The sequence below is a fragment of the Apium graveolens genome, chromosome 3 (genome assembly GCF_009905375.1).
Source record: "Apium graveolens cultivar Ventura chromosome 3, ASM990537v1, whole genome shotgun sequence".
In the NCBI taxonomy this organism is placed as follows: Eukaryota; Viridiplantae; Streptophyta; class Magnoliopsida; order Apiales; family Apiaceae; genus Apium; species Apium graveolens.
This window is the reverse complement of record NC_133649.1, coordinates 14,908,316-15,021,779: the sequence shown is the minus strand read 5'-3', so window position 1 is coordinate 15,021,779 and position 113,464 is coordinate 14,908,316. Positions and strand designations below refer to the sequence as shown.

Genomic DNA, 113,464 nt, shown 5'->3' with positions numbered 1-113,464 from the left:
ATTAATTATATTTTACTTTCTCTTTTACACAAATTAACTATTCACAATTTACAAATGTTTATAGAAATGAATGAGAGAAAAATATATTGTTACTAAGATAAATAAAAAATAAAAAAGTTCATTAATCTAGACATTTCAAATACAATCTCACAAACTTTATTCTTCTGGAGTCTTGTTAAGATCAAATGGCTTCATGTTTAGATCCAGTTTCTGACACTTGTTTTCTCCTTTCTTGTGGCATGAAGTATATATAAATCTTGAATCAACATTAACATCTTCGTGTAAAGGAACATACACTTGGAAAATATATCTGGGACATTTCAAATACAATCTCATGTATATTTTGTGCTTCTACAGCTTTGTTAAGATCAAATGGCTCTGGTTGACACTTGTTTTCTCCTTTCTTGTAGCATGAAGCATCTCCATTAACATCTTCATGTAATTAAAAAAACATACACTAGGTGTATATATAGCTGACATCATTATTACTTCTTCACGGATAGCCTTACTAGTAGTAGAATTTTTTCTTTACTATAAGATCTTTTTTTTCTTCATTTTTGATGATTGTGCATTTATAAAAAATCATATTTTCCATAATAATATATAGAATATATACTAATGTTTTAAGAGAAAAAAATTGATGTAGAAGAAGAGATGGAGTAGAAGAAAATAGTACTACATGATTATGTAAAAATAATGTTCATGTATTGTTATTCCCTAACAATACAACAAGAATTACAGAAGGGGGGTTGAATATAATTTTGGCTACTTTTTCAAATTTAAAGAATGTTCTAACTTGATAAATATAACAGTGTTTGATTAGCAATGGTGCGGAATAAAAGAGTGATAGATTTCAAAATACTAAGTAATAAAAATACAAGCTTTTAAAACTTTCTGGTGGATTTGAAAGTATCCACCAGATATATATATATATATATATATATATATCAAATTGAGAACTCTGTGAAATTTTGAATAGCTCACAACTGCTTACAAGTTTGAACAACTAAACTACAGAGAAATGCTTACTGAATACAGCTTGATATGTTTCTCTGAAAATAAGCTTGCTTGGTTAATTGTTCTACTTGTTTCACTTGGTTTATATATTACCAAGTTTATATGATAATAAGACAAGATAATAAAATAAAACATATCTAGTCTAACTCCATGCTGCTTCACTACTCTATTCCAGCATCTTGAATATCTTCACAATTGTATGGAAATGATAATGCTTCTTTGTTCTCGGAATCCTGCTTAACAGGTTGTCACATTCCTTTTGCAAACACCCAACGGATGTGACTGTGTTATCACTGTCAACAGCTATTTGAATTTGATTATCCGTCAGGACATTGTTGATCATCTGTCGGGAGCTTTTGTTGATCATCCGTCGGAAGTCTTTGTGAACCATCCGTCAGGAGCCTTTTCTGTCACTTGACTCCATTTTATTTATAAATAATTACAAGACATCTTATATTTACAATTAGTCACCCTATTTTGTATATCAACTAGTAGTCAACATGACTCATATACTCCTACAGAATCTACACAGTGTTGCTTGCAGAAATGTGCTACAGAACTTATTTGTTACATAAGCTACTCACTCGATGGATGTTAATCTGTCATCCGTCGGGACTGTAAACTTCATCTGTCGGGACTATATTAGATCATCCGTCGAGTGCTACAAAATTCACTAAGTTAAATCTATTAAGATGTTTAAAGATTAAATGTAAAACACTAAAATGAGACGTTTAGTGTGCATGGATGCGAGAAAAACAAAAACAGTAAATAAGAGTGATCATGGAAAAAAGTCACCTACACTTGGAAAGCGAGAACGACCTATATTTTGAAACAAATACAAAACTTTAAAACGTCCTATAAAATAAAACGTAGGGAGTCTAAAATAATTTAATTATCCATTTTTTTCTCTATTTTGTATTATATTCATATTAAAAAATATATTTTAATATTAAAATATAGTTTAAAGAATGAATATAAAAAGTGTTGTTGGAGGTGAACGCACGTTAAGTTGTTAAAAGTCAAGATTTTATAATATATTTGAATAGTGGCTTAAGAGACTACTGAGCATCTCCTCTCTTTTAAGAGCAACTACTAACTCTTAATTTATATTTTATTAATAAAATTTCAATATTCACCAATTATTGCATAATAAAAAGCTAATATGAAGAGTATTGTTACAGTTTGGCACATGGACCTGTTTAATAACCTGCCAAGAGACACTTTTTTAATATTATTTTGAAGAATAAGTCAAGAGACTATTGGAGATACTCTTATATTTGAGTAGGAACGGTCTTTTTACTCACCCTGCGCCTATCTGATCCGATATGATCCGATCCGAGCCTCGAACCAGTCGGAAAAATTTTCAGTTTCGTACTGGAGAACGAGAAAAATTATAAAAAAAATCGGGATTTGAAACGGAGTCGGGATTAGGGTATTCCCTCCTCGTTCCCCGATCCCGAATATTATATCTAATATAAATAAATTATAATTTATATGTGTTAATTAAAATATATATGAATAAATATAATGTATATAAATTATATATTATAATTTTTTTATTATATTATTTTTTATCATAAAACATAATTTAACAAAAATTATTTTAATACTATAATTTATTATAAATACATTTCAATTTGAATCTATTTAAAATATGATATTAAATTTAAAATATATTTATTTTAATTAAAATTGAATTTAAAATTACATATAATTTTATTTAATTAAAAATATTAGAATTCTCGATTACCTGCGGGGATCCTTCCCGGGGGGATCCGGGAGCAAAATAATTCTCGTTCGGGGAATCGGGCGGGTTCGGATAATGGGTTAGGGTTCGAGGATCATGGGCGGGGATAGTACTTTCCGGCCCCGAAGTGACCCAATGCCCGTACCTATATTTTACATGCACTAAAACAATTGATAATATTTTACTCGATGATATTTTTGATATTTTTAGAACTGATATAAATAAATTGATAATATATTTGAAAATAATTTTAACAATGAGTTATTACAGAAAAGATTCTTATCTTACGTGTCGCCTTGGTTGTACTCCCAATTTTGGATGGAGGAATATTTTGCAAGCTCAAGACCTTCTCAAGTATGAAGCACCTCGTCGTGTGGAATCTGACAATAATGTAAACATAGTTAATGATCTGTGGTTTCCATGTGGAAATGATCCTTACGTGTATACAACTCACGAAGCACTCAATGACAAGAATGTTGTATCTCCGATGGCACATGGACATGTTTAATAACCTGCCAAGAGCCACTTTTTTAATATTATTTTGAAGAATAAGTCAAGAGACTATTGGAGATACTCTTGTATTTGAGTATGAACGGTCTTTTTACTCACCCCGCGCCTATCCGATCTGATGTGATCCGATCCGAGCCTCGAACCAGTCGGGAAGTCGGAAAAATTTTCAGTTTCGTACTGGAGAACGAGCCTCGAACCAGTCATCCGTCGGGACTATATTAGATCATCCGTCGAGTGCTACAAAATTCACTAAGTTAAATCTACTAAGATGTTTAAAGATTAAATGTAAAACACTAAAATGAGACGTTTAGTGTTCCTAGGTGCATGGATGCGGGAAAAAAAATAGTAAATAAGAGTGATCTTGGAAAAAAGTCATCTACACTTGGAAAGCGAGAACGACCTATATTTTGAAACAAATACAAAACTTTAAAACGTCCTATAAAACAAAAAGTAGGGAGTATAAAATAATTTAATTATCCATTTTTTTTCTCTATTTTGTATTATATTCTTATTAAAAAAAATATTTTAATATTAAAATATAATTTAAAGAATGAATATAAAGAGTGTTGTTGGAGGTGAACGCACGTTAAGTTGTTAAAAGTCAAGATTTTATAATATATTTGAATAGTGGCTTAAGAGACTACTGAGCATCTCCTCTCTTTTAAGAGCAACTACTAACTCTTAACTTATATTTTATTAATAAAATTTGAATATTCACCAATTATTGCATAATAAAAAGCTAATATGAAGAGTATTGTTGCAGTTTGGCACATGGACCTCTTTAATAACCTGCCAAGAGCCACTTTTTTAATTTTATTTTGAAGAATAAGTCAAGAGACTACCGGAGATACTCTTATATTTGAGTAGGAACGGTCTTTTTACTCACCCCGCGCCTATCCGATCCGATATGATCTGATCCGAGCCTCGAACCAGTCGAGAAGTCGGAAAAATTTTCAGTCTCGTACTGGAGAATGAGAAAAATTATAAAAAAAATCGGGGTTTGAAACGGAGTCGGGATTAGGGTATTCCCTCCTCATTCCCCGATCCCGAATATTATATTTAGTATAAATAAATTATAATTTATATGTGTTAATTGAAATATTTATAAATAAATAAAATGTATATAAATTATATATTATAATTTTTTTATTATATTATTTTTTATCGTAAAATATAATTTAATAAAAAAATATTTTTATAATATAATTTATTATAAATACATTTCAATTCATATCTATTTGAAATATTATATTAAATTTAAAATATATTTATTTTAATTAAAACTGAATTTAAAATTACATATAATTTTATTTAATTAAAAATATTAGAATTCTCGATTACTCGCGGGGATCCATCCCGGAGGGGATCGGGGAGCAAAATAATTCTCGTTCGGGGAATCGGGCGGGTTCGGATAATGGGTTAGGGTTCGAGGATCATGGACGCGGATAGTACTTTCCGGCCCCGAAGTGACCCGATGCTTGTACCTATATTTAACATGCACTAAAAAATTGATAATATTTTACTCGATGATATTTTTGAAATTTTTAGAACTGATATAAATATATTGATAATCTTTTTGGAAATAATTTTAACAATGGGTTATTAGCGAAAAGATTCTTATCTTACGTGTCGCCTTGGTTGTACTCCCAATTTTGTATGGAGGAATATTTTGCAAGCTCAAGACCTTCTCAAGTATGAAGCACCTCGTCGTGTGGAATCTAACAATAATGTAAACATAGTTAATGATATGTGGTTGCCATGTGGAAATGATCCTTACGTGTATACAACTCACGAAGCACTCAATGGCAAGAATGTTGTATCTCTGATGGTCACAGGTCAGCCTCGATGGGATGTAACTTGATCAACGATATCCTTGTTGAGCGAGATGTTTATTTGATATTATCGGTTCCTATTCAACACACAGCTGAGGACGCTTGGTACTGGAGGAAAGAAAAAATGGGTTGCTATTTAGTCAAAAGTGTTTATGCAACTATTTGTGAGAGGACGAATATAATTAACTCAATCAACAATCTTGGTTTCTGGAGAAAGCTTTGGAACCTCAATATCCCCTTAAAAGTCAAGCATTTTTTATGAAAAGCTTTAATGTGACGCCCTCAATCTCGTGGTTAGGAAATGAGGACTCATGACCACAATAACAAACAATATAACAACGAAAATATAATAAACCCCGAATAACTATTAGGATCTAACATGATAAATTATGAAACAAGATTACAACTACCAACCAGAATTAATATTAATACAACCCAAAATATAAATATATTCAAATTATTCGATTCCGACTTGGAATCGGCAGATAACCCAAAAATATCTGATTTGGATAATACACTTCCCACCAACTTATTGTCTCTTGCTCACATAACATCTACCTGCTCTGGTATCTAAAATTCCATAACACGATAGGGACCGCCAGGAACGCTCTTACGAGCATTGCGCCTAAGTCTGGCCATCTCCTTGCTTAACTGTCATGGTTAGATCAAAGCAAAATAAATGAGCAAAGACGCTCAACAAGTAACTATATAAGCAGTTCTAAATATTAACATAATCAACATTATTAGAGGCATTCTATCTCTGAATAATACTAAGCTAGGTGACAGTATTCTATTAATGGCTAGGAAAAGGTGTTAAGAAGGTTCCCGTGCTTTCAAGATTTAAAGTTTGGAAGAAAATCGACATTAATCACAATCAATAAGGGTTCTCAGGGAGTTTCTCACTTTAAAGGAAGCGATTGTTCAAGCTTCGAGAATCAATAACAAGGTAAAGTGACAGGGTTCTCGATCACATTCCATAACTTTAAAGAAGATAGAATTCAATCTGTTTTATAGTAAAAGAAGCAAAACTGCTTAATCAAACATATACGTTTTCATTTTTATAAAATATTAAAGAACCCTCGATTGGAATATCCATCTTTTAAATATAATACGGGTGATCAGCCCGTACTGACCTTCATCTGGTCATTACGGTACCTATGGCATTATTTCAGCCTTATGTTGGACTAGCCCCGCTAGCCTCTTATATGATTGGACTAGTCCGACTAACCTCTTATGTCTCTATCCAATCTTCAAGGAATTCATTTGAAAAACCTTTATGTTGGAATACAAGAAAGTTTATCTAAATTCAGTTTTTATCATTACCGATAAGTGAAATCATTTGGACTCTTTCAAGTCGAAAGTCATTGTTAAGTCCAATTTAAGAATTCAAGGAAATTGAACGGTTAGAAAGTAAGCATGGATCATAGATTAAAGATATTGATCAAATGTTAAATAGGGTGTATAAGATCGCAATAAGGATAGTTCCAAAGAACGATACATAACAAGGCATAAGGGATTATCGGGGAGTCTATGTTAACAAGATATAACATAAGAAAAGTTCACAAAGACTCTCTTTGGTTAAGGGTTCATAAGTTAACAAAGCACAAGTATATGGTTTATGTACTTGAGCAAGGGTTTACCATTAGGGCTGTCACAAGGATTGATAACAGTTTATCGCAAAGAACAATAACAGGGTCTTCATAAGAATCAATAACAAGTTTTTACAAGAATTCTTTACTTTATCATGGCATCAACAATAATATTTATGTAATCAACTCATAATAGAAGGCAGAGTTACTTGCCTCGAAAAGCTTTCCTGTTTAATGGAACCTGAGCTACTGCCACCCAGGACTTCCTTCCCTTTACTATCCTGAATGCCTTTGCTATTCAAATCTATAATACAAAATAAAACCCTAATTAGATACTTGATCAATTCTCGACGTTTCTCATAACGTCTAATTTCTACCCCAACCGCAATAAACCTTTATCTTTTATACGCATATATACATGTAGCACGTAACATGATATACTCTTATATTCTTTACAACACCAATTACCTCAAAACTTACACTTAACACATAATCATCGCTTTGTATTACTCGATATCATATATCACCTATTTTTTTAACTTTTCGAGAGACGGGAATATCGTACTCGTAATTACTCTTACCAATCTAATACAACCAAACAATCACAATCGAGTATATATATAATTACTCTTTAACATATAACGTTTAACATGCAACTCTACTTTGTACAATTATCAACTTAACGACTTAAGATACCAAGCCAAAACTATAACAAGCAATTTGTATCTTAACATGTATCATCTCCAAATCAATGGACCCTAATTTTATATCATATCATCACATGTATTCGAATTTACTCAAATAATTAGAATCGAATTATTCAAAATTTCGAACCTAATAATAACAATTTTAAATCAAAAATGCAAAATTTTCACTTAAACATATTCGAGCCAAATGCATGGACTAGAATTATCTCAACCAAATTTAACGATTAAAAAACCCAATAATCCTTTAAAAACCGAATATTTCAATAATACTAACATGCGTAATCTCAAATTGATAAACCAAGTTTAAAACCGTAATTCGACTTTGCAAAAATCATTACTCAAAATTGATCACTTAAAATTTCACACTAAATCAACATGCATCAACTAATTGTATTTGAATAATTATTATAAGACTCAGACAAGCATCATAGTCCACCGTCGGCTCACCATAGTTCATCACCGGCGGCGGCAAGGCCTCGGAGATGCCTCAATCGGGGTTTTCTTCGACGAAACCTCATTGATATCTCAAGAATCCAGTTAACAACCACATGCAAGCATTCATCAATAACTTTTCTGCATAATCGAACTAAAACCCCAATCAAAACAAGAACCTGAGAGGGTTCATCACCGAATCAAGCACAAACACACACACACACACACCTATACATGCAACCATGTATGCGTATATATATATATATGGTGAGAGGAACTCAAATCCTAAATTAGAATTGAGTTTGAGAAGATGACCGAAGAGAGTAAGAGGAGAGAGAGAGAGAGAGAATATCAAGTGTAGAGAGAGAGAAGAGAGTTCGAGAGAAGATAAAGAGAGAGCCGGTGAGGAGAAAAGAAAAAGAAAGGGGAGGGGAAGTATATATATTTGTGGATGGGCAAAATGGTCATTTGTCATCTAATTTCTAAAAACTTGTTTTCTTTTCTCTCAAAAATCAATAAATCTCTATTTGTAAAACATAAAATATTTTTATACAATCAGAAAATATTCCAAATCCTATTTTTAAAATAAAGAGCATAAAATTAGCTCTTCACTCATATTTAAAATAGATTTTTGAGCAACTGAATTAATATCTACGGATTTTATAAATAATTCCAAAAACAGAAATAAACTCTGAAAAAATCATTTTAAAATATCGAGATGTCAAATTAAATCCAACTACCATTTTAAAAAGTCCCTAAGATTTTTATAAGGCCCTTATAACAAATTTCACACCTTGATCATATTCTAAAAATTTTATTAAAAAATATATAGGGACCAATAAATCCTTATTTAAATCAAATAAATCCTTTTTAAAAATATTTAAAAACTCGTGAATCACATATTCACACTCATAATCATCAAATAACATATATTTACATAATAATAACCACCACGATTCGTATTTATACTCCTGAGCACGTAATTCCGTTTTTACTGATTACGCGAGTAACAATTCCTCAATTAACAAAATAATTTTTTAATTATAAACTCAAATCACAGAGACACACAGAAGTTTTCACATTTATCACAACTTATTATAATTATCAATTACTATTATCTTAATCCAACTCATTTAATCCATCCTTTGAATAACAGGTCTCGTTCTACTTGACGGCCACTCAATCATAGCTTAAGCCCTTAGCTGACTCATCAAACTGGAATAATACTTTATTCGTTCCTTATTAATATTTCACAAAAATTATACATATACCACAAAATTATTTATCCTTTTATTTTATTCACATAAAACCACGTAACAACACAAGAACTATACTTATTCATATATATATACATCGTGAAAATCCCAATCGCTACATTTAACGAGGTGTTTGCCCACGAAAAAGTAGCTAATTTCTAGAAGAGTACCAGTTATTGATGCATGCCTAGTCTGCAACTTAGTTCCAAAAATAGTTTTTCATGTGCTGGTTAGCTGTCCATTTGCAATGTTATGCTGGAACAAGTTAGGGTGTATGACAGATGTGCACACCAACATGAGTTTTACAGAATGGATGATTGGAGCAATGGTGAGGTACATGGGAGATGATTTATTGAAAATAGGAATGGTCTGTTGGTCAATATGGAAAAACATAAATGACATAGTATGGAATCAAAAGGGTATGTAATACGAAGAAGTAGTAGCATCAGCTATACTAGTCCATAACCACTGGCAGAATGCACAAGACAGGTCGTTTGATCCCTCCTTTGGGTTTATGACTTCATTGGATGGCGACATGCATTGGAAGCGACCAAATGAAGGAGCAATTAAGGTGAATACAGATGATGCGTGATTCAAAGAATCAAACTGCTATAGTTTTGATATGTTAGCTCGAGATCATGTAAGACATATGGTAAAGGTTGTTTCCAGTTGTAAACAAGAAAGAATCGATCCAGAACTAGCAGAAGCAATTGGGATTCGTGAAGCACTCAGTTGGGTGAAAGGTAAAGTGTGGCCAACGGTGGTGATTGAGTCAGACCATCTTATGGCTATTCAGGCAATTTGCTACAGTGGTCGACGAATGTAAGCAATTAGTATCTGATTTAGATGATCGAAATGTGATTATAAATTTGTAAAATGATTTGCGAACAAGGTAGCTCACTTTATAGCGAGATATACTAGTTCAATAGTTGATCGTCGTTGGATGGAGATGTCACGGATTTTATTTATGTATTAACTGATGATTTGAAAGTTTAATGAAAGTCTTTCTTTTGCTGGCAAAAAAAATCTATGTTGATATGTTTTTTTACTATTAATACGTCTTATAATTGAGTTATAATTGAGTAATTGTTTTAACATATCTCGGGCTAAGCGAGAATCAAAATCGAACGACAAGAAATAAATTGTTACCCACTTGAACTATTTTATCACACTTTATGTTTAGATGTTAATCTATTAAATAAACATAGATTTGTAACCGTAACTGAGCAAATTAATCCATTTTATTCACGTAAGCAACTATTATGTCATTTTGGTATAATATAAATTTAACATATATTTTATTATATTTGTGAAATGAAGTACTAAACCCACACCTTCCTCTAAATGTGTCATTACGAAATCACTGGATTTATCGTCACATTTGATTTTATTTTAACGTTTTTTAACTATATTCACGTGGATGAAAAATCGAACTAAGAAATTTATGAAAGTGATTATGAAATCAGAAAGTTTAGTGTTAGGTGATGGTGGCGGGCAAAGGTAGATCGAAAATGATGTCGTAGATAGATACGATATGACGGGATGATTAGAAATGGTGACAATAACTTGAAATGATTGTTGATTAATTATAATGAAAAATGGATAAGGCGATGAAAAGGCTAAAAGGAATATGTCCTAAGTCCAATCATGTATGAGGATTTAGGAATAACTTTTTATATAATCTGTTTTGATTTCAATGATTTTAATAAAAGACTTGTTTTATTTTTATTACGGGCTCTATCTATTTAAGTATTTAAATAAGATATATCATAGTTTAGAGTAAAGCTTTTTATGGATTATGATGAGATCATAATAGTGAGACCTAAAAAGATGATAACTCTAAACTTAAATAGTTCCTGGTCGTAGGATTACTAACTGGTAATTAATAATCCGCAAAGATTGGTACATACTATGCTTGCTTCATTATGAAGGATGTCTGTTCTCATAGACATTTGTGTGGTGACACTATAGCTAGTATGTAGGTGCTTATTATAGAATAAGTTCACTGAACATGACTCGCCCAGCTGAACAACTGATGGAGTTCACTCACATGTCAGCAGTTGTTCACATAGTGATAGTTGTACAAGTATCCTTAGACTTGAGGTCATCATAGTCATCTTGTGTACACTGAACTATGCTTTGGTTTAGTTCTTAGTCTCCAGGGACAATTATTAGGGCTCTTCTGAGTATAGGAATTTGTACACGAAGATAGTGTATGATCAATAAAGGATCTACCCCTTCCAGTGAAGGAAGCGAATGTTCAAGGCTGATCCACTTATGCTAGTTCAGGAATCTCTGGCCAGAGTGAATGAAATTAGAAAGGAGTTTCTAATTTGCATAGAACTACGCATAGTAAATGGTAAGCAAGTGATTAAATTAGATAGGCTTGACACGAGATCCATGCCTTGTATTTAATCGGGATATTGTAGGGTAGAAGGAGTTTATTGTACGGTAACTATTCACTGAATAGGTTCTTGATATTCTAAGCAGTGAATTCATATTATCCGGATAGTCGCGATATGCTGAGAAGTATCCCTCACGATGTAGAATAAATGTGATTAATTAATTAATCATATTTAATAAATTAGAGAATTTATATAAATAATGATAAAATAGTTTTATTATTATTTATTTCTACTACCGGCTTAATATTGAACCTACAGGGTCACACCATAAAAAGAGAATGATTTAATGGTAGAGGAATTAATTAATAATGGCTAATAATTATTTATTTATGAAATAAATAATTAATTGGAAAATTTAATAATTGATTAAATGGGATTTAATTGATTATAAATTAATTAAGAAAAGTTCTTAATATTATTAATTAAAGGATTTAATTTTTGGAAATTAAATCAAGAGAGAGAATTATTTCTAAAGTGTTTAGAAAAAGGATTAATGATTAAAAGGTGTTTTAATTATTAATGAGAATAATAAATGGGATAATAATAATATTATTTATGGAAAAATTTCAGCTGAAAATTTTTCCTATACTTACACTATTATAGACCCTATTTTATTGGAACCCACATCGAACCCGAAAACCCAAAAAGTTTGGAAAACCCAATTCTCTCCACCTCCTTCCTCCTCCTTAACATCGTTTTCTTGGTGGATACCGGTGGAGTGCTTCACACTTGAGGAGCAACTGCTAAGGATCTCTGATCGTTGTCTCCGAATTATTTTAAAAGGTTAGATTCGATCCCTCGAATTTTTATTCATGATCTGTATGCTTTTATTTGGATTTTGTATGTGTAAAAGTGTTTTGCCATGCCCCCGCTGCGTTAAAAATCCAACAATGGTATCAGAGCATAGGTTGTATGCATATAGATCTGTGGTAAAAATTTCAGAATTTTATGTGCTTGTATGAATTAATTATGATTTTTACAAGTTTTATCATGGATTAATTTTGTCTGATGAGAAATCGTTTCTCAGAATAATTTTGAATGTTGATCTGGGTTCTACAAGTGTTGTAGATCGTCTGGGTATTTTTTTCATAATTTTAGGATGTATAGATTTTTTATTATGAATTTTTGAAGTTCTTGTAATTAAATTCGTAATTAAATAAGTATAAATACATGTATATATAGTATATATATATATATATATATATATATATATATATATATATGTTTGTATTGTCTCTGTTATCTGTACAAAGTCTGTTGTATGTTTTGTTGCTGCACGGAAAGGATGTCAGGCAGAAAGAAGGTCTGACTTGCACGGAGTTCGAGAAAGAAAAGGCGGCGGCGGCTGCTGAAAAAGAAAAAAAAATAGGGGTGTAACGCATTCCGGGAATGCGTTACACACCTGTGGCGCATTCAAGGAATGCGTTACACCCTTTAATGGCTTAAAAGGGGTTTAACGCATCACCGAAATGCGTTACAGGGCTTGTAACGCGTTCTTGTAATGCGTTACAGCCCGTCTGTTGATTTTAAAATTGATTTTCTGGGAGTTTCGTAACTCCGTTTTGGGCGTGCAATATACCGTTGGATTCGTTTTCCCGAGACGGATCTAATGGAGTGATCAATTTTAGTTTATATAAAAGTTTTGAACTGTTTATATTTCCATGAAGTGTTTTAAAGCTGTTTTTGACTGTTTTTATTTGCTTTTAAATGCTTCATGTGATACATAGAGATGTATAATGCTTAGACTAATATGCTAGATGATATAACATGTCTACCTTGATGTTTATTCATGTTGATATATGTGATATATGCTTAGTTTATCATGCGATGATAGATTTAGGTGAACTTAAATAAACATAAGGCGTTTGTTAGACAACCTAGTATAGTGAAATTGTTTCATAACCTTAATAATAATATTATGAATACAATCATGAGATTATTGTGTTTATGAAACACGTAATTGAATATGAATTTTCAATATGAGAGAAAGGATGATTCTGTCAACAACAGATTTCTATCTGTAAGAAAGGGTTATGAAGTGACGTCTCTTGACAATGCTCCACCCGATCTGGGAATCATCTGATTATTGATTATTGATTTGAAATATTTAATTTAAAAGGAAGAATCTCTTTATAATATGATTATGATTGTAACGTAATATAATCCCTCTAAAATTAAATAATATCAAGTAGTAATTGGCCAATGACACAACGGGCTTGTGTCGGTCATAGCCTTCCAACATGATAGAAAGTAGTTCTTATTTTTGAATCATTGTCGGTTCGTGCTACAGCCGAGGGCTTTGATTTCGAAATAAGAAATACTTGTCTATTACATAGAGATGTGTACATTGAATAAGAATCTAAAGGTCGGTACGTGCTACAGCCGTGGGCCTTTGGGGACTGATTCAACTGTACGGAATGTTGGGTTAGACTTGACTTAGAATATTGAGTTTTTCGTGCTACAGCCGAGACTCAATTATTCAAGAGGCTAAAGTTTGATTAGGGAATAACATGAGATGTAATTGACAAGAGTTGTCTGCCTATTAAACATTACATGGCGGTTCGTACTACAGCCGGGGTCGTGTAATGGAATGTAGGATCCCTATTCCCACTAGCATTATGAATACTTAATTTTTCACGTAGGGGGTTGAATAAATTATATAAACTAGTGGGAGCCACTTATGAATAAAGACCTGATTCATATAGTGTTTTGAAATGAAATCGAATATTTGCTAAGTGTTGTTATGTGTTTATCATTTACAGATTTACTTTGTACGTTATGTCTTCTGCACTATCACTCAGGAGCATACTGGATGTTCACAAATTGACTGGTCCTAATTATGCTGACTGGCTTCGAAACTTGAGAATTGTTCTCAGGATTGAGAAGCTGGAATACGTGATTGACTCATCTAGGCCTACTGAACCTGCTAGTGATGCACATAATGATGAACATGTTGTGTATCGTAAGTGGATAGATGATGCAAATATTGTTCAATGCATCATGCTAGCTTCCATGAACATTGATCTACAGAAGCAACATGAGCATATGGATGCTCACACTATCCTCATGCATATACAAGAGTTGTATGATGTGGCGGGGAGGACAGCTCGATATGAGATATCGAAGGAGCTGTTCGGTTGTAGGATGTCTGAGGGATCATCTGTGAATGACCATGTACTTAAGATGATCAATTTGATTGAACGTCTTGGACAACTTGGTTTTGCCATGGATGGGGTGCTGAGCCAAGACTTGGTCTTGCAATTGCTTCCGAGTTCGTTCTCGCAGTTTGTTGTGAACTTTCACATGAATAAGTTGGATGTCAGCCTGCCTGAACTCCACAACATGTTGAAGACTGCGGAATCGAATTTCCCCCCTAAGAAGAGTTCTGTTCTTCTAATTGGTGAAGGTTCCAATCCTAAGAAAAGGAAGAGGAACCCTTCCAAGAAGAAGAAAGTAGGTGAGAAAATGCCGGTTCCACCAAAAGCTGAAGACCCCAAGAGCAAAGTTGTTTGCTTTCACTGTAATAAGGTGGGGCACTGGAAGAGGAACTGCAAGGTTTACCTTGCAGAATTTAAGTAGAAGAAGGGTAGTGCGACTACCGCTTCTGATTCAGGTATGTTCATGATAGAAGTGAATATGTCATTAAATCAAATTTCTACTTGGGTATTAGATACCGCCTGTGGTTCTCAAATCTGCAATTTTTGCAGGGACCAAGGAGAAGTAGGACTCTTGAGGAAGAGGAGGTGATTCTACTGATGGGAAATGGAGCAAGAGTTGCTGCTGAAGATGTAGAATCATTTCATTTACATATGCCTACGGGCAAGACTATTGTTTTAAATAATTGTTATTTTGTTCCCTCGATTGTGAGGAATATTATTCTCATGTTAGACTTGGCTGGATTTTCATTTATTATTGAGAATAATGAATGTTCCATTCTTAGAAATAATATTCTTTATGGACGTGGTACTTTAAATAATGGTCTGTATAAATGTGACATAATTTACTTCAGATTGAACAAACTAATAAAAGAAAAGGGATGATGAAAATCTCACTTTATAGTGGCACTGCAGTCTCCATTTAGTGGAAATGGAGAGAGGGCTGCAAATTTGCTAGGAATGGTACACACAGATGTATGTGGACCAATGTCTACGCAAGCCATGGGTGGAATTTCATACTTCATTGCTTTCAGAGATGATAGATCTGGATTCAGATATGTGTTTGATGAAACACAAGTCTGAGGCCTTTGAAAAGTTCAAAGAATATAAGTATGAAGTGGAGAAACAACCAAACATAGTATTATAACTCTTCGATCAGATCGAGGTGGTGAATACTTTAATGGAGTGTTTCTAGATTATCTCTAAGTAAATGGTATAGTCTCCCACTGGACTCCTCCAGATTGGTATCTGAAAGGAGAAATCGAACTTTGTTAGACATAGTTCGGTCCATGTTGAGCTATGCAAATCTTCCAGTATTCCTATGGGGTTATACATTGGAAACCTCAGCATATTTACTGAATATGGTGCCTTCCAAAATCTGTTCCTCAAACTTCGTATGAGATATGGAAAGAAAGGAAACCGAGTCTTAAACACGTTAAGATTTGGGGATATCCAGCTTATGTCAAGAAAGTTGACCCAGATAAGCTGGAATATCGATCCGTAAAATGTGGTTTTGTGGGATATCCTAAAGAGACTTTAGGGTATTACTTTTACACCGATCATCGGGTGTTTGTCTCCAAACATGCTACCTTCTTGGAAAAGGAGTTTATCCTTGAAGGAAACAGTGGGAGCAAAATTGAACTTGATGAAGTTCAAGAAGCACAAACTACTACGGATCAAGTGGAAACACCTGTTCTGACTGAACAACCTTTTGTGGAACAGCCCATTCATATATCAGGGAGAGTGTCTCGCCGACCTGAGAGGTAATATGGCCTTGTCATTGAGAATGACAATGAGTTGTCGATCATTGATGATGACGACCCTGTGACCTATAATGAGGCTATGAGTAGTGTTGAATCAGAGAAATGGCAAAGTGCCATGAAATCCAGAATGGAATCTATGTATACGGTATACAAAAGATAGATTATAACAGATGGCCAGGTGGAGACCTATAAGGCCAGGTTTGTGGCAAAAGGATTCAAACAAAGGCAATGGATTGACTTTGATGAAACTTTTTACCTGTAGCCCTGTTAAAATCAGTTCGGATTTTGCTTGCGATTGCTACTTACTACGACTATGAGATCTGGCATATAGCCAGATGGTTTTCTTTCCAAGGGAAATGAAAACCTAGTGTGTAAGCTACTGCGAACCATAAATGGTTTAAAGCAAGCTTCTCGTAGATGGAACATACGTTTTGATGAGACAGTCAAAGAGTATGATTTTATCAAAAACGAAGATGAACCATACGTCTACAAAAGGGTTAGTGGGAGTGCGGTAACATTTCTTGTATTGTATTGAATTAGAGTTGGCACACATAACAACATAGCAGACCCACTCACAAAGCTACTTTATGAAAGTCACTTTGATCGTCATAAAGACAAGATGGGTATTAGATACCAGAGTGATTGGCTTTAGTACAAGTGAGAGATTAAAAGGAATATGTCCTAAGTCCAATCATGTATGAGGATTTAGGAATAACTTTTTATATAATCTGTTTTGATTTCATTGATTTTAATAAAAGACTTGTTTTATTTTTATTACGGGCTCTATCTATTTAAGTGTTTAAATAAGATATATCATAGTTTAAAGTAAAGCTTTTTATGGATTATGATGAGATCATAATAGTGAGACCTAAAAAGATGATAACTCTAAACTTAAATAGTTCCTGGTCGTAGGATTACTAACTGGTAATTAATAATCCGCAAAGATCGGTACATACTATGCTTGCTTCATTATGAAGGATGTCTGTTCTCATAGACATTTGTGTGGTGACACTATAGCTAGTATGTAGGTGCTTATTATAGAATAAGTTCACTGAACATGACTCGCTCAGCTGAACAACTGATGGAGTTCACTCACATGTCAGCAGTTGTTCACATAGTGATAGTTGTACAAGTATCCTTAGACTTGAGGTCATCATAGTCATCTTGTGTACACTGAACTATGTTTTGGTTTAGTTCTTAGTCTCCAGGGACAATTATTAGGGCTCTTCTGGGTATAGGAATTTGTACACGAAGATAGTGTATGATCAATAAAGGATCTACCCCTTCCAGTGAAGGAAGCGAATGTTCAAGGCTGATCCACTTATGCTAGTTCAGGAATCTCTGGCCAGAGTGAATGAAATTAGAAAGGAGTTTCTAATTTGCATAGAACTACGCATAGTAAATGGTAAGCAAGTGATTAAATTAGATAGGCTTGACACGAGATCCATGCCTTATATTTAATCGGGACATTGTAGGGTAGAAGGAGTTTATTGTACGGTAACTATTCACTGAATAGGTTCTTGATATTCTAAGCAGTGAATTCATATTATCCGGATAGTCGCGATATGCTGAGAAGTATCCCTCACGAAGTAGAATAAATGTGATTAATTAATTAATCATATTTAATAAATTAGAGAATTTATATAAATAATGATAAAATAATTTTATTATTATTTATTTCTACTATCAGCTTAATATTGAACCTACAGGGTCACACCATTAAAAGAGAATGATTTAATGGTGGATGAATTAATTAATAATGGCTAATAATTATTTATTTATGAAATAAATAAATAATTAATTGGCAAATTTAATAATTGATTAAATGAGATTTAATTGATTATAAATTAATTAAGAAAAGTTCTTAATATTATTAATTAAAGGATTTAATTTTTGGAAATTAAATCAAGAGAGAGAATTATTTCTAAAGTGTTTAGAAAAAGGATTAATGATTAAAAGGTATTTTAATTATTAATGAGAATAATAAATGGGATAATAATAATATTATTTATGGGAAAATTTCAGCTGAAAATTTTGCCTATAAATACACTATTATAGACCCTATTTTATTGGAACCCACATCGAACCCGAAAACCCAAAAAGTTTGGAAAACTCAATTCTCTCCACCTACTTCCTCCTCCTTAACATCGTTTTCTTGGTGGATACCGTTGGAGTGCTTCACACTTGAGGAGCAACTGTTAAGGATCTCTGATCGTTGTCTCCGAATTATTTTAAAAGGTTAGATTCGATCCCTCGAATTTTTATTCATGATCTGTATATTTTTATTTGGATTTTGTATGTGTAAAAGTGTTTTGCCATGCCCCCGCTGCGTTAAAAATCCAACAAAGGCGTTTGTTAATAATTTCCCATGTCTACTGACTCAATGAGTTGGGCTATTAGTTGGGTTGGGTTGTTAATAAATTATGGGTTTCTAGTTTTTGCTATAAGTCAGATTATATTAGACCATGACCCAATCAATATTATCATCATTCATATTCAAGCACCTTCTTGAATCTTCAACATGATTCCAAATCCTTCTATATCACTATATATCATCCTCGTTCATCAACTATTATTTTTCACTCAATATATTCACACCATCATCGATATTTCTTCTTTTAAACTTCCCCCTCAATTTCTTGTTACTTTTTAAACCGGATTTTACATTTACACTAATCGATAGTTATTCCACCAATTTTTGGTTATACCACAAAGTATCACCAATAAAATAGTATAAAATTAAAATAAATTGTTATTTTCTTCTTGATTTTTGCTCGATTTACTTATCTTTGTGTTATTTATGCTTGATTTTCTTCTAACTATACATGCAAGATGCTTCACAAGAAGATTGTATCGAGATGATTTTCTTCCAATTATATCTTCAAGATTCTTCGCAATAAGATTGTATCGAGATATGCTAGTAAGTTTTTCTTTTATAATTAACACACTTACACACACATTTTACGTTTCAGAACGCCCGACCTCCCGTAAAAGAAGCGAGGGTGGTTCCAGTAGATATATATCTTTAAATTGTTCTTCATATTCGATAACTTTAAGATACATATAATGTTGTTCATTTCATGTAAATCGATGGATGCATACTTTTTCTTTTGATAAATTAGTTGGATTAAAACGAAACATGTCCAGATTTTATATCGATGTGGATTTAAATAGTTTTGAGTTTTAATTAAAATTTGAGTTTTTTATTAATCCCATCAAAAATTTTATTAGATTATAATCGCATAGTTCAAATTTCAGTTCTGGTTTTTTATTTGTAAAAAGATTCCGATAAATAAAGATCATTTTTTAGATTTTTAATTTGAGTTAAGATATATATCAACCATAATCATGTTAACAAATTTAACCCAATACTTTTACAATATGAATGTTTATCCAGAAAATACAAAGATCCATTATTTTTTATATATTTAACGTGTACAATGTTTTTTATCACAAAAGTCATTAATCTTTCTCTTTATCCAAATTGATGCACATAATATGTTTTTTGCATAAAATAATGAAGAAAATGCTCCAATAAAATATCGACGCATCTATATCAAAAGGAGGATGCTCGTAAGTGTTTTTAGTCTCAAAGAATTGATATAATTCAACTTTTATGTATTATATAAAAAAAATTGTTGGGTAATTTGACAAGGTAGAATAAAAAATAATATTGATAAATTGTGTTACTGAATATAAAATTAATTAGTAAGGGTAAAAGCAAATGTGACATCTGGATAAAACTGTCGCTTGTCTAAATAAATTGAATCACACATATATATAATTCATTAATGCATATAAGTTTTTACGTTACTATATGAACCTGTGATGTACGTGGTGTATGTTGTGGAATGTATCCCTTCTATATTTACAGATTTTGAGTTTGAATTTGGTGTGGTAGTTTTATTTTTTTAATAAGTACGATTTTAAAGAAAAAGTTGTTCAAGACTTCAAGTTCAAAACCAAAACATATAATGACTATATCTTGATAGTATTGGATATAATACTAAACATGCCTAATATGAATTAAATCATATTTTAAATTCTACTATTTCGGCACAATGGATTCAAGAAAATTTTGATATCGCATTGTTGTCGAATATTTATATATATCATATATTAAGGATAGAGTTATAACCATGTCCATTTGAAAATGATTAATGATCAAGTTGCAGGGATTTATAACTAATCGTTCTCTATAATTTTATGTATTTTGACTTTTTACAATCCGGGACTGATATTTTGTATAGACTAGATGTATTCCATTTAATCTTTTAACTATTATATTTGAAACTGAAAGTTGTTCGCTTGATCAGAATAAAGGAGCAGACAAGTTCAATTATGTACGATGGTGCTACTTTCAAGCCACATTTTTTTACGGAGGTATCACTATCTTTTCGTAACATCTTTCGTGTGTTATGATAATGTAGCATGGCTTGCACTTGAAATGTTCTAATTTTTCCTGATGAATAAAATTTTGTGTAATATGATCAGGTTGGGGGCCTAGCACTATTGTTGAAAACTCAAAAATCAACTTGACGAAGAAATCTAAAGTATATTTTCTCGAACATGTATTATTTTTAAGAAGTAATAACCATGGTTTGGTTGTGAGATACTCCCTTTGTCCCAACCATTTCTTTACACTTTCCTTTTTGGATGTCTCATCTAGTTCTTTTATCAAAAATAGTAAATGGGTCCCACCACTTTCCCACTTTTTTCCATTTTCACACTACTTTTACTCCACTATCTCATTTTTATACATTAGAAATCAATGGGTCCCACTATTTCACTCACATTTTTTTTTCACTACTTTATATATATTTGTTAAATTCCGTACCCAAACCAAATGTAAACAATTGGTCGGGACGGAGGGATTAAAATACTTTATATATATTTGTTAAATTCCGTACTAAAACAAAATGTAAACAATTGGTCGGGACGGAGGGATTAAAATATAACTGTCATGATATAATTTGACTTCTTTAGATCTTCTTTTTTACTTTCTACTTCTAAGAAATGATCTTTTTCTATTGATTCTTGGTTAGAGTAAAACTTGGTCTTTTTTTTAACAGAAGTACATAAGTTATACAAGAAAGATTTAATTTAAAGCATACAGTTTGTCTGTATTGTAGTTTCTGTTTCTCAAATACAAGTTAGATGCCTGAACTTCTGCAGAATATAGAACAAAAAAATTTATTATTTAACCGCACTTGTGTTTTTTATACATGTTTCTATCGTAACGTGTCTAAACTTAGTTGCCATTCTTACCTAGTCTCGAAGCGATAAGGAGAAATATTGTGCAGAAGAACAATAGGTAATATTCTCAAATTGCGAGTGTTGAAGTTATTAAGAGCCGCAACATGAATTTTATTAATTGATTCTTTTGTTTGAAATATTTCAAAGGAGATGAAAGAGGGAGTCTAGATAATTAAAATTGTTTCTTGGTCTGTATCATGGTGGATACATATTCAAGTGCATGAAGTCTTCTGGTAATCTAGCTAATTATAGCACATCTTACCCGCAAGGGTTGACTCAGCTGGTTAAAGAGGGGATAATTATCCTCTTGGTCACATGTTCGAATCTCACGGGAGGAGAATTTATGATTATGCCTCCTGAGTCAGAGTTTGTCGCTTAAATGCGGTTTACCTTGGTTCACGTGGTTTGCAGGCTATTGTGTGAGTCCGTAGGGTTTACCGGTGCATACCCGAAGGGTAGCGGCTGCGGGTTAACTAAGATAAAAAATTAAATAAATTATAGCCCATCTTGTACTGTAATCAAGTTTATATTGTTCATACTATGGGTTGCAACTTGAAAGATCCTTACGAGTGTTTAAAGAGTATTAAGAGAAATCTTCTTAATTGATTCTTGATAAATTATATAAATACCTAACTTTTATAAGTTTTTTTGTATTTTTTTATCTTTTGATTTTTTCGAAAAAAATACGGTATCAACCAAAATCAAGCAGACATGTAACTAGTTAAATCGAGTTTTTTGGTTGCACGAGGTCACATGAAATTGGAGAAATTCGTCGAATGTTGCACTAGTTGAATCAATTTGTAAAAATCCGTATTTTTGCAAAAAAAAAATGAAAAATAATATTTTTGTAAATAAAAATATATTTTTATAATTTTTAAAGATAATAATATTTTTATAAAAATATTTTTAGTATTAGTTATTTTTCAAAAAAGCCCTTGATTCATTTATTTGAATTTTTTAGGCTCATTTGCACAAACAAACCTAGAAGCTTTTTTACTAAAGGTTCAACTTCAATTTCCAAATTCACTAAAACATTTCGAATGAGAGGCGATGTAGATAATTTGAGTAGATTTTATATATTATTTAATCTTATTGACATGCCAATACAATTTTGTTCAAAGACAGTAATATTTAATAAAATTCGTTCATTTATGGTCAAAACTTATAATTTATGAAATATGGATAAAAATAAAATAAAATATGATTTAATACAAATTTTATTTTCATACTATATAAAATGTATAAAAAAATTCTTTGATATGCTATACGTGAGTAGAATAATTTAGTTAATTTATTATAACCGAGATTCAATAATATATGTAGACATAGACTTTAAACTAACGAGTGTAAATTCAGTAAATGAGGCAAATATTAGGTATTTTGTTAATTAAAATCGGGTTTTAACAAGATGTTTTCAAATCAATTCATTTTGATCAAACACGACCACTTGCGAGCATATTTTTTGTTTTGACGAACCATTTGCGAGCATTTAAACAGTGTACATATGAAGTAATTATTAAACAAAATCATTAAAAGAATAAGATTATATATTTTTTTAAATTGATATGTAAATTACATAAATTAATATATTCAATAATTTTAATATGGTATTATGTCTTTCAATGACTAAACCCGGTCACTTTACACACATTTTACTCTAAAAAAAGGAGAAAATTTCGATCTATAAAATAGCTAATTTTTTTGTTAATTGCCTAAGAAAAACATTTTTATAATATAAATAATAAAATATAACTTACATGTAGAATTTAAAATAAATAAATGGGAGAAACGAATGAGATATCACATTACTCTTATTTTACAAATATAACCATAACTGTAATTAATAATATTAATCGTTCGTGTTATTACTATTACCAGCTTTACAACCCGTGCACGGTTCTTCATTAATATTTATATCTTATTTAAAATAATAATAATTTTTTTGAATCATTACCTTATTAGTATATTTACAAATAATAATATAAATATTTGTTATTGGTAGGATTCGATACTGGGTCGCATATAAATAAAAATATAAATATTTGTTCTCGGCGGAGTTCGGACCTGAGAGTTTTAGCATTGTATAAAATAATAATATATTTGTTGTTGGCGGGATTCGAATATGAGAGTTTGAGTGTTGTGCATTCTTTTAGTATTTAAATTTAACAGTATTGATCACTTGATTAAAAAGATTCGACGGTTATAAAAGTGATAACCAAACTAACTAAAAAAAGATATATCAAATTATATCACATTCCGGTTAATATAATATAATAATAATATAGATAGATTATTTCATACCTGGCCGTTTATAATTATTTATCAAATTACAACATTTATACCCAAAAAAATACAGCCCTGCGGATAACAAGTATTATTTTTATATGAATAATTAAGCTTATATCTTTTACAATGAATATCAATTTCAAGAAATATAATGGTACAACCCCGCGGGTAAACAAATATTATTTTTATATAAATAATTAGATTTATATTTATTACTGTGAGTATCAATTCCAAGAAATATTATGCAGAGTTAGAGTTAACCCCAAACTTGAGACAACAATTCTCAAGGGGTGGTAATCTCCTATTGCTAACGAGACTCATTCGGTTACCTTCCATCATACCTACTTTGTCGAGACTCATTCGGTTACCTTCCATCATACCTACTTTGTCCATCAATTAAAATCCTGGTTTCAGCCGATTTATTGTAGACTTAACTAAATTTTGTATATGCGAATAATAATAATTTTATACGAAAATAATTAAAAAAAAAAGTCATGCCAATATAATGGTTAAATTTTTATTTTTTTATAACATAGAGGCTCCGCACTTTAACGGTTAAATTTTTAATTAAATATTAATGAATTCAGAGAATTGTCAAAAACCATTTATATAATTAAAATATGTATATATATTCATCTTTTAATGATTTTATTAATATGAAAATATTTTAAATAAATACCAAATTTTTACTAGTACTTTCCGGCACACGGATTAAGCTGAAATAAAAAAAATAAGTTAAAAAATTAGTTTAAACATAAAAAATGATTTTTTATTACATAAACTTTATGTTTAATTTTTAATAAATTAAATATTTCTTATATAAATCCAAAATACTAACTAGTGTTTATTAGGATATTGAATAAGATATCATAAAATATTCAAGTCAAAATATTTGTTCATCATAAAAAAGGAATTAAAGACTGATATTATATATACATTTTTCTAATTACATAAGCTATTCCGAAATAGTTTTAATAAATTAAAATTTTTTTAAATAAATTTCAACTTTTTACTAATACTTAGTAGGACTCCGATTAAGCTATCATAAAAATTTTGAGTCCAAATAATATGTTAAGCATAAAAAAAAACGATGCATGTGCATATTATAATAATTTAAACATGTTTTGATAATTTTACCCCTATAATTGTTAATATTTAACGGCTGAATTAAGGAGCCCCTACATTATAAAAAAATTAAAATTTAGCCATCACGTTGGCATGAATAAAATTTTAGTCATTTCATACAAAATTAACATTATTCAGGTATACAAAATACAATTAAGTCTTTATTATACTAAGATTTTAATTTTCATATACAACCTTAAGTAATACCATGTTTGTAACATTTTAACATATTTATATTTAATTCATTTTAGAGTATCTCCAACGGTAATAGCTATATTTGTTAGTTATATTAGTAAAATATAGATATTATATAAAATTTACTGAACATGTAAGAAATTGTGCTTCAGCGGTATTAGATATAATGATTAGCTATATTTAAAAAACGACTATTTTTAAATTTCAACGGTCATTTTTAATGAAAAAAGTTACTAAAGATCTTAAAAATAAAGCTAAATACTCTTTTATTTAATTTAAGTGAAAATAAAAAATATATTTAACAAAAACATATTTGATCATATTATTGTAATATTTTAAACATGACAAAAATTGGTTAACAAACATTAATTTTATATTTTATAGAACATTTAAGTATATTTAATTTATCATATTATTTTATTAATATTGTACAAAATGTTATATTAAAATAATTATATAAGTAATTAATAAATTTGGTTAACAATGATTTTTTTACGGTTTTTTGATAAATATTTTTACAGTTAACATTAAATAAAATTAAATAAAAAATAAATATATAATATTTATTAAAAAATAATAAATACATATACACATACACATGTTAGGATTCAATTCATTTTTAGGTATAAAATATCAAATATCACAAAAATGACGGCGTTGGAATGATCAAAATTTTAGATAATAGGTATATTGGTTGACACGATAACTAGGGTTGGAGTTGCTATTTTTTTTGACAAATGCAGAAAACTTTCATTAACTTCAATATAATACAGTCGGGACAAACCCCCAACTGTCGATACAATCAGGTGGTAAAACAAATATCATACTAAAAACAATTAGACGATTTGTTTCCTGGTCGTTTAACACATAGAATTTAAAAATTCTTGAAATTAAAAACAAAATCAAAGACATCCCGAGCAATCCAAATTGTACCAACATCTCTGAAAATAGCAATATCGCAATTGACCATATCACATAAAAACCATTGTTAGCCCAATGTTCAAAAACACCAATCACTGAGATTGGAGAAACGACACCACAACTATCTACTTGCCGGACACCGGCTATAGACATGCCGAAAATACCCCAACTATCTACATGCCGGATACCAGCTATAGACATGCCGAAAGTGTAAACACGTGAAAGATGAACAATCTTTGGTTGTGAAAGGTGAGCTCTTGCAATAATCAACACCGCTCCAGATTCGACGCGGCTTTGCAGGTCACCAAGAATATCAATAAACTCGTTCTCAACCGATTCAACAAGAAATAAACTCAACCATAATTAAACAAAAACATAACAAATCACTCCAAAAGGAGAGACAAAACACACACTCCAAAAAGAGAGACACACAAACACCCAAAAAATTGGGTTTTATTGAAGGGAAATTAATAAGGACAAAAGAGAATGAAGGGTTGGGGCTTTCCACCGGAGAAAACCCGTAGAAGCCCCTTGATTTACTTGAAAATAAACAAACCCTAGGAAAGGAGAGGAGGGAGGCGGCTAGATTTTTAACTTTCAAAGTTTTTTAGATGAATGTTAGAAGAAAATTGGTTGGAGTTGCTATTAGTTTAAGGAAATGAACAAATATTTTGGAATGACTAAAACTGAAAATGAGGTCAGCATAAGAGGGACGTATGACATGCTACTTTTTGAACAAATTTTTTAATTGCAAAAAAACAAAGAGACTACGAAAATAGACGTGTGTAGTCTCTTCAAAGAAAATATATTTCTGCGCAGGTTCATAATTATCTTTCAGAAATTTTCTTCACTTTTTTTTTTCTAATTTTCCACTAGAGACTATAACCAATCAACCATTACATTAAACATATGAACAGATTCTTGAAGCACTTGACCAAGAACCTTTGAAGGGCATACTTATAATCACTATCAACCAGTTGCAGATTATCAAAGCCTATAATCCCTTTACAACTGACTCGTGTGTCATCTCTATAAAATGTTCTAACTGCTTGTCTACAAAGAGTTGATTTATTCTTAGTAAGAATGCATCTCTCCAATTTTTAGAGACTTGCAATAAATTATAATATTATTTGAAAATATCATTACATAACTAGAAAAAAAAATCTATAACAAAGAAGAAATCGTTGATAAATACAAACGGATGGACAAGGCATCCATTATAGACTATAGACTACCAGTCGTGCTTTTCATTTTCCCCTTCAAAACTACTCTTGAGCAACAAAAAAAACTTGATGGGTCTTGTAACATCTAGGACAGCCTAGTAAAAAATTTAAAATAGATCAAGCTTACAAGTTACAGCACAATAAGCAATCATCAGCCTTCTTCTTGAAATGACATTGCAATTCAGCAGCATGACCAGTAAACAAATACAGTATCAGCAATCCATTCTCTAAGAGAACATACGGAGGAAGTTGTTGGCATATGCCATTGGTTTGACATCAGGATGTGGCTGCAGCATTCAATGCATACCGTTTTGGATTAGAAATATGGAAACTTTCCTCAATTATTATTATAACCAATAAAAACTAGAAAGTAAAACAGGAATAACGTTTGCAGAAGATACTAACCACTGCAGCAAAAGTTACAATCTTTGGCTTCATATCAGGGGCCTCAAAACGAATATAAGCACCCTTGTTACCCATCTGGCATCACAAGTTAAAGAAGTCCAATATTAAATTCTATAAACTTTGGTTACCTACTACTGCAAGTTTTAAGTTCTTCAATGAGGCAAAAGTTTTGGTTGTTTTGTATGTCAATTTTAAGAGCAGGATAATGGTACATGGGTTCTCCAGAATTCACAGAATGTAAACAGAATCATAAACAAACAAATAAAAGTTATAATTTGGTATAATTTTCTTTAACAAAAATGCAACATTACCTGATCACAGTAATTTGGTGCAGAAAATACGGTAATTAGCTTGCCATCATGGTCAACCTCATATCCTTCATCCTTCACTTCATGAGAGCGCACAACTAAATCTGGCATACAAAGGATACATTAGGATACCGATAATTAAACCACAAGAAGTTCTGAACAAGCAGTTTAATACCTAGATTGTTTTCTTGTAGAAATCTTTTAGTTACATCTCCACCGAAAGAAAGACCTACACCGCGCTTGCTAGGTCCTCTTCCAGGCTGCGGTTGTGGATCACTCCACAGTAGTTCACACATCAAACCTTGCCGAAATCAAAATAATAGAAAGTATTAGAATTCAATAATAACATTACTGTTATCAGTAAAACATTATGAAGTCCTAAATATAGCTTATCGTAATTTGCATGTAAGAATCATTGATTACAAGAAGTATATAGCTTATTAGTAACAAGTATCAGAATTCATCAAGAACGTGATATCAAAATTAAAAACTTGACTCGCTTTGTTAGCCATTTAACTAGCTTCATTTGGCACACAAGGTTAAGGTCCGACTCAGTCAGCTAAACCAGTATGTTTTACAGAAAGGGACCAGGTTAAATTTAAACTGGTAGAAGACTGAAGTTCAGAGAAATAAACAATAGTCACCTAGTCGAAACATAACTATGTAAAGACTTCATTTCCTTGTTTTTGCTAGGATAGGGGCCACTGACCCCATAACACCAATATCGCTCCACTAGTGGTTATTATATATTCTGGTATTTGGCAAGTCTAGTGGTGAAGTTTATACATTTTTAATTTCCCACAAACTGGGGCACCAAACCTCAGCTTGATTAAGAAATTTCAATCAATAGTTTGGTTCATACTGATTCCAACCAACAATCGTACATCTTTAGACCCGCAAGTAAATCAAGCAAGAAGTTCACTTGCAACATACCTTCCTCTGGAGGCTCACAGAACCGATCAATCTTTCTAATGTCAGACAGTTTCACCCCATCAACACTGAAAAGACCTCCATGAACCACAAAAACCTTGCCATTTAACACATGAGCCAAAGGTAAACAACAGAACACTTCTGCAAAGAGTTCCACAAACGTATCATTCAGCTTAGACTTGACCTCCCCTTCAAAACCATATATCTTGTTCATGCTCTTGCTCTCATGATTTCCTCGAGCAAGATGTATAGCTGTGTTTCAGATCAAGGTGATGTTATACAACCAAGCTACATAAGGATTATAAACATATACTAACATGATAAAATCATTAGCAGTGTTCCTAAACCAAAGATCAGCCTGATCTCAGCACAATGGCACATAGAGTCGTAATATCAACAATGGATAACTAACGATGCAGAATTGATATAATTTAAAAAAACAAATTAAACCTACAGCCAGAGTTAAAATCATAATAATTAGAAAAATTGTTCCAAGTCCTACTTTTGTTTTTGGTATTACATGATGTGTTTGAAATTTCAAACAGAAAAGATCAACAGGAACTTCGTATGCTTACCAGATGGTGACATGCATTTAAATGCAAAAAGTGTAAGTATGACCTCCAATGAAAATGACCCCCTATCCACAAAATCTCCATTGAACAGATATGGATTCTCATCTGATGGAAGTCCATTGAGCTCAAATATATTCATCAGATCATAAAACTGCAAACCACAACACATGTAGGTATCAGTTGTGTATTACCGATGACTAAAGAAAATATGTTAGGGAAGAATTTATCATGCTTGTAAGACTTGGATGAGACCTAAAAGTGACTGAAACCTGTAATAGAAACTATTGTGATTAAAAGTAATCACTATGTTTGTAGACCCGGTGCAACGAGTGACACCATTCACTGTATGCATGCATAGACCACACAAATTATGAGGACAAACGAATTTTAAATTATGATCATTCATCGTCAGGGACAGAATTTCATCTACAAATTTGAACTGGACTATGGGGACAGAATCCATAAGTAAATAAGAACAGAGACATGAGAAACTTAAAGAATAATCACCTCAACTAAACTAAATCATAAGCCCTAACAGAATACATGCAAAGTAAAAACCATTTAACTTGGAAAATAAGGGAAGAAATGGGATGATATGTTACTATATATCAAATGGTAAACTCGTATCCTAATTTGATAAAGAGTGTTCAACTCCTAATTACTGTACTGTGACGTGAAAACCCCCCTATTTTTTTTGAAGAAGAAAACCACATTTTTTTTAAAACTGCAAACGTCAACACATGTAGGTATCAGTTGGGCATTACCGATGACTAAAGAAAATATGTTAGGGAAGAATTTATCATGCTTGTAAGACTTGGATGAGACCTAAAAGTGACTGAAACCAAACCTGTAATAGAAACTATTGTGATTAAAAGTAATCACTATGTTTGTAGACCCGGTGCAACGAGTGACACCATTCACTGTATGCATGCATAGACCACACAAATTACGAGGACAAACGAATTTTAAATTATGATCATTCATCGTCAGGGACAGAATTTCATCTACAAATTTGAACTGGACTATGGGGACAGAATCCATAAGTAAATAAGAACAGAGACATGAGAAACTTAAAGAATAATCACCTCAACTAAACTAAATCATAAGCCCTAACAGAATACATGCAAAGTAAAAACCATTTAACTTGGAAAATAAGGGAAGAAATGGGATAATATGTTACTATATATCAAATGGTAAACTCGTATCCTAATTTGATAAAGAGTGTTCAACTCCTAATTACTGTACTGTGACGTGAAAACCCCCCTATTTTTTTTGAAGAAGAAAACCACATATTGTTCATCCACTTCACAGTTCAGCAGTTCATCGAAGTGGCTGATATAATATCATAGAGCCAAATATGGCATACTAATAGAAATTCATCGAGTTTCACACCAGGCCGCCAGGCTATATCAGATAAATAAAAATCCAACTACGCTAGCATGCTAAAAGTATTACTCGCATGTGTGGTATTGCCTATCCCTTATTCCTGTAATTACAAGGTTTCATCTGTCAAGAAAAATATCCGTAATACCAGAAAACTACATTCGAACAAGACAATTTTTAGCAAAACACACATTCAGCATCCTTAAGAAAACATTACTACATTACATATGCACCCGAAAAAGAACATGGCTTCAGGAATCAAAGCATTGTAGATCCTACATGATAACATAATGTATGCTACAATATTCAGAACATAAAGTCGCTACCTGACCATGGACATCACCACAAACAGTAAAATGTTTTCCATTAGGAACATTTATATCAACAAGCGATGGCAATGCTCGCAGCATATCTCTTGTTTGTAGGACTATCTGGAACGCATATCTGTGACAAAGACACCAATGTTTAGTGTCGAAATGACTTAGAGGGGAGAGAGGGGGCGGGGAGAAGATCAACGTAATTAGGCATCAACCTTTTGTGTATGCACTTTCGAGCCTTGAAATCCTCCATCATATTCTTCACAAATTCCAAAGTTACGACATCTCCCTCTATCCTTGCTCCAGTATACTGTGATTCCACATCTACAGTTAATCCAGAAAACAATATTATACAAGGTTGATTGAATTCAAGTTTTTTTCTTTTACATCAGTCAATCACTTTATATGCAAAGCATCAATACATATCATATATCATATGTAGACTAAAATCATAATTATAACAATCTTTGAACTTATAGATTTCATCAAGGTTTAGAAATCGCTTCTAGTTACAAGTTTAGTGGTTTTCTTCTAGATTTTAAAGCCACGTCTCCTCTTTCCTTAATAACTTGGTTTTTTTAATTCTAAAAGCTCACACCTAGATTAAGCGCTCGACTCTTCGTAAAGATATTGCCCATGTAGCCACCCCACCATGTCCTTCTGAACAACAAATATGATGCTATTGCTGCTGTTGCCACCACTGTGGCTGCTTGTGTTCCCATCATTACGACCAGTACTGCCAATAGTACAACTGCTACAGCAGCAACTTGGGGGGAAAATAGTGATGAGTCTGGATGTGTCCCTAAAATAATAAGATAGGGAAATGGTAATAACTAAATGCATCCTTTCTCGAAAGCATAACTAGTTAATTAATTAGCATGAGCTAGTATGCTTTCTAAAGATATTCTTAGGACGTATTAATAAAAAGTGAGTTGGGAGAATTTTTACTAGGCCCATTTCTAGCCTAAGGTAAGGATTAAACAAGCATGGATGCTAACAACCTGAATCCTACAACAAGGTTTATATGATGCCAAAGTCGGAAAATTACAGTCAGTACAGTACTTGAAAAACTTTCACTAATTACTTTAAATATAGGAGGTGGCATGGAAAATAATTACCTCAAAAGACTTGGGCAATTATGTTTCTATATATACAGATATCTTCCAACACATCACGATGGAAGACTTAAAGCAGAAAATTCCATCTGACTAATCAGTCTCTCCCAAAATTAACCCAGATGTGAAGAGTCATATAGCAGAACACTTAAGTCAACGCTGCCATCATACTATAACAGGGAACTAAGACCACCAACTAGAAAAACTTGATTGCGTTATATACAAGATTTTTTGAGTGTGGAATGCCTACTAAAAAAGATCTTCCATTTGTTACAATCAACTTCTTTGCAACATACATTAAACAGATTCATTTAAATTTTATTAATGGAAAAGAGAGTGTACAATTTCAAGTACCACACGAAGGTGCTAAGTGAGTAAGGGACAAATAAAAAATGCTTCTGTGTAACATCTTAGGATGCAATATAGAATCTATCGACACCTAAGAGGCTGGTATATCTATTTTTTAAGTCTGTGCAATGATGGTTTCGTGACCTAGGTATTCTGAGCAACTGGTTAGAATTGAGTCAATTGACCACTCAGGACCACCACACTGTGTGAACGATACCTAAAAAATAACATCGCTGATGGAAACCAAACACCACACAAATCTAAGTTGTACACCAAGTGACGGCTAGGATCTACCACTTACACCTCCAGGGACCAGGACACACTAAATTCTTGCATAACCCAGGATTTAGCCAATGCTTGACAAAACCTCAAAAATTAATATGCAAGGAGTTTGTGATAGGCAATATACCGCATCAGAAGAGAAGAGTAACTGAATAGTAATATATCGTCCAAATAGATTGTTATGGACGATAATATCAAATTTGAACTCATACTGTCATGCATTTCATCATATTCCCTTGATATTTTCCTCTAAAAATATCTCCAAAGCAAAGATAGACATGTTTCTTTAGTAATAAATATGTAGTAAAACCATTTACAAAGCACAGCAGCATTTAAAAAAAGATAATCGTAAAAAATGATGACAAAAAAGTTGAACACACTATACCTATAGTATGATAGTCTATAGAATCAGCTATTGAACGCCTCTCAGTAACAGGTAAGGCAATTGCTTCCTCAAATTTGAGCTTCATAACAGCTTTCTCGCATTCTCTCAATTTCTTAGTTGCATCAGGATCATTTGGAGAGATTTTCTTTACCTAATCAAAGAAAAGAAACAAATATACAGGGTATGCATGTCAACACCTACTGCAAACAAAGACAGAGACTACTGGACAAGTATCATTCATACATGTCTACATGCAATTAACATAGTGGATATGTATATTACAATTTGATCAAGAATATAAGGTGACATGCAATATGCCAATAACAAATCAAAAGCATGACCAACTGATACAAATTTAAATTATTTTAAGATAGAAGGTTACTGTTTTACTACGTCTATTTCTAATATACTACTAGTAAATCAATTAAATTTTACAACATAATATTGATAAATAAAAATGATGATAACTTATGACATCTAATGAAAGATCACTTTAAAGGGGTAGAAAAACCTGCTGAAAATCCTTCAATGCATCTTTAAACTTCCCCATTGCAAGATATGCCGCACCCCGCCTATAATAACCCTGTAACACATTCAAACCCCCCATAAACACAGATAGCACACAAAACAAGAAAACATCTAGGATGCAAATAATATTCATCATACAATCATACCTTGGAATATCTAGGATCAATCTCAACCGCCTTTGTCGCATCCTGTATGGCACTGCCATACTCCTCCAGCTTAGTATGTGCAAAAGCACGGTTTGCCCAGTAAACAGCATTTTCACCGCTTAATTCAATGGCTTTGCCATACAAGTCAATAGCTTGAGAATACTTGTGAGCTGGAAAAACACAATTCCACATAAAACAATCAGATGGGTCTTTCCAAGTTCTAAACTTTCGGGTTGACTTTGTATAAAGAGTGAAATAGTACACCATCAACATTAAAACATCATAATTTAATCAAATTTCAAGACTTTCATCAACACCCATCAAATTTAATCATTAAAAACACCTACACACTCTCAAAACCCAAAAAATGTACAAATTCACAAAATAAAACCTAATTAGTAAATTACACAAAAAGGGTTCCTCTAATTAATTAAAAAGAAACTTTTGTCACTATCAAAATCAAATCTTTCACACACACACACTGACACACACATAAAGAAAACAAGAAAAACCAAGAAAAGATTGAACCTTTGAAAGCATCATTAGCTAAAACTTTGATTTCTTCAGCAGCTTGAGTGGGGTTTGAATTTGCAGTAGTTTCCATAGTGGGCATAATCCTATAACTACTCAACTACTAAACTGTTAGAGAGAGAGAGAGAGAGATGGGGAGAGAGATGGGTTTAAAGAGAGCTAGAAAACAATAGAAGTCATGGATATAGTATATGTGTGTGTACGGAGAGATGAGAAGAGGGGACTGTGAATCTGCGATTGAGTAATTGGGAGGTGAATGAGATGATGCCCTAGATAGTTTCGGCTTTTTATATTTTAAACCTTAGATTATAACTAAAAATACTTTTAAACTCCTCTGGCAACAAAAAAAAAACTTTTAAACTCCCCTTTATCATACTTTAGAGTTGAGAATAATTTAGAGCATCTTCATGCTAATAGTTAAAATGGTTAGCTAAATGATTATTATCTAAAAATTTGTTGAATCTGTAAGAGGTTTTACTCCAAGTGGTACTAGGTATAATGGTTAGCTATTTTTAATAAAATTATTTTTTATTATGTATATATATATGAAAATTTTATATGTTAAAATAATTTTAGTATATATTTAGTTAAATACAAGTGAAAATATGAATAATATATTTAATGAAAATATATTAAATATAATAGCAATTTAATATTATTTCAATTGAAATATAATAACATATTTAAATATAATCAAACATAATTAATAAACATTACTTATATATATATTATAAAATATATAATTATATTATATTATATTATTTCTATTTGTATTCATAAAAATATGCATTGTATATTAAAATAAATATAATAAAGTTTAAAATAAGAATTTTAATATATTTTGATTTATATATATATATATATATTAAATGTAATATAGATATATGTATATATTAATGTGCAGAGTAGGTTAAGTTTTAAATAAGGCACCAAAACTAAGGTGGATGTTTTAGCTAATGGTTAGAGGATTAACACATATAGAAGACGGGATGAAGGATATCTAAAATTATTGCTAACAGGTCTAATAGTTGGAGTGATATATTTTTTAACTAATATCTAAATCATGTTGCCACCTATATTTTTTACCTAACAGGGGAACATGGTTGGAAAAATAGATATGTACAGTTTTAGTTATTTTGCAAAAATATGATTATGCAATAGGAATCTTCCAAGAGAGTATCTATAATTTTTTTATATATAAAAATGTAAGAACAAGTATTTTTTATTGATCTTTATTATAGATAGTATTAGGAAATAATAGTCACTGGCTAATTTTTTTAAAAAAATGTTTTTTGTTAAATTTTCATAAAGTTATAATTTATTGTTTGGATAGCCAAGTTATTGCAATAGCATTTTCAATTTGATTTCACTGATTTTTAAATAATAAGAATATAAAAAATTGATTTCCAACTATATTCCAATTATTAAAATTAATAAAATTTATGAATAGAATATTTGTTAAATTAAATAATATTAAATGTAAAATTTTAAATAGTGCTACTATTTTCTTCTTTTTTAATTTCCGGCACTTTTGCTACTATTTCTTAATAGGTTTATAATGACTTCTCCATTTTTTTTAAGTAATTGTACTTGCTAAGAAAAACTTAGTATAGAACAGAATTTTAATTAGTGTATTTTCTTTTTAGTTTTTCTTGCTACAAGGAAGGAAGAATTACAATAAGAATATAAGATACAAGATCCTTTTGTATATATAGAAAGATGGTTGCTAAAAATTTATAAAAAAGTTGTGAAGGAATTTAAAAAAGTAAACGCGGGATATTGTTTAAATTACGCCCGACAATATTCCATGTCGTATATACTTTCGTGTTTTCTTGTATCAAACCTTAAAACTGAACCCAACCCGAATTGACATTCGTATATCAATTTGGTGACACTAACTCGGAACTAATATAATCATGTTTAGCCGATTTAGTACACTAAAGTTGACGGATTATATACGAAATATATTAGTTATTAAAAAATGTGTTTTCTTGTATCAAACCTTAAAACTGAACCCAACCCGAATTGACATTCGTATATCAATTTGGTGACACTAACTCGGAACTAATATAATCATGTTTAGCCGATTTAGTACACTAAAGTTGACGGATTATATACGAAATATATTAGTTATTAAAAAATACAATAGATAATTATATTACTCCATAAGTGAGTTACTGTAATGCAATTGTTATAAGAATCGTTACATTAGCTAAAAAAATTTGGTCCTATTGTAACACCTCAAAATTAGTGTTACAATAGCTATAAAACTACTGCAATGCCGGTCGCGCCTGATGTTACATTAGTTACTTTTTAACTTTTAAAAATATTATTATAAATTAGTATTAAATTATACTCTGAATTATTAATATATTAAGAATATAATATATATTATTATAAATTTTATAAAATTTATTGGACATACATATAAAAGTTACTTTTTTATTTCTTATATAATATAATAATAATTTAATAATTAAAATTAAAAAATTAAAAATTACAACCATAAACGTTTTACTTGGTGAAAAATGGGCGGTATTTTTCTCCACTTAACGAACATGACCCGGACTTATTCACTCTCTCTGTTTCTTCCTCTCTCAAAACTCTCTCTCGATTCTGGATGAATTGATGAGCAAATTTGCGATTTGATATTTGAATAAATAATTGTATGGCTCTAATTTAATTGGTTGGTCCTTACTTTTCAATTTTTATGGTTATGCAGGATTTCTAAGGCTTCCCAGTGATTTGAAGGCAAATACCAATTTTTAATTGATTTTGCAAGTGATTCAGGATTCAAAATTGGGATTCGAGTGAATTGGTAAGTATATACATCTATATGGAGTTTTGTTATGTTCAATTTTGGGTTTTGATACCATTAACTGGAGGTTTCGTTTTGTATTTCATCCCACAAATTCTAGATGTAGATTCCAACCACTTACTAGTATTAATATGCTCATCGGTTGTAGTACTAGTAGTGGTAGCAGTAGTGCCCCCGCGTATAATACCATTGCTACTAAAACAACAGCAAACAAGAATATAAGTAAGATGGTTTTGTGGCTCAGTTTTGTGTGGGATTGAGCTTTCAATCTACTGCTCCTGCGTTTCTGTGGTCTTCTCATCAGGATAGGTACTGATTGTTTTGTTTTTTGATGTTTCGTAAAGTATGATTGGTTGTGGTATGAGTAGAATGTTTCGATTTTAAGTTTAGTTGCAAAGTATTATTGGTAATTAGCGTGTAGGAAGGAAAATTGCGAGTTATGCTTGTGTAGCTTAGTTATTGCGTAGTGTTTATCGATGTTTAGTGAAGTGTGTTCGATGCTTGGATTGGTTTTGTTATGAGAAGAATGTTTTGGTTTTAAGTTTAGTTGCGAGTATTGTTGGTGTTTAGTGTGAAGGAAGAAGAATTGTGGTGTGTGTGTAATACGGACAAGGAGATGGTTGTTTGCGTGTATTAGTTATTGTGTAGTGTTTTGTCGGTTGGAAATTGAAATGATAGGATAGGTGAGTTTTGATCAGTTTGTTGTTTATTTTGGGGGATTATTTGGTTACGATTTTTAGTAGGTAATGTATTTTGATGGAAATGAATTAAAATAACATGGCATTTGTATTTACGTCAACATATTTTCATAGGTGAGTTTGTCGCGACTATATTTAACATCTGCATGTGTGTACAGGCTGTAGTAATTATCAATAATAGTTGTTTGGCAATTATATACAGCTAGTTATCGATAATTATTCTTTGACAATTATACACAACCAAGTAAATTAGGTGCTTATAACTATTGCTCTAGTAGGAGTAGTCCCTGCCTGGTCTCAAACTCAGAGTTGGAAGCTCCTCAAAAATCTTTCTACTTCAGGTATTAATGAATCCTGGCTCTATAATGAATCCTAGCTCTATAATGTCAGTGGCTAATTTGCTATTACAGAATCTTCCAGTAGCTTTATGATGTTCAAATATCTGCATTTGTCTAATAGGTTTTGATTTTTTTCCTGTTCAATCAGATGGCATCGTCTTTGAACTCCTCTCACAGTTACATATTATATGATGTGTCCTCTGTATTTATATGGTTTGGAAGCAACGCATCCTCCGAGGATCAGGAACTTACTAACAGACTGCTGGATATGATTAAGGTCTGATTCTGGGACAATGGGATACATGCTTAACAGCCTTGGAAAGCTAAAAACTCTGTGAGGAATATATTTAGTGAACTTTTGTTATGCGTTTACAGTTATTGTACTTCAGTTAAACGTTTCTCTAATTCAGTTCTTTGTCTTTTTGCAACTGTTCTTGTTTTTTGTGACAGAGATTTGAGTGGAAACAACTTTCATGATGCAATTCCATATCAATTACCACCGAATCTTACAAGCTTGTAATATTTGATCATTACTTTTTTTTTGGTTTGTTAAGTTACAGTTGAGTCTATATTTTTGCAGTGCTGACTCTAGCCCTTTATAGGTTGCAGGAACATTGCGCACTACAACTTGAGTGGGAATCTTCCTTTATAGGCCTTTTTGAATCTAACTGACCTTGCAACCATGTAAGATTTTCCAATCGGTTTCATATTTGATAGATATTCTTTTACTGCTGTTGACTATGTTACCCGGACTCGGCTAGAAGTGTCCGACATGGACACGTGTCGGAGTATCGGACTCGGCAACATTTTGAAAAAGATACATGTTTTTGGCTTAAATTAAGTGTCCAAGTCCGAGTGTCCTTGTCCGAGTGTCGAGTGTCCGACACGGGTACTCGAAGGTAAAATGAAGAGTCCGAGTAACATAGGCTGTTGATTTTTATTCCTTATAAGTTTGGCTATTCCAGCTTATTCATTCGTCAAAGTATGTTGCTTTAACAAATATCCGTTTATATCTAGTCCTAAACAAGTCGGTGCCCGTTTCTGTAATGTAGGGATCTCTCTTCCAATAATTTTAGCGGAGATCTTCCAGCCTCCGTAGATACTTTGTCTAATTTATCTACTCTGTGAGTGTGTTGCAGTTTTTTTTTGTCTTTATACATTCTATTAATCAAGAAAAGTCTCTAAAAATTATGCTTTTAGCAGTCATTTGCAGAACAACCAATTAACCGGCTCTCTAAATATACTCTCTGGCTGAAAAAGGTTTCTCCTGAAAAAGTCATGAAGCTTGTTCAATTTTTTATTTTTGTGCCACACATGGTTGAGGCTGCCTTAGAAGCTAGGTATCTTTGTCTTAACCATCTTCTTCAACTCTTGTTATTAAAGTAGAAGTATCCATTATCTAACTGAATATTCTTTAAGAGGAACACAAAAAAGTAATACAATGAATATACCAAAGACATAGCCCCACAGGGCATATATCATAACCAAAAGATAAATAGTAAAAGTTAAACTGTAAACTAAGACAAATAAGCAAATAAAATAAAAATGTAGCTTTCTGCTTATCTTTTTCTGTAACTATCCTTCTACGTTTTGTTAGTCTAAAGATGATATAACTACGCTAAGGATAATAATAAAATGCAAATAATAACCTACATTGTTAAGTAACCAGCTCCTCTGGATGCGGACAACTTTATTCTTTAATTTTGAAACCTGGATATGTTGAAAGTTAACCGCATTAAACTATTTCGAATCATTAACCTTCCAAAATCTACTGATACAGGGCCGCGTAAATTATTGAACTTTAAATCATTAACTTGAAGTTTGGAAGCATTAGAAAGTGATATGGGAATTCTTCCGATGAATTTGTTATATGATAAATGAATCTTTTGTAGATTGGCAAGTGTGAGTCCAAAGTCTGACGGTATACTTCCCTAAAGTTGATTATTAGCCAAATCGAAGACATTAAGCAACGAGAGGTTAAAATGGAAGCAGGGACCGTACCAAAGAGTTTATTGGAAAAAAGATCATGAATTACTAACCTATGAACTTGTCCCAAAGTATCTGGTATGTTTCCTTCCAAAGCATTTCGTCCTAAGCTTAGAACTTTTAGTCTGGATAGACGGTTACCTGTCGAGGAATCGTGTCTTGAAGATTGTTGTTGTAAAGAATGATTTCATATAGAAAACTCATATTTCCTAGTCCGTTAAAGATGTTATACAAAGTCTAGTAGATGATGGCCTTGTCTTCAAAGACAAGATTGGAACTTCTGTGAGTATATTTAACTCAAATAATTAATTTAACAAATTATGCTCTGACTTTTGGCTAGCAAGGTTGTTGAATATAAATACTTATTCTTCTATTAAATTGCAGGTATACTTCTGGAGCCTCTGTAGTTGCGCGGGAAAACTGGACCTGATTTACAAAGAAGCAGGAAACGGATGGCATAACTCGTTGAACAATGTAATGCTTTAATGAAAGGCCGTGAAGACTCTTCAGAAGCATGCAACCATAAATGTGCCTTTTATCATACTTCTAAAGCGGCTGATGTTAGTACTGACTTCTAAACATGTACCAAGATTTGTGTGTCTCTCTGTGTGTGTAGAGACTCTATTGATTAGTATGGTTCGAAGATGAGACTCTTATGTATTAGTATGGTTTGGAAATTAAGACTGTTATGTACGACAACTTTGATATTTTGTTGCTAATGAGATTGTTCTTTACACAAGACATGTATTTAAATTTTATTAAATTAACTATTACATCTTCATTTTCTAGTGAAATTTATGTTGTTAGAAATATGCCTTAGGTCGTTGCTAAATAATTGGTCATTGACCGAGTCCTTTTAGATGTCGTTGATGTGTTTTCTTTTCTTGTTGATTATTTTTAGGAACAGTTTCCTGATAAGGTTTATCCTTATCTTTCAGTTTGTTATATTAGCTCTTTATATTGAGCAATGCAGAAAAAAATAAAAACTTCTTCAGTCTCCTGATTTTGCTGATTGAATATCAACAAAATGGTATCAGAGCGAATCATCTTGAGGGATCTGTGAAGTGAGTAAAATCAAAAATATTAACCAGAAACACAAAAAAAAAATAAACAAAAAAAAAACCTAGAGAAATAACAATCCTTAAACATGGAAACTTTCTCTCATGTTGCTCCACCAATTTTCGATGGTGAAAACTATCAGGCCTGGTCAATTAAAATGACAGTCCATCTCGAAGCTTTGGATCTTTGGGAAGCTGTGGAGGACGACTATGCTATACCGGTTTTGCCAGAAAATCCAACAATGGCACAACTGAAGAATCATAAAGATAAGAAGACCAGGAAATATAAAGCTAAAGCCTGCTTGTTTTCTGGTGTTTCAAACACTATATTCACAAGGATAATGAACCTGACTTCAGCCAAGGAGATCTGGGACTATCTAAAGAAAGAATATCAGGGGAATGAAAGAACCAAAAGCATGCAGGTGCTTAACTTAATCAGAGAATTTGAGATGATGAAAATGAAGGAGACTGAAACCATCAAGGACTATTCTGATAAGCTATTGGGCATAGCAAACAAGGTAAAACTTCTTGGTAAGGATTTTACTGATGAACGTATTGTGCAAAAAAATTTAGTCACTCTTCCAGAAAAATATGAGTCTAAGATCTCTTCATTAGAAGAATCCAAAGATTTGTCGAGAATATCCTTGGCAGAACTAGTGAACGCATTGCAAGCACATGAACAAAGGAGAACGATGAGGAATGAGAATTATGTTGAGGGAGCGTTTAAAGCAAAGGCAGGAACATCAGGAGGAAAATACAAAAGAAACTTTGAGAAGAAAAATAAAAGGATACATGACAACAACAAAAACAAAGATGAGAGCTATCCACCTTGCCCAAATTGCAAGAAAACAAACCACCCGCAATCGAAATGTTGGTGGAGCCCTGATGTCAAATGCAGAAAATGCGGCAATATGGGGCACATGGAGCGGATTTGTCGGTCTCAAACACATGTTGAGGCAAAAACTTCTATTGAGCAATATGAAGAACAACTTTTTGTTGCAACATGCTTTGCCACAAGTAAAAGTTCCGGTGATTCCTGGCTTATTGACAGTGGCTGCACAAATCACATGAGTAATGATGAAAGAATCTTCAAAGAATTGGATAAGACGATTATTTCCAAGGTAAGGATTGGGAATGGAGAATTGATTTCAGTCAAGGGAAAAGGAACCGTTGCAATAGAAAGCTTAACAGGTTTGAAATACATTACTGATGTTCTATATGTGCCTAATATTGATCAAAATTTGCTTAGTGTCGGACAGCTGATAGAAAAAGGTTATAAAGTAATTTTTGATGACGAATGGTGCTTGATTAAAGATTCAAAAGGCAAAGATATTTTTAAGATCAAAATGAGAGCAAAAAGCTTTGCTTTAAATCTGATGGAGGAAGATCAAATAGCCTTCTCAAGCATAAATGACAATGCAAAACTATGGCACAAAAGGCTTGGGCATTTTCATCACGATGGCCTTCAATATATAAAGAAACATATTTTGGTGGAAGGTATGCCCTCACTTGAACACAGATTTATTGATTGTGTGGCATGTCAATATGGAAAGCAAGCCCGAAAACCTTTTCCTCAAGCAACGTGGCGAGCAAAACACAAGCTGCAACTTGTTCATACAGATGTTGGAGGACCTCAGAAAACTTCATCAATAAATGGTAATAGATATTATATTATATTTATTGATGATTTTACAAGGTTTTGTTGGATTTATTTCTTTAAATACAAGTCTGAGGTTCCTAGTATATTTTGGAAATTTAAATCATGGGTAGAAAAGCAAAGTCATTCTGAGTTGCAGATTATAAGGTCGGATAATGGAAAAGAATATTCGAATAAAACTTTTGACAAGTTTTGTGAAGAAGCAGGTATTGAGCACCAATTTACAGCACCATACACCCCGCAACAAAATGGTTTAAGTGAAAGAAAAAATCGAAGCATCATGGAAATGACAAGATGTATGTTGCACGAGAAGAATTTGCCAAAGAAACTGTGGGCTGAGGCTGCCAATACTTCTGTTTATTTGCTTAACAGACTGCCAACTAGTGTTTTGCAGAAGAAAACTCCATACGAAGCTTGGTATGGTTTCAAACCAGATATGCATAATATAAAGATTTTTGGTTGTCTCTGTTTTTCTTACGTTCCACAGGAAAAGCGAGATAAACTTGATAAAAAGGCTGAAGCAGGTGTTTTTATTGGATATAGCGATCATGTCAAGGCTTATAGAATTTTTCAACCACAAACTGGAAAATTTCTTGTAAGCAGAGATGTTAAGTTCATGGAAGATAGACAATGGAAATGGGAAGAATCTGTACAAGGGTTGTCTGATATCTCACCATATCTTAATGACAACATTGATGATTATCCTGTGAGAGGTACAAGATCCTTATCTGATATTTATGCAAGTAGTAACATTGCTATTTTTGAGCCTGCAGAATTCAAGGAAGCGGAAAAGGATAATATATGGATGGAAGCAATGAAAGAGGAGCTTAAAATGATTGAAAAGAATGAAACTTGGGAGTTGGTGGATAGACCTCTACACAAGAAAGTCATTGGAGTTAAATGGGTCTATAGAACCAAACTTAATGCAGATGGTTCTATAAACAAACACAAAGCCAGATTAGTTGTGAAAGGATACAATCAAGTGCATGGAGTTGATTTTTCAGAGACCTTTGCTCCAGTAGCTCGCTTGGATACTATCAGAATGCTACTTGCTTTGGCAGCACAACAAAGATGGAAGATCTATCAGTTAGATGTCAAATCAGCTTTCCTGAATGGAGAGATTAAGGAGGAAATATATGTCGAGCAACCAGAAGGATTTAAAGTCAAAGAACAGGAGGAGAAGGTTTATTTGTTGAAGAAGGCACTGTATGGTCTTAAACAGGCTCCTAGAGCCTGGTACAGCAAAATCAATGAATTTCTTCACGAGCTTGGTTTTGTTAAAAGTTTAAGTGAACCTACGTTATATGTGAAACAATTTGGTGCTAATGTACTTGTTGTTTCTGTTTATGTTGACGATCTCCTCGTAACAGGAAACAATGAGGTGTTAATAAAAGAGTTCAAAACAGAAATGATGAAAGTATTTGAGATGACAGATCTTGGTTTAATGACCTACTTTCTAGGAATGGAGGTGGAACAAAATGAAGATGGAGTTTTCATTAGTCAAAAGAAGTACGCAAAAGAAATACTTAGAAAACTTCATATGGAAAATTGCAAAAGCACTAGCACGCCAATGAATCAAAAGGAGAAATTCAGCACTAAAGATGGAGCAGAAAAAGTTAATGAGAACCAGTATAGGAGTCTTATTGGGTGTTTGATGTACCTCACATCCACCAGACCAGATATAATGTTTGCTGTAAGTCTGCTTTCAAGATTCCAACATTGTGCTAGCGAAGTGCATTTCCAAGCTTCCAAACGGATTGTTAGATATATCAGAGGCACTACTGATTATGGTATAAAATACAGAACCTGTAAAAATTCGAAACTAAATGGTTATTCGGATAGTGATTTGGCAGGTTCTGATGATGAAATGAAAAGTACAACAGGTTATTGTTTCAGTTTTGGTTCTGGAGTTTTTACATGGAGCTCAAAGAAGCAAGAAGTTACAGCTCAAAGTACAGCGGAAGCAGAATATGTAGCAGCTAATGCTACTGTGAACCAAGCAATTTGGATTAGAAAAATACTTGCAGATTTACACATGGAGCAAACTGAACCAACAACCATTAATGTCGACAACCAAGCTGCAATTGACATTTCGAATGATCCTGTTTTTCATGGCAAGACAAAGCATTTCAAGATCAAATTTTATCATCTGCGAGAAGAACAAATGAACGGTGAAGTTAAATTGATTTATTGCAGGGGTGAGGATCAGACAGCAGATATATTCACCAAGGCTCTTCCAAAAGCTAGATTTGAAATTTTAAGAAACAAATTAGGTTTGTGCTACTACCAAGGCAAGGAGGAGTGTTAGAAATATGCCTTAGGTCGTTGCTAAATAATTGGTCATTGACCGAGTTCTTTTAGATGTCGTTGATGTGTTTTCTTTTCTTGTTGATTATTTTTAGGAACAGTTTCCTGATAAGGTTTATCCTTATCTTTCAGTTTGTTATATTAGCTCTTTATATTGAGCAATGTAGAAAAAAATAAAAACTTCTTCAGTCTCCTGATTTTGCTGATTGAATATCAACATATGTTTATATATAGGGTTGAATTACAAATGTTAATGTTATTTAATTACAAGAAAATGGTGTTACAATAGATAAAATCGATTGTTACAATAGGCTATGTGGGTCCCACGTGTGGGGCCATTTCTGCAATCTAGATTGAACCTAACGTATCACTCATTTTGCGTTACATTAGGCTTGTTAGTGTTACAGTAGATGCATATTGTAAAGTTCTCTTTGTTACAATAGGTCACTGAAGTGTTATATTAGGGTGTTTATTGTAATGCTCGTATACGTAACGCCCCTGGTGTTACAATAGACCTATTGTAACACTTTTAGGGTCTATTGTAACATCATTTAGGCATTACAATAGCCCACTTATGGCGTAATGTTAAATAGTGAAGTACTCACTCACGTAGTTAAGTAACAATAAAATATACCTTAGTATTTATAATTTTAGATATGTTATTTAGAATAGGTAAATTTACATTTGGTATTTAGTATATATATGTATATTATATATTTTTAAAAATTAAATTATTTATTCAGTACTTTCGTTTCGTGTCGTGTACCTATATATATTGGAGACCAAACCCTGTACTAATTATATTTATGTTTTTTCGTGTTAGTGTACTTTAACGTTAGTGTACCAAATTTTCAAATCTAAATTATTCATGTCATTTTTTACCGTATTTACTTTGTCGTACAGTTTTCACCTGATATCCCAGTATTTGACAGGTCTAGTTTAGCTGTCATGCAGAGCAAATGTTCAAGGTACAGATGCCTTCTAGAAAGTCAAAATCGACAAAAGCTATGAGCTTTTTGACCGGCACATTGTTATTTCAATGAAGATTTGTAACATGCAGCTTCTATACAGTGTCATTTTGATCCATCCATTGTACTGATGATTTGCTTATCTAAAATGATGTACACAGTAGAAAGATCCAACAAAGGAATAACTGTGATTGTTCCAGCAATGGACTAACATGTATTGCCAGATATAACAAATTATCATTAATTTGCACAAGGATATATAAATGCCATATATATATATATATGTAAAAACTCAGACAATTACAAGTAATTATAGATATCTGACTAGAGAGATATACAATTACATGGGTGTCTGATGAATGTCAGTTTTCTAATTTTGTAAGGTATTGCGTATTACCTGCATCTATGATATGTTCCTGAACAAGGAATATAAATTATATGACAGCATACAAAGCTTGGAGCAAGCAGAAGCTGAAGATGAACCTTCTTCCCACTGGTTTACTCCAAACTGGTATATCGAAAGTGAAAGAACTTTGCTCTTCACTCTTCAATTCTACATTTTGTAAAGAATTTGTTTGAGAAATTTACATGTCTAGTCCATAAGCTTCGTAACTCGGGGATGCCTATCTCCAGCCACGGCTTTGCAGGTCCACTAAAATGAATGACCGCTGCGGCCTTCAATGTCTGTAGGCTAACTTGTGGATATCGATAGCCTAAGCCCGCCACATGCCATGACGGATCAATGTCATGCACAAGACCGTCAAAAGCAATCAAGGCTGGAGGAAGTGTTCCAGGGTTCCATAATTCCAACCCAGAGTCCAGGTTCTGCAAAATAAAATAATGTCTGTTTATGTAATGATCTGTCCTGAAGAATTATATGCTTTAATCTTGATTTAAGAAATCAAGCAAGAAAATCCCATTTTCTCTTTTATCTTTCAGCATCCTGCATATACATAGTTTACAACTTATATTAAATTATCAATCGACGGCTGATGTAAATTTACACTTACAAACTTGAGCCATCGATGATATGTTCTAGTGATATTGGTTTTCCTCCAAGCTTCGAGATCAAAGACATTCATCCCGTATAACCATCCACAACGGTCAGGTCTGAAATCAGCTGAGATAACCGGATCACTAAAGTTGAAGTAGTCCTTATATTTTCTTCCCGGGCAACACCCGTCTCCGCAGAATGAGTCGACAACAGCGCCTACTATTTTTCCATTGAGATCTAAATGCCAGAGAGATGACAAGTCACGTTGAACTACAACATCATCATCCAAGAAAACAATCTTGTTCAGATCTGGAAACAGCTGGATCCCATGAAATTCAGACAATGCATTAATCTTAAATTCAAAAACTCATAATCATCTCACGGATTGACCAAGGAGATAAAAGAACAATAGTAGTTACCTCGGGGATATATATTCGGAGATGATTCAGAAGAGAAATAAATCTAGGGCTTAAAAACTCTAAATCTCTTTCATGATCTACCAAAAATTCAAAGTCCTCTCCCTTCATATATTTATATTTATGGCTCCAAATCAAGCGATGAATCTCTAGCATCTCCTTGACCCCAATATTTACTTCATGGGACCAATCATACTGATGTAATCCTTTAACTTCCACAACTGCGGAAGCAACGATGTTCATTGCAAACCACGAATGCATTGGGCTGTATGTTTTCTTATCTGTAACTACATGGAACACCAATTTCCCCGGGTTCCCCGAGTTTTTGACAGTCGAAGAAATAACAACAGAAGCAGCCAAGACATTGTCTGTTAGAAGAACAACATGATCAAATGAAGAATCTGTCAGTCGGGACATGTACTCAGGTGAAGGTAACGAAGACCGTGCAGAGGCATTTACAGCATACTCTTCAGCCAATTTAAGATGAAGGCAATGCAAGTTTTTAGGAACTCCATGAGAAGCTAAATGCCAATAAATGGACTCACGCCATCTGGATGACTGCACCTTCCTCTCCATCTTCATAATCTGCATAACAGCAGTTTGCTCACTGTTACTACTCTAATGGCACTCTGAAATCAGTTTCCATATATGTGTAATCACATCTGAAAGATGAAAATTCTAATTATGTATATAACTAGTTTGTCTTTAAATTGTTAAATATATTAAATCGATATAGTAAATTTCAACAACACCTAAGGTTTTAAGAGAGCTGGTCTCTGACTCACCTAGCATTATGTCGATTAACAGCTCAACTAATTTAGACAACTTAAAATCCAAGCAGTTACAAGGAGATTCTGTTACACTGTAATTAGTATTGACTTTGACAGAGTTTAGTGTCGTATGAGGACTGCCTAGTTAAACATCTGCTCAGGAAATGTCTGGTCTGAGAAAGGAAGTTATTGTCCCAAACTTTTCAAGTTACTAAAAGTTCCCTTTCTTTGCTTGATCCTTAATGAAGAGCTTATTCTTTTTTTCCCCAATTATTATTCATTGTTTTAAGGACGTCAAAGTAAAATACAATTCATATCTAACCAAATACGTGGTGTCCTCAAACCGTGCAAGATTATCTTTTCTACACTGATTCGCAACTTAATTCTACTGGTTGATCCACTGAATCATACGGTTTGCGAAGGCATTGAACAGAGGGTCATTGTATACTAGTATATGAATATTTACCACCTTATAAACTGTAACAGTCTCTCTGACTTAAAGGCTTGATTGGGGAGCATTACCTAGTAAGATATATTTACAACTCAGATTTATACAATCAATTTGAATTAAGACCCTTTCTACATGACACATCTAAAGGTGATGCTGATGCATAGAAGTTGTTGTTTTTAGATTAAATGAAAGCACTAATACAGATAGATATGATCAGATGAGTAGGAGGCAAGGAGCCCAACCCCATGTGATTTATCCCCAGAAGTGGGCACCAATGGACCAATTTGAGTGGCAGCCCTGTGCAGCCATAAACCGGGATTGTGTATTACACTGAAAGAATAACCAACCCAAAAGCCACGAAGGACAAGACACAAACTAAAATATTATCAAAAAGTTGATTGTAGTTACCATTGTTTTGGTTTTGAAAGCGAAAGCTTTGATGTCTTGTCTGTTTAGCACCATATCCTTCACAAGGTCCGTGAAGGATACTGAAGAAACATCTTCTATTCTTTCTCCCACTTCATTATTATTATTTACTTCCTCTAATGCTCTTTCCAGCTCTTTCCTGAGCTGCATTATAGTAACACCACACCAGAAACAAAAAGTTCAAATCTAGAAAACAAATTACCTCTAGCATGAGGTGCCTACTATTTTAACTCTATGCCAAGTGACAAACTACCAATCATGGAGGCTGTCTTAGAGCAGATCGGCTTTAATTGGCACATGTACTCAATTAACGCGGGTAAAACTGTCTGGGGGCTAAATTCGTTACTTTTAAAGTTTTACAATGCAGGGAAAATCTGTTAGACGTTGAGTACATAAGACTGTGAGGCATTTGAACTTAATGCAGTTCATCTTCCCTCTCTAACAAAGTTATGCTAATTTAATTTCTTGGGAGATTGGTCTGAACACATATACATGCATCAGCTAGTTGAAAACTGGAAAGCATTGAGATCGAATGATTGTTCGGTTCTATGATATACCGAGAATCAAATCAGGAGAGTTTTCAGTTTTCACTTTAATGGAATCATGTGCAATATTATCAGTTGGTTTAAATCAAATTGTACACAGACCAAAGCTTAAACCGTTCTATATGAATCCAGGTCATTTTCCTAAATGGCTAAATACTATATTTCAAAATGTTTTCATGCATTTGTCAAAGAATCATCAAAGAATCATCCAAACATGTTATCGTGTGTTTTCACAGATTACTTGATACATTAATTACGTTTTGGATGTTAGTCCTAGACTCGTAGTTGAAGGTTTCCTTTTTTCAAGGACAAGTGGGTTTAGAATAAATTGAGGACAGTACAAATGGACAAGAAAGCCACCTGTCAATAATGCAACTAGAGAAAGTAGATAGTAGAGGCTCTCCCTAGTTCCTGTTGTATAGCATTATGTTATTCTTTCCTAACAATAAAAGTGTCAATTAGCTAGCTTTCTCCATCACCAACAATAGCCATCCAAATCCATACATAAAACTAAATCAATAAAAGCTATTGAGGCTGGAGGATAAGATGTACATAGATGAAACTGTGGGGCTAAACAAAATAGACTTGTATGGAGATGAGTAAAGCAAGCATATCATTTTAAAAAAAAACAAGCAGATTTTGTTAATCTATAATTTCAATATGTTGTAGATAGAAATAGTAAATAAAAAATAGTGTGGATATATGCTAAGTGATATTCATTTGAATCAGGCCCTATATAAACGCAATAAGACTGCCTTGATAATAGAATAAATTGATCATAAGACAAAAACTAGTTTAGCACAACATAATTTAAACACACACTCATAATTCTAAAGCGAAAAAAGCTAAAAATCATTTGCCTAACCAAGAAGAATGATTTGATGTAACATCACCCAAACAATGATAGAGAAAATACATGACATTTTCACATGATAATACATATACTTCCAAACAAGTGCCCCTAAATGTCTCTACTCAACTTTGTCCACGTTCCAAATTCCTTACAGATTTAAAAGGAGAGCATATCAACTATTCTCTATTTGGAAGGTAAATTCGTACACTAATAACTCTTATATTTTACTGCACTACAAAAGATATAATTAATAAGGGTTATTCGGTCAAAATATAAAATCACTAACTTACCAAGGAAGAATCACTCCCGCCGAAAAGCCTTAGTCTCATACAATCTGCAATTAATTACAAACATGCTTATTAAAATTGTCATGGTCTATACTCTCTACGCACCTAGAATTATTTATCCTGCACTTTAATAAGAATTCACAATAAACGATTATTTTGACACGCTAAAACTGTTCTTCATACATTGCAATCATACATTGCAATCAAATTAGTGTACATAGATTAATCAATTTCGAAAGGAAAAAAAAAAGAGAGATTGAAAAACAACGTACCTAAAGGAGAAGAACAAAGAGTGGAAGATTCAAGAACAAGATAAGCAACCCTTAGGAACATAAAGGGCAAAATGAATGCAAGCATCAACAAAACCGGCAATATAAAACTCCGGCGAATGATCGACGGACTCGCTCGTGCTTTCATCACCTGCCAGTAACTGCCACCGGAGAGTCTACCAGCTGGCCGCGATATATTCAGTCTCTTTCCCTTTAGTAGAAATATAAAAGTTTATAGCTACAGCTATATAGTAATGGGTGGAGATTCGATTTAGTGAAAAAGAAAAGTGTCATGACAGTTTGGGATCTGTGCTGCTTTGCTTATTCACTTGTTGTTCATTTACTACTGTGGTACCCTTATTGTCGGTAGACTACTACACACTGTGTTCACACACACTTGGTAATAGTTTGAACACTGTGTTTAGATGGCATGTACATATACACACACTTGGCAGCAGATGAAGGTGATCAATGTCTGAATCTGGTGTATATATATCAATATGCACAAACTTAAATGACTTTACAGGTGTATAAATTGATAAATGTCTTTGTTGTTGGGATAAAAGGCCGCGGGAAAGAGATGGCCATGTATATGCAGGTAAAACGGCTTCATTTGCCCTTTTATAAAATTTATTTAATTTAAATTTAAATAAAATATGATTAACTTTGGTCTATTAGATTTTTTTTAATAATTAGACTTATATACTTTAATGAGTATATGTTCTAACAATTCTCGAAAAACTCAAGAATGAGCGAAAATCGAACATATATGATATGAAATAACAAATTTGAAGGTATTCGGGTGAATCAGTTAAACACGGTATCACTATTTCATGACGCTTAATTGGTAAATAAGAGTGTTTTTTTTTGACAAGTAAATAAGAGATTTTTCAGATGTTAAATTAAATAAGACAATTAAAGATTTTAGGTGTGGGAAAGTAAATGAATTAAAGGGTAAAGTTAACATAAAAGTCCAAGATTCAGTGGCGTGTGTTTGCTACAAGATCTTACTATAACTTTTTACACCGACACAAGGGTGCTCTTTGCTTTTCCAGTCCCTCGGTAGTCTTTAAATAGTAACATGGTCAGCGTTTAATTATCGATTAAGCAACTCTAATCATCCAGTCGTTTAAAAGTAAACTCTTAACTCAGTATTTACCACCATCGCACATGCCCAGCCTCTCTTTTTTTGGTGAATTGTTCAATATAAGGGAATATAAAAAAATAGTTTCAAAAAAGACTTGTTCATTCAATATGAAAAATTGAGATGGTATATTTATCTTAAATATTCCATGTTTTGATGAAAAAGAAAATCAAATCATTAAAAAGTTGAGATTTTACATTTATCTTAAGGCTTGTCTAGTATGTGTCCACTCGCTTTAATAAATTTGGAGGGTTTTTATTGATGCAACTGATGTAAATGCATGATCCATCAATATTTATGAGTGAAAAAACAATCACAATTTGGCGCACGACTTCTCCATAGAAAATCCCATATTCCATGTTTTGACAAACTCATGTGGCCACTGCATTGTGTCATAACTCATGAGTAAAACTTGGAAGACATGATATGGATAATTCACGTGTTTCAAAATTGGTTCACTCTCTACTCTCAAAATATTCTACATTCATTCTATACTTTCCCGTGATTCCTATGGTGTATAGAACTTCGCAAGAGGCAACTATAAAACAAATGAAAAGCACCAGAAAGAATCAACTAGTTTCACTAATAATGTTAACTAGCTATGAAGTTTATACCAACACCATCTAAAAAGCTACTAATTCACTATAGTATAGCTTTGCATATAACAATAATATATTAAACGAACCGTTACATAGCTACGGAGATTTTTCTATCATTCAGAAAAAAATACTTGTTGAGAAGGCTGATCTTTCACACAATCCCGAGAATCTGATAACAGCCTATGACTGATTGGCTTAATACCTTTTTCTGACCATCGTTTAACAAAAGCAGCCTCGATTTTTCTAACCTGTAAACATTAACACCAATAAGCATTCTAATGTCCATGCAAGACAAACAGCCTAACACAATAAAGTTTTAGACTGTTTCAGCTAATATAGACAGTTTGGCTTCAATATCATTTGCTATATAGTAATATTCAATTACTTACAGATTAACGTATTGATCAAAGAATCACCCCAATGAATAAAATGAAAATTCAAAAGTTACGAATGAGAATATGAATATCATGTAACATCTTTTAACTCTTGAAGAGAGGTCTAATAATTTTAAAATATGTAACGTGATGATCAACGAATCACCTCAATGCATGAAAAGAAAATTCACAAATTACGAATGAAAACATGAATATCCAGGAACATCTTTTAACTCTTGAAGAGAGGTCCAATACTTTCAGTACAGAAATTTTATGCCTATAAGCAACATACAGACCGAGACATGCCAGCAGTATAGAGATATACAACAATAGTATGAGCTCAAAAGTTTTGCTCAGAGATGTCAATGACCTGACTTAAATTCCATGTTTTAGTAAAAGACGTTGAATGGCCCACCCAGCTTGTCAGATGTTCACATTTCAATCGGATTGTTGAATACTAATGACAAAATAAAAATGCAATGACATATTTTCAAGATGCAGCACATGCACAGTAATTCATCTGCAGAAGAATATCATTAGGCAGCGGGGCAGGGGTGTAAACCCACACAAACTCTAACTCAAAAGTTTGATGATCTAGGCCTCAAGACAAACTCAAGGGACTTGTCATATCAATTGGACATCTATCAAGATTTTGTCAAAAATTTATAGAGGATAAACTTTTTCCAATAGTTAAAACTTAAAAACTCGTTATATCTTAGCTTTCCATGAGAATTTTAATCAATATCTAGACAAAAATTTCAATTGTTCAGGTATTATTGCTGTAGTCATACAAACAGCAATTAAAAGTTACTGAAACTAACCTGCCTAATAATGAAAGGCTCCTCCGCAAGACTCAATGGATTAGTTAAAATTGTGAGGAAACCATTTCGATTTCCATAAACAATGTCTGTAAATGCTCGATCACCCACCATAATCAGTCTCGTAGAATCACATCCAAAATGTCTCTCAATCTCTTCAGCTGATCCAGCTGGTTTTTTCACCTCTAAAATTAACAAACAATAACAAAACATTCAATACAGAAACAACACCAAAACTTGAGCTAAATTCAAATTTACAGAAGCATAAATCACTCACTATGCCTCATAACTTTAATTCCGATCTTAAACTCCACAGCTCTAGCTTTCCTACCATCCGGATCATATTCATGAAGTCCTAAACCACCAAAAACACATAATTCACATAATACTTCCAAACCCACATTCTAAAAAAATCCCAAACACACAAACCAAGAAAAAAACAAAAATTTACCAGCAGAATTACTGAAAACCGCAATATTGTTACCAAAAACAGATTTACACTCTTCCACAGACGGACGAATAGGTCCCCACAACGACAAAGAATAAGGAACTGTCAAAGTATTATCTTTATCAAAAACAACCCCTTCAAAGCCTCTTCTTTTCAATTCACCCCAATCAATGTACCTTATATCTGGAACAGCAACATGAGGAACTAACAAATGCCTATCTTTAACAAACACCCCAACTGAACACTTAATCCCCTCCAAGTTAATTCTTTGACCTATTGCAGCAATTATATTATCCCACCACATATTTCTCACAGTTAAAACCCTAGTATCTAAATCCAAAATCTCCTTATATCCCACCTTTTGGGCTAATTTGAATTGGGTTTTCTTATTTTGATCTGAATTGCAGGCCTGTTCTAGAAAGATTTGATTTTGATGAGGATACAAAGTGGGGTTGTTCGTGTTCTTGAGTTCTTGATCTTGGCTGCAAGTTGAGTAAAGAGAGTATAAATCTGAGGTGGTTTTGCTTAATGGGCTGTGATTTGAGTTGGGCTTGATAATGGGTTTGTTTTGGTAAGAACAAATTTTGGGGAAGTCGTGATTGTGAAAGGGAAGACTAGGGTTTTGAAATTTAGGGATTGGAACTGGGTAAAGGCAGAGTTGTTGCCATGGAGCAATTGAGCTGCTGGTGGTTGGCTGCATTTTCCAGCCTCCACTTTTTCTATCTATTTTATTTTATTAAAATAATAGTAATTCTTAAGTTAAAAATCTTGGACCTATTTTTCATTTGATTTTTGTTATAGAGAATTGACTAGAAAAAGAAAATTTGTAATGGTGATGGAATTATATAAAACAGAATGTTTCCTTAGAGAATAATTCTATGGTAAGTGAAATAAATTGTAATTTTATTTTAAAAATTTGTTGATAGATTAAATATTAAATTCTTCCTGCCAAAAAATAAATAAATTCTTATAGAAATATTATCTTATTTTCATATATAAAAAGATATAGACTTCAATTTTACTTTGAATATACCAATTACAAATACAACATTTTTGAAAATATAACAAATTACAATATATGAATAATGCAATAATTAAAGAATTACAAATCCAACAAGACAAAATTTTTGGAAAAATGTCAGAATTATTAAAAAATATATATCAAAAATTACCCAATTTTAATGTGACATATGCATAACTAGGAATTTCCTAATAATAATAAGAACCATGTGTGTATATACATATATATCCAGCTATCAAAACTATTCGTCACCGTCATAATCCAATCTAACCGTCAATTTAAAAAATAAAAATAAATAAATTTATTCAACACTCAACTATAAATATTTTATTGTCCAAGTCTCTTAACCAAAATTTCAATATTAATATCATTTTACTTTTGAGTTTTTCTAACACAAACAATCAATCAATTTTCGATAAATATCATATAGGACAGTGTTTAGGGAGAATATATTGTACGCAACCTTACCCTTATTTCAAATAATGAAAATGTTGTTTTCTCGAGAAAAAAAAACACGCCTTGTATACACCTATATATGTGTTCTAGGTATAAATTGATATACGATAATATATAAAAAGTGATATAATACCTCAAACTAGATTTTTGTTTGACCGGATATTCAAGATCTATAAAATAAGAAAGGTTTTCAGAATATATTTGGATAGATTGTGAAAAATATTAGTTTAGTATGAAAACATGAGATGTGTCTTATTATTTGATAGGATATTAAAGAGAATGTAATAAGAAGAGTTTTTCGAAGAATAAGGATAGAATGTGAAATAAATCACTCACTATGCCTCATCAAGATGTGTATTTATACAGATTCAAAATAAAGAAAAGATAAGATTGGATAATTTGTTTGTTTTAAATATTTGAATAAATGTTTGTAAAACAACATGTTAGTTAATTGTAAAATATATTTTTTATTTTTTAACACAAGCCTTTTCATTAAAGAAATTTTAAAGTCGTTATAGTTTTACTTACGTGAATTATAATCAGTATGAGGTTAGTTGTTAATAGTAAACTAAATGCTTAATGTTAAAATAATTTTTACATAAGGGTTTTGAAATTTGAAACTTAAATACGATACATAAGCATATACATCACGAAGAACATCAAATAGGTCCACCAATAATAATAGAGGTCAGCAGAAAATTTTCGAAATTCGATCATTTCAAATTCGGCAATTCAAAAACATCACAAAATATTTGAAAAAATATGCATATGAATTACATTAATTTTTATCAGATCTAATCACTCATGCATTTTAAATTAACAAACCATATATCCATCTAACAATTCGGCCAACAAATTTTTTTGATCAGTTAAAAAATATACGACATGATCATCAATTAAATAACTCATACTCTAACAATTAATGAACAACACAAAATACATCGGAAACCGAACAAACCAAGCCGCCGCTTACCGATTTTCATAGCTGACGGCGGTGGAGTCCGGCGATGCACCCGTACTCTAAAAACACTCCCAAAAACTATCACAACAATCAGGCTGACTTATATACCAAGATTAAATTCTAAACTCCTAATTTGATTTTTTATAATAATATAAATATACATAAAGACATATACGAAGGCATTTTTACATATTTCGCAAATCAAAATTAATTTGAGTTATAATTTATCAATAATTTTTTAAAAAATGAAAATTTTATCAATAATTCATCGGCAAATTACTAAAACTATCAATTTTTTTTGACCAATTTCTCGATAAATTTTAAAAAGTTATCTGATTTATATAATCATGCATGCAAGTAGTGTTATAAAAATCTCCGATTTTTAAAAAAGTCCCTGATTAATTCTTAAAAAATATTTGGCCGATCTATTTTTTGAAATCCGATTAATATTTATAAATTATTTTTGAATTATATACTCTCTCCGTTCCTCCGAAATATTTACATTTATGTTGGACACAAAGTTTAAAAAAAATGATAAAGTAGTGGAGGGAAGTTAAAAAATCGAGTAAAGTAGTGAGACCGATTAATATTATATGTATAAAGCGGCTACATGGAGAGAAGTAGTGGATGAAGTTATTTTAAAAATTATAAATTTTTTATTTGGAAAAATTTTGAAATGCAAACAATTAGAAGAGATATCCTAAAAAGTGTAAACAAATGAGAATGAAATAGGGAGTATTTCATAATAAATATGGTAAATATATTAAATATTATTAAATTATTTAAATATATCCGATTTTTGTTCCGATTAATCTCTCCGATCAATACCCAATTTTTCGATTAATCCCTAATCGGTAACTAAACCGATTAGTACCAATTACTGATTTTTAAAACTTACATGCAAGTGATAAAAAGGTGGAAAGAGAGTGGAGACTTTTATATGAATTTTAAATATAAGTTATATATGTATTATATGAATTTTAAATCAACATTTAAATTTAAACATCGAGACTTTTATATATAGAAAATTAGAGTTAGTTTCACATTTATCAGTAATATACCTTATTTAAATAATTTTTTCAAACTGTTTTTTTGAGGGAAATTTTTTCAAACTTATAAATAAGTAAATAAACACGTGTTATATTAATTAGGTGAAAAATTACAATAAATACCATTTGGGGAGAAATGTCCAAAATATCAATTGGCGGAATGTTCCACCCAAATTACCGACTGAATACGCATGTGAATGATGCGTATTAAAATTTTTAAAAATTAATAAAAAATACGAATATTGAACATGCGTATTTACATTTTGTTTTTTTGTGAATACGTATGCATATTTCGGGGGTATTTTGGGCGGTACTCGCGCATCTGAGTATTTTGGAAGGTTGAAGTCTAAAAATGGTGTATTTTGAGTATTCTTTCATATTATTTATATATATTTTTTGAATTAATAACAGATCTATATCATATTAAATCAACAATATAATTCTTTTAATTGAAACACATCTTTAGCACGAACTTATTTTATACATACACTTATTCATTTTCAAAAATTAATTGAGTTGAAACATATACAACTAACATTATTTACAATTATAATTATTATAAGTTAAAATATTGTTGAAATAATAGTATAAATAAATAACATTAATTAATTTGACAAAATCAATCTCGGAATCAGAAAAGATATATTAACATAAATAAAATTGTTTTTGTAATATGTACCCAAGTGCACATAATAGGCACTAATTCCTATGAATTTAGTGTATTTTAATTGGTCTTTTAATCATAAATATTGATGAACCCGTGCATTTATAACAACTCTACCAATTAAAATGTACCAAACTCATTGGAATTAGTGATTAAAATGTATAAAACTCATTGGAATTAGTGTTTATTGTGTGCACTTGGGTACACATTAGAACGACGGTAAATAAAAATACAATAAAATATAAAGTAACGCGTGAAAATGGTCTTAAATTTGCTAGCTGTTGAGGCAACATGATATCCGCGGAGTGTATATTTTTACCTGGGAACTTGCAGGTGCACTCGCTCAAGGAAGCTTCATATCTTCACTTGTTAATTCTTTCAACAAAACCAACACAATCTTTACAAGCTGTACCCCCAGGATTTTCATACAACACCAGAATTTATAGCTGTAAATGTTAAATTCCGTGTTCTTAGGATGCTTCCCTTTAAGCCAAACATTACACCTCACACCTATAAATTACAATCCAATCACATTCCTAAACATCACAAACAAACATACATAGTACAGTACTATCACAAAAGCCTTCTGTCATTCTCTCTTTAACCTTCTTTGTGTTGACAACTGCCTTCTTTTTTTTTTGTATCATCGTACGTTCTACAATCGATAATGTCGTTTATTAGGCTAATTTTTGTACTCATTGTGAGCACCCTAGCTCAACTAGCAGCTGCAGATTTTTACAAAGACGCGGAAATCACTTGGGGTGATCAGCGTGCCAAGATACTGAATGGTGGTCGAGACCTCACTTTGTCGCTTGACCAAACTTCTGGCTCGGGCTTCCAGTCCAAAAATGAGTATTTGTTCGGAAGATTTGACATGCAACTCAAGCTTGTCCCTGCCAACTCTGCTGGCACTGTTACCACATTTTATGTAAGTTACTCCAGATTGTATATTTATCGTGTTTGAAAGCTACATGTACTTTAAAGTTCATAAGTTGGGTAGTAATTTATAAGTTCGTGTCTTTAGTAATGTTTTTTGTTATGTTCTGCAGTTATCTTCTCAAGGAGCTGGACACGATGAGATTGATTTCGAGTTCTTGGGAAACTCATCAGGCAGTCCATACACAATCCATACAAATGTATTTGCACAGGGCAAGGGCAACAAAGAACAACAATTCCAGCTCTGGTTTGATCCCACTTCTTCTTTCCATACATACTCCATTGTTTGGAATCCCCAAAGAATCATGTAAGTACTTACTTCATTAGACCTATAACTTCCCATTTTGAAATTACAAGGTTTTAACACAAGTTCTTCAATAATGTTCAGTTTCTTGGTGGACAACAATCCAATCAGAGTGTTCAACAACCAGGAATCAATAGGGGTACCATACCCCAAGAGTCAGCACATGAGAGTGTATGCCAGCCTATGGAATGCTGATGACTGGGCAACACAAGGCGGGCGTGTTAAGACTGACTGGACCAAAGCTCCATTCACAGCCAACTACAGGAACTTCAACATACTTGGATGCCCCAAGTCATCCTCCGGATCATCATCTTGTGGATCATCGACTTCTTCAAACAGCAATGAAGGATGGCGAACACACGAGTTGGATGCAGCTGGCAGAATTAGACTAAGATGGGTACAATCAAAGCATATGGTATATAACTACTGCGCTGACAAACAGAGGTTTGCCAATGCTGTCCCAGTAGAATGCAAGCGCTCAAGGTTCCTCTAGATGGAACACTCATTAGTCTGATGCCTAATTCTTTTACAATTTATTGTGATGTTAACAAAGACATACACATTCTTTATTCTTTTATTCTTTTTAATAAAAAATTGTGTTAACTTCTAATTTCTATCTTCCGAATCTTCAAATTTACTGCCAAGTGAGCATTTACCATACCTTTCAAAGACTACAAAATTATGTTATCTATCTCGAGTCATGTTCTAAGAGGATGAAGGATAACAGGAGAAATCTGGCAATGTAATGAAATGGAACCAGCGTGATAGCAAAATAAAGATCAAATCAATCAATACAAATCGGGTTTGGGTTATCTAGCATTTTCCGGTCAGTATATATGTTAGGAATGTTATATAATTTGGAGTTACGGAGAAGAGGACAGCTGATAATATTTAGAAAACTAGTAAATGCCATGCTATGTGGACTCGTAATTTAAAAGATGAACAGCACCTCTGCACCTGTTGTTCCATCGGTGTTATAATAAATCTGTATTATGAAAGCAAAATAGGTATTTTCACCAGAATGCAGAGACTTAAAAAGCTCGGCTATTCATCATAATGGACAAATCTATCTCCCGGTATATTTATGAATTGTAATGTAGTAGGACAAGAGGCCCAAGATTTTGAACAGAAGCTCGACATAAAAAGGTATACAAAGAAAAAGGGAGGATAACAACATAATCATGTCAAAACAACAAAACGTTGCAGAAGCAAGGTGGAGGCTACCATTATCTACGCCTCTAATTAGATTTTATTTATTTTCTTTGAGGGTTTATTATTCCTGTATAAACAATACTATGATATAGGATATCTGATTGAAATAAAAAAAATCAAAGAGAATTCTCTTATTTCTTGTGAATTCAAGGTGTTTTAAGAGTTTCCGTGAAAGAGTAGTCCTTCCGAGGAACATCGTCTATTTTTTTAAGCTTCCCTACGTGTTTGAGTCAATTTTGAAACAATATAATTACTGCTGAACCTTAGGCCATCTCCAGTTTATAATACAGGTAACTTTGACACTATTTTAGTGTCAAAACTACACTATTTATAAAATTAATTCCAACCCATTTACACTATATCTTACACTAAATGTCTAAATAATAATATGATATTTCTTACTTTTAAAAAAATAAGTAGGTTGTTTGGATATACATAATAGTTGTGTTAAAATAAGTGTATATAAAGAAATGAGGGGATATTATATATTTGGTGTAACTTTAAGACTAGTGTTCAAGTTGATTCTACACCAAAACTTACACCTCCTAGTGTTGGATTGGAGGTTCATGTTAGGAGGTGCGATATTGCAAAAGCTAGACCATCCTTCAAATTCATATACTGTAAGAAACAACTCTGATTCAAGTAACATGATAGCCTCATGAAGTAGGGTCTTGAAAGTTGAAATTGTAAGCAACATGACCTGAATCCAACATCAATTTCCAAATTAGTTACTGATTCTTTTTCCGGTGTCACACCAACTTATAAAGCCATAAAGGTACAAAAGATACGAAAATACATGTTGACATTTTTAATAAACAACAGTTGAAACGAAAAAATGGAGCAACTATGGTACCAAAAGGCAAGCTAAAGTTGCACCGTCATACTCTCTATCCATTGCAATCATGCAAGCAAATATAACAAGCATACCGCGCGTCGATTATGCCTGTGGCTGGAGCTGGTTTCTGCTGGTGTTGGAACGTTCATAAGTGCTCTCCTTATCTAAATTGTCTAAACGGTACCAACTCAACAATACAACCTGGACAACAACACATTACACATATACACCTTTGGCTTTTCTCTTCAAATATTTTTAGTCATTGTATATTATTTACACCGTATCTGGGATGCTTCCTTTAGTGGTATAGTCAATAACTCTCACCTATAAATATCTACCATTTTCCTTAACCATCCATCATCTCTCAACCCTACACAACATCTCTTTTTCAACACCTTCTCTATCCCTAGCAATATTCTGCAACTTCTAATCAATCCAATCCACTAAATATTATTTCTCTCAATTTGACTGTTAATCATAACATGGCAATGTCAGTCCTTCTGTTACTTTCCATCCTCATGAGCATCCAAGCTCCACAGTCAGCTGCTGATTTCTACAAAGATGCAGATATCACTTGGGGTGATCAGCGCGCCAAGATAATGAATGGTGGTCGGGACCTCACTTTGTCTCTCGACCAAGCTTCTGGCTCGGCATTTCAATCCAAGAATGAGTACTTGTTTGGCAGATTTGACATGCAACTCAAGCTTGTCCCTGGAAACTCAGCTGGCACTGTTACTACATTTTATGTCAGTAAACTTTCATAACTATATTTTATCAAATGAATGTATTGCATGTATGTAGTTTTTACTCAATAACAGTATCTAATATGCCTAATATGTTTTCATTTGATGTACAGCTATCTTCTCAAGGAGCTGGACATGATGAGATTGATTTTGAGTTCCTAGGAAACTCATCAGGGAGTCCATATACAATTCACACAAATGTATTTGCACAGGGCAAAGGTAACAAAGAACAACAATTCCAGCTCTGGTTTGATCCCACTTCTTCCTTCCATACCTACTCCATTGTTTGGAATCCTCAAAGAATTATGTAAGTATACTTATCTCACCAGACTTATAACTTCCCCAAATTGCAGCTTCTAATACAATTACTTTCCGCTAAGACACTGTTTTCTCTTCTCTTTTTTAGCTTCTTGGTGGATAACAATCCGATCAGAGTATTCAACAACCAGGAATCAATAGGGGTACCATATCCCAAGAGTCAGCACATGAGAGTCTATGCCAGCTTATGGAATGCTGATGACTGGGCAACACAAGGAGGACGTGTTAAGACTGACTGGACCAAAGCTCCATTCACAGCCTGCTATAGGAACTTCAATATAAAGGGGTGTCCCAAGTCATCCTCCGGATCATCATCTTGTGGATCATCAACTTCTTCAAACAGCAATGAGCAATGGAGAACACATGAGTTGGATGCAGCTGGCAGAAATAGACTACGATGGGTACACTCAAAGCATATGGTATACAACTACTGCTCCGACAAACAGAGGTTTGCTAATGCTGTCCCGGCAGAATGCAAGCGTTCAAGATTCCTCTAGATGATCCATAGATGATCCACACATGATTCTGATGCCTAATTCTTTACCAGATTATTGTGATTTCAACAAATACGTTTATTCTTTATTCTTTTGTAATTAAAAGTTTGATATTTTTTTAAAGAGTCTGGGATTTGAATTAATATATAAATTCAATCACTTGCATTCGCAAAAGGTCTGAGAGTAAAGGTATCATATAAATTTGTGTGACTGACCAATGAAAACAAAATTTAATTTTGAATGATTAGTTCAGTTTCTAGCTTTTGAATCATTCAAGTCATCAGGAAGATACTTGCTCTTGCTGCATGCACATTTTACCTTACATGGTGAAAACAAGGACCAATCATCTTTGATATCTCGAATGCTTTCAAATAATGGAACATTAAAGCGTCGCAGAGGATGAGCTGAAAAACTGAAGAATATTAAACCTGGAAAAATTAAGAAACTGGAATTAGTGCTGAAGAAACAAAGAGAGATGTGATTGATCAAAGTAAAACGTGTGAGATCCTGGCTGACATCTATAAGAGAATCCCCAAAAAATAGACAGCTGAAACATATCTCAAACGGTGCAAGCTTGTACTATAATCATTTTCTACCAATTCCGGAAAGTTTTTTTCAAAATGTAAAATTTTTCTTGAAATAAAATTACCCTTCTAAAGTTTAATTTCGTTTCATCTAAATAAAGTTATGTCATGAATTTGTTACTGAAATTTTTGAAGTCATAAAAGCTGAACTATTTGATACAAAAAACGCATCGCTTACAATCTCATGAGTTAGAGCACTCTTAATATTTCTTCACTAGACAGTGTTTTTCTTTCGCATCCTTTCACGTGGATGAATTACATCGAATCGCCAAAGAGGTAATTCTTGCATTCAATAATGTTTATCATCTAATCAAAATACATGCAATCATAACATTCATTAAACCATATCTTTTATTGTCCTACATACCAAACACAATCCTAAACAATTAATCTTTTGGTTTAGAATTTACAAGCCAGATGCATAAACCAAAACAAAATGTACTTGTAATATCCAAATTCACAACTCACCCCAGGCCAGTCTAAAAATACTAAAAACTTGATACACATTTGTTGTAAACTTGTCCTTATAAAGATCTCGAACTCTCATTATAAACGATATGAGATTTAAACTGCAGCTCGTTTCCTGCCATTTTCAGTTTAAAGCTATGATGTTTGATTCTTCATCCTAATAACAAAGGAAAATGTCTCTACCACCATTAATGTAAGCATCAAGATTCAATTGGGGTTCAATTGTTTTTTTAAATGTAAGCACCAAGAACCAAGATTCAAACTTTTAACATCTTGTTTCTTGTTATTATACATTTGTGGGCGTTTGGATGGTCTTTGGAAGTGCAAACACTATTACAACATACTGAGATTCCGGTGGTTAATCAGTGAGGTGGTTGTTTGGTGAGCTGTGCTCGCGTCAAATAAAGTCGGTGGTAAAAGTTAATTTGGTAAATTATCCGGATAATGTTTGACCAGTTGGGACTTGGGGCAGCTTGTGATTCACAATCACAAGTGTAGGTATTACAGGTGTCCTGTTTCTTTTCTTTTTGTTTGGCTAATGGCTAGAGTATGGGAGCTCCTGTTGTTGGACAGTCAGATTCTTTATTCATTGCCATTCATGCAAGAAATATAATAAAGCATAACGCGTCAATGAGTCCCGTAGCTGGTTTTTTCAAGTGCTGGAAAGTTCATGATCACTCTCCTTTGCTGAAAGTCTAAACCATGCCAACTCAAAGATACAACCTGTACATCATTGTGTGGATCTGTTTGATTAACTTATTAGTTAGCATTCATTCTCTATCCTGTATGTGGGATGCTTCCTTACAAGGCATAGTCCAGCAATCCCACCTATAAATATCCATCTCATATTCTTAACTCAGCCATCAGTCTCTACATAGATAATAAAGCCTACCATCACACTCTCCTTCAACATACTTCTTCTCATTCATACTAACATGTCAACCTTTATGTCAGTGTTTCTGTTACTCTCAATTCTCATGAGCACCCAAGCTCCACTTGCAACTGCCAATTTCTACAAAGACGCAGAAATCACTTGGGGCGATCAGCGTGCCAAGATACTGAATGGTGGTCGAGACCTTACTTTATCTCTCGACCAAGCTTCTGGCTCAGGCTTTCAATCCAAGAATGAGTACTTGTTTGGCAGATTTGACATGCAACTCAAGCTTGTCCCTGGAAACTCAGTTGGCACTGTTACCACATTTTATGTAAGTTACTTTCTATTATCTACTTGTCCTGTATATTTATTTACTACATGTACTTTTAAGTTTATAACTTGAGTAAGTCATATGTGCATGCCTTGATAGTTATTCAATGTTATGCAGCTATCTTCTCAAGGAGCTGGACATGATGAGATTGATTTCGAGTTTCTGGGAAACTCATCAGGCAGTCCATACACAATCCACACCAATGTATTTGCACAAGGAAAAGGCAACAAAGAACAACAATTTCAGCTCTGGTTCGATCCCACTTCTTCCTTCCATACCTATTCGATTGTTTGGAATCCCCAAAGAATCATGTAAGTTGTTTCACTGTACTTATAAATTTCTTAGTAAATTGCAACTCATAGGAAATTACATTCCCCTAAGAATATGTTTTAACATGAGTTGTGCAATTTATTTCAGTTTCTTGGTGGATAACAATCCAATCAGAGTATTCAACAATCAGGAATCAATAGGGGTGCCTTTTCCCAAAAATCAGCACATGAGGGTTTATGCCAGCCTATGGAATGCTGATGACTGGGCAACACAAGGCGGACGTGTTAAGACCGACTGGACTAAAGCTCCATTCACAGCCTACTATAGAAACTTCAATATAAAGGGATGTCCCAAGTCATCCTCCGGATCATCATCTTGTGGATCATCAACTTCTTCAAACAGCAACGAGCAATGGCGAACACATGAGTTGGATGCAGCTGGAAGAAATAGACTACGATGGGTGCAATCAAAGCACATGGTATACAACTACTGCTCGGACAAACAGAGGTTTGCTAATGCTGTCCCGGCAGAATGCAAGCGTTCAAGATTCCTCTAGATGAAACACTCATAAGTCCGATGCCTAATTCTTTATCAATTTATTGTAATTGCAACGAAGACATACACATTCTTTATTCTTTCATTCTTTATTATAAAAATTGTAAGTTCTCAAGTAAAATAACAAAGAAGTTCCTCACCTAATTTTCATTTTTAATTTGCGTTGACAACTTCTGATGTCCATCTTTTGAATCTTTAAAGCTACTGCATACTAACAACTACTAAGTAAGCATTTATCATGCATGTTAAACAAAAAGAGTAAACATAAATCTAGCAATATAAAGAAACTGGAACCAGTCGGAAGAAACAAATAGAGTTGAGATCAGTGAAAGCAAACCATTTGAGGTCCTGGGGAAAGGAAGACAATTATTTAGACAGATGATGATAAGTTGATAACACTTATTTACAGTACATAATTACAAGACTAATCTCTACAATTATATTTGTTTCAGTGCAAGCTTATACTGTAATTATATTCCACCATGTCGGGAGAGAATTGTTTTTCAATTTTAACTGTATTGAAATGAAGATGGCCTTCTAAGCTTCATTTATGTTTTAAAAAATAGTTTTTTTTTCTGTTACAAATCTGTTTCTCTTGATCTTTCGAAGTCATATAAAGCTGAACAGAAAATATGAACTAAACATCTTGTTTAGATAAGTACTGGCCAGGGGATAAACCGGAACAAATATGCACTGTAGTTATTTCTTGGCATTGTCAATATATAACTATGATGTATAACTCTTCAGCCTAATAACAACTTCTAAACTTTTAGTTTGATGGCTTATTGATTTATAGCACTTCGAATTAGAGAACACTAAACAACTATAGTACTCTAACTCAATGGCTGGCGGTGGATTCATGAGGTGCGTGCTTAGTGAGCTACTGTGTTACAAAGATGCTTGGTGACAAAAGTTAAGCTGGTGATATTGACTAGTACATACTGGTTGTGAATCATAAGTGTGAGAATATTTGAACTGTTGGAGATTGACCTTAAAAACAATATGCCTTGCATTGTTTGGCTATACTATGGAAGCATCTGGGACACTCTTAATTTTTAATCCTTGCAATCGTGCAAGCAATATATTAAACTTATAATATATCAATGAGTCCCATAGCTGGTTTCTTTAAGTGTTGGAAAGTTCATGATCACTCTCCTTTGCTAAAAGTCTATACGATCCCAACTCAGCGATACAACCTGTACATTATTATGTACACACACAGAGAGCTGCTGTTTGATTAACTTATTAGTTATCATAATTTCCCATCCTATGTCTGGGATGCTTCCTTACGAGGCATACTCCAGAAAACCCATCTATAAATATCCATCTCCTATTCTTACCTTAACCATCAGTCTCAACGTCGATAATAGAGCCTTCCATCACACTCTCCTTCAACATACTTCTTCTCATTCATACAAACATGTCAACATTTACATCATTGTTTTTGCTACTTTCTATCCTCATCATGAGCACCCAAGCTCCATTTGCAAGTGCAGATTTCTACAAAGACGCGGAAATCACATGGGGTGATCAGCGCGCCAAGATATTAAATGGTGGTCGAGACCTCACTTTGTCTCTAGACCAAGCTTCTGGCTCAGGCTTTCAATCCAAGAATGAGTATTTGTTCGGAAGATTTGACATGCAACTCAAGCTTGTTCCTGGCAACTCGGCTGGCACTGTTACCACATTTTATGTAAGTAATAATTTTCTAATACCTATTTATCCAACCTATCCATGTACCATATGTACTTTTAGCTAACAAGTAACAACTTGTGCATATGTCCTCATACGATGATTTTATTCTTTGCAGCTATCTTCCCAAGGAGCCGGACATGATGAGATTGACTTCGAGTTCCTGGGGAACTCTTCAGGGAGTCCATATACAATCCACACAAATGTATATGCACAAGGCAAAGGTAACAAAGAACAACAATTCCAGCTCTGGTTCGATCCCACTAAGTCTTTCCATACCTACTCCATTGTTTGGAATCCCCAAAGAATCATGTAAGCGATTAATTATAATCTTCTTCTTTAATTGCAAATATTCCTGCAACTACGTTCCGCTAAAATATGTTTTAACATGAGTTCTGCAATTTATTTCAGTTTCTTGGTGGATAACAATCCGATCAGAGTATTCAGCAACCAGGAATCAATAGGGGTACCATATCCCAAGAGTCAGCACATGAGAGTGTATGCCAGCCTATGGAATGCAGATGACTGGGCAACACAAGGAGGACGTGTTAAGACTGACTGGACTAAAGCTCCATTCACCGCCTACTATAGGAACTTCAACATAAAAGGGTGTCCCAAGTCATCCTCCGGATCATCATCTTGTGGATCATCAACTTCTTCAAACAGCAACGAGCAATGGCGAACACATGAGTTGGATGCAGCTGGCAGAAATAGACTACGTTGGGTACACTCAAAACATATGGTATACAACTACTGCTCCGACAAACAAAGGTTTGCTAATGCTGTCCCGGCTGAATGCAAGCGCTCAAGGTTTCTCTAGATGATCCACACATGATTCTGATGCCCAATTCTTTATCAGATTATTGTAATTTTAGCAAAGACATACAGATTCTTTATTCTTTTATTTTTCATAATAAAATTTGCAGTTCTCAAATGTAACAATAAAGAAATTTCACACTTAATTTTATAAGTTTAATTTTGGTGGGTTAGTTCTAATTACCATCTTCTGGATCTTTAAAGTGACTGCATACGTTCATTTACCAGAGTGAGCGTTTACCATACATTTTAATAAACGAGTACCAATTATGTTAGAGAATGGAAAAAAAAACCTAAGAGACTGAAGCTTTGTCGAATTTGCATCAGTAAAGAGCCCATTGGGTTAGTAAATGAGCTAAAAAGATTTAAAATGATGGAGAAGAGAATATAAATCTGGCACTACAAAGAAAATGAAACCAGTATCTCATGTAAAATAAAGATCAGATGAATTGAAGCAAAACATGTCTGTACAATGCGGGACTAACCAAACTAAACTACATCAACACTGCAATTGCAGCTGAACTAACCAAACTCAATGATTCCAGTCCAGAAACCACACCCCTCATTCAAATACCATATCTCAATACTAGCACGCAGCTTACTAAAAACCAAAGAATGCGTGCAATTAAACACATTACAGTTTCCTATAGAGTATTGTACCAAATAACACACTGCCAAAAAATTAACCCTTCCCCAGCCAATCCTGAACATCAACCCTATCAAAAGGATACTACAATTTCTACAACAGCAAAAAAGAACATGCTACTCCAATCTGGCGTTTAACTCCTGGTCACTGTCAAATCTCAACCACTCGACCTCATACATAACCACAGACACTTTCTCATTACAAACCCGACCACCTTTCCATTATGGTCTATAACCATCCCTTCACAATGGTTCAATCTTATTAAAACAGGATGAAGAAAGATCCAGTTCAAGTTTTACTCGGAGACTTTTTTTCTGAAAGAAACACTTCTTTTTCTTCGCAAAGGTACAGGAGTTCATGCTTTGGTCCCCTACAGTTTCTTGATATAAGATTGTCACTAGATGAACATTCCATACCTACTGTAACTGTCAACTTGAAAAAATTTGCTTTTGGGGTTTTGTAAAATGGCGCAACAAATATAAACTTTTTAACTTTATCACAATATCCGAACTGTTTCGGATCTAGATAAACATATTGATAGGAATCCTCACTCACAGTAAACTTCACCCACAACCTGTTATCGACGACTATGTTATGTAAGGTGATTTGTAATGATATTCCAACAGGCAGTCCCGAGACAAAGAGAAGAGGACTTTCACAGGTATTGTTAACGATACTCAACTCTGCCTTCACATGTTTCAGCCCTTCAGGCAACTCAATCTGCTTCAGAGAGAATAATTCAAGCAACTTCTTGAACTGAAACAAATTACTTAAACCCCCAAGTGGGGTTTGAAACTCGTGCAAAGAGTTTCCAACTTCTACCAAAAATTTTGAAGGCTCAATGGATCCCTTTTCGAGAAGCAATTCTACAACTGAATATATAGAAGAAAGCTTTCCAAGTATAAATTCATAACACCAAGGCTCCACACTACATAACTTCAGTGTACAAGTCACCAACATCAACTCCAGGAGGTGGACCGCCGCTTCTTTATCCACCCCTAAAAACATATGAACCAGTTCTCTTAACTTATAGTCTATTTCTCCAAAATTAATTTCTATCTCTCCTGTTAAAGGGAACTTCTTCAGGCATATTAAATTCGTCCACGCCTTTCCAAAAAGTTCTAAAACCCGTATATATTTCAGTGCAAAAGCCAAAACACCAAAAGATTGGGGTGATGTGATATTAAGGTTTTCCAGCTCTTCTTTCCAACTCCTCAACATCTCAATTACTTCATCGATGCATCCAACTTGCATCAGTTGCCAAATGCTATTAATTTGTGCTAGAACAAGATTTACTAATGCTCCTACTTCCATCTCCTCCAGCTGATAATCTGCACGTGAGATTTGTGCTCTGCTAGGTTCACATGATTCCTGATTGCCCGAGGAATCAGTTACTATATGTTGCAATATCTCCTCCCCATTAATCAACTTGGAGTCAGAAACAGATGTGGATCTACTGCAAGCACACAAGTAAGTGAAAAGGACATGGCGATCCAAAGCAGAAGCTAAACCAGAAGATATTCTTCCCAAAAGTGTAACTGCATATGAATACATTCTAGGCGGAATTTTGCATATGTTTATCTCATGTGAGAGTGAAGCTGAGATGGCCAGCACCAGAAAAAATGCAGTTTTCGCACCATTAGATCCCAACTTGCCTTCAAAAAAGTCATCTATATCTCGAGAAGTCTCCTCGACAATGCTGACAGCATAACTACCATGATTTCGACCAATAATAAACAGAACAAAAAATATATCAGCTTCGTCCTGCGGATAATTTTCCAGATTTCCAACAAGGCCATTAACACAAAATTTAAACACTTTCAAACTATGCACCCTAAGTAACTGAATTATTTTCCTTGCTTCAGACCTTATCGAGGTAGACGTGTCAAATAAAGCGCCAAACAGCATGTTAAGGTTTTCTTCTTGAACCTGATGGTCATGTTGCGCCATATGATGCACTGCTTGTAATGCTTGTAGTCGGACAACTAAAGAATCATCATTCACCATATCCACCAACAAAGTTAAGGCTTTACAAGCAAATTTGGAAGAAAGGATAGAGAGTGCACTCAAGCTAGAACAGGCAGACCTTCGTACCTCGTAAAATTCATCCTCCAACCCGTGCACAAAAGCCCCAGCAACATTAGATGTTTGTGATTTAACAAGTATCTTCTTAGACAGGCTCTGAAGTAGAATACTCTCAGATGCCATTGTTATCTTTCCAATGGCATCAAAAACTCGAAGTCTTACATCTACACTCATGTCTCTTACAATTGAACAAAGCGTTTCAAATAACGCATCAGACCAGTACATTTTAGTTTCTCCTTCACTGAATGCCACGAGTACTTGACCCCACTCGCTAACAACTCGAACAGCAGAGCATCTAACAGAATCGTGCATATCAGAAAGCATCTCAACGCCGCGAAAATAACAGCCTTCCATTATCCCTCTATCCTCAATTCCAACACAACAATTACTCAATCCATCCAATGCGGCTTTCCTAATTTCCGGATACGGATCCTTACAAAAACCGAAAAAAACCGAAACCAAAACCGCAGGCCTAACCAAAAGCCTCGTAGCATTTAGTAACAACCACCGCCTGACACTAATACAATCACAACCAAAACAAACAGACAAAAACACACTCTCACTTACCTCCTTAACCGACTGAACCAGCTCCGAGTCTTGTTCCGCAATGGATACGAGTATCGAGAGCGATTCAACAACGGAGCGAGGGGAGTTGTGAGGGAGAAGAGAGAAAGAACGGAGAGAAGAGAAGATGAGGCGGCGGAGGTGGGGGCGGTGGAGAGAGAGGTGGGAGAGGAGAGAGAGAATGTGATGGAGAGAGATGGAATTGAGGTTTGGGGAGAGAGAGAGTGTTAGGGTTTCATAAATAGTGGAGATTGTTGAAATTGAAGTTGAAGGATTGGTGATAAGTGATGTAGCTAGAGTTAGGGCGTGTTTGGATGGGGTGGAATTGGCGGCGTTTTGGAGGAAGCTGCGGAGGACTTGTTGCTCCATAGCCGGAATAGGTACAGAGCTATTCTGCGCATTGGGTATTGTTTTCCTCTTCAAGTTGTTATTTTTTTTTACAAATAGACAAAAGATAAATTTTTAATTACTTAGCTTTCTAGCCGTGCTCCTACAAATTTGATTTCTGACTCGATTTTGGTTTCACTTTCACCCTAGATTCATGGTTCTGATCGGTGTTCTAATATCTGCTGTCTCCTCAATCAATTCTTGATTAATTTTTGTATGGACCGATTTAATTTTTAAAATTTGATTAATAATTATAAATATTCATTTATCAGGTTTTATAATAATTTATTGAAATTAGAATATCATATTCTTTATATACGAATAAATATAAAATTTATGATATAATAAATATATATAATAATAAATAATTAATATAATCACAATAATATATTTAATAATATTTTAATATTAATAGATTTCATATTAATCCCAATTTTTGATTAATTCTAAATTTATAGATCAGCCGATTTGATCCGATTTTCGAATTATACAAAACGGTTCCCATTATATATCATCTTTTTATAAAATAATTTAAAATTATATTATAATTACAATTCTATTATTTGAATTCTTTAATTTAAATTTGTGTTTTACCTGCTGCTAACCAAAAAATTTATGGATCATTTACTTGAACAGTTTTTCAAAAAAAAAAATCTAAGAAAACAAAAAATATGAAAATATGTTCAAATTAAGAATTTTCCAAATTTTAAAACGGAAAACAAGGTTTTCCAAATTATAATTTTAATTTAGAAAATTCTAGAAAACAACATTTGATTGTTTTCTACATCTCAAAAATAAAAAAAAAATCATGTACAATAGAACACCCACACATCCGTAAGCACACTTATTTTCTCTTTTTATGTTATTAGGAGTTTAACATATATATATTTGATAAAAATGATAAAAATTATTTAACAAAATTATAAAACAAAAATTTAATAAAATTCTTTTTATCTATTTTAATTGTTTGTTAGTCAAATACATTTATAAATCAAAATCATGAAATATATTTTTTATTACACGATAAAAATTAAATATACAAAAAAACTACAATATATGATATATAATATATAGAATTATTTGAAGGAATTCATTAATGAATTTTAGATATACAAGTGTTAATTTATTTTTCAAATGTATTAAATTTAAATTGGGCAAGATTTAAATTGTTATTTATATTTAAAATTTGTATGTGATATACTTCAACAATATTTAAATTTCTAGTAACAATATTTATATTAATATTAAAATTTATCAACAAATGTTACCGAATGAAAAACAGTTTATCTTTATTCACGTGATTTGCATGTATTGCGCGGTTCCTACGATAAAAAAACGCTATACGATTGGCTTTGTGATAAAAAAAAATTATATTTTTCCATAAATAAAATTTAATTGTTTTTAATACTAAATATGTGAAAAATATATTTATGAACAAGGTACGTTTAGGTTATGTAAAAATATTAATTAGCTGTTAAAATATAACTTGTTTGATCGGGTTAAAACAACGAGCATGAGACTAAAACAAAATAATTTATAATAGTGATTTGAGTTAAATCAAAACAAAAATTTAAACTAAAGATAACTATTACACTATTTATCTAGATTAAAATAAAATTAAAGTCTAATTAATTGTTATCTATAAAGGGATCCACCCCTATTTGATAGTCGATCTATTTATATAATGTTTGTGTTTATGTAATTACGGGGTTTTTTCAATTTATATAATATTTATATTATTTTATTAAAATTAAATCAGAAATAATTTGTTAGTCAAATTATTAAAACCAAAGTACAGATAATTTGTTAATCGGAATAATAGATAAGATTGAAACAAATCAATATATATTTTATCACTCATCCAAGGATAAAGCATCATTAAAATTTGAAAATAATTAGACCAGCTAAACTTAATATATGCATTTTATTCGGATAACATGCAAAATTTATCTAAAATATATCTGAATATTTGTATACACCGAAATATATGGGTGGTAGCCTAAATGTCACTTGAGGTTAAAAATGATCCTAAATGTCACTTCAAAACGGTACATCGTGTAACGTTTATGCAAAAGATATAAAACGATAATTCGTGTAACGTTTTGGCATTTTGATTTTTTTATGCGCAAAACGGTAGATAAAGTACCGTTTTGGTACAAAATGCTATATTATGTACCGTTTTGAGCCAAAACGCTACTTCAACTAACGTTTTGCACATTATAAAAAATTTTAAAAAAAATAAAGTACCAAAACGGCACACACCATGTACCGTTTTGCATTAAAAAAACAAAACATAATTATTTTTAAAAGTGACATTTTGAAATATTTAACATTTCAAAATATAGCAGGGTATCACTGAAATAGATCAGTGGAAAAAACTGAAGAACATGAAAAGTGAAATTACATCCGGCAATATAAAGAAACCGGACTCCGTGCAGTAGAAACAAATAGAGAAGTGATCAACCAAAGAGAACGCTTTACCCTCGGAAAAGAAGACAGCTGATGATAAAACTATACAAGTACAAGAGAATTTGTACATGTAACCATATTTGAAAGTTGTTGTAATCATATAAACCCAAACTCAAACAATTAAACTACTAATCCTCGTTTTGGATGATTACTAGCCAAAGCCCAAAGGCATAAACCGGGACAAAAATACACTGCAGCTCATTTCCATTATCAGTTTAAAACTATGATGATGTTCAACTCTTCAGGTTAGTAACAAAATATGTCTAACCAAACCAACTTATGAACCTTAAGTCCAATTGTCTACTGGTTCTGATTCATAAGTGTGAGACTACTTTGGGTGGGTAATTGACCTTAAAAAATTGCCTTATATTTTTCTTCTATAATGGGAGCTTCAGTTATTGCACCGTCGTAGTCTATAATCATTGCAAAATGCAAGCAATATAAAAAAGGCATAATGAAAATAATTGAACAATGAAACTGTATGGTTTTAAGCAGGAGCTTTTTCATTTCATTCTTGGATGATTCTTCTACAAGGATAAGTCCTCTCTTATAATAGAGGTAGTTACAAAGACCCTGGACCACTGTCCTCCTACTGCAAAGCTAAAACAAAAACATTAATTTCCCTCCTACGACAAAACAAATAAACAGCTACTAAGACAGCTAATTAATCTAGAATCTTCCTTGGATCATGTGCTTCTGAATAGACTGGATAGTTGGGCCTTGAATATTAGGACTTGGGCTTCAATACTCCCCCTCAAGCTAGGTGTGTTGGATGATGAACACCAAGCTTGTTAAGAAGACACTGATGCTGTTCTGTAGTTAGGATCTTAGTAAAGACATCAGCTAGTTGATTAGTAGTGGAGACATAAGTTGGAGTAATCTGACCTTCAGCAGCCTTCTCTCTGATAAAATGGCAATCTATCTCCACATGTTTAGTTTTTTCATGATGAACCGGATTAGCAGAAATTGCCAATGCTGCTTTGTTATCACAAAAAATGGTAGTTGCTCCAAGATGAGTAAGGCCCAGATCCTTGAGAAGTTGCTTGATCCACAGGACTTCACATGTAGCCATTGCTAAAGACCTATATTCTGCTTATTCTGCTTCAGCCGTGGATCTAGCCACAACTGATTGTTTTTTAGACTTCCAAGCTATAGGGGACTTTCCAAGTAAGAGGCAGAAACCAGAAGTTGATCTCCTAGAGTTAGGACACCCAGCCCAATCACTATCACAATAAGCTTGGAGTTCTGCTGCAGAATCAGAAGCAAGGAGAATACCTTGATCTATTGAACCAGACAAATACCTAAAGACTCTCTTTGCAACTTGAAAATGAACAGATGTAGGTTTGTGCATAAATTGGCTCAGTACATGCACAGTATATGCAATGTCTGGCCTAGTGATTGTAAGGTAAATTAGTTTACCAACAAGTTTCTGGTACACATCAGGATCAGGCAAGAGATCTCCAGCAGTAGAAAGAAGCTTCACATGAGCATCCATTGGTAACCTTAAAGGCTTGCATTTTGTCATTTTGAACTCCTCAAGAATATTCTGCAGATATTTCTTCTGTGATAGAAAAATGCCTTCAGCACTTCTATCAACTTCAATTCCGAGAAAATATCTAAAGTCTCCAAGATCCTTCATTTTGAACAGAGAGCTCAAAAATTTCTTTGCTTCCTCAATTTGAGGCATGTTGTTACCTGTCACAATCAGGTCATCTACATATGCCGGAATTGCAGTGAAGTTTCCATCTCTCTGTTTTGTGAAGAGATTGCAGTCTGCTTTAGATGGAGTAAAACCATTATCCTTTAAAGCTGAACCCAGCTTATCAAACCACAGTCTTGGTGACTGTCTAAGACCATAAATAGTCTTGAGTAATCTGCAAACTTTAGTTTGAAGCACAGAGTATTTTGCATATTTCTCTGGTGATGTAACATCAAATCTAAAACCAGCACCTTCATAACATGGAGGAAACTTCATGTATACCACCTCCTGCAAATTTCCATGTAAAAACGCATTCTTCACATCCATTTGATGTGTGTACCAACCCTTCAAAGATGCTACTGCAAGTAAAGATCTGACTGTAGATAGCTTTGCTACAGGGGCAAAGGTTTAGTCGTAATCAATACCATACCTTTGCTAATTTCCCAACACCACAAGTCTAGACTTGTATCTGGTGCTTTGTTTCTGAGGATCAAACTTGGTTGTGTACACCCACTTGCACCCTATAGCAGTCTTTTCAGCAGGTAAATCAGTAATTTCCCAGGTTTGATTACTCTCCAAAGCATCCAGTTCTCCATTCATGGCTTGGAGCCAATGACTATGACTTGCTGCTTCTTTGAAGCATTTAGGATCAGGTGCTTTACCTACTGTATTCATAAAGCATGAGAATTGAGAGCTGACCTGAGTTTTAGTTACCTTCCTCACACAATTTGCACTGATATGGTAATCATTATGCCAAGCAGGAGGTCTATGCTCTCTGGTTGATCTTCGAATGATTGATTGTTCTGATTGAGGAAGATCATATTCTGATTTTGTTGCATCTTGACTTTCATTTGGAAAATTCTCATACTCATAATCATCACAAGTAATATGTGTCTCCTTGGTTGCTTCTTGTTGCGCTTCTGAGCCCTTTACCATAGTTGACTGAAATACATGATAAGGGTATATAGATTTATAAAATCTTACATCTCTGGAAACAAACGTAATTCCAGTAAGAAGACTATGCAACCTATATCCTTTTTGTGATGAAGAATAGCCTATAAACACACATGGGACTCCTCTTTCTTGAAACTTATCTTTCTTTCTGTTGGGATTGGAAGCAAATGCCAGACATCCTATAGTTCTTAAATGTCCATAACCTGCCTTCTTTCCATAAAGCACTTCATATGGAGTTTTACCTCTTAAAATAACATTTGGTAGTCTATTAGTAATATGTGTAGCAGCAAGCACACAATCTCCCCAGAACTTGAGTGGCAAAGCACCTTGAAACCTCAGAGCTCTAGCCATCTCCAGAATATTTCTATGCTTCCTTTCAGCCCTTCCATTCTGTTGTGGCCTATCTGGACATGAAGTTTTATGGAGTATTCCTAATCTTTCAAAGAAGAGTTTACATTTGTAATCATCAAATTCCAGGGCATTATCAGACCTTATGATCTTTACCCTTTGATCAAATTGAGTCCTTACCATTTTCACAAAGCTATAGATTGCACTATAAGCATCAGACTTGTGCTTGAGTAAGTGTACCCAAGTCACTCTAGAGCAATCATCTACAAAGGTAAGAAAGTAACTATATTTACCTTTGTAATGAACTCTATATGGTCCCCATGTGTCAATGTGCACTAGTTCAAACACATTGCCTGCTCTTGATTGACTCTTAGTGAATGAAAGTTTAGTAAATTTTGCTAGAGGACATGCTAGACATATATCTTGATTACCATCCTTAAGCTCAATTTGATCAATCATCATCATTCTCTTTAAAGGTGTATGACCTAGTCTCTGGTGCCACAACATCTCTTTACTCAATCTAGGAACATCCTTAACTATGGTAGGGAGATTTAGAGCAGTAATAGTGTTGGCAGACATAGCAGCTTTACCATTACTAATATATTCAGTTTTACTGCTGTGATATATAGTTTGAGCTTTAATATTCCTTAAGGTATGTTGAAGTGGCTCATTAATTAAATAATAGAGACCATGCTCTCCTTTCCCAATTCCTTTAACTTGACTTGTCAGACTATCTTGAATAATGCAGTAATTATCATGGAAGACTATAGTGCACTTCTCATCATGACATAGCTTATTAACAGACAGTAAATTGTGTTTAAAAGCAGGAATATAAAGCACATTCTGTAATTTTAGCTTATTAAGCAAACACACATTTCCTCTGTGTGTAATCTGAGATTTTTCACCTGTAGGTAAGTTAATTCGAGCTAGTTTTTCACAGGTCACAGCATTTTCTAAAACATCAATCATACCAGACATGTGATCAGACGCACCAGAATCTATAATCCATTCAGCATTTTTAGTGGAATCAGCAAAATAACATGAGACCATACATGCATAGCTGCCCTCAATTTCATCATCTGTATCTCCTCCCCCTCTTGAAGAAGCTGGTAGCATCCGCAACAGCTGCTCAAGTTGCTGTGAGGTGATTGTAGCAGTACTACTAGCTATAGATCTAGTATCTTGAGTTAGCCCTTGCACATTAGCAGCAATTCGGGCTCCAGAATTAGATCTTCCCTTGTTCCATTTTTGCTGAGTACCCATGCCATTGCCTCGACCCTTGCTTCTGTGTGGTTGATGTGTTTGAGGTTTAGCTTTAGCATGCCAGCTGGGATAACCCACAACTGTCCAACATTTATCAGTGTTGTGACCAGGCTTCCCACAAGCACCACATTGTGTTGTACCTTGAAGATTAGCAGAGATACCCATAGTCCCTTTACTGTACATCACAAGGCCTTCACGTTCGTCTTTAGAATGACTGAGAATCTCCCGTTGTGCTTCTTCTTGTTCGATATAACTACATGCTGTTTCAACCGAGGGAAGAACAGCCATCATAAGCATTTGGCTTCTCTGAGCAGCATATGTGTCATCCAATCCATTCAAGAATTGGAACAACTTTTGCTCTTCTCTTTGTTGAGCAAGAACATTAATCAGAGTTGTAATTTATGCAGTTGTTGCATTAATAGTAGGAAGAATGACCAATGATTCCAGCTCCTCCCAAAGTGACCTCATATGAGTGTAGTATTCACTAACTGGCTTTCCTTGTTGTTTGGTTTCATACAACTCCTTATTTATCTTGTATTTCCGAGATCCATTGGTGAGAGCAAAACGTTGCTCAAGATGCTTCCATATATGATGAGCAGTGCTCACAAACATAATAGATTTCTTGATAGAATCGGAAACCGACCCTAGAATCCAAGAGATGATCATGTTGTTGCACGTATCCCAGGCGTCCTTCTTGACTTCATCGGTTGTATCTCTAAGCAATGTACCTTCAACAAATCCCAGCTTACGCTTTGAAGATAGGGCGATTTCCATAGATCTTTTCCAAGATCTATAATTAGACGAGCCTTGAAGCTTATCAATGGTCATGAAATTGTTACCATCAGAAGGGTGAAAATACAAAAGGCTCGAGACATCAATAGATGTTCTAGTAGGAACAATATTATCAGTAGTTGCCATTTCGACAATAAAAGATATAGATAAAGTGAAGAATAAGCACACCAATTATATGATGTAATTCATAGCTCTGATACCATGAAAACAATTGAATAATGAAACTGTATGATTTTAAGCAGGAGCTTTTTCATTTCATTCTTGGATGATTCTTCTACAAGGATAAGTCCTCTCTTATAATAGAGGTAGTTACAAAGACCCTGGACCACTGTCCTTCTACTGCAAAGCTAAAACAAAAACATTAATTTCCCTCCTAGGACAAAACAAATAAACAGCTACTAAGACAGCTAATTAATCTAGAATCTTCCTTGGATCATGTGCTTCTGAATAGACTGGATAGTTGGGCCTTGAATATTAGGACTTGGGCTTCAATACATAACGCGTCAATGAGGCTTGTAGGTGGTTTCTTCGTGTTGGAAAGTTCATGACTACTCTAACTAAATTGTCAAAATGGCACCAACTCAACACTACAACCTGTACATCAGTATGTACACACACGTATAGTTTGATTTACTTATTAGTTATCATACCTTCTCCATCCTGTGTCTGGGATGCTTCCTCACAAGTCACAAGGCATAGTCCAAAAAAACCCACCCTATAAATACCTTTCTATTCGTACCTTAACCATCACTCTCAACATCGATAACAAAGCCTAACATCATACTCCCTCCTCCTGTCCTTCAACATACATATTTCCATCCATACAATCCAAGTTCGATTTTCTCAGCGGTCTAATCAGAACATGTCAACATTTACATCATTGTTTTTGCTACTTTCTATGCTCATGAGCACCCAAGCTCCATTTGCAAGTGCAGATTTCTACAAAAATGCGGAAATCACATGGGGTGATCAGTGCGCCAAGATATTAAATGGTGGTCGAGACCTCACTTTGTCTCTAGACCAAGCTTCTGGCTCAGGCTTTCAATCCAAGAATGAGTATTTGTTCGGAAGATTTGACATGCAACTCAAGCTTGTTCCTGGCAACTCTGCTGGCACTGTTACCACATTTTATGTAAGCAACTTTCTATTACCTATTTATCCTATCCATGTACCGTATTTATAGCTAACAAGTAACAAGTTGTGCATGTCCTCATACCATGATTTTATTCTGTACAGCTATCTTCACAAGGAGCTGGACATGATGAGATTGATTTCGAGTTCCTGGATAACTCTTCAGGAAGTCCATACACAATCCACACAAATGTATTTGCGCAAGGCAAAGGTAACAAAGAACAACAATTCCAGCTCTGGTTCGATCCCACTTCTTCCTTCCATACCTAATCCATTGTTTGGAATCCTCAAAGAATTATGTAAGTTGTTTCACTAAACATTTAACTTTCTTAGTAAATTGCTACTCGTAGGCAATTAAGTTCTGCTAAGACTATCTTTTAACATGAGTTCTGCAATTTATTTCAGTTTCTTGGTGGATAACAATCCAAGAAGAGTATTCAACAACCAGGAATCAATAGGGGTGCCTTTTCCCAAGAATCAGCACATGAGGGTCTATGCCAGCCTATGGAATGCTGATGACTGGGCAACACAAGGTGGACGTGTTAAGACCGACTGGACTAAAGCTCCATTCACAGCTTACTATAGAAACTTCAATATAAAGGGATGTCCCAAGTCATCCTCCGGATCATCATCTTGTGGATCATCAACTTCTTCAAACAACAACGAGCAATGGCGAACACATGAGATGGATGCAACAGGACGAAATAGACTACGATGGGTACAATATTTACTGAATCTGTAAAAAAAATCTTCAATGGAGTTGGCTATAATAATTAATTATATTTTGAAAATAGTATGTTATCATTATTTCAAGTTGTGATAAATAGAATATTTTGATATGGTAACATATGATATGGCATTTGACTACAGGTGTGTATAGATTCAACAAATGTGGTTATTTTTAGCTAACAAGAATCTATCATTGGACCGTAGAGACTATAGGTAGCAACATACATCTATTCATTTATCCAAATCTAGCAGATACTCGACTTCGACTTGAGCATTAAACATAAAATGCCACCTTTAATTTAATTGTTTCTGCTACTCCCAATTCTCTTTTGAGCACCCAAGCTCCATCGGCAGCTGCCAGTTTTAATAAAAATGCAAAACTGGTCAGCGACAGCGCACCAAGATATTAAATGGTGCCCGAGACCTCACTTTGACAAATTCAGTTTATAAGTAAACATTTGCTACAAAGTAGTAAAGATTATACAAATAGATGGCCAACAAGAAATTATGTTAAAAGCTTAAATCCCTCTAGATATTAACAATTATCTACGGCTTAAACCATAAGAAATATATAATTAGTACTTTACATTTACCATCAAGTACCTTGGTTCACTTTAAAATTGCTCAAGTTTGCTATCGCTGGCCAACCAAGATCAAATGCTGCAAAATTCACCAGAGGCTAATTCTTATTTAGCAACTACCATTCAAATCCAGTTGAGACTTTCTCAAAACTTCAATTGTTTTTGACTGAATCCAATTATAAGATTTGAAAGCTTGTGGAGAAGTCCAATTACACTAACCGCAGGCTCCTATCACTAGTGACTTCCTAATAAGCCTTTCCTCTTACTAACCGCAGGCTCCTATCACTAGTGACTTCCTAAATGCACCAATAGTGACTTCCTAATAAGCCTTTCCTCTTACTAACCGCAGGCTCCTATCACTAGTGACTTCCTAAATGCACCAATAGTGACTTCCTAATTTATCCCCACCCTCGGACAAATAATATACCTATTGTTCTCCTGACTAATGCCCCACTATGGAACTACCAGTTCAATTTTTAACTTCAACAATTCTGATCCCAATTGAGACTTCTTTTAATCTCCCATTGTTTTTCTACCTGAATCCATATATAATATTTGAAAATTTGTGTACTACCATTTACCAATTAAAGTCCAATTATACTACACACAGGCTCCTATCACTACTGACTTCCTAATTCAATCATTCTAAGCATTTCCTTATACTCGCCTTAGTTCAGCCCTGTATAATTTAACTGTTACTCTGCATAATTTAACTGTTACTCTGCATTTTAACAGCTTAAGAACTACAATTCAGTTTCATGCCTGATTGACGTTAGTAAACTCAGCGGCTGCCTATCATCAAACCACATAAAACAAAAGAGATAACAAAAGTAAAATGGAAGGTTTATCAATAGAAGGGGCAATCCATGCAGGATTTTAATCTGGAGGAAAAAAACCCGCTGGAAGATCAGCAGGCCAGCAATTTCTAATCATCAAAAATGGATAACAATTTCAAGAGAACAATATCCGAGTTGGTCAGGACATCACGTCATCCCAATATAATAACATGAATCTGACACAGAATGTGATGATGGAGAAGACTCGTGAGACTTTACATGCTAATATTTAAGGTAAATTGAAGAAGCCAACAATTACTTTAACGAACACTTATTATATTCATGTACTTAAAAATAATCCAGCAAAATATATATTGTTGTATCAATATTCAAAACCATCCAGCAATATGAAACATATTTAACACTGTCAGACTAGACTACATATTAAGACTAATCATGATTGCAGTTTTGCACAAAGCATACCCCTAAGTGCCAACAAGATCAAGCGAGTAAATATAAGCCCCCAAAAACAATCATAAAGTGTAGCATCTCATAAAACTAAAACGCATCGAACACCCTTATCCCATCCTAAACAACCTTACCTCTGTCTCACGTGGTAAAGATACACAACAGAACACAGAACGATAGCACCAGCAGAAGCTGCCATCAGAGGCCATTCCAGATTGAACCCCAATAAACCTTTCTTGTCATCACCAACGATTCCCCTGTCAATAACCACATTATCCCCATTCATCCCATCAGCTGCCTTCTCTTTCAACCCACTGATCATTTTCTCAGACCCTTCCAATTCCTTATGCAACAACCCCATCTTACCCTCCATCTCCTTAACCTTCCTCTCCGACTTCTTCAAAAGCGCTTCCAACTCATTCTTCACAATCTCCAACTCTTCCCTCTCCTTATTCGACCTTTCCAACACCGCCTCCAAATCATCAACCGAACTCTGCAATGTCCTAATCTTCAAATCCCTCTCCTCAATTTTCTCCTTCATTTCCTCCTCAGCCTTAACCTTCTCACTCTTATAACCACTATCACGCATCTCCAATGCCTCAATCTTCTTCTCCAAATCCCTAATCCGACTATTTGACTCCTTAACCCCCTCACTATCATTACTAATCTTCTCCAACAACAAATTCCTTTCCCTCTCAATCGCCTCCAACGTCACCGTCTTGCTTACCTCACTCTTCCTCAACTCCTCAATCTCCCGTTTTGTCACCGACAACTCCTCATTAATCTCCTGATTCTCATGAACCGACGAAATCAAATCATGCTGAAGCCTCGAAACCTCCGTCTCCAACTGCGCAGCACGACCAGCAATCGAGTCCAAAACCTTAGTCTCACTCTTCAACTTCTCATTCTCCACATCCGACTCCTCAATCTCCTCCTTAAGCTTATTAACACGCTCCTTCACAACCTCATTCTCGTGAACTAACTCGCTCTTCTCCTGTTCAAGCGCAGCGATCTTCTGCATCAGCGCGGCAACTTTGGAATCATTTCCATCACCAGAGTTATCTTCAATTTCAACATTCTTATCCTCCGATACAACACCGTTAACAATCGTTGAATCCGACATGTTTAGAATCTCTGTAAACGCAATATCGATAAATTATACGAAATCAAAACCAGTAAACAATTAAGTCTAACATATACATACATAAACAATCAATCAAAAACAGTAAAACTAACCAAGTCTGATACATACAAGCAATCAAACACAGTAAATGAACAAGTATGGATTGTAGTTATATGTATGTAAGTATAGGCAAACAACAACAGTAACGAATCAAGTTTGATAAGTTGATATACACACACACGGAGAGAGAGAGAGAGAGAGATTTGTAGTTACCTGAGCGTGCAATGCTTGAATAGTAGAGAAATTTGAAGCGTGGAAAATTAGGGTTTGGGATAAAAAGGATTTAATTTGGGGTTTGTGCCGATCGACGGTCTAGGATTTATTGCAGATATTTTGCTTTTATTATTCGCTGGCCCCTACGTCCGTAATATTTTTGGATTCGATATTTTTGAAAGCCCGTTTGTCTATGAGGCCTGTGAAAAAATCTGGTTACATTGGTTATCCAGCCCATATAAATATTCTCCATGGACCACGATACAACTTTAGTGATGTGAAAATATTTTTTTGTGGTCCTATAATATAAGAAAAATATGAATGTCATGCATCTTAATTTTTTTTTAAAAAAAAATCCGTTTCCAAGACTGTTAATTTATAATATGTTTTATATATAGAAGAAAGACGCAACTCAGTTTTTTAATTGTGTTTGTTTATTAGCTTTAATAATAGTTTTTTGCATTTAATAGATAAATTTTAAGTGAAATACGGAAAGAAACAATATCGATGTTTTGTATATTTTCTAAATGACTTGATTTTTCGTTTTACCAAAATACAATTTGGTTGGGTTTCCAAAATACCTAGGTTAAGGGAGTATAATTTTTTTCCTTTTTGAGTAGTTCTCGGTCCTGTAACATGCGGCTGTCTCAGCATGTGGGGAGCAGAATGATCAAGATCTTTGGATGCATAAATAAATACCTCATTTAAAATTCAAATATGTTTGTATTGTGATTTTGGTTGCATAATTTGTGGAAATTGTTATTGATGGTTGCGAAATAAGTAGTGTGCAAAAGTTATTCGTGAGGCACGCATGTTTACCATATTCTCCCCATTTAAATCAAGGGCCGCACATGCAGATCACACTTGGACTGTTGTATCAAAAGATAGCAATGAATTGTCACCTCTATTTTCCCCTCCTCTCCTCATTATTATTTTTTCTTAACATTGGATACTAGAATTCCTTATTTTTAAATCACCAATTATGTTATAATTTTGCATTTGCTGGAGTTACAATCAAGATTTTCTTTTCACCCTCAGAATCTAGGCCCTTACTCCCCCTGCCTTAAAAATAAAAAATCCATCATTCAAATTTTAGTAAATATATGTTGTTTCTGGGGTGTAAACAAGTCAACCCGTTTCCGAGCTACTGGAACTCGAGTCTTAAAATATTTGAATTCGCCTCTGTAATAATTGAGCCTAGCTCGAGCTCGAGTTTTTCAAATTATTTACCGAGCCGAGCTCGAGCCTCAAATTACTCGGGTCGTAAGGTTCACGAGCCTTATCGAATCTCTATTATTTTTAATTTTTTTATTATAAATATATTTTTATATAAATATTAAGTATTTTATTTATATTTTATATATTTAATCGAATCAAACTCGAGCCGAACCTGTCATATTTCGAGCTTTTATTAATATTTGGTGAAATTATTCAATTTTTCGAGCTAAACTCAATACTATCAAACTTTTCACGAACTTAACTTCGAGCTTGAAATTAAAAATTCGGTCAAATTTAAACTCGAACCCTGATTTTTTTAATCGAATTTAATCGAATTCGAGCCGAGACCGGCGGTGTTGAACTTGACTCGCCTTCAGGGCGCCCCCTAGTTGTTTTGTATGTGGAGTAAAGAGAACAAAAGAGAGGAGAATAGAAAGAGGGTATAAAACTATAAAAGAATACAAAAATGGAAGACCCTAGGGCAATAAATGAAATTCACAAATCATGTGATAAACATAAACACTATCTGCTTTGTCATTACTATCCCTCCCAACAAGATCTCTCTTTGTCATGTGATGAAATTTAAATCCACACATACTCTTCCCTCTTCTTGCCTCTCTCTCAATCTTCCCCCATCAATCAAAGCCCACTTATGCATGTGCCTTCTTCACTCTCCTCCTTTTCCTACAACTCCCTTATTCATCATTCACCCCCCTCACTTTCCTGCCCATCTTTTTTTTATTTCAATCTCATGCTTTACTTTAAATTTCATTACTTTTTAAATTTATTCATAACTATATTAAAATACCAACCCTTTGTATATATCTTGTTACAAGTTGTTTGGCAAAAAAATATCAAAAGAGATTACTAAAATGAGACGGAGCCACTAAGTTTGGGAATAGGAAGCTTGGTTTGTTTAATAAGTAGGGCGTGTAATAAGTCATAAAAAAACCACAGTTACTGAAGTAGGCGGTAGTAGTAACATGGTAATCCTTGTAATTTTGTCTTTTTATGCGATTATTACACTGTACTGTCCCATGTTCTTTGAATTGTGAAAGGGAAGCACATTAGTAAAAGTCAAACTGGGGCGAGACAGTTACTATGATTTTTACATGGGATTAGATTTTGTATATTTCATGTTTATCCGAAACAAAAAGCATAGCTCAAACTTATTTTCCAAAGAAAACAAATTTGCCCCAAAATAACTCAGCTAATTTCAGAGAAAAATGTAGTACTACTGGCTGTTTGGATTTTTGGTTCTTTTACTGGATAAGAAAGGCCAGGTGAAAGGACAAATTAATGTTCAAAACAACATGCATGGCCTGAGAAAATTCTTGTGTCCAAATTGCCTGTAAATGCAGAACCATACACACACATGATCTAAATAGATGTGACATACTTGCACACACATTGATTTTGCATTGATACACAGCTTCTGCATTATATAGTTGGTTGCAGCAATGTCATTCAAAATAAAGCATTGGTAATGAAGATAGATAAGAAACAAGCTTCTCTATACTTCTTGGAAATAAAGAGACTGATCATGAGAATTTACCAACATCAAGAAATGAAAAAATCATAAAAAAAGAAACTAAAATCTAGATCTTCTTGAACATGCTAAGCTAGCTAAGATAGATAAAGAAAAAGTAAATAGAGATACATAAAAAGGTTGTCAAAGAGAACAATGTAAATTATATATAGATGAGAGGTATATGAAGGAGTGTAGTGTGAAATGACTCAACTCAACTCAACTCAACCTCCAAGCTTAGTTTTTTGCTTGTCAAGTAACTCAAAAAAAGAAGCAAGAACTCTGAGACCTTTGATTTGGTTTTGCAAATCCAAAATGTAACCAGCAGTTTCTTCAAAAAGATTGTCTACATTCCCAAGTGACTCACCTCCTGGTACTATTTTTTGTAACTCAACAATCTTCTTTTCCACCTCTTCTTTACACTCTTCTTCTTCTTCATCATCCTCATCTTCACCTTCACTATTGTCTACCAAGCTTTCATCTCTTTTTCTTTTCAGGTTGATGTTCTCAGCTTGCAGAGGAGCCAATGCCCTTGTAGCTAAAGATGATGTGTGATTCAAGGCCTTTGCATTTGTCATTCCACTGGTTATATTATTCATGGTTGAGTTGAATTCTTGTTTGGAGGGGAGGGATGGATGAATGAAGAGCAAAGAAATGTCAAATGGAAAGAGAGCAAGGCAGGAGGGGAGGGGGGGTGTGGGGTTTATTAATTTTGGATTCCTCAATCCCCTGAATAAATAATATATAAATATACATTATATGGATTGGTGAAACCAAGTGGTGATTTTGTACTGCACTTTCCGAGTCGCTCCTCTTGCATGTGCTTCCAACTCATACTATCATCCCTACTTTTATTTTCCTGTTTTTTACTTTTCACTGCAATAACCCCCTGTAATTAAGTAATCAAACAAGGTGCAATTAAGTTATCAAACAAGGGGAATACTCCGGATAAGCGTGTATTATAATAATGTTGTAAAATTCGTAAATCGGATCTACTCGATTACGTCTCCAAATTTTGAGTAATCGACCGATTTTTTGAATACTGATTTTCACCATCCAAATACTCGGTCAAGTATTTGTTTAAATCCGAAATCGATCCACTTTCGGTTTTCAATTACTCACCAGAATATTCGTTTAAATTAACTAATTTTTAGAACATTATTTATTAATAATAATGTTGTAAGTAAAAATAGAAGCCCCTCAGCCCTAATTTACATACATCATATTATATCATAATATATATATATACAATATAATAATAAATAAACATTTTACGGAGAATATAGTATGCAGTAACAAACGGCCCGACTGTAAAAATAAATTTAACTTTGAAAGCTATAAGCAAGGAGGAGGACAGATAATCAAGTGTGGGAGGATGCAAGAGAAGGGGGGAGAGGAGCAAAAGATAGTGGGAAAAAGTGGGTGCCACTTCTTTTAAAAACAAACGGAGAATGCACATGCAATCACATGATTTTCTTGAACCTAACACCTCCCATGTGCTTCCCCCCGTCCTATTTATATGTACATAATTACTTATACTTCATTGTCTCTATATCTGCAAACACCCTCTCCCCCCTTTGTACATTGTTAGCCCTAATTTTTATTCTTACTTTTTTTTTGACTAATTTTGGCTTATAACCTTACAAATGAGTATCTGTTCTCAACAATTCTCGGGGTGAGCCAGAATCGAACCCAGGATCTGGGACGACAGAGGATAAGCCCTTTACCACTTGAGCTATCCAATCTTTCATAATTCCCTTTTACTTGCTATTAATTCTTTTATTAAAATTTACCGTCTTTTTTGTGATTGTGCACGTAGGCCCTTGTTAAAAGTACAACATTTTATAAATTTATTTTATTTTAATTAACTTACACTTTTTTATAATAGTATCCCTAGCATTCACAATATATGCTTTTTGACACATACCAGACAGAACCCCAAAAACTAATGAAAATTTTAGAAACATGCTCCACCCTATTTTCATTTTAGGACTTGTTTGGGTATTAATAGAGCTAAATATTGGTGTTAAATAATTTACCAACAATGCCTGTCATAGGAATGTATTTACTGTTCAGGTTGTTAGATACACTATGCATGTTATATTTTAGATAATATAAATTACTATGCAGTACCATTATTGGAAATATTATTATTTCATGTGCCTTATCGATGTTAATAGTTGTACGGTTATACTAGACAGCTCACAGCCCCCTCACATGTACTTTTATTATGTTTCAGGCTTCGTGCAACCCTAATATGTACCCACATTTTATACTTGTTCACTTGATTTACCACTGTAATTTTTATTTGGAGCCGGTTCCGTCAAGTGTTTGCTAGAGGGGTTTCCCAACGAATTGTATTAACCATCTAACAGTTCCGAATTAAATAAAAATGAGTTGCGGACATTATCCAAGAAACTGAGGCAGGGCAAATGATAAGTATCCAGTACCGGTAAATGATTAATCTAACAGTTTACTTGTTCCGAAATCCCTCCCTCACCAATACTTGTCGGGACCGGGCTCCTTTTACGTTTACCCGCTCTTTTATCTCAAGATACAAGTCCAGGTAATGACATAACTCTAAGTTTTGACGATAAATTATACTCCCTCCGTCCTAGTCATTTGTATATAAATGATTTGAATACCGAGAACAAGAAACATGTTAAATAATATTATTTTTGATAAGATAGTGAAATGAGAGAGAAAAAGAATATAATTTAGTGAAAAAAGTATAAAGTTGAATAAAGTGATGAGACTTATTAATATTTAATGAATAAAGTGAGTATAACAGAAAAAAGTAGTTGATGTAATGTAGTTGAATTTATATTATTAATTTTTTATTATTTTTAATAAGTTTTGAAATATATATAATTAAATGGAACACCCCAAAAAATAAAGTATATAAAAATGAATGGGACGGAAGGAGTATTCAACACGATAAAATCAGAAAAAAGATTGAAAGTTATATAATTTCATCTTTTGCGAAAGGAAAAATGCAATTAAAAATAATAAACACGCATAGGATCTAAGATGGTGCATGGGTGAGCGGGATGAGATATTATAAGTGATTAAGGGTTTTTTTTATTTTCAGATTTTGGATGATTATCGGTTATTTTGAAATTTATTAAAAAGATACTGGTGGTGTGGTGGTGGCCTAGTGGCTTCATATATATGGTAATATCTACAAGATGCAGGAGAATTGTTCTATGGTATAATGAATGAATTGATGTCCTAAAATACTCGGCCATATCTTTTACTGACGCAAAGTAATAATTCAGAAAATGACAGATAATGTAATTTGTGGTAATATGGTGGCACATGTGAGAATACACCTCATTTTTTACATAATTCTAGCACCAGAGGATCATGGGTGCATACTACATTATGCTACTGTATTATATTTGTAGTTTTGAGGTGACATCACTCACATCTGTTTTGAATAAAATAATTTCTAATATCTAGTTCGATTAAAATAGCAGAAACTATAGACAAATTAAATTCATAAATTTACATCTTGGTAAATATTTGAACCGTGTATAAAAAGTTTATACTTATTTTATACCAGTGTTGCAGATTTCGAAAATCGGAACTATTCCGTTGAGTTATCGATTTACGATTTATCGGAAATCGGTCAAATCGGACAAAAAAATTTAACCGATTTTTTAGCGATTTATCGACGATTTTTGAAAAATCGACCGATTTCTATAACATAGATTTATACAGAAAAAACATATAAGTAATAAAAAATAGGAGGGGTGAGTAGATGAGTGTGAAATATTGACAGGCATGTGCATGTTAATCCGGAGGGGATCCTACATAGAGCCCCACACCACGATCCATTGATGGTGGAAGAGAAAAGGAATGCTAACTGTAGAGCTGATGGCTATTGCCTATGGATTTTCTGCTTTTCTTTCTATATACTATTCTTATTATATTATTTCGTTGGATCTTGATTCCCGGCGGCCGATGTAACCGTAATCATCTGTTCGCGAAAGATTTCCGTAAATATATTTCACATTGTAAAATTAATATAAATACAGGAGGCCACGTTCCTCTACTCACGCTTACCTTTAAAATTTTAGAATTTTTCTTATGATTCGCCAAACAGAGGACCATCTGTCTTAGTTCACTAGAGTATATGAGAGGAGGGTGATGTTCCCAAGAAGGAAACCAGTCGGTGGTTTGGGGTCTGTGGGGGATATTGGTGCGTGAAAGAGAAAGTGAGATTTTGGAGTGTTTGGGGGGGCATTTGGGAATCCTATCACTGCTGCAGCTACCAAACACACACCCCTCCCTCCTGTTTCTTTCACAGACCACCTTATATATAACTACAAAATACATTCACATCCTTTTCTTCACTCCCTTTTTTTCATTACCTCAAATTATTACCAGTATAAAACTGCTACTATTATATTTTTGTCAGTGGTAAATTCTGCTCTGCTACCACAATATGATAAGTCAAACAATAACATCCATGCACACTTTCAATGTTCACGGGTCACAAACCCATCTTCATCTTTTACTTGAAGAATTTAGGTACCATTTAATGACAGAGACATACAGTAAAAATTCGCTCACAATCATCACTAAACCAAGTAAAATATGTATATTATTATAAACTGGTAATACAGGTAATATTCCTGGGCCCTAAAAAACCACAGCTCCTTGTTTTAGGACTGTCCATCAAAAGGATTACAATACTACAAAAGAGATGGGGAATTATAATGTGATGAAGAAACAAGACTAGGGGAACGTCCAATTTGTTTATTTTGAATCTCCATGCAATGTATATACACTACAGACTAACAATGCGGCACATTTTTAGTTTTATTGATTACAAGTGCAGTTCATCTAATCGGATATACAAATACAAAAAGTGAAATAAAAATAAAACAATGTACAAAACCAGTGGATACCTACCAAGGTCTTTCTGTGTCTCAATTAGTACATTCTCGCCATACCATACTGAACAGCCCCAACTTTTCTGTGAGCAGGTGCTGAAGCACCAATCCTTCCTTCAACATGTTCCATCTTCGGAAGACCTACTCGCGTCATGTAAAATGGGTTTGTGTCTATGTTAATGGCTATTTCAGGGGCTAGTTTGGCAGCTATGCTACTCTCAGGGGTGTGTTTTTGTTGTGAAGTCAATTCCCTCTCCCTCTCCACAACTCTTTCCTGTTTTACCGTATAGCAATATGCTGGTGGAATAATTGGAAGAACAGCCGGGGAAGGGATGGCTCCATTTCTCATTAATGTTCTAGGGTCATACGGTTGTGCGATAAGATTTCCATTCTCGTAAGGTGGGAGAGGTCCTACAACTCTTCCTGGTTTGGCTTAAAAACAAACAATTAAACATTTAGCAAATTTTAAATTTTTAAAAAGCTGTAAAGCACAAATTAATTACATAAACAAGAACTTCAAGAATACCTGGTGGCATCTTGTTCAGTGCTTGAGATGTCCTGGAAGTCTTTATAGGATTTCCATCTCCATATCTGAATTGCCTACTGGAAGCTTCTGTAAGTTGCATGTTTTTCATTCCCATATCAACTGGATGTTCTTTGGGAGGGATCGAATTTGAATGAACCACCGTGGACCTGCCCATATAAATTAGAAGTGTAAACAATCTTTCATTCACTAGAAATAACTCAAAAAGTATATAAATCAGAGAAGTTGTTTGCTGAAAGGAAAAGGGGAGGGACCCCATAAATATCCAAACTGCGGAGATGTTTATAATCAGCAAACGGACTACAGCACCAAACTATATTGTTAAACACATCATGCTTATCTCTTCATTGGCATCAAATTGTGGCGACAAATTACAGTCATGGTCTCGAAAGTACACATCATAAAGAAAAGAGGGTAGTAGCTACATCAACTAATTCTACCACAATTGAGATGCCAATCACTTCCCTATTATATTCTTCCAGAACAGCACCATTATTGTGTATCTTCTGCATTAGATAATAATTATAGCAAAGCTGTGCGCATTCAGATCATAATCCAATCCACCACAACATAATTTATATCCATCAGTGCACTGTCTTGCAAAATAGATGATGTGAAGTGTCATGTACAAATTTAACTTCCACACTAGAGCATATCACTACCGCAGTACCTCCTCTGTACCAAAACAAGACTAAAAGCAGAAAGTGGATATGTAATAAGATCCCCCAACACCTTTGAGAAAAATGACATCAAAGAACCATCAAATCTTCATAATTATTATGTATCTTGTTTAAACAAGATAGAGAGTTTTTTTTTTATATTTCAGATTAGAGACACTTGCAAGGAAATAAACATTCAGATATATGTACCTAGGAAGGGACGCATGCTTTCGTTCAAGCGGAATCACTGGCCCACTTTTACCACAACTTTCTTCGAGATGCGCAAATTGTTTCCTGAACTGATCTACCGCACTACACACATAATTAGCTAAAATTAGCATCACATATTTACATTTTGTAAGCCACAAATACTGCCTAATAAAATAATATAAAATCTAACTATACTGTCCTGGAAATAGTGAATCCTTATGTTGGACCTTAGTGATTATTTAAGGGGCTTTTGAGCAAATACTATATACAATCAATTATGTGCCTATTTGGATCATGGAATTTCAACCCTGATGAAGGGAATGGAAATGAGATTTCATTATTTCAATACAAATAATACAAAAATGTATTGAAATCTCATTCCCATTCCTGTTACCCGGATTATAATCCAATTATCCAAACGGCCCTTATATAATAGTACACGAGAAATAACTAAAAGCAGCTTGCCTTGGGTAGAGAAAATTGGTCCTTTCAGTTCCATTTAGATAATCCTTCAGCAACAGAGGATGGTACTCAAGTATCTCGCGAAATATTAAATCACGAATGTCATCCTTTGTAACCCTCCGCCTTTCAAATTCAAATTCCATTTTAGAAATTTGCTGGCATGATGGTTCCCTGTCAGCTTTGGTAAGTCCCTTGAAGTATGGATCAGCCAGGGCCTGCCATGCACAATAGACAATATAGAACAATTACTGAACATAGTTAGAAAATATTGTATTTAGAACAATGAGTAATAATTGAACTGAAGATATCAGACCATAGAAATTGGATAATATCTAAAAATGAACAGAACTGAAAATCAGGTAGTCTTAACAAACCTCTGCAGCAGTTGGTCGATCTTTTGGATCAAAAGCTAGAAGTCTTTCTAATAGTCGCAATGCTAAAGGGTCTGCATTAGGGAACTTCTGTGCGAAGGGAACAGGTTGCTTCTTCCTCATGCTAGTAAGATATCTTCTCGCCTTTTCATTGCGGACCTAATCCAACATAAGCAGGTATCAGAGTAAGTGGGCAGAAATCCCGCTGATAAACATCAATCTTACCATTTACAAAACGCAAATTAAGAAGGCAAACATATACCCTAGAAATGGTCTCCGTTGATGGTGACCCTAGAAAATCTGTCATCAGATCCAGCTGGTGAACAACATTTTTTCCAGGAAACAGTGGTTTTCCTGTGAGAACCTCCGCAAAAATACACCCAATACTCCAAATATCGATAGCAGCGGTATACTGCTTCCAAATATCATCAGGAATCAAAGTCAGTTGCCACGATATGAAATTACAAAATTCTGTAAGCAATATCTTATTTTAAAAATGTCTCTAGAAAACATGGAACACGGGTATGGTTTGCAGATGCAGGTGATCCATTTTACGTGGTACCCATAATTCAATTTAATTGTCCATTCCAATTCTCACACAACATTTAATGAAAATATAAACAGATCAGACAACTCAGGTGACAACTATAGTCTATAGACCTTTATACAAACAAAGTGAAGTACATGTGTAGCTATGCATAAAATTCTGAAGCTCAAACATGAGAAGACGGTGCAACAGATACAGAAATCAGTCGATAGAACTGGAAAAAATATAATGATATAATTAATAAAAAGTATGTAAACCATACCTTCGAGAAAAAAGACCCACATAATTCGGGAGCTCTATACCATCTTGTTGCGACATAATCCTACAAATAAAATATTGTAAAAAGAAGGATCAGACACTTGTAGACCGAGCTTACTGACAGTGAAACATATAATAGGTGCAGCAGTATTTCCATATAATGTTCTCACGTGATCCTATCTCGCGGTATGGTTTTTACAAAGACTATTACATGAAAACAACAAATTTTATATTATATTTGCCCGTGCAATTATCATTTTTTAGAATAGTAGAACTGTAAAAGTAAAACTCTTTTCACTCGAGAAAGTAATGGAATTTGCATGTTTATTTATCATTGATGCTAATAACATACCGTCCAAAAAATAGTTGTGGGTGTATCATTGAAAGCGACTCTTGCCAATCCAAAATCACAAATCTTAAGTTTACAATTCGCATTTGCCAATATATTTTTTGGCTTCAAATCTCGATGGTAGACATTTGCTGCAGCAACATAGATCAAATTTATTACAATCAATAAAAAAGTTCAATGAAGTCGCAGGAAAACATTGCTCTCACATACAATTACGATTAAGAACATCCAATACACAATTGCTACAAGTTTGGCTTTATTTGAATCGAAACTTATGCTAATTACCTGTGTGAATATATTTCAGAGCACGAAGCAACTGGTAAAGGAAGAACTGATAGTGCTCCTTTGTCAAATCATCATTAGCTTTAATGACTTGGTGGAGATCTGACTCCATGAGCTCAAAAACCACATAAATATCTTTAAAATCCTTTCTAGATGGTGGTAGCATTATATGCCTGATTTCCACAATGTCAGGATGTCTTAGAAGCCTGAGCAGCTTTATCTCGCGAAGAATTCTGGCAGCATCGGAGAGATGCTCGAATATGTTATATATTTTCTTTATGGCTACTTTCTCACCAGTATGGGTATCAATTGCTGAGCAAACAACACCATAGCTTCCCTTCCCTATAACCTCCAGGATCTTGTATCGGCTGGCATCGCCATATTCTGAGAAAAAATCAGCAGCCTCTGTGGAACTCTGCAAAACATAGGACCGGTCAAGGCCAGATTAAGCACACATGCAAATAAGTACTTTCCAGTAAAGTGAAAACTTGAAATTGAAGATGTACATCATCATCTAATAATTTTCCAATAACTTTTTTATTGAAAAATATAATTGTAGCTTTAACATACTATGACCAACAATACCAATAACATTTACCAGCTCTATACTAATAATTTTAATACGTACTTAAGATCTGCAGCATCAAATAACTAATCACATACAGATGTAATTTGTTTCACAGCTTATTTTCAGAAAATAGGTACTTGCTACTCAAAAAAGGAACGAATTAGGTTTCAGATATTAGAAAAAACAAAATCCCCCATAAGTCTCATAACAAATTGATAAACACCGAAAAATATCACGTTCCCTGAAATTCCACTGACCGTACAATAATCAATCCATACACTAAAAATCAAACCAAAATAATAACGAAGAAAAATAAAGAGCCATTAAAAGATCAACACCAAAGTAACTTCAGGCGGTGCAACAAGATGCTTATAAATTATACTTGCTCACAAACCTATATAACATGTTAAAAAACTCGGGTTTATCTAAAACAATCAATTGCTCCTAAAAACAGCTAAAACCTACACATTTGAAGTTAAATCCAACAAAACCATCAAGATTGATCATCATCAACAACAACCCAACCACAAATAACTAAACAAGCCACCCATCACATTTTAATTAACAATTATTTACAAAACAAACAACAATCAATTCACAAAACAAACAACAACCCAATTCAAAAACAAAAAAAGGGTAACTATAAATACAGTCAATTCAATCAAAACTCACTTTCTTTCGCTGATCTTGCTGCATTGTCCTCTGAAAAATCCCAAAAAAACCCTGCATTAACAATTCCAAAACACTTTAATTAATCAAAATTCAAAAACAATTTTCAAATTAATCAAACAATTAGCCAGACTTACCCCAACAAATACACACAAATATTGTATGTAGATCTGAAAGAACCTTAATTGGCATAAGAAAGTGAATAGAACAGCAAAAAGATCTCAACACCGACACAAGACAGATAGATATATATATACGTACAGAGTTTATATGTGTGTACTGTTGGTGTATAAGTGGGTTGAGTGAGGAGAGAGAAAAGGATGATTTTTAGAGAGAGAAAGTGGGTAGCTATGTATTTGTAGTTGTAGATAGATACAAGATGTACGAGTAAAAAGCATAAATCTAGGTGGCATTGTTTCTTTTATTGGATTTTTTTTAAATATTTCCATACACGCAAGTCTAATTTTCGAGGAGATATTTGTTAAAAATTTAAAGAGAGGTCGGTGGCAATTTGGTTATCGTATATGTGCTAGGAAGGTGCAGTTATCAACTTAGACCTACTTATTTCTGATAATTCGAAATATGCCCCCATTTTTTTATTAAAAAAAAGGTGAAATAGAGGGAAGAACATGGATATAAATAGGGGAAATACTAAGATTTGTAATTATAAAATAATTTCAAATCGTGTTACATTATAATTATTGGGGTTATATATTTTACTATTGATAACGATGAATGATGAGTAAGAAAAATTTATATGATATGGACAAAGATGAACGTTTATAATCGTAATCGTAGTACGTGATATTTTTAAAAAAAAAAAAAAAGATGTTTGATCTTAATTTTTTCATGAATCTCGAAATAAATGTCAAATTTCTGAGAAGACGTGATATGTATTTGTTCTCTCATTGTGGTTTATTTTTTTACATATATTTAAAAAAGTTGTTTAAATAAAAATAGATAAGCATGAAAAAATAACGCCTGAATTATGATAACTATTATGTCATTTAGATAAATTTATTTTGATTACGGCATTTATTATGTCATCTCAATAAAGATGTTTCAATTTAATTTCTCTTCTTCGAACAACCTTACGTATAACTTTTTTGGCGCGTGTAAAATACATATATCATGTTTCCACAATATCAATATAAATTAATCACTATGTGCGGATAATATCGATTGTCATGTGACACATGATAAAGATGCTTTATCTCAATTTTTTCATTGTTTCTCAAATTAAAGCGTACACATAATTTTATGACACGCGTAAATTTTATAAGAAGCTATTATATGTATTTATTTAAATTTCCTCTACTAACAAATGTGTTTACGAACTAATTTAAACTAATATGGAAAACGATAAACAAGTAGTGCTTAAATTACAATAATTTCTATATCATCTCTCACTCAGAGATACTTGATTGCAGTTTCTCAATTATTCATCCACACATACATATATATATATATATATGTGTGTGGGCGCGCGCGCGTGTTTGTGTGTCATGTTTATATTTTATCAATATACGTTAGTATGTAATTTCTAGTTATGATTTAGGTTAAATCAAATTAATCACTGATGTAAAAATAATGTATAGTTTTGTTCACATATCTTAGCATACATATATATCTAAATATCTGATTGGGAAATAAAATGTTTGTTTATTAAATTTCACATATTTTTAATCAATGATATCGCAATCAAATAAAAATTTGTCAATTCTAATTTTTAGATAATATATGTAAATATTAAAATGGATCAATAAGTGGTTGGTCAAATTTTTGGAACACAATGGTACCACCTAAAATACTGATATTTTTATGAAAAAATTGCATAGTATATTACATGTAAATGACTTTTCTTTTCGGATGATTATGTGCAAATTTTCAAAAAAAAATGTGTGCATGGTGCGGACATAACCCTTAAACAATGGATCATTTATTTTTAGATTGCGAGTTAGCAGGGTGGAGCTCGGACCATATTAAGAAATTGTGGGATTTTGACATACGAGTTTATTTGCAAAATCGTATGTCATTATCAAAATTGCTTCATGTTTTGCAAATTGGTCCAACCTTCAAGGCTTGGAAGTGACTGTAGTGAAATATTATGAACTATATAGTTATCTCGAAATGAGCTAGTTTTTGAATATAAGAAAATTAACAAAGACGCCCAAATTTTTATTATTAATCATGGATCTTACTCGTGGTTAAAGGCAAATGAGCCATTCAGTTCGAGATTTTCAAGCATCTGGAATTTAGTTTTTAAAGATTGCATTTCTGCTAATGATTGGTGCTTAAAAAATCATTTGCGGTGGACATCTGCAGTAAATTAGATTATACATGCTTAGTGGAAGGACCCCATAAGCATTTGGGCTGAGCTGTGGGTACTGTTGGAATAGGGGGTGTAATTTTGAATAAAAATGTCACAAGTATTTTTTAATTATCGGGCCCAACTCTCAATTTTCTAATTCGACCCAACTCTCAAGACTAATGCAAATAGTCTTAACTCAAGTCTATAGAAGTCGAAGACTCTCGTTCATCTTTATCTTAAACTTATAACCTCTTTATCGTAACTTGTCTCAGGGACCAAAACCTGTTTTTCTGATACCAATTTCTGACGCCCTCAAACTCTGGGTTAGATTTGTGAACTCACGACTCCAATATAATATACAAATTATGCAATAATAGCAACATAAAACCCCGATAAATGCAAGGACCAATACATGATGAGGTATGAGACAAGATTACAACTATCAACCAGAATACAAACATTATTACAACCCTTTTTAAATTAAAGATTTCAATTCCAACTTGGAATTTCCAAATAACCCAATTGTATATGAACACAAAATGTTACATTTTCAAAAGTCTTTCAACGATTCCTCCCTTCTACCTGATTTGGCACCTGAAATCTAACGATGCGGAAGGGACCACTAAGAACAGTCTTACGCGCGGTACTCCTAAGTCTAGTCATCTTCTTTCTTAACTGTCATGGTTAGATCAACACAAAATAATATGAACAGAAAGGGTTCAGCAAGTAACTATTGGAACAGTTCTAAATACCAAATGTGGCAGTAACTTAACAGTAATTAAATAGATATATGTATCATGGTTTCAGGGTTGAAGCTTATGGTTCTGAATGAATCAATACTTGGTAGAATAAATATTTCACGAGTAGGTTTCTATCAAAACTCCGGAAAGCTTTAAAATCACTTTATTTTATAATAAAAAAAACGTGACTCGTAACACTTCATAGAAACCGTGCGTAAAGCACAAGTAGAACCTTTACTTTTATTTTAAAAGAAATTAATCGTTTTGATTGGAATATCCGTCCTTTAAATATAATACGGGTGATCAGCCCGTACTGACCTCCATTCCGTTCATAAGGTACCTAAGGCATTATTTCAGCCTATAATGCTTGACTAGCCCCGCTAGCCTCTTACGCGACTGAACTAGTCCCGCTAGCCTCTTACGTCATTATCCAGTCTTTAGAATTTCATTAAAACCTTTGTTGGAATTTCATTGTACTTTTAAAACTTAACTTTATTTTAAAACATTTACCGACCTTTGAAATCATTTGGACTCTTTCAAGTTGAAAATCATTCTTAGTTTCATTTCAGGAATTTAAGTGGGGTAAACAAAGGTATAAGTAAAGAACGTAAGCTAAAATATAATCCAAGCTAAGCATGGGTATAAATGTTGTATATAATCAAAGTTATTTCGAAGCAGGGTATCACTAAAGCATAGGTATTATCAATCGGGAACCTCGATAGGCATAAGTACCAACAATATGGAATTTCAGTAAACCACAGTATCAATAATAAGGTATCTCAATAAACAAAGGTATTAAAATTGAGTATGAAATGACAAAGGTATTGAGTGTATAACTCTGAAAAGTAATCAGGCTATTTAAAGGGTATAACTAACACTTGGGTAATAGTATCAGTATAATTGTGACGGCCTCAACCCCGAGGTCAGGAGTTGAAGTCACTAACAATGTCAAACTATAAATATAATACAATCAACTCATTTTATTTAAATATAAACAACCCCTTCACAAGATATTTTCCAGGTTCAAGTATAATTTAGGTTACATACATATTACAAAACAACTTATTTAAAATAATCTGACATTTCTAACTATCTACAGCAACTCACATTCCACACATGGTCTGACACAATACACTCAGAGGAGATCAACACATGAGGAACTGAAAACTGGCCCTTCCTAAGATAGCACAACCTCCTAGGCATCTGCAATGTGAGCATATACAAAATATTTTGCAAAAGTGAGCGATCAATCGCTCAGCAGTACCACTATATGAATAATGATCAAAACAGTTTATGATAAACAATTGTAGCAGCAGAAATCATAACTTGTTATTAGAAAACAAGTAAAACAGGTAAAACAGATGAAAACTGGATATCAATAGCTAGCATGCTCTATAAAACATCTCATTAATTGTGTTGTGTAAATACCCAAGTTCAATCTTAGCATGCTACTTTCATTTTCAAATCTTCTATTTTATTACAGGAACCATAAAACCATTTGTCCCGTTACGGGGACCCAAAACCACTTGTCCCGTTACGGGAACCATAAAACTTCGCTCAGTTATAAAAGTATTGGATGATCCCTAGTGAGACATCTGATCAGTCTATCTCCATAGGACGACTCTCTTGGCCTTTCCATGAAACTTGTTCCGGAACTCAGAGATTAGCTAGGTCCCTCTCACGCTGGGCTGGTGGTTATAATAGGGTGTGCAACCACTTCGCCTCTTACGCTATTTTCCCGGCCGTTACGGGCCCTTGCGCACGCTCATACAATTATCTGATCAACTTTATCCAGTTTTCTGAACCACTTACCTATCTCTTTTCAAAACAATTCTATCACGACACACTTTCCACAACATTTTCATTTTATTCAAAGTGTAGAGATAGGTACTTCAGAAGTTACTTTTCCCCCCAAAATACAAGTTAACAAAATAATTTGAACACAAGGGATACGTAACCTAAAACGTTATGTTCCAGTACGTAAATTTAAATCAACAATTATTCATATATTACTGAACCATAAAGATATAGTCAGGGGTACTTGCCTCAATACGCTTTAACAACTATTACTGGCTGGCTTTGCACCGAACGGGATGCTAGGGATTTCGACTGGAACCTATAGGAACCGAAATACCCTAAATTAGACGTCCGAATATACTTGACATATCCTCGCTAACAATCTACCAATACGTTAACAAGACCCGACTCGTAACATACTCGATATTATAATACACGTATCAATTAGGGTTCATATCCTCGAAAGTCGGTTCGATATTCATTTCCATAAAATACGTATACTCGTCATTTTATGAAATTAGGGTTATCGTTTTTGGCAAGACATTTCTCCACAACATACAATCAGGTTTGCATGAAATATTTACATATAATCGTTCGACGTCTCGATAGTCACTGAATACGCCCCCGTATTTCCGTAATTTGATTTTCCGAAAATCGTGCAGCACCTCCTTTAATTTTCGGACTACCCCGTCGAACAACTCGATGTCAAATCAATCACAACCATCTCAATCCAATTTACAAGTCTCAACCACCGATTTCAATTAAAAACAACCAACATCCATAAATTCCCAAATGCCAATTCAAATACAATTATTACTTATTATTCGTATTTTTGTATTTTAAATTGTAGGACTCAGAAATATTCATCATAGTCCACCGTCGGCTCGCCGAGGCTCATCGCCGACGACGGTAAAATTCACGGGTTTCCGTATATCGGACATCCTACGTAAATTTTACCAATTAATTTAATATTTCTCGTAAAATATTTCTGTAATATTTTTATTATTTTCATGTATTTTAATCTAATTATTTTTTTACAGAAAATTAAATAATTAAAATCAATATTATGTTAAAAACCAACAATTCAATTCGAATAAGGCAACCAACAGAGAAACACGCGCCTACGCGCTGCAGTTCAGGAGGGGCTCGCCTCGTCGGAACGGCGGAAACCGGAAACACAGCCAGCAAGGAAGCCGAAAAACCATCAAAAACACACACGCACCCACAACAGTAACATACACACACGGCTATACATTCATATATGGATGCACATGAACGCCCATATACAGACCGAATACACACGAGAAGCAAGAAACACGCGCCAACGCCGTTACCTCGCCGGAAAATAAGAGTCAACGGGCGGCCTGATCAGAAAATGAAGGCAACACTTACCCAGAACAGGAGTTTCGGATGGGAGGAGAAGAAATCGAAAAGAACCAGAACAAGAGAGATTAGAGGAGGAAAAAGAGAGATTCGAGAGAGAGAAAAAATTGAAAAGAGGATGAGGTCGCGGAGAGAGAGAGACAGGCGGTTCTGTTGGAGGAAAACAAAGAAAAAAATAAAAATGATAAAAAAATAACCCGTATTTGATTACTAACCCGAAAAACTGGATTTTGTATCGCAATTTATCGATTCAACGAGTATTTAACGGGTAAAATAACCCGAGAATTCACAAAAAGTAGTTTTAAAGGTCTCAGAATAATTTTAAAACTAATAATGTAAAATTCTTGCAGATTTTTAACTCATTTTTGGAAAGCCACTATTACCCACATTTAATGATTTAACGAACGATCGCGTTGGTGAATTTAATCCCAAAAAATTTCCAAACAAATTTTAAAATTCTCAAAATATTCCAAAATTAATAAAATATGAATTTCATAATTTTTAAGGAATTCTGGAATTAAATACTGATTTTATAATTAAATATAATCAAAAAATCATTTAAAGTTAAATAATCAATAAAATATTGATTTCTAACTTTTATAAACTCCTAAAAATAATAAATAAAATTATGAAGCAATAGAAATGATTTTAGAGATAATCCAAGTATTTTTGGAAATAAATCCTTAATAATACCACTTTTAAATATAAAACAAAACAACACAGTTCACAAACAATTACTCAAATGAATTTCGAACGCCAAAAATCACTTATGACTCATCACAAAGTAAAATCCAGCTGACAGGACCCACACGTATATTTTATTTATTTAATTATTTAATAATTACATATTTAAATAATACATAAATGTACGAGTCGTTATATCCTTCCCCCTTTGAAAAGATTATGTCCTCAGAATCTGATCTAATTAAATAAATGAGAATATTTGTTTAGCATATCTGACTCTAACTCCCAAGTGGACTTCTACTCGAGGATTCCTCCACAGTACTTTGACTATGGGAATAGACTTATTTCTAAGGACTCGCTCTTTGCGATCTAGGATCTGGATCTGCCGCTCCACGTAAGACACATCTGGTTGAAGCTCGATTGGTTCATATTCAATAACTTGATTCGAATCGGGGATAAAACGCTTCAGCATAGACACGTGGAACACATTATGGATATGTTATAACTGCGGTGGCAATGCCAACTGATAGGTCACTTTACCAACTTTTCTCAATACTTCAAAGGGTCCAATATATCTAGGACTCAACTTGCCTTTCTATCCAAACCTAACCAATCCTTTCCAGGGCGACACTTTCAACAATACCAATGACCTTATTTCCATTTTCATGTCCTTTGGATGTAGGTCTGCGTTCTTTTCCTATTTAGCTTGAGCTGCTTCTAACCTTTTTCGAATCAATACAATTGCGTCCTTGGTTTGTTGAACCTACTCAGGACCTAACAACTTATTTTCTCCTACTTTAACCCAATATAGTGGGGACCTACACTTACGTCCATACAAAGCTTCGTAGGACAGCATTCTTATACTGGCATGGTAACTGTTATTATAAGAAAACTCAATCAACGACAAGTGATCATCCCAGTTCCCTTTAAAATCCAAAGCACAAACCCTTAACATATCTTCTATTATCTGAATTGTTCTTTCACTTTGGCCATCTGTCTAGGGATGGTAGGCGGTACTCATTTTCAACTTAGTCTCTAAACATTCCTGGAATTTCGTCCAAAATATTGAATTAAATCTTGGATCTCGATCAGACATAATTGAAACAGGGACTCCAGGCTTGGTCACAATTTCATCCAAGTATAGCTTAACTAGCCTGTCTAAGGAATACTTTTCATTGATCAGGAGAAAATGTGCAGACTTCGTCAATCTATCAATAATTACCCAAAGAGCATCATAGTTCGACTTTGTCTTTGGTAGTCCTACTACAAAATCCATCGCGATTTCTTCCCATTTCCACCGTGGAATGTCCAAAGGTTGTAACAATACACTTGGTCTTTGATGTTCTGCTTTTATCGCCTGGCATACATGACATTTACTAACCCAATTGGCTATTTCCTTTTTTATTCCTGGCCACCAGTGGTTCTTCTTCAAATCTTGATACATCTTAGTGCTTTCTGGGTGAATAGAAAACCTAGAGTTGTGAGCTTCCCGCAAAATCTCATTCTTCAGTTTAATCACATTGGGATTTCATATTCTTGAGGAAAACCTAAACATACCCTTGTTGTCCTTTTGAGTACAAAGTTCTTCTCCAGTTAAACTATCTAGTCCATGATCCATTATTTCTTCTTGACACTTCTAAATCTTGTCCATCAATTCTGGCTGAAAAGTGATCTCATACAATTGCTCTTTATTCTCCTCTGGCACTCGAACTTCAATTTCCAGCTTTTCCAATTCGTTTGCGAGTTCTTCAGAAACTATGATCGCATTCAATCTTTCCTTCCTGCTCAGGGCATCTGCCACTACATTGACCTTGCCTGGGTGGTAGTTAATGGAACAATCGTAATCCTTAATCAGTTCTAGCCATCTTCATTGTCTCATGTTCAGATCCTTCTGGGTGAATATATACTTTAAGCTTTTATGATTCATGTAAATCTCGTATTTTTCTCCGTACAAATAATATCTCCATAGCTTCAACGCGAACACGATCGCTGCTAACTCCAAATCATGTACTGGATACTTTTGCTCATGAGGTTTTAACTGTCTAGAGGAGTAGGCAATAACTTTATCATGTTGCATCAACACACAACCCAAACCTTTCAAAGAAGCATCACTGTAGATTACGAAGTTTTCTGTCTCATCTGGCAATGCTAGCACTTGACCTGTTACTAACCTCTTTTCAATTCTTGGAAGCTTTCTTCACATTTCCCTGTCTAGATAAACTTCTCGTTCGTCCTGGCCATCTTGGTTAATAGAGTCTCAATCTTAGCAAAGTCCGTCACAAATCTTGGATAATAACCTGCTAATCCAAAAAAACTTCTGACTTTCGTCGAGGACTTTGGTTGTTCCCACTTGGATACAGCCTTAATCTTTACAGGATCCACTTTAATTCCATCTATTCCTACTACATGACCTAAGAATTGAACTTCATCCAATCAAAATTCGCACTTCGAAAACTTAGCATATAATTGTTTCTCTTTTAGCCTTTGCAGGGCAATCCTCGGATGGTAAGCATGATCTTCTCTAGTCTTCGAATATATGAGGATGTCATCAATAAATACAATCACAAACCTATCCAAGTACTCCTTGTACACCCAGTTCATTAGATCCATGAAAGCAGCTGGTGCATTGGTCAAATCAAACGACATCACTAAAAACTCATAATGTCCATATCTGGTTCTGAATGCAATCTTTGGTATGTCTTCGGGCTTAATCTTCAACTGATGGTAGCCCGATCTTAAGTCAATCTTCGAGAAACAGCACGCTCCCTTAAGTTGGTCAAACAGGTCATCTATCCTTGGTAGGGGATACTTATTCTTGATGGTCAACTTATTTAACTCCAGATAATCGATATACAATCTTATACTTCCGTCCTTCTTCTTTATGAATAACATTGGTGCACCCCACGGAGATACACTTGGCCTAATCACGCCTTTATCCAATAATTCCTGAAGTTGCTTGGCTAGTTCTTTCATTTCTACCAGAGCCATGCGATAAGGAGCCTTTCAGACTGGTTCTGCTCCGGAAATTAAATCAATAGAAAACTCAATCTTACGATTTGGTGGCAATCCTGCAAACTCGTCTGGGAAAACATCTAGAAATTCTCTTACTATTGGAATCTTGTCTAGATTAGGTACTTTTTTCTCAGTATCTACTACATGTGCTAGGTAAGCTTTGCATCATTGTCTTAACAATTTCTTTGCCTTTAATATCGAGAGGAATTTTTTTTCTTGCCTTTGTCCTTCATAATTTACCTTAACATTATCCTCGGTAACCATCACAATCTTATTCTTCTTACAGTCAATATTTGCATTATAATGGGACAACCAATCCATTCCTAAAATTATGTCGAACTCTCCTAGCTCGATGGGTATTAGGTCAGCCAAGAAAGAATGCCCGTAGATTTCTAATTGACACTTCGGGAAAAACTGACTCACCGAAACTCTATCCTGATTGGCTACTTCTATAGTCAAAGGTTCATCCAAATCTTCTAACATTAAGTCCATTTTAATCACACAATCCTTTGATATAAAAGACTTAGAGGCTCCCGAATCTAATAAAACTTTAACAAGTATGGAATTGAGAGAGAGTATACCTGCAACCACATCTGAATCCTAAGCATTAGATCTCCTGGTCATCTTGAAAGTTCTGGCCTTAGCTGTGCTGGATGCCTGCCCTTGAGACGCAGTACCTTGGGTAGCTGGCTTACAATTCCGAACAAGATGCCCAACCCTATCACAGTTGTAGCAAGTAACTGCAAGTTTCTCTGAGTTGCATTCTGATGCATACTGACCCTTTTGATGACATTTGAAACACTGAACATTCCTTTTGCATGAGCCACTATGCCTCTTGCCACATATTTTTCAATCCTCCGCCGAGTTTGCTGACTGGGTTGGAGTGGAGGCAACTGAGGTGGTAGCAGGCCTGGCCTGAGGAAAAGTATATCTTCTGAATCTTTTATTCCTATTCTAGCCAAATCGCTTCTGAAACATCTGACTGGATCCTCATGGAATTGTTTCACCAGTAATACCTTCAGACTTCCTCTTCTTATCACCCTTTTCCTTAGCAGCCAAATTCTGATCACTTTCGATTACTAGGGCGGCTTGAACTACAGAGGGATATGTCTTGAGCTGTAAGGCTACAACCCCACTACGGATTCCTGGCTTCAATCCCTGTTGGAACCTTTTCGCTTTCTGAGCTTCAGTACTCACGGGTACTGAAAGGATATCTTCGATATAATATTTATTTTGGTATTTGTACGATTAAACATAAAATTTAAGTACATTTAGATCCTCTCCATTAGGACATGATTTTAATTGATCCAGATCAAAGTCAAATAGTCAAACCAGCTAAATTATATTCAAAGACTATTTATAAAAAGAGACATTCCATTATTTAAAAAATAATCAAAATTATATTTTATGGAATATATCTCTAAGGTAATTTGATCAAATAAGGAATATCAAGTTATGATATTTTTTAGATTACAGTTGCAACATCAATAAGGCAACAAAATCGAATAAGGAATATATCAGAAATATTCTTTAGAGATCTCGTGCTAAATTAAAAATGTTTTACTCTTCGCTCCAAAATATATCTCTACATATAATCAAAAGAGTTTTTATTCAAATATTATTAATATTCATGATTGGAATATTAAAATCCAGTTCTGCAACTCAGTTATGTATACTTACAGTAATTTTCTTCCGGTTCGTAAAATCAGCATCTCTCGGAGAAAATCATTCAAAAATACTCAAACACATTTCCTATCCTCCAAATATATCTCACATATTAGGAAATATATTCTAAGTATTTATACAAGTCAAAACTTTGGTCAAAAGATCTATCTCCTTTATTTTAAGACCAATGGTATTTTTACTCGGAAGAAAGACTGACCGAACAGTTTTATTTTTAGATAAAATATGTCCACATGCTGGAATGACTTGAAATTTGATATAGATCATTTAAATGGTATTTTATAAATATGGTAAAAATTTCGTAGCATTCAGAGAATTTTTATCCGGGCACAAAAATCGAGGCAGTTGGTCCCACAATTGACCATGTTTGACCTATTTACCACTGACTAAAGTTGACCAAAGTTTGCAGGACATCATTTTATAATATTTAGATAATTATCATATTTTTATGATATTTATTTAAGAGTTTTTGGGGTGGTCATAATTAATGGTGTTTAATCCTTAATTAAAGTGATTAAAGAATGATTAAAAAAAAAGGAAAATATATATTTAATATATATATTTCATCTGGGATTTGAATGAATACTAGCTTCTATTTCCTTCCCACTTGCAAAGAAACACAACCTACTTGCCATGTCATCAATCCATGTGATACACTCCATCCGCCATCCATTTCTTCTCAAATCTCAACCATTTATTCCACCCAATTTCCTCTATAAATAAACCCCCACCCCAACCCATTTCAACTAAGCTAAAGAGCCAAATACTTGCTGGGAATTTTTCAAGAAGTGCATCTTTTCATCTCTTTCAAATTCTATACACACACTTCTTCTCAAAAACCTTCTCCCTCTTAAATATATACATATATACTTAAGGTTTTTGATATCCAAGCTTAGCTTCACCCAACCAAGCTTGTTCCCACCAAGCGAGCTCATCCACCACCACTTTCTGCCCCCCCCAAAGGGCTGCTCAAGTTTTTCCATAGTGCCAAATTCCGGCCGAACCTCCGGCGAATTTTTCCTGCGAACTTTTCCGACCGTTTTCCAAAAGTGGTGAGTTTTTAGCTTTTTCTTTGATTTTCTTCATTTTGAGCTTTGTACTTAATTTCTCTACTTCATCTCAAGCTCTAATACAAGATCTCCTATAAAGAAGGTTCTCTAAGAAAAGAGAACGAAGATTCGAACTCGGAATTCGAATAAGTACTTGATCTTCAAACCGAAGCTCTAAACGAAGAAGATCTATAATATACAAGTACTTAAATCTCTAAATAACTCCTCACGAGTGAGATTTCATAAATCTCTAAATAACTCCTCATGAGTGAGATTTCATATTTAACATCGAGTTGGTCAATTACTTGCACTTCATTTATCTCGACCTTGACCAACATATTTCGTGAATATAGTATCATTACGAAAGGTATCGTCTTATAACCCCTTCTAGCATCTTCAGTGTTCCATGGGATTGTAAGTCAATCAATAGTGATCTTCATAATTTTGTCAAATATAAGAGACAGATTAAATCACACGAGTTGGCCAATTACCAGCACTTCTATTATTTGGATATTGGCCAACGCATAGTTCGTGTATATAGTCCAATTACGAAAAATATCGTATAATCCCCTTCGAGCACCTTAGTGTTCTGTGGGGTTTTTATTCGATATATATTAACTTCTTAATAATCCGTCTAAGCTTCAAAGGTGGATTTAATCACACGAGTTGACCAATTACTTTGCACTTCATTTATCTCGATCTTGGTCAACGCATAGTTCGTGTATATAGTATCATTACGAAAGGTATCACTTATAACCCCTTCTAGCATCTTCAGTGTTCCGAGGGATTATAAGTCGATCAATAGTAAACTTCGTAATCATCCACCTAAACTTCAAAAGCACAAATTCAAAGCTAATTACTCGCACTTCTATTATTTGGATCTTGGCTAAGAATCATAGAATATATAAAGTTGCTTGAAGTTAAAAGTATACTTTGACCGCATAATCGTCAAATCATAAGTATACTTAATCCATAAGCCTAAGAGCTTAAAAGGATAGGTACAATTCCGAGATTGTAACCAAAGTATTCTTCGATCCATAAATACATAATCGAAAGAAGAAGAATACAAACGAACTCGTAAGCCATAGTGCTTATACATATATATACAAGACTTCGTATTACTCCCATAAACATATATTTTACGGAGTAATCATACGTATACTTGACATATAAATATATATTCCGAGTTAAGTATACGTGTTGAGCTTGAATATCAAAAGAAGTCATAATCCTTATTGATTATACATATAAAGGACTTCTTATATTACTCCGATTAACACATAATCCATAAAGACGGAGTAATCAGAAGTATACTTGATATAACATTTTATATCTCAAGTCAAGTATACATATAGAGTATTAATATTCTTATTTGAATATTATACCATCTTTGGGCTAGTACCGTAACATACTATATCAACACATATTTTCTCTATATTTTATGTTTTGTGGATTGTCTTATTAGTTTCGCAGTGAGGTAAGGTGACGTGAGGTGATCTTCGTTCTAAGACCCAAGTCTCATACGCACTAGCGGGGAGTTAATCGTATTTGCACCGTGAAGAAGAGGAAAGACCCAAGACCGGATACTAAGATATGAGACTGGTGAAAGCTTAGGAAGCCAAGTCCACACAAGGGATCTACATCAACTTTGAAGAGATAGCGGGGAGTTATTGTCTAAGATAAGTTGTGTAGGAACTACATTTATTTTGAGGTGGTGACCCTTGTGTTACGCACCAAGATAAATATTTGTAAGGGTGTAAAGGCTTCTCCGCCTACTAAAGGAGCGAGTTTATATTAAGGGAAAATCTCGAGTCCAGGAGAGGAGCTCGGGTACTGGAGTAGGGGTGAACGGATCTATTAGAGGTTACGCCATAACGAACCAGGATAAAATCGCCATGTGGTATTTTCTTTTCTTGCACTTTATTTTCCGCACATATAAACTGCATAACCACTCCGTAAAGTTTTTAAAATGCCATAATAATTTTTAAATTTGTAATTAAGCTATTCAACCCCCCATCTAGCTTAACATAGCCCTCATACGGGACCTAACAATTGGTATCAGAGCAGTGCTTTTTAACGTGTTTGTTAAGTGATTTGCAGATTTACAGGCACAACAAAAAAGTGGTCCAAATGGCGTATATCAATCCCGTTGGTTTTGGTGAAGGATTGTCAAGCTCATGACCTCCTCTGTTCGATGGCACCAACTTTGCAACATGGAAAACTAGATTTCGCATTTATGCAAGATCTCAAGGAGTCAAAGTTTGGATGGCTATCGAAGACGGTGTTCGCATACCTACCAAAATTGTTGATGACATCCTCATCGAAAAGAAGGTTAGTGAATACAATCTCGAGGAAGAAGCCACAATGAATATAGCCGCCAAGGCGGAAATGGTTCTCACAAGTGCACTTGCGGAAAAAGAATACAAAAGAGTAAATAATTGCAAGTCGGCACAAGAGATGTGGAACAAATTAGTG

The 113,464-nt window shown here is 33.8% G+C and overlaps 12 protein-coding genes, 1 long non-coding RNA gene and 1 pseudogene across 29 annotated transcripts; 6 read left to right on the top strand and 8 right to left on the bottom strand.

The window, feature by feature from the left end:
• Positions 1 to 27,245: 27,245 nt before the first annotated feature.
• Positions 27,246 to 34,961, bottom strand: LOC141711786 (serine/threonine-protein phosphatase 5). 2 transcript variants are annotated; one of them, XM_074514465.1, is made up of 13 exons: positions 34,667 to 34,961; positions 34,139 to 34,308; positions 33,976 to 34,047; positions 33,465 to 33,615; positions 31,933 to 32,136; positions 31,550 to 31,658; positions 31,344 to 31,461; positions 29,638 to 29,785; positions 29,066 to 29,314; positions 28,308 to 28,433; positions 28,136 to 28,236; positions 27,825 to 27,899; positions 27,246 to 27,706 (listed from the first exon to the last, which is right to left on the bottom strand). In XM_074514465.1, the coding sequence occupies exons 1-13, from the start codon at positions 34,749 to 34,751 to the stop codon at positions 27,647 to 27,649; spliced, it is 1,668 nt and encodes a 555-aa protein (XP_074370566.1). In that variant the 5' UTR covers positions 34,752 to 34,961; the 3' UTR covers positions 27,246 to 27,646. The 2 variants fall into 2 exon arrangements, with proteins under 2 accessions (XP_074370566.1, XP_074370567.1); XM_074514466.1 differs by lacking the exon at positions 31,933 to 32,136 and having other exon boundaries at positions 34,667 to 34,959.
• Positions 34,962 to 37,222: 2,261 nt separating this feature from the next.
• LOC141711785 (uncharacterized) lies at positions 37,223 to 41,290 on the top strand. Of its 14 annotated transcripts, none has more exons than XR_012571458.1 (10): positions 37,223 to 37,487; positions 38,464 to 38,526; positions 38,672 to 38,857; positions 38,974 to 39,039; positions 39,126 to 39,207; positions 39,576 to 39,647; positions 39,727 to 39,863; positions 40,416 to 40,587; positions 40,705 to 40,791; positions 40,894 to 41,290. It is a non-coding gene; the product is annotated as an uncharacterized LOC141711785 (long non-coding RNA). The 14 variants fall into 14 exon arrangements; XR_012571457.1 differs by adding an exon at positions 37,732 to 37,796 and having other exon boundaries at positions 40,416 to 40,791; XR_012571456.1 differs by adding an exon at positions 37,732 to 37,796 and having other exon boundaries at positions 38,461 to 38,526; positions 40,416 to 40,791.
• Positions 41,291 to 46,757: 5,467 nt separating this feature from the next.
• LOC141711783 (putative galacturonosyltransferase 15) lies at positions 46,758 to 52,084 on the bottom strand. 2 transcript variants are annotated; one of them, XM_074514462.1, is made up of 6 exons: positions 51,514 to 52,082; positions 51,245 to 51,288; positions 49,539 to 49,700; positions 47,913 to 48,494; positions 47,510 to 47,812; positions 46,758 to 47,324 (listed from the first exon to the last, which is right to left on the bottom strand). In XM_074514462.1, the coding sequence occupies exons 1-6, from the start codon at positions 51,656 to 51,658 to the stop codon at positions 47,040 to 47,042; spliced, it is 1,521 nt and encodes a 506-aa protein (XP_074370563.1). In that variant the 5' UTR covers positions 51,659 to 52,082; the 3' UTR covers positions 46,758 to 47,039. The 2 variants fall into 2 exon arrangements, with proteins under 2 accessions (XP_074370563.1, XP_074370564.1); XM_074514463.1 differs by lacking the exon at positions 49,539 to 49,700 and having other exon boundaries at positions 51,514 to 52,084.
• A 1,109-nt stretch (positions 52,085 to 53,193) lies between these two features.
• LOC141711782 (phosphatidylglycerophosphate phosphatase 1, chloroplastic/mitochondrial-like) lies at positions 53,194 to 55,627 on the bottom strand. The gene is made up of 4 exons (XM_074514461.1): positions 54,897 to 55,627; positions 54,723 to 54,800; positions 54,449 to 54,630; positions 53,194 to 53,501 (listed from the first exon to the last, which is right to left on the bottom strand). The coding sequence occupies exons 1-4, from the start codon at positions 55,591 to 55,593 to the stop codon at positions 53,367 to 53,369; spliced, it is 1,092 nt and encodes a 363-aa protein (XP_074370562.1). The 5' UTR covers positions 55,594 to 55,627; the 3' UTR covers positions 53,194 to 53,366.
• A 3,952-nt stretch (positions 55,628 to 59,579) lies between these two features.
• Positions 59,580 to 60,894, top strand: LOC141711781 (xyloglucan endotransglucosylase protein 1-like). Its single transcript, XM_074514460.1, has 3 exons — positions 59,580 to 59,972; positions 60,094 to 60,287; positions 60,369 to 60,894. Exons 1-3 carry the CDS (start codon positions 59,712 to 59,714, stop codon positions 60,775 to 60,777), a joined length of 864 nt encoding a protein of 287 aa, XP_074370561.1. The 5' UTR covers positions 59,580 to 59,711; the 3' UTR covers positions 60,778 to 60,894.
• A 1,801-nt stretch (positions 60,895 to 62,695) lies between these two features.
• On the top strand, positions 62,696 to 64,147 carry LOC141711780 (xyloglucan endotransglucosylase protein 1-like). Its single transcript, XM_074514459.1, has 3 exons — positions 62,696 to 63,077; positions 63,188 to 63,381; positions 63,481 to 64,147. The coding sequence occupies exons 1-3, from the start codon at positions 62,814 to 62,816 to the stop codon at positions 63,887 to 63,889; spliced, it is 867 nt and encodes a 288-aa protein (XP_074370560.1). The 5' UTR covers positions 62,696 to 62,813; the 3' UTR covers positions 63,890 to 64,147.
• A 1,645-nt stretch (positions 64,148 to 65,792) lies between these two features.
• On the top strand, positions 65,793 to 67,125 carry LOC141711779 (xyloglucan endotransglucosylase protein 1-like). The gene is made up of 3 exons (XM_074514458.1): positions 65,793 to 66,143; positions 66,261 to 66,454; positions 66,561 to 67,125. The coding sequence occupies exons 1-3, from the start codon at positions 65,874 to 65,876 to the stop codon at positions 66,967 to 66,969; spliced, it is 873 nt and encodes a 290-aa protein (XP_074370559.1). The 5' UTR covers positions 65,793 to 65,873; the 3' UTR covers positions 66,970 to 67,125.
• A 1,177-nt stretch (positions 67,126 to 68,302) lies between these two features.
• Positions 68,303 to 69,594, top strand: LOC141711778 (xyloglucan endotransglucosylase protein 1-like). Its single transcript, XM_074514457.1, has 3 exons — positions 68,303 to 68,661; positions 68,779 to 68,972; positions 69,072 to 69,594. Exons 1-3 carry the CDS (start codon positions 68,389 to 68,391, stop codon positions 69,478 to 69,480), a joined length of 876 nt encoding a protein of 291 aa, XP_074370558.1. The 5' UTR covers positions 68,303 to 68,388; the 3' UTR covers positions 69,481 to 69,594.
• A 306-nt stretch (positions 69,595 to 69,900) lies between these two features.
• LOC141711777 (protein SIEL) lies at positions 69,901 to 73,183 on the bottom strand. The gene has a single exon (XM_074514455.1). It carries the CDS (start codon positions 73,138 to 73,140, stop codon positions 70,411 to 70,413), a length of 2,730 nt encoding a protein of 909 aa, XP_074370556.1. The 5' UTR covers positions 73,141 to 73,183; the 3' UTR covers positions 69,901 to 70,410.
• A 7,107-nt stretch (positions 73,184 to 80,290) lies between these two features.
• LOC141713912 (uncharacterized) lies at positions 80,291 to 80,809 on the bottom strand. Its single transcript, XM_074517475.1, has one exon. It carries the CDS (start codon positions 80,807 to 80,809, stop codon positions 80,291 to 80,293), a length of 519 nt encoding a protein of 172 aa, XP_074373576.1.
• A 542-nt stretch (positions 80,810 to 81,351) lies between these two features.
• Positions 81,352 to 82,621, top strand: LOC141711776 (xyloglucan endotransglucosylase protein 1-like; annotated as a pseudogene).
• Positions 82,622 to 84,215: 1,594 nt separating this feature from the next.
• LOC141711775 (peroxisomal and mitochondrial division factor 2-like) lies at positions 84,216 to 85,626 on the bottom strand. Its single transcript, XM_074514454.1, has 2 exons — positions 85,605 to 85,626; positions 84,216 to 85,502 (listed from the first exon to the last, which is right to left on the bottom strand). Exon 2 carries the CDS (start codon positions 85,489 to 85,491, stop codon positions 84,499 to 84,501), a length of 993 nt encoding a protein of 330 aa, XP_074370555.1. The 5' UTR covers positions 85,492 to 85,502; positions 85,605 to 85,626; the 3' UTR covers positions 84,216 to 84,498.
• A 2,851-nt stretch (positions 85,627 to 88,477) lies between these two features.
• LOC141711773 (transcription factor PAR2-like) lies at positions 88,478 to 89,224 on the bottom strand. Its single transcript, XM_074514453.1, has one exon. The coding sequence runs from the start codon at positions 89,107 to 89,109 to the stop codon at positions 88,735 to 88,737; it is 375 nt and encodes a 124-aa protein (XP_074370554.1). The 5' UTR covers positions 89,110 to 89,224; the 3' UTR covers positions 88,478 to 88,734.
• Positions 89,225 to 93,250: 4,026 nt separating this feature from the next.
• LOC141711772 (mitogen-activated protein kinase 10-like) lies at positions 93,251 to 98,690 on the bottom strand. 2 transcript variants are annotated; one of them, XM_074514452.1, is made up of 11 exons: positions 98,468 to 98,690; positions 98,334 to 98,384; positions 97,097 to 97,508; positions 96,815 to 96,942; positions 96,467 to 96,526; positions 95,920 to 96,069; positions 95,661 to 95,816; positions 95,290 to 95,501; positions 94,825 to 94,926; positions 93,938 to 94,104; positions 93,251 to 93,834 (listed from the first exon to the last, which is right to left on the bottom strand). In XM_074514452.1, exons 2-11 carry the CDS (start codon positions 98,355 to 98,357, stop codon positions 93,452 to 93,454), a joined length of 1,794 nt encoding a protein of 597 aa, XP_074370553.1. In that variant the 5' UTR covers positions 98,358 to 98,384; positions 98,468 to 98,690; the 3' UTR covers positions 93,251 to 93,451. The 2 variants fall into 2 exon arrangements, with proteins under 2 accessions (XP_074370553.1, XP_074370552.1); XM_074514451.1 differs by having other exon boundaries at positions 93,251 to 93,843; positions 98,468 to 98,687.
• Positions 98,691 to 113,464: the final 14,774 nt, after the last annotated feature.

What these genes read in the sequence shown, in the direction of transcription:
- LOC141711777 (XM_074514455.1), bottom strand. Translation starts at nt 73,140, where the DNA reads ATGGAGCAACAAGTCCTCCGCAGCTTCCTCCAAAACGCCGCCAATTCC.
- LOC141711772 (XM_074514451.1), bottom strand. Translation starts at nt 98,357, where the DNA reads ATGCAGCAAGATCAGCGAAAGAAA. An exon ending in CCACAACTATTTTTTGGACG is followed by an intron (nt 96,527 to 96,814) that starts GTATGTTATTAG and finishes TTTTATTTGTAG; the next exon opens with GATTATGTCGCAACAAGATG. An exon ending in AAGCATGCGTCCCTTCCTAG is followed by an intron (nt 94,105 to 94,824) that starts GTACATATATCT and finishes TTATATGGGCAG; the next exon opens with GTCCACGGTGGTTCATTCAA.
- LOC141711775 (XM_074514454.1), bottom strand. Translation starts at nt 85,491, where the DNA reads ATGTCGGATTCAACGATTGTTAACGGTGTTGTATCGGAGGATAAGAAT.
- LOC141713912 (XM_074517475.1), bottom strand. Translation starts at nt 80,809, where the DNA reads ATGGCAACTACTGATAATATTGTTCCTACTAGAACATCTATTGATGTC.
- LOC141711778 (XM_074514457.1), top strand. Translation starts at nt 68,389, where the DNA reads ATGTCAACATTTACATCATTGTTTTTGCTACTTTCTATCCTCATCATG. An exon ending in GCACTGTTACCACATTTTAT is followed by an intron (nt 68,662 to 68,778) that starts GTAAGTAATAAT and finishes TATTCTTTGCAG; the next exon opens with CTATCTTCCCAAGGAGCCGG. An exon ending in TGGAATCCCCAAAGAATCAT is followed by an intron (nt 68,973 to 69,071) that starts GTAAGCGATTAA and finishes AATTTATTTCAG; the next exon opens with TTTCTTGGTGGATAACAATC.
- LOC141711783 (XM_074514462.1), bottom strand. Translation starts at nt 51,658, where the DNA reads ATGAAAGCACGAGCGAGTCCGTCGATCATTCGCCGGAGTTTTATATTG. An exon ending in GCGGGAGTGATTCTTCCTTG is followed by an intron (nt 49,701 to 51,244) that starts GTAAGTTAGTGA and finishes ACTATAATGCAG; the next exon opens with CTCAGGAAAGAGCTGGAAAG. An exon ending in ATCATCGATGGCTCAAGTTT is followed by an intron (nt 47,325 to 47,509) that starts GTAAGTGTAAAT and finishes TTTATTTTGCAG; the next exon opens with AACCTGGACTCTGGGTTGGA.
- LOC141711780 (XM_074514459.1), top strand. Translation starts at nt 62,814, where the DNA reads ATGGCAATGTCAGTCCTTCTGTTACTTTCCATCCTCATGAGCATCCAA. An exon ending in GCACTGTTACTACATTTTAT is followed by an intron (nt 63,078 to 63,187) that starts GTCAGTAAACTT and finishes TTTGATGTACAG; the next exon opens with CTATCTTCTCAAGGAGCTGG. An exon ending in TGGAATCCTCAAAGAATTAT is followed by an intron (nt 63,382 to 63,480) that starts GTAAGTATACTT and finishes TCTCTTTTTTAG; the next exon opens with CTTCTTGGTGGATAACAATC.
- LOC141711782 (XM_074514461.1), bottom strand. Translation starts at nt 55,593, where the DNA reads ATGCAGCCAACCACCAGCAGCTCAATTGCTCCATGGCAACAACTCTGC. An exon ending in AATTAAAGTTATGAGGCATA is followed by an intron (nt 54,631 to 54,722) that starts GTGAGTGATTTA and finishes TGTTAATTTTAG; the next exon opens with AGGTGAAAAAACCAGCTGGA. An exon ending in AGCCTTTCATTATTAGGCAG is followed by an intron (nt 53,502 to 54,448) that starts GTTAGTTTCAGT and finishes TAATGTTTACAG; the next exon opens with GTTAGAAAAATCGAGGCTGC.
- LOC141711779 (XM_074514458.1), top strand. Translation starts at nt 65,874, where the DNA reads ATGTCAACCTTTATGTCAGTGTTTCTGTTACTCTCAATTCTCATGAGC. An exon ending in GCACTGTTACCACATTTTAT is followed by an intron (nt 66,144 to 66,260) that starts GTAAGTTACTTT and finishes AATGTTATGCAG; the next exon opens with CTATCTTCTCAAGGAGCTGG. An exon ending in TGGAATCCCCAAAGAATCAT is followed by an intron (nt 66,455 to 66,560) that starts GTAAGTTGTTTC and finishes AATTTATTTCAG; the next exon opens with TTTCTTGGTGGATAACAATC.
- LOC141711781 (XM_074514460.1), top strand. Translation starts at nt 59,712, where the DNA reads ATGTCGTTTATTAGGCTAATTTTTGTACTCATTGTGAGCACCCTAGCT. An exon ending in GCACTGTTACCACATTTTAT is followed by an intron (nt 59,973 to 60,093) that starts GTAAGTTACTCC and finishes TATGTTCTGCAG; the next exon opens with TTATCTTCTCAAGGAGCTGG. An exon ending in TGGAATCCCCAAAGAATCAT is followed by an intron (nt 60,288 to 60,368) that starts GTAAGTACTTAC and finishes AATAATGTTCAG; the next exon opens with TTTCTTGGTGGACAACAATC.
- LOC141711786 (XM_074514465.1), bottom strand. Translation starts at nt 34,751, where the DNA reads ATGCCCACTATGGAAACTACTGCAAATTCAAACCCCACTCAAGCTGCT. An exon ending in TATAGACTATCATACTATAG is followed by an intron (nt 32,137 to 33,464) that starts GTATAGTGTGTT and finishes TTATTATTTTAG; the next exon opens with GGACACATCCAGACTCATCA. An exon ending in GTGGTGATGTCCATGGTCAG is followed by an intron (nt 29,786 to 31,343) that starts GTAGCGACTTTA and finishes TGTGGTTTGCAG; the next exon opens with TTTTATGATCTGATGAATAT.
- LOC141711773 (XM_074514453.1), bottom strand. Translation starts at nt 89,109, where the DNA reads ATGAATAATATAACCAGTGGAATGACAAATGCAAAGGCCTTGAATCAC.